Consider the following 144,179-nt stretch of genomic DNA (forward strand, 5'->3'; position numbering starts at 1 on the left):
CACTGCTTTACTGATTAATTGTATTTTTTAAGTTACTATATCTTTTTTTTAATCTAAATTTAAAATATTAATCTCAAAAGTAACTACAGCAACAAAACTACAATATTTTCCTCTGAAGTGTTGTGTAGTAGAGGTTTAAAGTAGTTTAAAATGGAAAAACTCAAGTTAAATACAAGTACTGTAAAACTGTACTTGAGTACATTAATTGAGTAAATGTACTTATTTACTTTTCACCTCTGTAGGAAAAAACAGCTGGATGTAATTTCATCATTTTTCATTCTTATTTTGTTATTTTAGTGTCATTTATTTTTCCACATGTTGCGCCCTGCAGTTAAACAGCCCGATTATTTGACATATACTTTCTATATACAATATGAATATATAAAATAAAGTATATAAGATATTTAGACTAAATATTACTTAAATATGATCCAAATATGTTTTTCCACTGTAAATATTTTGCGCAACATACATCATTTTAGTCTGATCTGAATATTTGTGTTACAGTTACAATCATTTAGAGGCTATTTGTAGTCTAATGAATGAATCTTTTTTACCGCCATTCTGTATAATCCAATATCTTTAATAAAATTTCACAATATTATCTGCTACTGAATATCAGTTTATAAATCAAAGTTCAATTTCACATGCTTTTAAATAAAAAAGGTTTTAAAAAATGTCTGTTTTCAGATTCATTAAGATCTTTATTTTTTAAAGTTGCTTTTAATTCTGATATTCTAATATTAATTTGTACTAGTGCAGTGCTTGTTCAAAATATGTCTGTTATGAATGGGTTGATTACTTGGCCTCTGGTGTTGCTGCTTGCAGATTTCTCGAGAACCGCTCATCCAAACAACTTCACACTCGACGCTGCACTTCATTGTGTCCTCAGCAAAACACCAGACAAGTGTGAAGTCGATCGGATGAACTGTTGTAGAGAAAATCGAAGGACACACATACATACAGACAGACAGAGACTCCTTCCATTTTAGTTAAATATATTCAAATGTAATTCTAATATTAGAAAATCTATGATAAAAGAAAATTCAACTAATTTGCAAATAACTAGACAGATTATTGAAGTGATCACATTTAAAAATGACAATTGTATGATAAGTTACAACAACAAGATAATCAGCTAAATAAAAAATGAAAGGTGTAAAATATTTAACCATAGTTCTTATTTAATTATATGTTTTTTATTGTTCATTGAGAAGTTACTATTGATTGGGAATAAACTAGAGCATTATAACACTGCAATAAAATTATATAATTAGTAAGTGTTCAGGTGTTATTTGCAAATATACTGTATTTTTTGGGGCATAACACATTAAAATCAGTTCAGAGACACACATTTTGAAGGAAAATCAACAAAAACAAAGAACTTCATAAAACACAGACACTGTGATGTTACAGTTTATTGAGAATATCAAAGTTATGAATTAAAAAGACAAATCTAACTTTGCAGAATGTATTAAACACAAAATAATAAATGTAATAAAGGTTTGAAAAATACTAAAAACTAAATCATATTTTCTATGTTTATTTTTATTTTTTGTACAATACAAGTCAACATTAAAAGTAGGAAACAAAACAAACCTGAGCTAAAAAAGTAACTGTTAAGGTTTAATTGGTAAATATATATGTGTATATATGTATTTATATATTCAGCACAACTGTATCTAACTTGTGCATAAAGAGAGAAAATGTAAAACCAACCACAACACGTCATAAGTGACATTTGTGAACACTGATCAAAGTGATAAATGAGATGAATTGATGAGATGTGATGGTGAGAAAAGGCGAGCAGAAAACAGTCAGTCAGCATGTGTGCAGTTGGTGGACGGTCCCTTGTTTCTGAGGATCATCAGCAGAGAGAGTCCACAGCAGTACACCAGACTCTTCACTATCAGCACTGTGTACAGCACACAGAGCAGCTTCACCTGGTACTGAGACTGGAAGGACACTGACACACACACACACACACACACACACACACACACACACACACACACACACACACACACACAGGTCAGTCTTCTCTCCACACTGTTTCAGTCTGTTCAACTGTGGACATTTCATCACAATATCATCACATTTTCTTCAGTAGAACTTGGACTTTTCCAGACGGGACGACCAGCTTTACATGAAGACAGGGGTCGACTACAGTTTGACTGACAGCTCAAAGGCCCTTATTAAATACAACAAGTCAGGGCCAGCTTTTTAGGGGCCCCAAACAGGATTTGATTTCCTGTTTTCAACTTAAAATAACTTTTGAATCCACAACTAACTACAATTTATAACAATTAAAATCACTCAAGGATAAAAAGCAAAGTCCAAATACTGTTTAAAAACACACAGGTTACTATAGATTTAAAGTTTTTACCACTTGGGGGCAGAAGAACTCCACAACAAGCTAACAAACTCCTCTCTGACATATTATGGTCTGTCTGCTGTTTGCTGCTGGGCAGGTAGTGTACAGTGGGTTTATCAGAAAACAGCTGCTGCTGCTGGAAACACTGAGACTGAAGCAGACAGGAAATGTGCTGCAAAACCACAACTAGGAGCTAAAAGAGGCTAAAAAGCTCATTTAGTCATTAGATTCATTCTTAATATAAAACTATTGATTAGTGGAGCTTTAAGATATACTCCCTAAACTTGTTCTATCACCCTGGAGGCCTAAAACTGAGTATAGCGCCCCCAAAAGGTGTTATTTGTCAGCCTGTGAAGTGAAAGCTCTCTCAGTGGGACTTGTTGTGCTGTGGGACACTCTAACAGAATCAGGGAGTGTATGTTTAAATCCTTCAATGATGAGCAGAAAGTGAACAGACTGATATGCAGCCCTAACTGCAGCAGGACATTGGAGCTGTCAGAGCATGCAGAGAGGCAGCAGGTGATCTTACAGTCAGCTTGCTGCAGAGCTGGCAGGTCTGCTGGCTCTCTCTCTGGAGGACAGGAGGCTGCTGGAGCTGGAAGCTCTGAAACACAAAAGGAGTCAAATGTTTGGAGTTGCAGTGAGAAATGTCAGTGCTCTGCTCCTCTGCTCTCTCTGACAGCGTCTCCAGATGAAGCTGAATCACTGCTGAACACAGTCACCAAGCCTTCATTACCTTGTTCTGTTTGGGCCTCCACTGTTCCCCCCTCGTGCTTGATGATTCATTGAATAACAAAACCCAAATTAATAATACTATTCATATTTTATGAAATTACATGTACTAATTTAATAATTAATATATATAATTTAATAATGTAGATTTTATATTTAATAGTTGTATTACTTTATTGTTGCTGTTTGTTTTTATTATCAGTTTCTCTCATGAAGTTGTTTTTGTTAATAAAACAAACCAATTTTTAAATTGTGGTGTTTCTGAAATCTTTCATCTTCTTCTAAATTGAGGTTTTTACCTGCAGAGTGTTTAAATTCACACTGTAAGAACATTTTTAACATTCACTTCCTCTCTGCAACATTTAAAAAAATACATCCTACATTTGTTATCATCAATCAGAGCAGCAGAACACAAACCACACTGAGACAAACAAGTCATCTTTACTTGTATTAAAAAGAAAATACACAAATAATATAAGAACACATACAGTCAGACAATAACACAATAAAGTTTCAAACGTGTATAATCAAACAACATCAGCAGCTGGTCAAAGCAGAAAATGCTGTTGTTTTTCTCCCAAAAACCTCTTTAATGTTTTCACACTAGAAAGCTCCTCACATAGAGGTGATAACCAACTGATGACAGTTATTTCTGCAAATACTTTACCCAAAGGACAATTGGAAATCTGAGCCCAAAAGCTGCTGAAGCCTTTCTTGAGTACATTTATTATTTACTTTCAAATTTATGTTGCCAACATCAGCAAAATCTTCTAGTATCTTTTATTCACTGTAGAAATCCTAAGTGTAATATTTTATGATACCAAAAATGTAAAAATGAAAAGAAGAATAAGAGTAAAGGCAATAATTTTTTGCTTCTAGCAGTGCAGGGCTCATGAGTTCCTGGGTTTATTTGGTTAAAAAGTCCTTTTACTGTAAGAATAATTTATTCGCATGACCATGATCTTCTGACAACTGAAGGTAGTTTAGTTGACAAATCAGACGTTCAGATCAGAAAACACTCATATGTGTTGTTGGGACTACATGTGGACCACAGTTTACCACATGTTTCAAGACTCCAAGAAACCTGAGCCCTGGGGGTTCGCACCCAAAGTGTGAAGCTCCACCCATGGATCCAGGTTATCAAAACTAGAGATTCCCCTCTTATCTCTCTTTTTTCTCCACGAGCTGCAGCAGGAGCAGCTCCTTGCTCTCTTTCACACCTCCAGCAGCTGCTGGAGCAGCTCTCTGCTCTCTGGTGTGGCCTGCTCACAGCAGACACACACAGTCTTCTTTACGGCAGAAGACGCGAGAGCCTGCCTAAGACTCAGAAACTAAGTTTCCTTGTGCCAGCAGCTAACACACAAGTCTGCTGGCCAGTTTAACAAGTACAGGAGCCGCGAAATGGAGTTAGCTTGCCGCTAACTCTACACCAAGGAGTGACCTGGGCCCTCTGCACGACTGGAGTGCTGTCTGCCCAGCAATGCCTGCATCTTTCGGCTTCAGAGCCAAAGCCTTCTCAGCCTGACTCACCCACGGATTCACCGGCTACAAAGCAGGACACCACAAAGCATCTCTTCCTTCATGGACTGGTAACAACTGGGCATAGCCTAGCAACACAGTGAAGCATAGTACGGCTAAGCAAGAATGTTTAACTCAAACAATGTACTGTACGTGTATTGATTTGGTTAAGGTTATACATTGAACTGTTGTTGTGATGTCCTTGTTGCCTATAGTCAGGTTACTGCATAGCCACACCGCTAGGTTAATGTTAGCATGCTTAACACATGTTACATCCAGTAACTAGGCCTTGCATGCAACTAACCTCGTTTTAACCTGGCACCTTTAGCATACACCGATTGGCCTTGAATAGAGAACCACACAGTTAAGAGGTTAAAACCTAGTTTGGCAAACTTTGGTTCAGGCAGCACATGTGGTTCAAGACACCACATGGTCTGGCCTTTTATCCCTGTAGTTCCCTTTATCAGCCAAAGTGTCGGCATGCCATGTGCTCAGTCACCAGGTGACTGCAGCCATCTTGCTATTGTCTTCCCTACACACACACACACACACACACACACACTCACACATTCACACTTGTATATAGATACACTTAGCTAGATTAGTATTGTGTGTTGCTTTTACCCTTTTGTTAAATAAATGCTTTTGGATATACCTGTTGTCTGTTTTAATGTTGCACAAGAATGAGTTTTGCCAACCTCTGCTCTGTAAAGAACTCCAAATCCTTCAACCTTTACTAGCTATTGATATGGTGATTTTGTTTATAGTTATTAAATTAATTATTAATCAAAGTCCCAAATTCATAGATTAGTACACTTTGAGACTGAATTGGCTATCTTTTTCCCTGAGTCCAGGGTGGTGCCCCGTTATTATTAATTCTTATTAATAATTTTATTGATTTTAATAATTAACGATTATCTTTGATAATCGTTAATTATTGCTGATAGCCAAACTTGTAGCCACGGCCCAACAGTGTGATATTTGGAGGATACTGACAAACAGCCCCTTCTGTCATTTATGTATGAGCACTCGGCAATGACAAGTGTAAACTGTAAAGCAGTGATGGAAGAAGTATAGAACTGGTTTATTTAAGTAAATGTACCAATACAGTACAGTATAAAATACCACTTTACAAGTAATAGTTTTACTTTCAAAATTACAGAAGTATTATTCGCTAAATGTACTTAAAGTATCAAAAGTAAAAGTACCCTTTATGCAAATTTGCCCCACACACTGTTACATTGATCATATACATATATACAGAGCCTGTGAAAAGTATTCACCACTCTTGAAATGTTTCATGTTGTATTGTTTTAAAACATGGAGTCAAAGGGGATTTAATGTGGCTTTTTGTACACTGAAAAAACCCTTATATGTAAAATGAAAATAAATCCCTATGAAGTGATCTAAATGTATTTCAAATATAAAATACGTCATCAGCTTTACTAGTAAAATCTAAATCTGAAAAGTAACTCGTACTTATAGCTGTGAAGTAAATGTAGTAGAGTAGAAAGTAAAATATCTCCCTCTGAAATGTAGTGGAGTGGACATATAAAGAAGCATAAAATGGAAATACTCATGTAAAATACCTCACAATTGTACTTTATTACATTCCTCCCCTGCTGTAAAGTGCACCTTTGCTAAAAACTCCAAAAAAGAAAAAGTGACAAGACCTCCAGATGTGTGGCCTTTGTTGGTGGCTGGGCTCAGTTTGACTGTGTGGGTGGAGGGCTCAGTGGAAAAAAGGTTTACAGACAACAAGAGAAAAGACCCACATGACAAATGAGAGGGAGGGAAGTTCATGAGTGTACAGCAGCAGGTATGAATCTGTTCTCGGCGGTTATTAGGACTCATATAAAACTGTTGACAGCGAATCAACACTTCCTTTCCCGCAGCAGACGGGCCGTGTGGGTTTCTGCTCAGCAGCCTCCACACTGTTCACTGTGGTTTTTCATTTTATTAACACAATGACGGTTACAACCATCGACTCTGGTTAAAGAATGGTTCCAGGAACTTCAGTATGAATTCAGCGCTCGCTGTCTCAGTTTTAATCTGTGTTATTAATGTGTGAGAGAAGCAGCTGAAATCCTAAACTCAGAGCTGAGAAACTGACATCATTAAATAAAGGGAGACGTTCAAACTCCTGCAGTCTGCTCAGGTCCCACAGTCTGTACTGAGTTCACAAATACATTACTCAATAAGTTTAAACAAATAGATCAAAATAAAATGGTTGTAATTGATATTGAGTGGTTGAACATCCTGATAATAATAATAATGATAAATACATAACTCATAGAAAAGAAAGTAGAGTCATTATAAAGAATGAAGTAGATTTTGATATTATTGATATTATTTTTACTGAATACAAAACACAAACAAGCATATAATTGATAATTGATTGGTTTATTGACTGGGACATGTTGCAGTTTTAAACATTAAAGAAGCACTGGACCAGAATTAGCTCGAGGCTAATTAACAGCACAGCTACACACAGCACATCACATACACCCACAATGTCAATAAGAAGATTAATAATGCAAACTTGTCAAATTAAAAGCAAGACTACCTGCGCTAATGAGAAGACCATAGATGGAGTTTAGACTCAATGTTCACACAGCTGATTGGTCTTTAGTAGAATTTTTCATTTTTAATATATGATATATATTTACAAAACAACATAAACATCAGATGTATTTATGAATAGAGCAAAGAAATGTTTCTTTTTCAGCAAAAATACAAGTGCACATATACACATACATATATGTTGATGTGAACCAAGTTGATTTTCTCACATATTCCACCTTAATTATACTAAAATATAAAAATTAAATATCTGTAAACTTTTCTTTGTATCTTCCTTTACATTTGTTTTTAGCACTATGTGAAAGTTTACTGAGATCTACTCACAACAAGAGTCAAATTACTTGTAGGTATCAATAAACTTGGTCAATTTAGTGGATTCTGTGTCTGATTATTTAGATTATTTGAAGCCAAACTGAGATCAATGAAAACATGGATGATTATAAATAACAGAAACTGTGATGTTTCAGTTTATTGAGAATGTTTCTCTGAATGACTTTGACAAACCTGCCACCCTCTGTATAATGTATTAAAAAGAAAATACACAAGAAAGAAAAAATACTGTAAGCACTTAAATATCTACCAGGTAGCTAATGATTCAACTTCATTTTACACTATTATACAAGTCATGATTAAAAGTGGAATTAAAATAGAGCATCAAGATATTAATATTCTACAGAATTTATACTTAGTAACTGTAAATATACTGTATTTATGTGTATGTGTTTGTATTTATAGTTTTAAGACAACTGTGTCTTAACCGTAAAATTTACAACCAACCACAACACGTCATAAGTGACATTTGTGAACACTGATCAAAGTGATAAATGAGATGAATTGATGAGATGTGATGGTGAGAAAAGGCGAGCAGAAAACAGTCAGTCAGCATGTGTGCAGTTGGTGGACGGTCCCTTGTTTCTGAGGATCATCAGCAGAGAGAGTCCACAGCAGTACACCAGACTCTTCACTATCAGCACTGTGTACAGCACACAGAGCAGCTTCACCTGGTACTGAGACAGGACAAGAGCTGCTGGTGGAGCTGCTGGTGGATCTGCTGATGGAGCTGGTGTTGGAGATGCTGGTGGAGCTGGTGTTGGTGGAGGAAGAGTAGAAACATCTGAAACAGAAAAAAGTTAAAAACAAATTAGTCAGTGCTCTGCTCCTCTGCTCTCTCTGACAGCGTCTCCAGATGAAGCTGAATCACTGCTGAACACAGTCACCAAGCCTTCATTACCTTGTTCTGTTTGGTCCGTCACTGTTATCCCCTCATGCTTGACGGAGCAGCGGTATTTATATGTGCTGTTCTCTTGCTGATGGAGCAGCAGGATGGAGGCAATGCGTCCCGGCTCTCTGAGCTCCAGCTGCTCTCCCTCAGCAGGGGGCAGATCCTCCAGCGGGCCGTTCTTCTTCTGTCTTTTCCAGGAGAACTGGACCAGAGGAGGAGACATGGCTGAGGCCAGACACAGCAGGGAGCTCTTCCCCTCCAGGTGGGCTCTGGATGCTGCTGGGTACACGCTCACCACGGGCTTCACTACCTGCTCAACTGAAGTTTGACAGCAGCAACAAGCAGCACAGACACACATTCACACAGTCAACAGCAGCTTACAGCACTGCACTGCATTCAGTCTGATCCTGGAAACTACATGATCACTAAACTACTCATCAATACACCACAAACATCATCTACTGGACACTGTATCAATAATCATATCAAACTAAAGCATCATGGAAGCTCATCATATGTCATATATAAAGATTAAAACATCATTTACCACTTTATCAATATTTACCACAACATTAGTTACTAATATAATAGAGTTTATAAAATATAAAATATATCATGACATAACAGCCTCATATAAAATACATTTGCTAGTGATTATAGTGTTTTATGTAAAATATATTTACCAACATATACTTTAATTAATAAAAATGAATAAATAATTTTCACATGAGTTTTATCTTTTAAGTAAAACAATATTACCACCACCACGACTACCATGTTCAGATACATCTAAAATAATATAATATAATATAATATAATATAATATAATATAATATAATATAATATAATATAATATAATATAATATAATATGATGACGTTTGTCTTAGTAAAATTTAAAGTATAGTTTTGTTACTCAGTTAAAATATATTATATTTATGTTACATTTGTAAATGATTATAGTGTTTTATATGAAGTATATTTACCAGCATATACTTTACTCTAATCAGACACACAATACATCAATACTTTTAACAACTTTTTAAAGAGTTTTAGCTTTTATATAAAACACAATTACCACAACATGTTCAGATATGTAAATAAAATATAATATAATAATATATATTCTTAATTAAATGACAACATGTAAATTATCTGATTCATTATATTTTCTACTTTCACACTTTCCAAAATATGTTTTAACATTATATATTTGATATCATGTTGATTTCATAAACCAATATGACTTATATTAAATATGGATTAAGATATACAATTATACATTTTATCTATAAATTATATTTATCTTCATCACACATTTAAAATGAGTTTGCCTTCATGCATTAATTTATCTTCCACTAAAAGACATATTTATCATCATAAACACACAATTATCATGAGATACATTTTACCATTTACAAATATATACTGTATATTTAACACACAATATATTTATCACTATTTACTTCTAAAATGACATTTAGGAACATTTATTAAATGATGTTTCACATCATATATCATCTTGTTTTTAATAAACAGGAGCTGCTGCTGAATCAGTGAGATTATTAAATACTGTTTATTTGTAACATTACTGATATCAGACTTTTTGGCTGTAAACTTTGATGTGATGCATAAATAAAGAAGAACTTGTGGTGTGCAGTGAGATTTGAAGCTCTTTTCAGGAGTTATTGATTAGTTTTATGGAAGAATGGCTGCATCAAGAATTCTCTACTAAATATGAAAAAACTAACATGTAAAGCCTGAAGCAGCAGAAACTAAAACTAAAAACACATTTTCAACTTGTTCAATAAAACAACTGAAGGAAAATGAAAGTTTAGTCTTACCTACATACAGTTTAGTTCCAGAGCCAAAGATGAGGTAGAGGTTTCCTCCCACAGTGAATGAGACTGTGACAAAAACCTGTCTGCTGTTGAATGTGTCAGCTGAGGTGAACGAATCCAAATTATGAACCAGTATCATATTTCATCTCCATGATGTGTTTCTCTAATGTTCATATCAACATGACTGTCTCTTCTTTTATTTGATTTTAGCCACATTAGCAGTGTGAATATATGGATGCTAATGTCAGTCGGTTGGTCGGTCCACCACTTAAGTGCAGATCCATTGGATCTGATTGTGGATCAAAGGACGGATGGATTGTTCATTAAATGTTGTGCAGACGTTCACGGTCCCCAGAGGATTCAATTATTTATTTGACTTGATTGATTCTAACTTTGAATCTAGCGCCACCAGCAGGTTGACATGTTTGGTCCAGACTGAAATATCTTTTCATCTATTGGATGGATTGTCATGTAATTTAGTAGAAATATTCATGTTCCCCTCAGGATGAATTATAATAACTTTGATCCTCTGACTTTTCCTCTAGCGCCACCATCAGGTCAACATTTAAACTCAACTAAGAACTCATTTAAAATCAAACTGACATTTGTAATGATGAAAATTACTTAAAGCTGCTTTAATCAATATTTTTATAATAACCATGATGTGTCAGTGTGTAATGTGTTGGTCGTGGCTCGTAGTGATGAACCTACAGAGAATTATCAGTGACTCTGCAGCTCCTCTCGGCTTTACGGAGCTTTATAGTGAGTTTCAGCTCATTGTTTATCTGTCCGGCTGCAACTTTACTGTTTTGTTAAATAAAAAATTAAAGTTCAAAAGTTGTAAAGTTCACATTTGAGGAGATTTGTTGAGTATTATGAACTAAACCAAGTTAGGATGACATTAGTACCTGTGCTGCCATGCAGGTACATTTTCATAGGAGACGTAGTTTTTGTTTGCTTGTCAATCAATTGCTGTTTAACATTTTGAATCACATAAAGGATTAAATTTCTAATAGTAAATGCTGTAGTGGAGCCATTTGTCTTAGAATATGGACAGTAAACATCAGAACCTGTGGTTAAGGTTTAGTTAGGTTTAGGTAAAGATCATGGTTTGGGTTAAAATGACTTCCTCCTTAAGATGAGGGAAGCGGTGTCGTCATGGTTACAATAATAAACACGTGGTTAAAGTTAGGAAATGATGGTGGTCGTGTTAAAAGAAACAAACAGTGTCTGCTGTCGTTTCTCTTGTGAAGACAGTCTCAGCTGCTCACAGAGCAAAATCCATTTACATTTACCACATTTCTGTTGAGGGGAAATTGTCATAAATCCAAGAATTGTGTTGAATCTTTTACTAAAGTGAAATTATCTGTTGAAATCTGCTCAAACATGTGACATGAAGAATGCTGCCTGAAGCCTTTTATTATGAAAGAGACACAGGAAGTGTTTTCATTAATTATTGAACTTTATTCCAGCAGCAGGTCAAAGAAGACCATTTTTATCTTCATCTCAAACTTTCAACTCTGTCAAACATCTTTTTCTATTTATTATTTTCTCAATTTTTGTTATTAAATCAAATGTTAATAAAGTTTCACTTTTGATCTCTCCATTATTTGTCTCTTTTATCTGTGTTATATTGTTGTTTGTTTGTTTGTCTTCATCTTGTTGTATCATTGTGCTTCTGTGTTGCTCCTTTGTTCTCACTGTGTGGAACAACAGGAAACCTGCTGAAATAGCTGATAAATAATATCAATGAAATATAATGTTTAAATCAAAATCCTGACACCAACAGACAAACATTTAGTCCTCAGCTCAGTTTGTTAGTGACTCTGGCTGAGATGGAGGTGAAATATGTGAACCTGGGCTGTGGTTTACTGCTCTCTTCCTGTCACAAACACTGTTTGACATCTGTTCATCTGGAGGTTTTTGTACAGGCTGCAGGGATCATTTCTCACTGTGGGAACCACTTTTATAACAGGCGCAGTAGTAGGTGGCTGAATGTGAGAGTTGAACTGTCTTGATCACCAACTCACAGCCGTTCCCTTTATTTTCAACTGAGAAATCATTTTTCTGAGGATGATCGTAGCGACTTCCAATCGTACATCTTGTCTTAGGATAATGAAGAATCCTTGTGAATGTGTCTGTGTCTTTCTTCTGGTACCAGTATACATTTGTACTACACTGGTTAGTTCCTCCACAGCTGAAGGAGACTTTTTTACCAACTCTCCTGGTCAATGTTAAATCTTTCTGAATCAGGTCTGCTGCCATGGCAACCAGCGCTGTAGAGAAACAGACACACAGATGAAGGTGAGTGTGACAGTGTTTGTTAAAGGTTGAGTTTGTTGGCTCCTGATTGGCTGGAAACACTCACCTGAACACAGACAGCACAGAGCAGCAGCTGGGAGGAAAAGCATTTTGTGCAGTGGTGTTTCCTCTGGTGAACCTGGGGAGAAGTGGCGCTCTGATGCAGCTGAGGCCAAACAAGGACGAGCTGTGAGATCAGACGAGGGCGTCGTGGTTTCTAACAGCTCCTCAAACCTCCCATCAGCCCCTGCGGCGGACAGATAAGGCTGCTGCTGCTGCTTCTGCTGCTGTGTGGTTTTCCACTGAGTGGAGGAGCAACAGGCTGCACACAGTTACCATGGAGATGGACGTCACTGACACATCACTGTTTGATTGTTCACAGGTGTTAATGTGAGAATTTATCAGCTCTATTCAAATATTTACAATCATTACAGCTGCATTTAAAAGAAGCAGAAACACAAACTCATATTAGTTTAACAGTGAAAGTGATGGAGAGCAGAGACGGACTGATATTATCTCAACTGGTTTTTAAAATGATTTGACTCTTATTTTTTAATCATATGTTTTCCTCCACGTCTCTGTTTCTCTGTGTGCTTCACTTTCACTTTCTTCATCTTTATTTTAATCTGGCAGCAGATCAAAAATCTGGGACACAACAAAACACAAAAACATTCATGGAACCACAAACACGTTCAGGTTGGTGGTGAATTTAGCAACACAGATTGTTCTCTGTTGTTTGTAGAACAGATGTGATGGAAATAAAAAAAAACTACAAATCCACAAAGCTCCTCCTGAACTGTGATTTTAACCTTTAAATGTTCCCCTTATATTTATTTAATCCACTTTAATAAATGAATTGAATTTCCTGCATCATCTGATGGTATCATGCATTCATTGACGCTCTCTTTTAACACTGAGTTTAGACACATTTCCTCAAATTTCATCCTGACAGATTTGGGGTTTTTGGAAGCTTTTCTTATAATCTTAATGAAAAAGAATAATAAGTTTTAAATTTTCAGCTTCATATGCTTAAATAGAAAGAAATTGGTATTCAAAAATGTGTTTTTCAGATTCAGTTTTTATTTCAGAGTTGTTTTAAATCTAATATTGTTAATTTGTGTATAATATTCAATTATTATTCTAATATTACAAACTCTACAATAAGAGAAAATTCAGCTTATTTGCAAATAACTGAATATTTATTCATGATTATTAAATAAAAGGTTGGTACCAAATACAACCTGCACCAGTCTACATGTTCAGCTGTTTTCAGGAGCAAAACCAAAAGTAACTCTCTCCCTTTTTATTATATAATATTTATAATATATTTTACACATTATGTTTTATATTTTTTTTATTTTTCTGACATTTTATTAGACTTTAAAGCTGTAGTTTAGATCTTATTCTCCACTTTATATTATATTACCTCTATCTGCTCTGTGCTGAGCTGTCAGTAATAAAACCTTTACACTGCTGCCCTCATGTGGCTGCAACAACACATTGCTTCTACTACTACTAGTCTCTTCAAACTTTTGTTTTCATGGCCCCAAATGTGTATAAATTGTATATATGTTATATATATGTGTGTGTGTGTATGCATATATCATGTGTACATATAATTTCGTTTTTTTTATTTCACTTTTCACCTTCACTAATTCTTTGTTTTTCAAAAGCACATTGACACTGCCTCACTGTATGAACTGTGTTATATAATCAGACTTACTAGTACTGTTACTACTACTAGTACCAACAGACCTTTCTCACATTAGACATTGTGACTTATCTTAGCAGGAGAAGCAAGTGTGAGAACAAATGTTAATAATAACAAGAGCTGCAATGATTAGTCACTTTTATTGATGAGCCGATCGTGCAGCAAGGAAGGACTGCAGCACAGTCTGGATTTTAAATATTTCTGTTTGTTACATTAAACGCCATACAGACGGTTAAAAAAATGTGCAAAAATGCATAGAGAGCAAGAGTTCAAATGTTTCAGTCCATGCTGGTCTTCCCTAAGTGCAAAACGAGACATTCATGATGAGTCACCCTATAGGGGACAATAGGGTATATTGAGCCAGTGGGTAAAATGAGCCACCCCCTTTATCTAGGTAACCATAAACAAAAGTAATCATGTGACCACAAATTAATTAAGTATAGTTCACATTAGTCAATCCATCTTGGACTCAAGCACATGGAGAGAGTGGTCGGCAAAACAGAGCAAAAAAAAAGATTTTTGTCATGCCAAGTGAATTCATCATGTTACTAAAGTTATCAGTCTTGTATCTTAATTAAAAAAAGTTTTGGACATTATTACATGTTAATTTAAGTCAGTGTACACTGCAACACAAGGTCATAAACTTAGTGTAATTGTAGATCTGAGCCACTTTGTGAAACAGTTTTGTCAAAGTGGAGGTTGTGGAGTAAAACGTGCCAGTGATGTTGGGGCAAGTTGAGTCAATGGATCAGTTTACCCCCAAAAAATTATTTTCTGATATTCTAGAGACTAGAGACCCTGTTCATGTTTGATCCCTGTTACAAGTGTTACAATGTTGATGAATAAATACCTTATTGTTGACTAATGTTAAGTTTAAGCCATACACAAACATGCTGTTCATACAGACAGGTGACAAATTTAAAAAAAAAAAAAAACCAAACCAAAGAAAAACCAACATAAGGTGTCTTAGTAAGGTGTTGGGCTACCAGAACAGCTTCATGGTGCCTTGGCATTGATTCTACAAGTCTCTGAACTCTTCTGGAGGGATGAACACCATTCTTCATAAAGATATTCCCTCATGTGGTGTTTTGATGATGGTGGTGATGAACACTGTCTAACACGTCAGTCCAAAATCTCCCATATGAGGGTTGAGATCTGGTGACTGTGAGGGTCATAGCATATGATTCACATCATTTTCATACTCATCAAACCATTCAGTGACCATAGCAGTGACTCTTCCCTCTAAGGGAACAAGTGGACCCAACTCATGCCAGCAAAATGCCCCCCACAGCATAACAGAGCCACCAGACCCCCTCACTGAAGGGGTCAAGCATTCAGACCTGGACCAGTTTTTCCTTTAATTTGTCACCTGTCTGTATACTCAAAAGCACATTTACACACACATTCTTTCTGTAGCTAACATACAAAGTTTAATCTTTACTGAAAATGTTTAGGTAACAACAACAGGACAACGGGACACAAACATGAAATTTTACTTAAAAGTATTAGTAGTTTTTGCCTTTGTTAAATTGATGGCATTAATAAAGTTCAAAATTATCTCAAAATTGTTTGATTTTGTACTTTAGAGTGCTGAATTTACCCCATCCCCATGCTCATTTTACCCATACCTTTGGGTAAGTTGTGCCAAAGAACTAACTTTTTTTGATGGGTTGTTGTTCTAAAACCATAATAATTAGATAACTTGTTTTAATTTCCTCGGGTACACAACAACCTGAGGTATATATAGTAACTATTATTTGAAACAAATACACTTTTACTTTGCAGTAAAATCATCAAATGTATAAAAGTGGCTCATGTTACCCCGTTCTCCCCTATGTGGGTTACTCTACAGGTGCACCTAATCAATGATCCAGGGCTTGAATACCCATGAAGGCAATTACTAGCAGATCAAGTCATTACAAACACATTAGGATGATATAATTCCATAACATCAACATATTCTCATACTTATACTGACATATATACATACAAATGTTAGCTTTTACACTGGGAATGGAACCCACCAGTACAGAAAGTCAATAAGATAGAGTCACAGAAAACAGGTCATATCTAATTCTTCATTCAAGTCACCATGTTGTAACATTTTAAGGTAGAAGATATATCTGCATGCACATAGAAGTAAAATTTGATCCATATTCACACCACGACGATTAGGAATCATCAATGTCACAGATGCCAAAATCGAAAATAGAATGATTTCCATCTGCAAAGTGTACGGATCAACTCAGCAGATTTTAGCACTTTTATGTTCATTGATTCTAAATCTAAGTTGTCTCCTTGTTTTTCCAACATATTGGATGCCACATTTGGTACATGCAAGAAGGTAGATAACAGCACTAGAGATGCATGTGACCAATTTTTTAATTTTGTACTCTTTTTGTGTTGACCTTTTTACAATTAGGACATGCAGCACAATTTCAAAAGGGAAAAACCGGCGGGATCGTCCAAACATCCCTGGCAGACGGATTTGTTGTCTGTGTGTGGGTGTACCAGAGTGTCCTGAACATCCTTTGCTCTAGAAAAAGAGAAAAGTGGAAGTGAGTTAAAGATCTCTTTGCCAGTGTCATCAACAGATAAAATGTCCCAGTGTTTTTTCACAATATTGCATATCTCACACCCAAGTGGTGAACAGGTAGTATGAAATACACAAGAGAATGTTTTCTGCTTTTTGGGTTTACTTTTGGTAAATAATTAATTTCTGTTTTTCTCACAAGCCTTTGCAAATGCCTGATCCAAGAAGAGTTTGTGAGCTTCTATTTGGAAATCATCATCCCTTGTACAGATGCGTCTACCCTAAGAATCTGACTACAGGGCGGACCTTTTCTGAGAGGGATGCAATGATAGCTTGAGTAGTGTAAAAGATTGACTTCTGTCTGAGGGTTTGGTGAAGAGCGTGGTGTAAATGTATCTCCCATTATAGATTACCCATGTGTAACTTGTAACTTTGTGACTGTCACATTTTATATTGAATTCAATTGAATCATTACAGTTGTTGAGATACTGTGAAAAAGCCTGGAGATCACAGTTAAAACCATTCCAAATCAGAAATATGTCGTCAATATCAATATTGTTTCCAAAACATAATGCCTTGTGAGAATGGATTATTATTGTACACATATTAGTGTTCAAACCAACACATAAAAAGGTTTGCATAGCAGTGCCGTGTGTCTGGAGGAAGAAATCTTCACCATAAAGAAAGTAATTTTTTGTCAAAACAATTTCATATCAACCAGGAAGTTAGTTGGGGTAATCTTCTCTGGCCTGACATCAAGAAAAATCCTCAGAGCACAAACCTGATGAGTGTGGAATATTGGTATAAAGGCTGGCGACATCCATAGTGGGCAGGAGAAGATCGCCACCGTGGTATGTCACTTCAGAGAGTTGAGTTATGAAGTGCCCAGAGTCTTTTAGAAATAATGGGAGCTTTCAACTAATGGTCTGATGTGATGAGCAACAAAATTAGATAAAGGTTAAGTAAGAGAACCAATGAACTATTGAGTATTGGTTCACTTACTGAACCTTTCTCGAGACCTACCTTCCCCTCTCCCCCTTCTTTCTCTCTCAATCCAATGAATTGAATTGAAATAATTAAAGCCTTCGTCAAGGCTTTAATTAGCAGTATTTGGTTCTCACTAGTTAACTAGGGAGGTGAATAGGTGCTTGACTAGTTAACATGTCAGAGCTTTTGCAGCTCACTAGTTAACTAAGACTTTCAGCATTGCTAGTTCTGTCCAGGGGGCCACTAGTGCATCAAAAAGCGGACTAGTTGGGACTTTGGTGCTACTAGTGCAGTGCTCTGGGTCACTAGAAAGGTTTCTGTTGGAACTTGTTGGACAAAAGTGCCACTAGTTGCTGAAAAAGCATAACTAGTAAGAGTTTCTGTTCAACTAGTACAACAAAATGCTGAACTAGTGCGACCAAATGTCCAACTGGTGCTTACAAAGGCCGAAACCAGTGGAGGAAACTGACATTTGATATCAAGGATATGGAATAAATGCTCACATGGCTTTCCATACTACTACTACTAATACTACTACTATTACTGCTGCTACTAAAAAGTGCAGCATTTCCCTCTGAAATGAAGTGTAGTAGAAGTTAAAAGTAACTTGAAATTTGAAATACTCAAGTAAAGTAAAAATACCTCCAATTTGTACTGAAATACAGTACTTGAGTAAATGTGTTGACTTTCCAATGGTGGAGGAAGTTGGAGTTGGAAAATTTGAGTTTTTTTATCTCTTCTGGCATGAGTGCTTATTGAAATACCAGCGTGCTCTGCTGCAAAAACAACATATTTCTCTTGTTTAATCAGTAATAATAAACACAATCCTAGATTTCTCTTTGACACTGTAGCTAAACTTATAAGCATCCGTCTATTAGCTGCTCACCTGTCATGGCTCATGAGTTTCTAGACTTTTTCTGCAATAAGGTTGATAAGATTAAAGAGTCCTTTAAATCTAAATTCAAAACTCATCTTTGTGCCTTAACTTAAAACAAGTCACCTTTAATTGAATACTTCATGACCTTGTAGCCTACTGGCGGATCGGTTTCTGTCTCAATGAATTTAGTAAGTGTTGTCCTGCTGATGAGATTATTGATTATTGCAGCTGTTCTTATAATCATTTGTGGGGGTGGGCGTGGTCGGTGTTCAGCTGCAGGAGAGAGAGGTGTGGAGATGGCTCAGGGGAGCAGTGCCAGGTGAGTTGATTTGCACAGCTGGTGCTTGTTAACTAATTGTACTCTCCCTTTCAAATGCAGTAGCGTGCTGGGCCTCAGATGACTGCTGCACACCACAAAGACAGACAGGCTGTCTGTGAGGGTTGTTTGGCAAGGGCCAAAACTATTATTTGGTGAGACTGAGGGACTCCAGAGACTCAACCGCATGTGCCAGAAGAAGCCAGGCAACAGCAGGCACATGGTGGCTTTAATGTTGTAGGATAAAGTCCCTGCATGTTTCGAATGCAGACAGCACAAGCCTCAAACAACAGACCAGCTCTTTCTTCTACACCCAAGGAATGCTGGTCCATAAAGTGAGAGCCAGAACCAGACCATCTAAACAACCTCCTACAAACAGAAAGGATCAGATAAGGAACCCCCCCGCCCCCATCTCCTGCATAGTCACCAAACCAGACCACTGACCCAAACCTTCTTTGATCTTTCAAGCTACAAGAGCCAGCAAGATAGGAAGACCAATTCGCACCCCAGTGTGAATTGAGAGCACCATTTTGATAAACAACCCCCACCTAAGAGCCAATCACACACAGAGACGAACTGGCACCAAACTTTAATCCCACTGTGAATTTTGATTCAGGACTTGAGTGACCAACCCAAGAACTGATCACTGGGCAAACCAGCATAAGGCACAAGACATGCTGCACTATATGCCATGCCCATTTGCACGTGCACACACACCCTCAAATGACATGGACCCCTGCTGTTTGCAGTCAGATCAAGAAGAACAAAGGACTGTAAAACTCATGGACTTACAAATGTAGTTTTGGATCTTGTGTAAGGATAATTGTTGTTGTATGTCAGTATGTGTGTCTATCATAGTACGTGTTGTTACGTACTTTAGTTTGACTTTTATTACATTGCCTTTAAGCCAGGACATGTACCATTAACATAATTCCATCATCCATGATAACACTATCATGTTTAGTACCACTCTGCTTGTTTCACTGTCAGAATGCTAAAGCTACTATCCAAATTGCAAAATTAGGAATCATGCAATTGTTAAATTGTAAATGCTTTGTTTAATGGAGTAACCATATTCAGGAACTGTACCCGCCTGTCCTTGGACAGGGGGCGACTGACTCTGCTCCCCCAGAACCCTGCAACCCCTGGGATTGGCCAGGATGCACCTTCTGGGCGGGCAGACTGAAACTTTAAAACAGTGTCTTATCTGAGACTCTTGGCCCCTTTTTTTTGCTGTTTTTGGACTGTTGGCTGCTGTTTGCTATTTTTAAGCCTTTTTAGGCAGCTGTTCTTAGGCTGCTCTTTAAGGCTGCTTGATGCTGGTTCTTCTTGCTTTCTGCCATGCCGGTGAAAAGCTTGCAGTTTGCTAGTCTGAAGATGTGACTCAGAGCATCTTCTGAATCTGGAGTCACGAGTTGAGGATCAAACCTAGGAGAGCATGAGAGCACAAACCAGGAGCTCTCTCCCAATGGGAACTTTTCAAGTCTGGACTGGCCTACTCACTCATTATTACCAGATCCAGACTCCAGCTCCTCACCCCAGCACATCAGACTCCATTCTCCACAAGAAGCCATCCCAGGGTGCAAGCAAGTATTCGTACAAAACCTCCATCAACTTGCTTAAACCCTGGTGCTTTCATAAATTGTCATTTCAATTGGCAATTCTGAACTAAGCTGTTGTACCGTTGATTTGAATTGCTGCTTCTCAGGCTACAGTCATCTCATCTGTTTATCAGGTTTCTTCTACCAGCTACATAATAGATAACTCTATATCATGCATTCAACTCATTCACTAGCCATAGCCTTGTGTGCCAGTTACCCTTTCCCTCTTGTGTCTTGTTTGTAAAATGTTGTAGTGTTAAGTACTTGTAGCTGTAGTATTAGTAATAAATGTGCATGTAACTAAAGTGGACTTGATTGTGTTTTCTTGTGCTTGCATCTCAGTCACTTCACCTTAAAAGACCTATACCCTTGCAGAATTGTAATTAGGATTAATAACAATCATAATTCTAATAGACCTCTCTTGTGTGTCCAACAAGGAGGACTATTTCCCTATTAATATACATACTCTAATATGAGTTATGTCACTGGATGAATAATTTCATGTTGGAGTTGTGCACAATAATAATTCATAATTCCCCCCATAAAATCATAAAAATATTTGAGTGCACAAATTCCTCCAATGTTTATATTGAAGTATGTGCATGCAGCAGAGAATAAAAGGAGTTCTCTGTAACTGATCTGTCGTCTTGATGTTATATGCCGAGTGAACTCACGGTAGCAGCTAGACTTGCCACACCATTTCATTGCTCTAACCTCCTGTATGTTTGTTCTAAAGGCATGAGAGCTCCTCTCTTTTCTCTCTTCTTTCTTCCTGTCCTCTCTTGTCTCTCAGGCATCTCTTGCTGGACCAGCACCCATCCTGAATCAGCTCTGCTTCCCTGGCTGTTGCTGCCATTTTCTGAGGTTTTGGATCTGGTTCTCCATCCTGCAGGAGTTCAGCCTCACCTCATATCTCTCTCTCTCTCTGAATGATGTCTTCATATTTCTCTCTCACCTGTGTGAATAATAAGTTTTCTTGTCTCTTCTCTCGTGTATGTGATGGTGTGATGTGAGTCTCCTCTGTGTGCATGTGTGATCTGTCCTCCTGTCAGGTCTCCATGTTGATGGAGGTCATGTGGCTCAGGTCTTATTCTGTTCTGGTGGCACCTGGCTGCTCTTTGTCCTCTTCATCACATTCTTCATATATTTTTTAAATCTTGTCATCCTGTTTGTCCACGTTGTATTTCTGTAATTTGTCTTTCTTGTTCTATTCTATACACACAACATCTATTTCCTGCTTGTCTGTCCTGGAAGAGGGATCCTCTTCTGTCGCTCTTCCTGAGGTTTCTTCCATCTTTTCCCCTGTTAAAGGAGTTTTAGGGTGTTTTTTCTTCTTCAAATCGAAGGTCTAAGGACAGAGGATGTTGTATTGCTGTACAGACTGTAAATGATTTGTGATACTGGGCTATATAAATAAAATTGACTTGACTTTTACTTAAAAGTAGCAACACGACAATCTAAAAATACTCAATTACAAGTAAAAGACCTGCATTTAAAATCCTGTGAAAGTAGAGAAGTATTATCAACCAAATTGACTTTTGTTTTGCAGAAAATCATCCCCTGTGGCAGATATATTATTATATATGACATCATCAGATTATTAATAGTGAAGCATCAGTGTTAGAGCAGCATGTTACTGTTGTAGCTGCTGGAGGTGGAGCTAGTTTACACTACTTTATATACAGTTAGCTAGTTTAGTCCAGTGGTTCCCAACCTAGGGGTCGGGCCCCTCCCCTTAGAAACCATGTGAAATGTTTACAGGAGAAATCTTCTTCTGGTGGAAACAATATTTGAAGCATAACAGAGAGACACAACTGCACACTATTTTTTTTCTAAGGGATCTCAAGCCATAACAGCTGGGAACCACTGGTTTAATCTTTGACAATGATGCGTAATTTATTATCTTATCATATGTAATTTCATCTATAATTTTAATCTGAAAAGTAACTAATGACTAAAGTTGTCAAATAAATGCAATGGAGTAGAACTATCAGGTCTCATAAAATGGAAATACTCAAGTACAAGTATCTCAAAATTGTCCAGTACTTGAGTAGATGTACTTATTTTCCATCACATCACTATTTTTTACTTTTACTACTACTACTACTAGTGCTGCTGCATGGTATTATAGTATTCCTGTTGTTTGAAGCAGTGTGTTGTCGCAGCCATCAGAGGGCAGCAGTGTAAAGGTTTTATTCTCAACAGTAACATCATTACAACACAAAGCATTTCTTATTAATGTTGCACATTTCATTATTTGACTCAAATTCAACGTGCTTTACATTAAAATGTAAACAGCAACAAGTAACATGTACAGAAAAAAATTAACGAATAACACACAAGAAAATGCACAACTGAGGAGAGAAGAACAAAAAACAAGAATGACTGTACACTGAAGCAGTGAGTCGTTGCAGTCAGCAGAGAGCAGCAGTGTGAAGGTTTTACATCTGACAGCAGCAGAACAGAACTCAAAGGTTTATTTGTCACATAAGATACTTAAATAATGCATTGTGTCGCGCTCCTGTGCTAAAAGACTAGTGTGGAAAAATAGAAATTGAGAGGAAAAATAAGAATTAGGATAGAAAAATAAATGTAAAGGATGAAAAACCAAGAAAACAATTATAAATATATGTTTACAAAAAAGAAAAAAAGTCAAATGTATAAATGCGAATATGCAAACAAGGTCGAGGACAAACAGGTCAGAGTTCACCATCCTGATGGCTTCACTATTGGTCATTCATTAATGTCATTGTTTTAATGTATTTGTGTCATAGTTTATTTATTTTAGGTAATATCTGAGCATATCTCTTCATTTTTTCTTTCCTTTTAGACTTACACATACATAAATATATATAAATATATATAAATTGTAAGAATGCAAAACATATGCAGTGTAAACAACTTGATCTTTAATTTGTGCATTCTTGCAATATTTTTTTTTCTTTTAAATCAACTCACTTCAACTACAGCTTTAAAATGACCAAAATGAGCCTGATAAAGACTTTAAAAAGTAAAAAAACAAGATGAATAGATTCATCAATTAGCTTTATTTTCAGGTCTTCTGCATTGAATTTCTGTTATTTTGTCCACCTCTTACAGACAGACACACACACAGACACACACATAGCAGGGTGGTGGACAGAATAAGGGGAACTAGAAAAAAAATAGATTTTCACTTATATTTTCATTTATACCAGATTTATTTTTTGGTCCAAAGTTTGCAGAGATTTTATTTTAGTTTAGTTTTTATTCATTTATTGTCTTTTTTTCTGATTTTATTTTAGTTTATTTTGTTATTTTCTTGTATCTCGTTTATTTATGTTGTTTGTTTTTATTTATTTATTTTCCATGATTTAATCTCTTGAATGAGACCTGATTTACCGGAACTCGCTGCCTCTGCATCATTTACAGTCATCTGACCTCACTGCGCTGGATAGTTTGATTACTCATCCGCGGAGTAAAATAGTTCCTATATCCAGGGCGTCTTATACCTCCGTTTGAACGCGTCATCATTTATAAACTTAACACTTTCTAACAAAACAGGTTCCGGAGTCATTTTTTAAGTTGCCTCAAACACGCTCATGCGTCGTTTTTGTTAACTACGTAGCTTACAATTGGCGCGAAAAAATTGCTGTGTGTGCGGATGAAGACGAAATGAGGCACGAGCTGGAGTATTAAATGTCTGTGAGGCAGCTGGCTGCGGTGAATCACGCTTAGACTACGCAGCGGAGCGTCACGGGCTGATTGACTGACCGACGTTATTGATTATTGATTGAAAGAGGAGGTATTCTTCACAGACGTGCTCCGTTGGATAAAAACCCCTGTCTGAAGATTTAATTTATATCCACTGACACACTTTGGATTTTTGCTAATTTATTTTCACATCGGTTCTGTCAAGTTTACTCTGGGAGTCATAACGGTGAGTTTAAATAGCAGTTAACGGTTGTTATAATCAATACTTTGTTTTCTTCTGTTAGGCCAAAACTTATCGTTAAATCCATCTAGAAAATATACGGGATTTACCCCTAAATTTAGTCTTTACCATAGTTACAAACTGAACTAACGGGGGTGAGATGAAGAGGGGAGCGGTCGGGGAGTTTATTAACCTTTTACATGCTTTCACTGTTTTGTTTTGTTTGTTTGTTTTTTCACAAGAACCTCCTGATGTGTTTCTATATGCCGGATTGTAGAGTTTCCTCTTCTGATAATGAATATTTGTATTTAAGTTCTATTTCATGCTGTCAGCCTTCAATGATAAACTAAAGAAACTTAAACTTAACTTTCTTGAATGAAGTTTTGTGTGGCTGCTGTACTGCTGTATTTACGTTGGAGTAATATTAATCTAGTGTTAATCTCCCCTGTTATTCATGTGTATTTGTGCATGTTTGATCTTCTATCTGATCTGAATGTTTTAATTATACCTGGAAGTTTTTCTAAATGTTAGTTATGAAAGTCTCCATCATATTGAACACCAAGCAGCGACAGAGACGCTCATTAACAGATTTCACATTTTCTTTTTTTTAATTAGTGACGTTTTTGTACTTTTTAACACGCCGAATTGAAGAATGTTCTCTACTGATAAAGAGTTTTGGTATTTCATTCATATTTTGTGGTGTTAACCTTTAACCATGAACGAAATAATACTAAACTAATAGCATCTTGAATGAAGTTTTGTGTTACTGCTCTACTGCCGAGAAGTTTTACTGTCAGAACTTTAAAGCTTATTAAGTTCATGTCCACTTCTTCTTCCATGGTGCTCAGATGTGAATTTAACATACTCTATGTTTGTGTCACTGGGTGGGTACCTTCTAATACTCATACAGGAACTTGGACTGTGACAGCTGTGTGGTATCCCCCCTGTATGCAAATTCTCAGTCCAGTATTTGTTGAATTTCAAAATTCTCAGTCTCTGTTATAATGATTTATGTTTTCAGCGTTGAAATGAATCTTGACTAAAGGGTTTAAAACCACAGAATATCATAGTTTTTAGAGGTTAATTGTGAAATAGCTGAGACATTTAGGTTCATTCCTAGTGACTGCCAGGGGTGGATTTAATGATTTGGGGGCCCCAGACAAACAGTTGCTTTATTTTCACCCTTTCTCTAACTGGGAATGTTGGTTTTGCCAGTGGTAGGAGATGTATTCAAAACTTTATACTTAAATTTATACTTCAAAGTGGAGCTTGTTGAACATTTTTCAAATAAAATTAGAGTATCAACTAAAGAAGGGCTCATCACAGTCCTGTCTGGTAAAACTTGCAGTCTAACCTAATGTTTTGTTCCTCCACAGGCAGCCATAATGCCGCCGGTCTTACCCATGTCCACCATGAACTATGATTACGACTACGACACGGTCCAGCCCTGCTTTTTCCTGCACGGCGAGGAGGAGGACTTCTACCCTCCTCCACGCAGCCAGCTCCTGCCAGGCCCCAGCGAGGACATCTGGAAGAAGTTCGAGCTGCTGCCGACGCCTCCTCTGTCACCCAGCCGCAGACCGTCTCTGTCTGACGTCCCGCTGTCCGCCGCCGAACACCTGGAGGCGGTGTCCGACCTGCTGGGCGAGGAATGCAACCCCTCTGCGGCCTTCCTGCAGTCCTTCATCATCCAAGACTGCATGTGGAGCAGCAGCTTCGCCGCCGCCACCAAGCTGGAGAAGGCGGTGTCTGAGAGGCTGGCGTCGCTGCGAGCCCGCCGGGAGTCCTCCAACAACAACAACAACGACACAGACAGCACAGGTGATCAGCAGGTGGGCGTCCCCCAGGGGAACACAGAGTACCTGCAAGACTTCCACGCAGCGGTGACTGACTGCATCGACCCCTCCGTGGTGTTCCCGTACTCTGCGCTGAGCGAGAAGAGCCGCGATGCAGCAGCAGCGGAGGTGGGATCAGAAGTGTGTCTCGACTCACCGCCACTCAGCAGCAGCGACAGTGAATCAGGTGGGTTATAAGACGTCAGTTGTATCACTCAGCACTTAAAGGGTTAGTCAAGACTTATTTTAGTAGATATAAAGTGTTAATTAGTGAGCTTTCGAGGATCTGGCTGGTCAATATCGACAGATTCAGGCCCGCTGACTCCGCGTGTTTGTATTCTTCATACTAAAGTGGATAAGCTCATTTCCCAAAATGTTGAAGCAATCCATTAAACCAGAATGTTCTCCTTTTTTTTCCCCCAGAAGAAGAAGAAGAGCAGGGTGAGGAGGAGGAGAAGGAGGAGGAGGAAGAGGAGGAGGAGGAGGAGGAGGAGGATGAAGAGATCGACGTCGTGACAGTGGACAGGAGAAAGCTGTCGCGGCGGTGTGACGTGCGCAGCAGACCGGGCGCCTCCCCGCTGGTCCTGAAGCGCTCTCACATCAACATGCACCAACACAACTACGCCGCCCAGCAGCCCTCAGCGACCCACGAACAGCCTGCCGGGAAACGGGTAAAGTCGGAAGGCACCTGCGCGGCGCTGAGGCAGAGCAGCAGCCGCAAGTGCTGGAGCCCGGCGTCAGACGGCGACGACAGCGACGACAAACGCAGGACTCACAACGTGCTGGAGAGGCAGCGCAGGAACGAGCTCAGGATGAGCTTCCTGTCGCTGAGGGACCACATCCCGGCGGTGGCTAACAACGAGAAGGCGGCTAAGGTGGTGATCCTGAAAAAGGCCACAGAGTTCATCGTGGAGATCCAAGAGGACGAGAAGAGGCTGCGAGCGATGAAGGACGAGCTGAGGAAGAGGAGCAGAGAGCTGAAACACAGACTGGAGCAGCTGAGGACTTTACATTAACCATTGATTAGTTTTTTAGATATTAATATTGTCAAGTTTTCATGTCTGAAACAGAATTCAGAACATCGAGGCTGCAACAAACATCTCTTATGAATAATTATGAATTATTTGGTTTATTAAGTATCAGAAATAATAACTAATATAACCTTAAATGCAGCACAGTCCGCTTTGTTTAACGCTGCCTGTTCAAAACAGAGACTTGAAGAACTACAAGGACCATAATTCACTGAGCTGGCGGCTGGTCTGTAATCAGTGAAAGTTTCTGTTTGTTTGTTTGTTTGTATTTATTTTATTTTAATTGACAACTTCTGCACATTTATAGTTGTCTTTTTAATTTAAGATAGTTGTGTTGTGTTTTTTTTAATGTTTTACTGATTAGGAAAAAATACTTCTGACTGTCAGAGCTTTAACACCCAGCTGATGATGAAGATTAATAACTTAATATTATTTTTCTCTTTATTTAATCAGTAATTACTATCTCAAGCATGGATTTGTTATTCTATTATTTTATTTCATTTTTCAAATACTTTTTATATTTTTATATTTTCCTCCTGCATCAGACGCTTTGCAGACTCTTCGAATTAAAAATGGTGTCAATGTTTCAAGGTGTATGAACTTTTTTCCTCTCCAAACAAAAGATAAACCCTTAACCTGCAACTTTTAACAAAATGCGAGGTGATATCTTATATTAAAACAACCTTCTAACGACTCCAAACACCCCCACAAAAGGTCAGAGGTCACAGAGGATATTTGCCGCCTCAGATAATCTGGATTTGAGTGGACTGTAGAAAGACGGCTGCATATAGTGAAACAAAAAGAAGCCTGTAGTGTAGTGACAGTTCACCCTCCTAGAATATATTCACATATTTCACACGTTGAACAAAAGTCACTGAGCTGAGTTTCTAAACTGGTTCTGGACTCTCCGATTACTCAACGCTGTAGTTTTGTGATCCCTGAACCTGGCAAACAAACTCAGAACAGACTCACAGTAACAAGGTGAAAGTTCATCTTTAGTCAGTCAAACACACATATTCAGCTTTATTTAACATCACATTAAGAAAGTCAAAGGTCACGGACATATAGTGGGCTGATAAAAAGACTATTAAGACCAGTGGTTCCAGAAAATCTAGATTCTCTTACATTAAAACTCTTTTATCTTGTTTTCTCTGTGAAAAACTGTTTAGTTTTTACTTCTTCAGGTCGTAAAAGTTATTGAAAACATGCCTGAGAGGAAAAAATCTCTCATCATCACTTTACAAACTTTTCTGCATCTCTAGTAGAAAGAAAAGTTCTGACTTTACTGTGAGAAAAGAATCACTGAGAAGGTCTGAACTGGACCGAATCATCACCAAATAAAGACAAACTCCTGATGAGTCACAGTGACATTCTGCTGAGTCATGCAGAGACCACGCAGATCCTCCACCAGGGTCCCAGGAGGAGTGAGGAGCAAAGAGTGAGGGGTTTCCTGTTTATGCTGCCACCACATTTCACAAAAAAATTCACAGTTAATGTTTAACGTTAATGTTCGGGTCATGTTTTTAATTTTTTCTGCCGTTTTTTTCTGCCATTGAGTAAAATCTTATTTTCTAAACAAAAAACAGTGAAAATCTGTTTCGGTGACTCACAGATCATAGACTGTAAAGTTAGTGGCTGAAAAAAACAGAACAGGAAAAGAGAAACAAATGGTCTCAGAGCATCAAGCATTCGTCTCTCAGAGTTGATTTGGACAGTAATGGACTCAAAAAGGTGTCCGGTGGACACATAGAGACAATAATGGACTCCCCACTCCCCATGGGTCCCCACATGGAGACATAATCAAAAGCCAGGTGTGCACCAAGGAGACAATAATGGACTCTTGGATGTCATAATGGGCTTCAAGGTGTCCAGTGGACTATCAGAAGTCCAGTTTGAGACAATAATCACTTGTAAAATAATCCCACAGTGCAACAGCAGTGAAGGAGCATCACTTTCTTCTTGTTGACTTTATTCTGAGGAGTCTGTGGAAGCTGTTAAACAAACGCTGTAAAACCTCCGTAAAGGGGAAAAGAAACACATTCACACCGAGGAGGGCTGAAGGAGGAGCTGAACTCACCTGCTGCTCACAAATCAGGAGGCCGACGGCTGCACTTTCACTGTACTAAACACAAACACAGCTGGACGTCTTGCTGAAAAGCTGATTGACTTGTTCAGCTCATCCTCCGTTCTAGTAAACGCTGACTGCGGTGGTGAAATATTTCCGACCGAGCAGCTTTATTCGAGAATGTTTTGACACCAAATAATATTTTAAATTTTGCTGAGTTACAGCTGGCAGCGGCCTGGAGGCTGTGAATTTTATCTGACAGACAGAAAGCACAAATCACAGGGATAATAAATCTGTCAGCTCAGTGTTTGTTCATGCTCTCTGGCAGGAAACAGACTGTCTGAGGTGATCTGACCCTTCAGGGGGAGAAACAATACTTCAGCGATGGGAATAAAGAAATCAGGGTGATAGAGGAACAGAAATCATCCCATTCCCTAGAAATAACTCTCAATGCTGGATTTACCCATTTCAGGTAAATCCGGCCTTCGCTCAGTCGTTTTCTATTTATACAGCAGGGAGTGGAAGCCTTTCTGCTGAGTCAGTGTAAGTGTGTGTGTGTGTGTGTGTGGCTCTCAGAGAAACTATGTACTGTATATTTAGGTATGTGTGTGTGCATGTGTGTGTGTGTGAGGTGGAATAAAAAGGGCCAACAGCTGATCTGCAGCAGGTGGCATCATGTAGAGGAGGAGGGGGCTGGATTTCCAAACTCGGGGAATACTTGAGGAGCTTTTAAATGACCGTTAAGAAAAGTTGGAGGTCACTGAGGAAATCCAGAAGCTTCCTCCTTTCAGGTATACAAACAAAACAAACAGCTACAATTAGCTGGAGGACAAGGAATATCCAGGGGAAGATCCACATGGAGACTTATGGAGAATTTCCATAGTTAATGGCTGGTTAAAATGTCAGGATTTTGCATAACGGTGGTTTGATCCTGATTTTCAGGGAAACTGAGTGCAGATTGTCTGGAAAAGATTCAAATAATGTAGATTATCAGTGACACAAGAGTTTTTACACATCCAGGTGTGTAACATAGTGTAGAGAAAAACAGTTGCTATTAAAACAGTGCACATCAGTCAATCAATCAATTACTTTATTTGACCCCAAATGGCAAGTGGAAAGAGTGAAATGCAGGATAAAATGAAAACACATCATATAAATACGAAATAGGCACCAAAAGAAAAGAAGAGTACACAAATTAAAACATTTGAAGCAATTAGAAAGTGCTCCAACATTTCCATCTATCATTAATTTTACACAAAATATCAGAAGCGTTTAAATTTCTTTTCCTCTTCTCAGACTTATAAGCAAATAAAGAAGATAAATAATAAGATATGATAAAGATTAAAGTAGATAAACAGGAGTTTGCTAGTAATAGCAAATGTTTTGAGGGTCGTGCACTTTTTAGCTGTTACTAATTATATGATAGTGGAAAGAGGACACTAGTAGTCCCTTTATACTTTGCATTAACATGTGTCTCGTATCCAGATTGTATCAAGATATGATTTCACCTGATTACATTTACACCTGATATTAATATGTGTCTCCAGTGTCCACATTGAGATCCAATTAAGATCCGGTCGCTCCGTCCAGCTCAAACAACAGGTCACATCCTCCTCATTTAACCACAATGTGTTGTGTTTGAAATGCTAGTCTTGTTAGTTTGCAACCGATGGATGTATATTAAGAGCTGCGGGGATCCACCGCTCTGCCTTGTAGCCAATTTTTCCCAATGGTCACTCGTGAAAAAACCCCACTGTGGCCCAAAAAGCAATCGCCATTGTAAAAGAGACGGCTAGCGGGGGAAACACTACTGTGCATTTTTGGTGTATGCACCAAGTGAGCAGTTCTTATAGGACTGAATGGGGGCCATTTTTGGTCTGAAATCCAGCTCTTATAATACATCTGCAACCTAGCTACTTCTGAGAGAACTCCCCACTTCCAGCATTCGAGCTAAGCTAGCTAAACAGAGATTAAACTGCTGCAGAGGAAAGTAAAAAATCATATTTGAGAGAATATTTTCTGTATTTTTCCTTTCTTTAACAGTATTCAGTATACTGTGCACTGTGTGTGGGAGCCTCTGCAGAAGATTTTTCTCAGAGTTTTTTCCAGGAAAGCAAAACAGCAGTCTGCCCTGAAGCTGTGTAACTGTTAAACACATTAGCATGCAAATCAGTCTGGATGCTATTTTCACAGAAAACGTGGCAGCTTAATGCCGGGTCAGAGCCGGTTTAACAGCCTGCGGCAGGGCAGAATTAACCAGCGGTTCTTTATCAACATTTCTTCACAGGAACATTTACACAAAGAGACCATGAGAGGAATACATCCTACCGCTGTATTCACTGTGAGCTGAGAGATTTCACTTCACCAGTGATGGAAGAAGTATTCAGATCCTTCAAAACTGCCAATACAGCAATGTAAAATGACTCTATTACAAGTAAAAGTCCTGCATGAAACATCCTACTACAGTAAAAGTACATAAGTATTATGAGCTTGATGTAGTTAAAGTATTGCAGTAAAAGTACATAAGTATTATGAGCTTGATGTAGTTAAAGTATTGCAGTAAAAGTACATAAGTATTATGAGCTTGATGTAGTCAAAGTATTGCAGTAAAAGTAGTGGTTTGGTCCCTCTGACTGATATATTATTATATATGACATCATTAGATTATTAATAGTGAAGCATCAGTGTTAGAGCAGCATGTTACTGTTGTAGCTGCTGGAGGTGGAGCTAGTTTACACTACTTTATATACAGTTAGCTAGTTTAGTCCAGTGGTTGCCAACCTAGGGGTGGGGCCCCTCCAAAGGGTCAGCAGATAAATCTGAGGGGTGGTGAGATGATTAATGGGAGAGGAAAGAAGAAAAAACAAAGTTCTGATACACAAATCTGTTTTCAGTTTTTGGACTTTTTCTCTAATCTTTGATTTTTGCTGAAATATTGGATCATTTGAACATTTATTGAAATGAAAGCATGTGAGAAGTTTAGAGGGAAAAATCACTATTTGGTGGAGCTGTTAACAACTCATAGACATGTGAAATGTGACCCCGACTACACACTGCTTTTTGTAAGACGTCAAAAGACAAAAAGGTTGGAAACCACTGGTTTCATCTTTAACAATGTGTTGTATTTTAAAAGCTTGTTATATTATCCATTGCGTCAAATCTTCATCTGAAAAGGAAATAAAGCTGTCAAATAAATGTAGTGGAGTAGAAAGTACAATATTTCCCTCTGGGAGGGGGGCCTTAAAGAGACAGGAGCTAAAACAGCCTGTTTCAGACATAGGCTGAATTTAGGACAGTATGAGATATATAAGGAGTTTTTAACTGTAAGTCATACAAAGAATAGAACATAGACCTGGCAATGTGCAAAATATGTCCCCTTTAACCTGTGAATATTGTGAGATTTAGTTTTTAATGGCTGCGTCTATGAATACAGGTAAAGTCCAACTTTGTCAAAATGTTCATAATAATAACAAGAAGGGACATCACTGTACTCCCCCCACCCATCCTGCTGAGCTCTCATGGGACACCATGATGGCATCCCCCCATCATAACCCTCCAGCTTCCACCCCCTCACAGTGTGTTTGTTGCAGGGTTTTCCCAAGCGACTGCTCGATCACAGCTGACTTCCTCCTACGCGCTGAGCGGAAAGTGAAACCTGTCTGTTTGCAGACCACCGACAGAAAAACCTGCCGACCACAGTACAGCACGGAGCTCAGTTTCCAAACACGTAACAGTTATTTACAGAATAGTTTTTCTGTTGCTGTGGTTGATAGTGGCAGGCTGAGAGAGGATGAGGCCACTGTACATACTGAGGCCTTTTTTAAAGTACAAAGTGATTGAATTGATCTACTTACAAGTATTATGATATATCTTATTCCTCTGTTGTTGTCAAAAAACACGTCAATTAAAAACACGTCAGTGAGTCACACCGCTGCACTGGGCGACATTTTCCGTCATCACACTAGCCTAGTTAGACTCAGTCCCACACATACTCACTAGAGCACCAATTGTGGATTCATCCACCACTGAAAATAGTCCCTGTGGTCATGTTACATATTAGCATGAAAACTGAAAATATAAAGGACCAAGATTTGAACCCTGAGGAACCCCATAACTAATTATTGACACTGTCAGTGTGTTTCTGTGTGTGTGTGTGTGTGTGTGTAGATGTCCAGTTCTGTCAGCCTCTAGTGGTCACCACTATAAATGCTGTAAATATTCACTAGAGCATCATATGTGGATTCATCCACCACTGAAAATCCTCCCCAACAAATGCACTATGTCTTCCTGTTTGTTTGCTAAAAACTACAGTGAGCAGATGCTTTAGGAAATTACTGAGCATCTTTTAAACATGAAAGTATATATTTGTGAGGAGCTTTTAAAGATTTAAGCTGCTTGAGCTGCAGAGTCACTGTTAATTCTCTGTAGGTGCATCACTATTCGTCACAACCAACACATTACTCGCTGACTACCTTTACATACTGTTTTTGCCCTTATTCCAAAAAAGGCAATAATCCTACTAAGCTGTTTGCATGGCTAATGAAAATGTATATTCCACTAATATTCCTTATTACATTCAGAGGGTTTGTGCACCAGTGGGAACCGGAATCACAAGATCTCAAGAAACCAGCTTGGTGAAAGACATTAGTGAGCTGCTGCTTGATATTTATGAGTGATATTGATATGACTGATATAATAAATTTATAGTTACAGGCACATCCACTACCTAGGTTGGCTCATCACATTTACTACACTGCTGAGTGTTTTTGAGTCGTCATCGTCAGTCAGGATAATAACCAAACCCCTCTGTCCCTGTCGTGGAGAAGGTCCACTCTGCTTTTCCAGCCCGCCTTGAACAGCTCTCCACTCTCCTGTCATTCCTCTCCTCTGTCTGCCTTCCTGCTCCAGTATATGTCATTTTGCCTGTAGAGGTATAAACAGGCAAGAGGGCCGTGTGTCGCAAACTGAGGTAAAAACCCCAATAGAGATGCATATTCCAAATGGGCTGTATGCATGGCCAAAGAATGCTCATAAAACCAGAATAATATCGACATATCCCATCTCTTAATCAGAAAGTGCTACATTCGGAATAAGTCCTAATTCTGCTGTTTACATGACCCGTATCAAATTCCGAATATTGTCATATTCGGAATAATAGTGGAATATTAGTGTGCATGTAAACGTACCTACTGACAGCTCAGACAGTGGAGGGATAGAAATATATAGATTATAGACACTTTAAGTTGCTGTAAATAAAACAAAACACTTCCTGCAAATGTTTCACTGTAAAGGAATCGCTGATGAGAACTGTTCTCTATTGAGCTTCTTCTACCTGGAATATCTTCCACACAGACATAAGACACATCAGAAGTAGATTTTATCTCAAAAAGTCAAAAAAACACACAAATTGATGACACTTAACATAGATGTTAGTTTTAGTTTAGTTTAGCAGATTTGGAACGATATAGATTTTTACTTTCTTTTTGATGACATTTTAGTTTTTACTATCAGTTTGTCTACCTTTTCAAATTTTGAGATATTTAGCTTATTTTGCTTTTTCTTGTTTTGCTGATCACTATTATTTTATTTTATTTTCTTATGTAAAGTTAGTTTTATTTTTGTTGTTTTTGTTTACATCCCTGGAAGACTACAGTGACCACTTTGCGGAAGCTAATGAGGATCCTGAACCACTAGAAGGCTTTTCAATGTGAACAAGACTGAGGAAATGTTTAATTTCCAGTAACAGATCAGAAAACAGGAAGGCTTCTCACTAAAATACCATCAAATAAAAAAGAAGGGGAATTAAAAATAAAGGCATGTGTCAAATAATGTCCTGATAATCTCGTCAGTTAAGCTAAAAACAAAGGCTGCACCAACGTTTTGAGAATTTACAATGTAGCCTGTTCAGTGAAAAATTGCAACACAAGATGCAGAGAAAAAACAGACATAAAGACAATAAAATATAAAAATAAATAGGTGCAAAATGCATCCAAAACAAGAGAACAGTCATCACAAAAGAAGAAGAAGTTTTGCAGGGGAATTTCCCTTTAAGGCATGAATCAAAAAGACAAAAAATCTGTGGCCAACAAAAGAAACGTGTCATTAAATTTGGAAAATGTAAATGTGTCAGAAATGTATGAGTAGAGTGTGAGTCATTGGTGTCTCCCCTTCAGTTCCCTCTGCTCTTCACCCTCCATCACACCGTTCAGCCTGCGAGAGCAGCAAGTTTCAGCGAAATGACTTCTGCAAAAACATAACTCAGTCGAGTCTTTGATACCCAGCTGCTGCTAGTTTGTTTAATGCCTGTTAAAAAGCAACAATGTTTTATATTACTTTATTTTTACAACGCAGGAAACAAACTTGTTTTCAAGGTTGTCTTCCTCTGGACATTAACAATACATTACAATGAAAGGCTTTATTGTTTGTGTTTACATGCACGCTTCTATGTTGGTTACGCTTATGCTTGACTGAGGTGGAAACGCTGTGTGGATAAAAAGCGAATGGCATAGACTTAGTGAAATGATGACGTACATGAAGCATATGACTTAAACGTCATTGAAGAGCTGAAAACATCAGATCTGGGTGGAGCGATGAGGAGACTGTAACAATCTTCAGATGAAGACATGAAACAAACAGAAATGTCATATTTCCATCAGGTTTCCCACATGGTTTTCTGTTGTTTTTAGCTTTGACTGCCGCTCTTTGAAAGTCTGTGTAAAGGAAAATTAAAGAGTTTTTTTTTAAAAGACATTACACATTTTAAAAATTATTTGCGAACATGAATTGTGGAGTTAGAGCGTTAAACTGTTTTTCACCATTGTGCTCAGGATATTTTGGGTGAGCCTGAAATGGTGGATCCATGACACGGAGGGGTGACTAGCATGACACCCATGTCAAATCAGATCAAATTTTCTGTAGCCCATGTTCTGGGAAATTGGTTAAAATTTGCATTTGGATGGAAACTTGGCTACAGAAACTAAATTTACTCATTTCATTTGTTTTTTTTTTTTGTCTGTTCTGTTTTCTCAAGTTGCCTTGTGTTACAGCATAAAAAGGGAAAAGGTGGAAGACAAGCACATCCAGTTTTTTTTTTCAGGTGCAGCACACAAGACAAACATTAATGATCACAGTGATATTCATTATACAAATGAAATTCCAGACAAATCAAAACTTTCTACTCTATTGTTGACAAGCACGCACAGTTTAAGTTATTAAGACTAAGGACAGATCTAGTCCATGGTTCTCAGCAGATTTATCTGCCTTGTTTTCAGAGACAAATGTAGCTTCGTCCATTGCAAGACGATCAAATGACGCATCCCATCGGTCTGCTTTCACAAGAATCAGAAACAAGTGTACCACTTCTGTGAGAAATGCAAAAGCTCAATATTATCTAGACTTGATTACTAATTCATATTCTAACCCTGGTGAATTATGAGGGCAGTAAATTCAAACAAAACAAAAACTGCGGTTTCCTTATCCCCACATGCCAGTGTCGATGATGTTACAATTTTTGATAAGGAAGAGATCTGTCCGGCCTTTAACAAATGCTTTGTCAACATCGGTCATCTGTCCAACAGTGCACACTTAGGATCTCTTGTGGAAAATGATTGTCCACTTGATATGATTCATAGTATTTACAGTATTGGCTTTAATATAAATACTGTAAAATGTAATTGGTTTTTACAGCTATTTATCCAGCAGATCACAGCATATGAAAATGGGAGATATTAAGCCTGAATTTTTTTATAAAAGGTATTAAACAAGGATCAGTTTTAGGCCCTGTGCTATTTCAATTTACATCAATAATATTGCCTCTTCCCTTGATGGTTGTCATGTTCATTTGTACGCAGATGATACTATATTGTACTGTATTCCTGACTCTGTAAAATTAGCCACTGAGAAGCTGCAGCTCTCCTTTAATGTCCTTCAACATGCACTCAATAAGCTCAGACTAGTCCTTAATGCAAACAAAACAAAATTGAAGGTGTTCTCTAGAGACAGAAATAATGCCCATAATGACTTGCATATATTCACTATAAATCGATATAACATTGATAGAGTGACAGAACATAAATACCTTTGCATTTGGTTAGACAAGAAATCTACATTTAAATATCATGTGCACAACTTTGTTAATAAACTGCAAGAAAAAGTGGGTGTCTTTTACAGAAACGGAGACATCTTTCCAATGTGTAGTAGGAAGAGGGTGATTGAAGCCAGTTCTGGATTATGGAGATGTAATCGACAGCCATGCCTCTGCCTCCACACTTAAGCCCCTAGACTCTGTATACCGCTCAGCCCTCAGATTCATTACAGGTGATAGTTATCATACTCATCATTGTATCCTGTATAACAAGGTTGACTGGTCTTTCTCGGTATGAAAGACGCAACATGCAATCTGTTTATCTATAAGGCTCTTCTTGGGAAACTACCATCCTGCATTACATCGTTACTGACCTGGAACCTTGGTCTTTATCATGCATGTTCTAACGATTGGCTTATGCTCCAGGTTCTATGTGTCTATTCTGAAATGGGAAAGTTTGCCTTTAGTTCTTGTGCCCCATGCACCTAGAATAAACTTCAACACTTGTATCTACTGGGCAATTTAAAACCATGATCCTGAGTCACTGTGTTTCAACTTTTAATTGTTTTAATTGATTTAATAGCCTGTCTTTTACCAACTATTTATGCATTGCATGTGTGTGTATGTTTTACTATCTTATTGTTTTACTGTCTTAATGTTACTTATTGTGTTATTGTTAACTCAATGTCATTGTAAATGAGAGGAACTTAGTGACTCTCGAGATTAAATAAAGGCTATGAAATAATAAACAATCAAAGAATGTCACTAAAGATCCAAGCGATCAACTCTCATGGCTCACATGATAAATATGATAAATTTTCATCATTAAAATGTTCAAACCAGTCAAAAGGGAAGACTTTTCACTCAGAATGACCCACATTATTCTGATTTTAAAAGATATCACATGAAACATGATGTAGTGGAATAAAAGGCTCCAGTTAAACGCAGCTACTGTTACATTTTACTTTCTGCTCTACTGAAGATGGTTTTTCCACTCATGACAGCAGAAAGGTGAAGAGAAAGCAAATAAAAGCCAGTTGTTGTTTTTTTTTTATGAAAGCACATCAAACAGCAGCTCACACTTATCAGGAAGACAGCAACCTAAAAATATTGCAGTGTTTCCTGAGCTTCAAACGCACCACCTCGTGGTTTTCTCAGAACTACAGCCGGCCTGTATGAGAAGCTTCATCTGCTGTGGTTTCTGATATCGACTCTGTTTATTCACAGCTCAGGTGAGACAGCTGAGAGAAGTCTGTTTCCTGCAGCCGTTTGTCTTCAAAGTAACAAAGATTAGACTTCAGATACTTTAATTTTGTATTGTACTGTTACTGCTGGATGATGACAATAAACTCTAAATATAGTTTCAGATTTAGGACACATCTGTAATCGTCAAACTCTCCCTGATCCTGTCAGTACAAAGAACATTGCCATACACGTGTTTGGTGAAGGTGAGTCTTAGATCAGTCTCACAAGCAGAGTCTCCATATTCTCTGACTCAAAGATGGTGACCATAAAATAATCAAAAGAGCTCCAAACTAAACGAGATCATCCTTTGTAACGCTTATATGTCATTGTCTACCTCAATGACATATAAGCGTTTTCTGATTTACATTTACATCTTGTCATTTTGTAGACACTTTTATCCAAAGCTAACTTAACTTACAAGCAAGACGAGACAATCATTAGAGGACAAAGAGCTGTGGTACAAATTCTCAAGTGGCTAACGAGTGTGATGAGAAAGAGCGTTAAAGTGAGAAACGACTGGAAGTAGACAAGTGCATAAGAAACAACAAGAAAGTGCTAAAAGACGAAAGGGGCTCAAGTGTTGAGGTGTTAATGGAAGAGCTGAGTTTTCCAGCAGGCTGATCTGATTCCCTTGTCGGCAGAACATCATCTGTCTTCCAGTTAACAAGCAGTGTTGCCAAATGGGACTGACGAACAGTATCCCAATCAAAGCCTTGATGTCTTGAAGTCTCTGGAACTCTTCTGGAGGGATGACCGCCATTCTTCCAAAAGATATTCCCTCATTCCCCCATTTCCTTTTTGTCTCTTTACCCTACCCTGTATATAAAGATGGACGTAGCGAGGTGTGACATCACCCGTTGGTTTCATTGGAGCCGGTTTGAAGCCCAGAGTCGCAGCTTATGGTCAGGAGCCAGGACCTTTCAAATAAGGAGTACGGGGTGTTGCCTTTCATGCTCTGGAAACACGCCCTGCTACCTCAGACCCAAGCTAACACTAGTTTACTGGAAACATTGAGTGCTGCAGACTTGGGCTGAAGTTAGCTACTTTGCTAAATTGTGTTAAGAGGGCAGGTATCACATGGATGTATTATAAGAACTGGATATGGTGTTGGTTCATTCCTATGAAAGTTGCTCAGTGGCACATGAAGCCAAAAATTGTCTTCCTGCTGTTGCTCACACTTCCTGATTGTTGGGCCCATAGAGCACGCTCAGTAGAGACTTCCACTGACTGAGCCAGCTGACTTCCGGGATTGGCTCTCTGCTCACTTGAATGGGGATAAAAATAATTTAATTGTGTGTCTCCTCTAGACTTTCAAAATGTTATCAGACTGAATGGATCAAATCCTGCCAATAAAACAATTCATTTCAACGGGACTGTGATGCCCAAAATTATTTATTCACTGTTTTACAACTGTTCCTTTTCGAATGATTGTGTGTAGGGAGGAAAGATGCTTTTTGGGCCTGAGTGCATCATGTGATGGACATGGAAATTGCCATCACATGGTTTGGCCACTATGTCAAATTGGCTTTACAGGTAAAGTGAAGTATTGCAACAATAGTCCGACTCAGTTTGAGTCCCGGCGTCGGGGAGAGCAGCAGGTGAGCCAACTGTCAATCACAGCTGTCAATCAACACTCACACGGCAGACATCAGAGCTACTATTAGTCTTCAAATCTTACTAATGCAGCAATCATTTCCAAAATGACCACAAGCACAATTAATGAATTTAGAGATTGAGACCAGAATGACTCATTGAAAACAATGATTGATTTAGTATTTCTAGAGAGAATGGGAGTCAGTTGGATCATCTAGCAGCCATCTGGCACTTTGAGGGACTTAAGCCTCAAGATGTTGCTCTTAACTTACAGTTGCTAATGCCCACTATAGTAATTATATTTGCTGTTGTCACAAACAATCACTAAACCAGCTGATTTTTGCTTTGTTGGTCTAGAAGTTCATTTATAAACATGATTTAAAACACAACTTTTCATCCAACTATCTAATGTATAATATAGTTTTTATTAATAATATACTTATGAATCATCAGGGTAGTGAAGTAAGGACGTATTGAGGCTAACACACTGCTGGTTTGGGATTTGATGACAATAAGAATAAATAGAAAGAATATATAGACCAACAACAAACATCAGATTGGATGCAGGACATGAACTCCGATCTGTGGATGTTTGTTCATCCAAACATCAACCGTCTGACTTCTGAGCAGTATGAAAATGTCACACTTGGATCAGAATAACAAACATATAAATGTAATTAGCAGAGTATATGTTTATTGAGTATTGGGTTGATGGAAGTCTGCAGTAAATGTTCTTCTGACAGAAACGAGGCTACAGAGCTGCAGAAGGTGAAAAGAAAACAGTTGCTTTAGTCTGCATGTAATCTAATCAGACAGCTGCTCCGGTTAACCAACAAAAACTAAAGTAAAATTCCCCACCTGACAGCTCAAACTGTTATGTGATAAAGCAGAAAACTGCCCGCTGATAAGGCTTTCTATGTGGAGGAGCAGGGCTTTCTTTGTTGGCGGCGTTATCAGTTAAACAGAGGAGCGGCTTCCTGCTTCCCTCTGGCATTGATCCCTCCGACCACGAGGAAGGAAGCTCCTTAAATGGGCAGCAGGTGTTTGTGTGCGATTTCACTCTATGACGGAATCGATCTCTTCTTCCTCTCCACTAAAAATATACCAAAAGTATGTGGACATCTTTGTATTTTTTCATGGCTCGGTCTGGGACTCAACCCAAATTCTTAATGCTACAGCATACGAAGATATTTTAGACACATCTTTGTGTCAGCAGTTTGTGTTTGTCTCCTTTCTGTTTCAGCATGCCATCACCTCTGTGCACAAAGCAGCTCCATACAGAAATGGTTTTCCCAGTTTGTTGTAGAAGAAGTTGACCTCAACTCCATCCAACACCTTTAGGATGAACTGTGCGTCCGACATCAGTGTTAAACATCCCTGATCAAATCCCTGCAGCCAGGTTCAAACATCTGCTGGAAATAAAGACTGAAACCAGAAGAGTGGAGGCTGTTATAACTTGTGTAACAACAAGAAAAGGTATATTAAAATTCTTACATTCTCACAGATTTTTTTTTTTATTAGTCAGTTTTTTATATACTTTTATTGGAAGAGTGCGCAAGATACATTTCCAGTCGCTTTTTCTGCATAGTTTTGCATTCTCACAATATTCTCTATATATTTGCCTGTAAACCTGCATTAAATGATTTTTTTGTCAACTAGTTTTCATCAGAAACAAGTAGTGACCAACACTGACACATCATCAGCTTTGAAGTTGATATGTTGAACTTGTTAGCAAACACTTGCTTATTTCCACATCCAGCAGTTACGGAGCAACATTATCATTCATGTGGAGTCGTGTTTCTGTCCACCTGGTGAATGTAAGTCCAATATTCACTCTCTTTTAGTCTGTTTTTACTCTCCACCAACTCCTGAGGGAAATATCTGGCTCTTTAGCTGCTAAATGCTCCACTATGTTCAGCAGCTAGTCTACAGCTAACTGTGTCTGTTTGGTGCTGAGCAGGTAGTGTACAGCAGCTTTTTACGCTATGAGAGCGCTGAGAGTGAAGCATAACAGTAAAGTTGCAGCCGGACAGATAAACAATGAGCTGAAACTCACTATAAAGCTCCATAAAGCCGAGAGGAGCTGCAGAGTTACTGATAATTCTCTGTAGGTTCATCACTACGAGCCACAACCAACACATTACACACTGACAGATCATGGTTATTATAAAAATATTGATTATAGCAGCTTTAAAGACATGAAGGAAGGAAAGAAATAATATCACATACAAATTGCTTACAGTAGATAATTTGAAAAAGGAAAATGTGGTTTGATGTGAAAATGCAAACCTCTCCTCACTGTGATGATAAAATTGTAAGGTTGAATGTATTAATATTAACAGTTGTGCGCAGCTGTGTAAAGCAGATGACAGGAAGTAGGTGGAGGGAGTGAGACAGCAGTGAGAGTGGATCCACCTGTTATTATCTGTCTGTCTGATAATAAAAACCACACACAGGTTTATTTTTAACTGCCACAGGTGAAGGAAGTCAGTCTGATGTGATAATAACATTTGACCTGATTGGAGTCAGTAAAGTGAAATATCTCGCAGGTTTGACTTTCATCTCAACAGCGGCGGAAAGTTACTCTCATCCAACTGTTCTTACTGTTTGTCCCTGCAGGCTACCGTACGCTGATCACAGAAAGGAAAAGGACTGTTTTTATGTTGATAGTTATCAGTACACAGTAAATGTGTCAAACGTTGGGCGAGCATTTTACCTATAGAAACCACAGTGGGTGTCAGGCTGTGCTGTCATAAATCTAGCGGGCCTCATGTCAGGCGACATCATTCTCTAACCCAGATCTACACCTTTAAGCTGTCTTTCAGTCCTCCTCTCACCCAAGCAAAGAGCAGAAACTCAGCTGCTTAACCGGCTGAACAACAGTGGCCGACCCAACTGGCTTTATAGGCAGCGGTGGAAGAGGTATTCAGATCCTTTACTTAAGTAAAAATACCAATACTGCAATGTAAAAAAACTCCATTACAATTAAAAGTCCTGCATGAAAAATCCTACTACAATCAAAGTACATAAGTATTATGAGTATTATTATTTAGGTGTAAAATATTAGTCCAGTGGTTCCCAACCTAGGGGTCGGGCCCCTCCAAAGGGTCAGCAGATAAATCTGAGGGGTGGTGAGATGATTAATGGGAGAGGAAAGAAGAAAAAACAAAGTTCTGATACACAAATCTGTTTTCAGTTTTTGGACTTTTTCTCTAATCTTTGATTTTTGTTGAAATATTGGATCATTTGAACATTTATTGAAATGAAAGCATGTGAGAAGTTTAGAGGGAAAAATCACTATTTGGTGGAGCTGTTAACAACTCATAGACATGTGAAATGTGACCCCGACAACACACTGCTTTTTGTAAGACGTCAAAAGCCAAAAAGGTTGGAAACCACTGGTTTCATCTTTAACAATGTGTTGTATTTTAAAAGCTTGTTATATTATCCATTGTGTCAAATCTTCATCTGAAAAGTAACTAAAGCTGTCAAATAAATGTAGTGGAGTAGAAAGTACAATATTTCCCTCTGAAATGTAGAAAGTAGCATCACATGGAAATACTCAAGTAGAGTACAAGTACTTCAAAACCGTACTTAAGTACAGTACTTGAGTAAATGTACTTAGTAAGTTTCCAGTGCTGATGTCAAACTAACCAGCATGTTGCTGCTCAACGCACCAAGCAGCAGCCGAATAATCCTCCTCTGCTTCCTCATCTTAGCAAACAACAAAGCATAAACATGAATTCTGTCACATTTCATGATAAAATATTAATGTTAAAATACATTGTTATAGATCTTTTTTGTAGGTGAGACTCCATGTGATGGTTTTACATTAACATTTTTTTCCCGTCACAAATAATGTTTTGTAAGACACAAGGACTGTTTTTTTCTTTACACAAAGGTTATTTCTGTGTCATTTTGGAGTTCATTTCAGTCATATAATACACACAGTGTAAAACCGTTTTTAAAACTTGTTTTTCATGTAATTCTGATGTAAAAATTGGTGGAAAAAAGTGTCTGTAGGAAAAGTCCCGCCCCCGACTTCCTCCGTCTTTGATCTCAGGTGAGACACACCTGAAACACAACTTTCATTCTTGGAAACCAACAGGAACACACACACACACACACACACACAAACACACACAAACACACACACACACACACATACACAAACACACACAAACAAACACACACACACACAGACAAACACACACAAACAAACACACACACACAGACACACACACACACACACAGACACACACACAAACAGACACACACACACAGACCCACACACTCACACACACAAACACACACACACACACACACACACACACACACAAACACACACACACACACCTGCTTGGACATCTAATCTTCAAACACTTATTATAAAGATGAGATTGTATTCAAACGTCCAGTCATAAGATAAACACATTTACCTTCTCTGTCTCTCTTTAGACATGACCATCAGTCTAAAGTTGCACTAGTGCCCCCTACAGGCTGCTGTGTTCACTACAGACACTTTACTGCACCTAAAGGCTCAAAGTCTGATGATACAAAGAATTATTTGTGATGCTCGAACATGTTTGTGATGCTCAAAATTTGCAGTCGTAATTGTACAACTTTTATTGTAACGTGTGTTTTTTGGCCCCATGGATGTCACATGACCTGCAATTCCAAATGTGGCCATATTGCCGAAATCACCTTGCAGCTCATAGCTGCTACTGCTGGAGGTTGATTCATCTTCTGGGGAGCAGAGATCTGATGAGGAAGTTTCATGGGAAATCTAAATACAATTTTTAAAGAAATATTTAATATTTGGTCAATATTAGGTCAAAATCTGAATTAGTCCAATACTTTGATTTATGACCAAATACATGAAAAACTCTGTTGGATTATGTGTTAGTGCTAATTAGCAACTGTTAGCATGCTAACAGTTGCTAATTAGGTCAACTTCTGCTCTTTTTAATCCGGCTGAACGGGACTCTGGTTGGTTTTCCTCCTCAGTTTGATTCATTTGGGCAATTCTGAACACAGCAATTGTACTCGGACCAAAACAACTGTACAGTCTCGGTTCGTTTGTGGTGGAAATGTCAGCCGACCTCCAACTGACCGACTGCTACACTGCAAGTTCAAGCTAAACGGCTCCCTTAGTCAGGAGCGCTTTGCATGCTGGGATGCAGATGAGCAAATTTAACAGTGGCTAACAATTAGCCAGAGAATGAATCGAGGTCCGACCTGGACTAACAATCAAATATATTGTATTTTTGATATTTGGGCAGATAGGAGCTTCTTCAGGACCTTCTTCCTGTGTTTTAGTTCTCACTCCCGCCTCAGACATATCTGCCCAATGAGAGGAGTGAGAGTTCTCACCTGGTTTTTAGTGATGCATTTTGTTTCACTTGGATTTTTTTCAGCATGAAAAGAAATTGAACCATGTTTACCAACTTATTAACTGTTACCAGAGCAAATCAACTATAGGTTTGAAAACACCCTAAGTCTCATGTCCTTTATTTCATACTTTAGATCATAAAACTCCCAAAACATGTTTGTCTTAGAATTCAGACCGAAAGAACCGCACAGAGACACTTTAGTGTACATGGTCTAGATCTAGTCCCAAACGAGCCTTGGAGCGGTTGGTATGTGGTGGGAACGTGATCCGACCTCGATCCGACCAGGCTACTAGGCGTACTTTGCAAGTTTGAGCAAAACAGCTCCCGTAGCCTGGTGTGCTTTGCATGCTGGGATGCAGATGAGCGAATTTAACAGCTGGTAGCAGCGAACCAGAGAATGAATCGAGGTTGGACCAGGACTAGTACAACATAGTATGTTGTATTTGGCCAAAGGACTTTCTTCAGGACCGTCTTCCTGCGTTTAGGTTCTTGCTCCTGCCCCAGACACATCTGACCAATGAGAGGAGAGAATATTCTCACTTGGCTTTTAGTGATGCATTTTGTTGTTTCTCTGTCTGAAAAGAAACTGGACCAACTGGTTTCCCAACTCATCTACTGATTCAGACCAGAGCAAACCAACTACAGGTGTGAAGTCACATCTTTTTTTGCCACCTGGTCTTAATCTTCCTCCACAGCAGCAGTGTGTTGGTACATGTGCAGGCTGTTGGGTGGCTGGTTTACTACTAAGATGCTGACTTCCAGGAACCAGTAAGCCCCGCCCTCTCCCACCAGGACCTGTCAATCAAGTGTCAGGAAATGCTGCGGGGCCAACAGGTGTGTGTGTGTTAAGTGATGAGTACAGGCGAAATGTTCACTGTAACCTGATCTAAACACATAGAAGTAAAGTGAAAATGTCAAAAAAAGTCCAGATGACATTTACTGAACGTTTGTTTGCTTCTTTTTATTTAATTTTTTATCATTTGTATGTTGTGGAGCTTCACAGATGAAATAAAAATCTTCTACTTTCTTCTAGCAGAACGTAACTTAACAATTAATCTTTTTTTTTTCTTTGTTTTGCTTCTTTTTTTCAAAATTTTGATTGAAATCACTCAAATCTGACCATAAATGTCTGTTTTGCTGCAGCATCATCCAGTAAGGTGACATGTTGGCCTGTGAAATACATGAAAACACACATTCCTGGTAGATAGTTGCATTTCAGCAAAAGTTGACTCTGTTTCAACTTCTTGCTCGACAGCCGCTGCAGTTTTTTCGCTGAACCCCATGTGGTCCCAACTCCCGCAGACTAAACACACTAACCCCATTCAAATGAATGGGAGGACTGCAGTTTGTCCCACTTTGCCAGATTTGGTGTGAATGCAGCCTTAGTCCACAAACATCTAGGACTTTTGGGAAATGATGTTCTTTAAAGGCCGCTAAAAACATAAATATTAACTAAACAATGATATTAGATGGTATGAAGCGAGCTACACGACATCCTGCTGAGAAAGGTTCTGTTATAAAGGCTGGATTTTTACTTATTAGCAGAGTTACACATGTTTAATGGGATTTTTAATGAAGTTTTCTTACTTCTGGAGGGAAATCAAGACATTATGGTTTGACTTTGGCTCTCTATGCTGCCCTGATTACGCTTTATGTCAAAATAATGAGGAAATATCATTAACTAACATATCTGGCAGGTTGCAATATTCACTAACAACATATTCCATTTTATTTCCGCTGATCACCGTTGGATTGGATCTACACATGAAATATAGAGAATCATCACTTATCCTCTAAGAATACACCAGTGCAGCAGTTGGGAATCACTGCTGCTGTACAGTTTGTTTCACTGATGACGAATGGAGTCACTTAAAAAGCGTGAAACTCGGTGACTCAGCAGGAAGACGTTTCTGTGACCTGAGTCACCTGCAGAAGAGGAAAAAGAAAAGAGTGATTTTATGTATTTTTATTCAGTCAAGAATTTACTGTCAATGATGAGTCAACGGAGATGACCACAGGACAAAGACAGAGCGGAAATTGTTATAAGACTTGTAGAAATACAGTTATGAGTTCCACTAAATGTATTATAACTGATAGTAACACACAGTATTGTGAGGCCTGAAACGCTGAAACCTGAGCCGAGTCCTCAGATCAGGAAAAATGTTATCAAAACTGATACTGATACGGTACTGGAATGAAAACACACACACTCCCCCTCATGTTTAGACTTCTATACTTGTGAGGACCTTCACTGACATTAAAGTACATTCCCCTACTCCTCACTCTAACCTTTAATCTGTGCAGACACTGTTTGCTTTAGTTAATCTTCTCTGTTGTGTAAAGTTAATTTTAATCAGCAAAACGTACGACCTCTATGTCGCAGTGTGACTCCTCCTCACACTGAACATAAATATGATCAGTTCTACTATTTCAGTTTAATTTATTTCAAACAAGATGTCAAAAACAAGAAAGGCAGTGTTATGTTGTGCTATTGTACTTAAAAAAAAATACAAACTATGGAGCTGCAGATGACTGGAAGACGTGGACAGTTTGTTTTATTTCTAACACAGTTAGACACAACATGTAAAATACTACTTAAAACAAACTCATAATATAATTATATAACAATATATAATATAATAATATAATAACGGATCTTTTGACAGCAGACATGTCGGAAATCAGATCACTGAACTACTCAAACTGCAGACAGCAAACCAAGAAATCCAACAGGCAGATCGTTGATTGTTCAAGCAATTAATCAAAATGTACGTCAAACTACAATAAGGCCTGATTCTGAAATTAGTTTGTTTACAGCTTCACTAGCTTGTTGTGCTACAAATCACAACCTCTTCGCTTTGTACTACACTGTAAATTTCTCAAAGAACTCCAGTACTGTGTTTTACACTGTGGACACTGAAAACATGATCACTGTTTTTACTCTTTGGAGCAGTTTCTAAACAAACTAACGTGACCAAACTCTTCATGATGAAGGAACGTGTGACCCAGTGCAGCGGCGTGACTCACTGACATGTTTTACATAGTTTCTGAACAACAACGGAGGAATAAGATATAACAGGCTTTGGATACACACGCAATACTTGTTAGTAAATCAGTTCATCGTTGGTTTGGATTCAAACATGAGATTTGTTGACAATAAAAGAAATTTACTGTAGAAAATCGCCAGACTTAACTTTTAATGCTCAAACACTATCAGGTCCTCACAAAGATAGAATGTGCACACACACTGAGTCAGACTGAGGTTAGATAACAGATGCACAACTTTCCATTTTGAATTCAACACACACACACACACACACACACACACACACACACACACACACACACACACACACACACACGGAATAGCTCAGTCAGCTGCTTCCTGTCAGCTGCTTTTTTCCCCAGGAATTACTCCCTTCCAAAGAATCTGAAGAGAGAGAGAGTATGTGTGTGTGTGTGTGTGTGTGTGTGTGTGTGTGTGTGTGTGTGTGTGTCTGTCAGAGGCTACTTTCCGGGACAAATTTCAGACTACAGACCAGTTAACTGGGGACGGCTTGTCCAACTGGGGATAAAAGCCGTGTCACCAATTGGGAAAGAGCTGATTTTTGGGTCAGAGGTTAAGGTTTGGGTTAGAGTAAGTCTTCAGGAAATTAATGTAAGTCTGTGTAATGTCCCCAAAAGTGTGTGTGTGTGTGTGTGTGTGTGTGTGTGTGTGTGTGTGTGTGTGTGTGTGTGTGTGTGTGTGTGTGTGTGTGTTGGGTGGGGTGAATTTAAATACTTTCTGTTAACTGTAACTTCAGATAAGATAGGAGCGAGACTGAACCGTGAAGTAAAATCCCCTTGTGTCACAGTAAAGTTCAGCAGAGGTCCAGTTGAACTTAAATCCTGCGTCGAGTCGAGTGTATTTATTTACAGATCACATATTAAAAATCAGACTTGTTGATGAAAGCACTGCCCAGGAAAACAAAAATAGATTCAAAGACAAATAAACACGCACACACAAGGATACCACAATGCACGGAAACACAAGAAATAATATTTGTGCAGACTGAAAAACAGAAGTCACAAGATGAGTCAGGATTTATAAATACAGGAGAAGAAGAGCTGACAGTGACATCAACTTTTCCTCGGACGACAATAGAAAACAGTTGATTGAGCATCAGATTTCAGTGCAGAGGAGCGAGTGGTCAGAAGATCTGTGTTAGAGGTGGATCGAGGCGTTTGAGGAAGTCAAAAATGTCAATAAATAAAACAAATTTAAAAAGGCAAAGAGACAAAATATAACCGACAGCATAAAGAAAATGTCAAGACAAGAAGAGATAAAAGAATGTTTACCTGCTTCCCTGCAGATCCCAAAACCAGAAACTGGTTTTAATTTAACAAAGAGACCAAAAGTGAAAAAAAAATAAACCCCTTCAGACCGTCAGAAGTGAAGAAGTCTTTTGGACGAGAGAAGAAACGTCTTCGAGAATCTACAACAAGTCCAGCTGTTCTTGACTCAACAGAATCATCCGCCGTTTAAAATAGTCCCTAACAAATGCACTATTTCCTCCTGTTTGTTTGTTATAAACTACAGTGATCAGCTGTTTTAGGACATTACTGAGACTTATATATTTGTGAGGAGTTTTTAAATATATATGTTGTAAATTTGGGTTAAATTAGGTTGAATGACTGTGCAGCATTTGTGTTTATTTGGTTTTCAGGCACTATGAATATGCTAGTTGTAATTATGATGATGCTATAATTATAGATACCTATGAACACTATTTACAGGTGGGAAACTGATAATTATGATAACTCTGGTATAACATGAACAATAGAACAATAGAAACACATTGTTGGTTTGATTTTGCTGATGTTGTTAATGATAAATAGACCTCAAGTTAACAAAACCGTGACTTCCTATTTATCTTCAAAAACCAGAAACAGAAACACAGATTTTACTTAAAAATGTAAAAACTTTATTGGCCACACAAACATCATTTTAAACATCATTTAATGCCATACAATCCCAGACACTGCAGCATTAACATACAAGGCAAAAATAATAAAAGCTCGTACAGGTTTCCAGTCAGATCAGTACCGCATGTTTCTCATCACAGCGTTTCTCAGTTTATCAGCTAATTCCAACCTGCTCTCAGTAGCCAGTTTCAGACCATCTACCCTCCAGGCAGGTCCGTCTACTTTGTGGAACTGTGGAAACTTGAATATAAAAATTATGAAATGAGGAAACAGTTTGAAATGTTTTTGTTTGCTTTACAGTCACAAAATATAACATGTTCAGATATTACTGGGACCAGCAGCTCATCCTCTGCAGAGGAACAACCAGCTGTTTCAGTCCAATCAATCAAACTGGCTACTGAGCATGTGCAGACGCTTTTCCACCAAGTTATCCAGAAACTACAGGAACTGAAATCTAAGGCTGCAACTAATGACTATTTTCATTATCAATTAATCTGTTGATTATATTCTGGATTAACTGATTAGTTGCTTGGTCTTTAAAATGTTGATCAGTGTTTCCCAAAGACCAAGATGACGTCTTTAAATGTCTTATTTTGTGCACAACGCAAAGATATTCAGTTTGCTGTCATAGAGATTAAAGAAACCAGAAAATATTCACATTTAATAAGCTGGAACCGGAGAATTTGGACTTTTTTCTTTTAAAAAAATGACTCAAAACAGTTCATCAATTATGAAAACGGTTGGCGATTAATTTAAAAGTTGCCAACTAATCGATTCATTGACTAATCATTGCAGCTCTACTACAATCGAACCCAAATCCAGGAAACAGCATTGTCCTGTGTGTGATTTTTATAAAGAGAAGGTTGTGTGACACTTGAAATCCAGAGAGAGATTTTACACTGAGAGTCTGAAGTACAGCTGAGGCTGATGGGAATTCATCAGTTTTGCAGGTATTTTGGTCAAAATATTGGACAAATTTAAATTCTGACCTGATGATGGTGTGAGATGAAAAGTACGACCTCGGCCATAGAAACTTTTTTTTTCTGAGGTAGGAAATGCGGCAGAGGAATTAAACCAGAACAAGGTTCCTCCTGGGGATATGTTTGTGGGTTCTTGAATGAAAAGTTCCTGAGTTCTGTAAAAAAAAGTTCTGGTGGTGGAAAAGATGCTGCAGCGATGACCCGTCAGACCGTTAAACCACCGACACCCTCGAATACAAACGGCAGCTAACAGACCTGAACTGAAGCTGCATTCACGTCACATCAGAAACACAGATGAGCTCACAGAGAAACAGTCAGTATGTTTCACTGCCTTAAACACAAGTCGTAGGTCACGAGTACGTGGAAGAGGTCGTCATAGTGAAAATGCATCTAATTATGTTGATTTTTGCAATAAACAAGCAGAATATCTTTCCTGAGAACTTTGCATCACGTAAAGAGATCTAAACATGATGACGCTCCACTTCCCTCTGTTATTTTTCTCTTTTTTATTGTTGACTCTGTACGGTCACAAATAAGATCAATTTATTTTGCTCAATGGACGCATGAACATCTTTGCCTGAACGCAGATTCACTTTCCTTGACTCTAAACTGACCCAAGTTTAGTCTGAACGCAGTTTTAAGACTTGTTGCTCAAGATGTTCATTTGTCACAAGCACTGGATTGTTTGGACTCAGTCAGACCTGAGGATGACTCCGCTGGTTATTCTCCACAACTACAGGCCACACTGACAGGATCACTGGATGTTCTTGGTTTCAAGAGGACTACAGAGAGCTGAAGTGAAAGCAGAACTGTTCCAGAAGAGTAAAAAAACCTCAAAAGCTCACTGACATTTGTAATAATGTAAATAACTAAAACTCCAGCCTCGGAACACCTACAGTGTGTCGTGTTTATGTCATTTTTTCCCAAACTTTTAATATCGTTGTTTTTGTTTTTAGCAGCCTTTAACAAACTCCATTTCCCATAATCCCAAAGACTATCTCAGGTTTAACGTCACAGTTCAACAGAAGAAGCAAACAGCAGGTAAAAAGGTGAAAAACTGACTTAAGACTCGTGGCAGTGCTGTTAAAGTCACAGAAATCTTGCAAAAAAAACATGAAACATTAAAATGGAAATAAGAAGCTCTCATGCCAGTTGGAATATAGATCACCCTAAATCAATAATTCAATACAACTAGAGAAACACTGTCTGTGTAAGTTAAATGTTATGATGTAATTGTTGTATCACGCTACAATAACCCTAACCCTAACCCTAATCTAAATGTGTTTCTATTTTACTTTTAATTTGAGGTAGTCTTGTCTTTTTGTTTCTGTTGTTTTTTTCCTTCCGTACCAAAGTCTTTTCAAATACTTTTGCTATATTGTTGTTCATGCATGTATTTAAAAGGCAAAATAGAATATATTTTGAAGACAAGAGTGTTTGTGAATATTATGAATATGGATCGTAAACCAAGTTACGGTTAAGCACATTTTCATGGGATCTGTAGTTTTTGTATCGTAGTCTTCATCACTGCGGTGGAGCCTCACTTGTAAACTTGAACATAACACTGTATTTGATGTAAAAAGGATCTCACTGATTGGACGTTTTTGATAAGAAATACAGGAAATACAGCGGTCAGTTCACTGCAGCGTTTCCTGGAAATTCATAACGGTGAGCAGAAGAAACTAGAAACATGAGAGTCGACTGTACTATTATTAACGTTTGTGTTTGCTATAAATCCGACATGACGTGAATGCAACTTGAGAGCACAACAGCTGATTTTGATATCCTTGGATCAACCAAGAAAATCACTCTATCAGTCACTTTTTCTCTATCTTTTCTTTTTTTTTATCAACAACAAGAAATATATTCATCCATAAGAGAATTAAAAAACAACAACAAAGAGATTTTAGCTAAGGTTTGTTCAGTAGTTCTTTTTGAAATTTGGACCAAAACACGTTCGTCTAGCTGCATCGTTCCAGTTTCAGTTGTGCTGAAGAAGCGTCGAGTTAATTTGGCTGCAGCATGTTTTTGATTTGCTTGGAGGTAGTCTCATCGTTCAGATGTTTGGTCGTGTACCTGCCGGGGTGGAAGGATCAATGTGATGACAAATCAATAAAATTTTGATCATATCTGATCAGAAAAGAATACGGTTACTGATGGAGTTTAATAAAAGTCAAAAGAGAGAAAATCACAGTGCAGCTGTGATCCTCTCAGACTCTCTGCTTCTGGTTTGGTTATATAACATATAATATATCCTATATGTATATAAAGGTACAGAAATGAGTGTTGTTCAGTGTGTGTGTGTTAGTGGTGTGTTAATGATGGGTTAGTGGTGTCTTAGTGGCGTGTTGGTGGCGTGTTGGTGGCGTGTTGGTGGTATGTTAGTGGTGTGTTAGTGGTGTGTTAGTGGCGTGTTGGTGGCGTGTTGGTGGCGTGTTAGTGGTATGTTAGTGGTGTGTTAGTGGTGTCTTAGTGGCGTGTTGGTGGCGTGTTGGTGGCGTGTTAGTGGTATGTTAGTGGTGTGTTAGTGGTGTGTTAGTGGCGTGTTGGTGGCGTGTTGGTGGCGTGTTAGTGGTATGTTAGTGGTGTGTTAGTGGTATGTTAGTGGTGTGTTAGTGGTGTGTTAGTGGTGTGTTGGTGGCGTGTTGGTGGCGTGTTAGTGGTATGTTAGTGGTGTGTTAATGGTTTGTTGGTGGTGTGTTAGTGGTGTGTTAGTGGTGTGTGTGTGTGTTGGTGGTGTGTTAATGGTATGTTAGTGGTGTCTTAGTGGCGTGTTAGTGGTGTGTTAGTGGTGTGTTGGTGGTGTGTTAATGGTGTGTTGGTGTGTTAGTGGTGTGTTAGTGGTGTGTGTGTGTGTTGGTGGTGTGTTGGTGTGTTGGTGGTGTGTTAATGGTGTGTTGGTGTGTTAGTGGTGTGTTAGTGGTGTGTGTATGTGTTGGTGGTGTGTTAGTGGTGTGTTGGTGTGTTGGTGGTGTGTTAATGGTGTGTTGGTGTGTTGGTGGTGTGTTAGTGGTGTGTTGGTGGTGTGTTAATGGTGTGTTAGTGGTGTGTTAGTGGTGTGTTAGTGGTGTGTGTGTGTGTTGGTGGTGTGTTAGTGGTGTGTTGGTGTGTTAGTGGTGTGTTAGTGGTGTGTTAGTGGTGTGTGTTAGTGGTGTGTTAGTGGTGTGTTAGTGGTGTGTTAGTGGTGTGTGTTAGTGGTGTGTTAGTGGTGTGTTAGTGGTGTGTTAGTGGTGTGTGTGTGTGTTAGTGGTGTGTTAGTGGTGTGTTAGTGGTGTGTTAGTGGTTGGTGTGTGTGTTAGTGGTGTGTGAGGAGACTGTCAGACCTGAGAGCGTTCAGTAATCCCTCCACGCTGCTGGGCGGCTGCTCCTTCAGCACTCTGATGCATCCTTTCATCTGCAGAAATACAAAGTTTTAACAGGTTTTATTCATCCAGAAACATCTCGCTGCAGCGGGAACATTTTAAATCAGACTGGAGAGGGCAACAGAGAAATATGCATCATTCATTATTATTATTATAATTGTGAATTTAACCAAATCTTTATTTATTTTGAATTTATTTTGCTTATTCTTCTTTTTCTTCTTTCTTTTCTCTGGCTAATGTTCCCCTCAGCTCTACGGAGCCTGTTTGTGTATTTTTTCTCTTTTCTCTTAGCTTAGTTTCCAGCAACAACCCAACAAGCTCAGAGAAACCCACTGCACACAATCAGCCCAACAAGTGGAACTTTTTGTGTTGTGTGTTTTCAGCTTGTTCTGCTGCCCTCAAGTGGCCAAAAAAGAAAATCAATTAATACAGCATACATAATTAAAAGGACTAAGTTTTGTTTTGTAGCACCCAACACTGTCCACAAATTCCACAATGTATTCATAAATAATATTGTTTTTTAACTAGTGACCTGGGAGCAAATTGTGGGATTTAGGAGAATTATAATTACTCAGTTGTATTTTTAAAGAGGACATATTCTGCACATTTCCAGCTCTGTATTTATATTCTGGGCTTTACTGGAATATCCTTCCATGATTTACAGTTTAAAAACTCCTTATTTACACGTTCATGTTCGAGTTGGAATAAGACAAATATGAGAGTAGACAACGCAAACAACACATGGAAAAACCTTAGCAACCACCTTAGCAACCGTGACTACAGAACAGTCTTTTATGGGCATATGATGAGTCGATGTCAACTCGTCAGCAAGGTAGAAGAAAATGTTGTAAAAGTGGTTCAGAGCAGGTTGAAACCCTGGGTTTTAACTTGCAGGCAGCATTTCTACATATGTTCACCTTAACTTTTGGAACTTTGACCATGTTTAACATCCGATATCAGAACAAGATATGAATAACAAAAAATCACAATAAGCAGAGTAATGTCCCCTTTAAGCTACAACAAAGCTAAAGTTTATCAAAGTAGCTAAAATTTGCTAAAACTACTTATAGAAACCAACTGAAGCTATTTGATGAAAAAATATAAAACCATAACATGTTAATGTATAAGAACATTTTATTTTATTTTAAAGTACCTAAAAACAAATCTTAAGTACTATATTTCTCCACATTATCAAACCTGCATTAACTAATGCTTTGTCCTCATCTTTTCATCAGAAACAAGTAGTGACCAACACTGACACATCATCAGCTTTTAAGTTGATATGTTGAACTTGTTAGCAAACACTTGCTTATTTCCACATCCAGCAGTTACGGAGCAACATTATCATTCATGTGGAGTCGTGTTTCTGTCCACCTGGTGAATGTAAGTCCAATATTCACTCTCTTTTAGCTCTGTTTTTACTCTCTACCAACTCCTGAGGGAAATATCTGGCTCTTTAGCTGCTAAATGCTCCACTATGTTCAGCAGCTAGTCTACAGCTAACTGTGTCTGTGAGCAGGTAGTGTACAGTGACTTTTTACAGCTTTTTCTCTAAAAACGACGCTATGAGAGACGCTGAGAGTGAACCAGAACAGTAAAGTTGCAGCCGGACAGATAAACAATGAGCTGAAACTCGTTATAAAGCTCCGTAAAGTCGAGAGGAGCTGCAGAGTCACTGATAATTCTCTGTAGGTTCATCACTACGAGCCACGACCAACACATTACACACTGACGTTTGGTATAAAAATATACATTTAAAAAGCTACAATCAAAGATAAAATTAGGAAAAAAAGAACAATATAGTTGTTATTATAAAGAATTTATAATACAAAAACAGAAATCTGTCATGAATTTTATACAATCAGTTGTATGTCAGAGTGTGTGTGTGTGTGTGTGTGTGTGTGTGTGTCTCGTTAACATACGTCTATATTGGAGGTCTTAACGAAGGCTCCAGCTGGGTGAACGTGGTCGTACAGGATGATGACGCCGACCATCACACGAAGGCAGAACAACACCGTCTCCTCGCTGGTGAAACGAGTGCGATACTCCCTGCATACACACACACACACACACACACACACACACACACACAGTCAGGTTTGTGGGTGTTCCTGTCAGTTATGATGATGATGATGATGATGATGATGATGATGATGTGTTCAGGGACTCACGGTGTTTCCAGCATCACTTTACACACACTGGCCATCGTGCTCAGACAGTCTGTCGTGTTTTCAAGTGGGACGTTTGCGTTCTGCACAAAACAACGGGACAATAAAGTTTGATTCAATAAAAACACAAACTATCAATTATGTAAGTCATGTGAGAAAAACATACAAACAGGACAAACATATTTTCATCTTATAAAAAAAATGCAAATAATGAAATAAATATGGAAACACTAGAATGTAAAATGCAAATATAACTTAAATATAGAGACAAAGAGAAATTTCCTGATGAAAGATGGATTTCATATATAATTTAAGCACAATTCAAATTATTTTTAATATGCATTGCTTTTTCTTTTAATTTGTTTACAGCAGTTTGTGAAAATGATCTCATGAAAATGAGACAAACAAACAAACAAACAAATAGAAAACAACAAAAAAAAAGAAAAAAACAAGTAAAAACAAAAAATAGAAAGTGAGTGATAAGAGCAGATGGATTCATAATAAAGCTGCATTATGACACAACGCTGACATTCATTTTTGTTTTTTTGTTTTTATTTCATTTCATGTTTTCTAATGTTTTTGTCCACAGTTTCAGTTTGTAGTAGAGACGTGTGAATGTGTTTTCTATGAATGACGTATTTGTATTTGTATTTATACTTGTTGAGGCAGCAAAATTATTTATTTTTGTGTTTGAATAAAAGGTGTAAAAATCTAGTTTTTGTTTTTATTACTTAATTTAAGGATATTAAAGTGTCTCCAGCTGGAGTCTTGTATCAGCAGCTCAGCTTTATCTGTTCAGTTGGTTGTAATCTGCAACCTCACCACTAGATGCCACTAAATCCTTCACACTAGTCCTTTTAATTAATCACCAACTACTTTGATAATTAATTCATTGTTGGGAGTCGTTCTCTGAGGGGAAAAAAAAGGTCCAAATTCTCTGATTCCAGCTTCTTGAATGTGAATATTTTCTGGTTTCTTTAGTCTCTCTGACAGTAAACTGAATATCTTTGAGTTGTGGACAAAACAAGACATCTGAAGACGTCATCTTGGACTTCGAGAAACACTGATCGTGAACAACTAATCAATAAATTAAGAAAATAATCGACAGCTTAATCAAAAATGAGACTAATCGTTAGTTGCAGCTGTTGTCTGCTGTAACCAAAAGAATATTTAATAAATATGAGTGTCTACAGTCTTTGGGGATTCCTCCCAGCGCTGCTGTCTCAGGATTCATCTGCAGGAAAATAAAACTTTGGTCCAAATGTTCAGTTAGAAATTATGAATCTGAGGGAGACTTTAAATACTTTTTAATTTCCCTTTGGGATGAATAAAGTATCTGTTTATCTATGTTTAATGTCTGGTTAGTGAGAGATTAAAGGGATAATTTGTATGTTTTTGAAGTGGGGTTGTATGAGGTAGTTATCCATAGTTAGTGCACGTCCTGCAGTAGATTTGGGTCCTTTCCTTTTTCCTTTTCCTTCTGCATTACATTTACTGAATTGTAGAACTTCCTCATTCCTTCCCACATATCACGCTGCAGATCAGCTGTTTGGGCCAGAAAGTGCTGCTGTGGTGTAATTCAGAGTGCAGCATGTGTAGGAATACGGAAGTTCTATGGTTGAGAAAATGTAGTGCCAAAGGAAAGAGCTGTCTGACAGCAAATATTCATTTTTTAGGAGGCTGAAATAGGTTTCGCTGCTGGCTCAGTTCACAGCAGTACAGAGCAGTGGAGGCGAGCGACCCAAATCTACTGCAGGTTAATACACTGACTACAGATAACGATCATATACAAGCACACTTCAAAAAAAAAAGCGAGCTATCCCTTTAAATGTGTTTTTTTCATTATTTTAAAAAACAAGCATTATGTAAATAATATTTAGCTGAACATAAATCTATGCTGCAGAAAACTGCTGCCAAAAGGATTTATTTCAAACTGTAAACTCACACTTTAAACACTAAACTAGTCAAATCAAGAGATTTATCACCATTTGTACAAGTACAGAACAGTCCGGGTACAGTTCACTGAGTCATACTATACTAACACTAGTAGTATAGTGGGGGGGGGGGCAGAATTAGTTCTTTAGTTTTCTCTATGATGAGAACAAGGTCGTTGTTCTCTCCATAGTGATTTTATTTACCTGTTCTGCTGACGATTGTTGTGTCATCTGCATATTTAATAATGATGTTGTTGTTCTGGGTGGAAACAGTCATAGGTGTGCAGGGTAAAGACTTTAGGGGGGTTCCTGTACTGACCACCTGTCACAGGTGGGTGTTGGTCTGCCGGCTTCACTATCAGCTTCATAGTTCAGATCGAAAACTTTGCTTTTAATGATTTCATGACCTTTGTTTCTTCTTGTTCCTTCAGCTGGTTGTTGTTCTCTTCTCTGTTTGTTTTCAGAGTTTTCTCTGAGCTCATCTTAACACCTGGACGTATCTGCAGGATTTATGACATCACAGCTAGTTTGGAGCCAATCGTGGTCCAGTATGCGACCGATACAGGTGTGATGTGGACATTTGAAGCTTTAGTTAGTGAGGCTTTAGTGAGATGTAGTGAGGGTGACCTCTGCTGGTGGTGTATGAAATAACACGACAGTCTTTTTATTTATTCATTTGTTCCCTCATTGATTTTATTTGTCTTTGTTTCTTTATTTTATCTAGTTTTTATTTCACTATATTTCACTAAATTGCCCTATACTGTATGAAAGATACCATACAAATGATGATTGATTGATTGATTGATTGATTGATTGTGGCGACTCTATTCAACGAATCATTTTTTAAATGTACAAATTCAGAAAAGTCACATTTTTCTGTCTTATGTGTTTCTTGTTTTTTGAAGTTTTTTCAGCAACAAAAAAATCAAAAAGTGTAATTAGGTTGATTAAAAAAATACATTATATATATACTGAACACATTATATTCAAAGTGAATGAATATTTTAATGAAGAGGTGAATTGTTCAATAAATTATTTAAATAAACAAATACTAAATAAATGCAAACATTAAAAATTTGTGTATAATCCACAAAGAGATAGTGAAATAAATGTATAAATGTGTAATAAACAACATTTATTTATTATTTAACTGTTGTTTTTGTAGTTTATTTTTTCACTTCAATTGTACGGCTTTTTAACCCATTAAATTTTAAATCAACTATAAAGAAATAATTCAACTTTTGTTATTATTATTTAACAATATTATTAAATGTTATTTTGTGTTGAGTCAGTCGATTTATTTGCTAAAAAGTCACGTTTGTTCCTGCTTCGGTGGCGTGAAATGAAATAATCTGAACTCACATCTGAGACGAACTTTGTCATGGCGTCGCTTAGCGTCTTCAGCATGGGCGTGGCGCTGGCGTAAAACAGAGACATCCGATTGGCCAGCTCGTTGTTGACCTCGTTCCCCGCGTCGGCCTGAAAAAGGTGAGAAAATCAAACACCCAATGTTTCTATTTTACATTATAATTTAAAATTGTTACAATTTTGACCCAAATATGAGACATTTGCAACAAAATGGTGGTTGTACATTAGACATTTATGTCATTTTTCTGTTTTATTTTATCTTAAATTATGGTGGAGATGACAAACACATCAAATCTGTCGGGCTGAGTTTAGGAGAAATGTGTCTAAAATGCTTCATGAGTTCTTGTTTCACAGTAAACAAACAACTGATTCATGGTTCTTCGTGTCTTACAGACAAGTTGTTAATTCTCATGCGGCTGATGGTTCGGCGGTAGTAGCTGAAGTCGTTCTGGATGGCGGGGTTCGTCATCTGCAACACAAGACAACAAAACAGAGAGGAAGAATGTGAGGAGGAGGAGGAGGTGCAGTGAACCTTGAGCTTGGACAGGATGTGTCAGAGGTGAAGCAGGAGACGATATTATCAACTCAGTTCGTCCTACTACAGTAAAAGTACATAAGTATTATGAGCTTGATGTAGTTAAAGTATTGCAGTAAAAGTAGTGGTTTGGTCCCTCTGACTGATATATTATTATATATGACATCATTAGATTATTAATAGTGAAGCATCAGTGTTAGAGCAGCATGTTACTGTTGTAGCTGCTGGAGGTGGAGCTAGTTTACACTACTTTATATACAGTTAGCTAGTTTAGTCCAGTGGTTCCCAACCTAGGGGTCGGGCCCCTCCAAAGGGTCAGCAGATAAATCTGAGGGGTGGTGAGATGATTAATGGGAGAGGAAAGAAGAAAAAACAAAGTTCTGATACACAAATCTGTTTTCAGTTTCTGGACTTTTTCTCTAATCTTTGATTTTTGCTGAAATATTGGATCATTTGAACATTTATTGAAATGAAAGCATGTGAGAAGTTTAGAGGGAAAAATCACTATTTGGTGGAGCTGTTAACAACTCATAGACATGTGAAATGTGACCCCGACTACACACTGCTTTTTGTAAGACGTCAAAAGCCAAAAAGGTTGGAAACCACTGGTTTCATCTTTAACAATGTGTTGTATTTTAAAAGCTTGTTATATTATCCATTGTGTCAAATCTTCATCTGAAAAGTAACTAAAGCTGTCAAATAAATGTAGTGGAGTAGAAAGTACAATATTTCCCTCTGAAATGTAGAAAGTAGCATCACATGGAAATACTCAAGTAAAGTACAAGTACTTGAGTAAATGTGTTTGGTTACCAACGTCCTGACAAAAGACAGCAGACAGCTGCCATCACATGTTCTATGATGTTGACCAATAGGAGCACAGAGTGCAGAACTGTATAAATATGTAATTTAAAAATCTATCGATTATTTATTTTTCCTTTTGTTGTGTGTTTTGTTTATAAAGCAGCACTTTGTAAACAATGTTTTTAAAAAGTGCTTTATACAGTACTGTGCAGAGGTTTTACAGTCTTTTCTATAATGCAACATCAGGGAGGCGTCTGATTGGTCTAAAATCTCTTCTGTAGCATGACAACGAACCCAAACATCCAGCCAGAGTCATAAAGATCTATCTTCAGCTATGACTTCGGATCAAGTTAACTGATCAATACAAAATCATTCATGGTATTCATTCTGAAAACATCCTCACTTGAGTTTTAGTGCCTTAAACTTTTGCACAGTGCTGTAAATAAAGTTACTATTATAATTATAATGATTATACGAAGAGCGAAGATGAGGAGGAGAACCTTGAGCTCGTCGAAGCGCAGCGTGAAGTGCAGGATGTGAGCGAACTGACGAGCCAGAGCCTGTTTCTGCTCCAGCTGCTGAGTAGGACTGGAGTCAGAGCTGGTGAGAACTTTCAGGAGACACCAAAGACTGGTCTCTGAGGGGGGGGAACAGAGAGGGACGGGTAAGTTTCCTTTAATCAATAACCCCACATTCAATCCATCCAAACTTCTTCAACTCCAATCACAACTTTCCAAAATGAGCAAGAAGCAGGAAACACTAATGTTCTGTATTAAAAAAGTCAAATAATCTAAAAGGAAAACCTCTTTCACTGCTCATATGGACACCTGACTGCTGGTTTAACACACTGGAAACATTGTGAACTCGTCCTTTCACTTATTGGACTGATGCAAGAAAATCATTGCTGCAGTTTTTTTGGGTTTTAACTGCTGCACAGTCTGTAAGTTTAATGTCAGCCTCTATTCTCCTTCAACCATTAACCCTGAAGTTAGACTTGTTGCATTTCACATCAGGCTACCAAGAACTTTACACCATCTCTCTCTCAAAATACACAGCAGACTCGACATCATGGTTTAAAAAAGCCTACTTGTGCCGCATCATCAGCGTATTTTGCAGAAGAAGAATGAAGAACAGACGTTTATTAATAGCGAGCTGCTCTTACCGAGTTTCTGTGTGAACTCATAGAAGGTTTTGAGCTTTGACACCAGAGGAACCACAGCAGACCAGGCCTTCTCCTGCACCCCCTCCACACCGGGGCTCTGTATGGCCTGCACACACACACACACACACACACACACACACACACACACACAAGTTAAAACAACAAACATTTAAACGATAAAACATCTTTAAAGAATAAAATATCAGGAGATTTTTCAGCTGCAACGATGAACCAATGAATCGATTAGTTGAGTGACGGAGTAAAGAAGGAGAAAAAGAAGTGAAATCCTGGACGAAGCTTCCTGAAGCTGACCAATCAGAACAGAGTGGGCTCATCGGGAGGGCGGGGCTTAAAGAGACAGGAGCTAAAAACGGCCTGTTTCAGACAGAGGCTGAACTGAGGGGCTGCATAAAGGACCAGTAGAAGATAAATGTATTGACTTTCAACTAAAATAATATACTTAAATTAGCCACAGAGGCATTCAGCTAATTAAGATTCTTGGATGTCAGTCATGAAAAACTGTTTGCCTCCTCTTCCTCACACCTGATCCTCATCACCTGGACCTGAGCTACACGCACCTCCTGCATTCATGCTCCACACTGTGCTCAGTGTCAGAACTGCATGAGTATACAAATAATCACATGGTGGCTTAGATACGATAAAATAAAACCTATATGAGCTCCGACAATAAATAAGATTTTAAGTTTTTATCTGTAAATCATGAAATTCCAGTAGAGCCCCAGAATATAATAAAATATAGAGCTGGAAATGTGCAGAATATGAGTTCACAATTTCTCAAGTGTGTGTTAAACCATCAGTCAGGTGTCTGTAATCATTCCTCCTGTTCATACTGGATATTAAAAGACATTTGAAATGTGTTTTCAATGCATTTAAAAGTCTGTGTGAAGCTTCTATTCAGCTTCAGCAGTCTGAGTTCGTCATATCAAGTGGATATCTGACACATTTACAGTCTTTGTGTTTCCCTGTTGAGCTGCAGGTGGAAGTATAGTAACAAAAAGAGGAACTTTGGCACTAAAAAGACTGTAACGTTGAAAGATATCTACTTGATTTGACTCATTTGGACGCTGAAGCTTCATATTAGCTTCAGATAAACTTTTGGACTGTGGATTTTGTCCTCCATCACTTCCATTGTAAGGTCATTTTAATGGTCAGTATGAACGGGAGGAATTTGAGTTCCTGACTGTTGTTTTAAGAGACTAGAAAGATTGTGAACTCGTCCTTTAACCTTAATTATCTACAGCTGATGTCGACAGCCGACGCTCAGATAAACACGAGAAGCTTCCTGAATGTTTTCTGTTGATAATAAGAAGAGTGAGGAGAGATAAAAAGGTTCGATGAGAGTTTTCTATTCTGTATCCGTGTTACCTGTCGTATCTCCTCTCCTGCTCCTCTGTACGCCTGCAGGTCATCCAGGATGACCTGAGCCTCCGTCAGCACCTGGTTCACCTTCTCCCACACCTCCGTCTCCGACTGCGAGGGCTGAGCATCTGCGGTGGAGACACGAGAGGTCGAAGGTCGAAACCACACTCCCTGCTGATGTACAGTGTGTGTGTGTGTGTGTGTGTGTGTGTTTACTGTGTTCAACTTACTCTCAAAGTCCAGGAAGAAGTTTCCACCGTTGTTGTCGATGTCTCTGGTTAACACCTTGATCAGGTTCCCCATGCTGCTGTCGACACACAGGATGAAAACATTTCAGCAGCTGTTCACCAATAAAACACCCATTGATTGATTAGCTGACTGACAAAAAATTAACCAGCAACTATTTTGATAATCGAATAATCGTTTTAGTCTTTTTTTTTAGAGCAAAAATGTCAAATATTTGGTGGTTTCAGCTTCTCAGACGTGAAGATTTGATGCTTTTCTTTGTCACAAATGACTGAATGTCTCGGACAAAACAAGACATTTGAAGACGTCGTCTTTGACTCTTTGGGAAATTATAACAAGCTTTTTTTTGTTACTACTTACTGACATTTTATAGACAAAACGATTAATCGATTAATCAAGACAATAATGTGTGTTGCTCATAACTCTTCCTGTAACTCACAGACTCAATAAATAAAAAGCTCCTGATCATTTCATTCTGAGTTTATTCTCAAACCACTTTTTGAAGGACATATGATGAATCTGCACACTGTCACACTTTGCTTTTTTTGCACAGAAATGCACATTTTCAGTCCTCTCCACCTTCATAAACCCTCCTCAGTACCATCACACTGATCAGAACCACAAGGATTAGTTGATTCTTCTTTATGAAGGCATCTTCTTGGAACGATTACAGCAAGAAAAACATGTTTCATGTTTCATTTGAGCTCCTGACTGTTGGTTTAAGACACACTCAAAAAAACTGTGAACTCGTCCTTTAAGATTTCTCTCAGCCTTCAAAGACATTTAAAACCTCTTCAACATCCCTGACTCAAACACGTCTTTATTTTACATTCTAGCTGAGATCTGTTGTTTTCTTTACTGTTTGTTCTGAATATCAGTTTGTGGCGGTAAAGGAGCCTCACGCAGCTCAGAGCAGAGACACAGCTGGAGCCATGATTTCTTTGTTCTGTTGTTTTCTTGCTTTCCACGGTTGCACTGATCAAATAAAAATGCAATACACACCTTCTTCCTGTGTACATTACATCCACATTGTGTATCAGTGGCATCTGTTTGACTTAAATGAGCCTCTACACTAAAAACAATCCAAAAAATACCAAATCTGTCAGGCTGAATTTTGGGGAAATGTGTTTAAAATGATGCAGCAGACATGTAGAATATTTACTCTGATAAAGGAAACATATGATACCGTCAGACAGTCTGGAATGAAATGATCTTAACGACTTTAAAGCTACTTCAGGCAGAGTTTAACTTTCTGTTTTCTGCTCTGCAGGCTGGCACGACTGAGTTTGTGAGACACAAAGTGAACCGGAAGCAACGTCTTCTGGTTAAAAGCAGTAAAAAGAGGAAGTGATGAAGTCTCTGAAAGTTTGGCCTAAATTTAAATCAAAGGAAGTGCTGCAGACTGATCAGGTAAAACGCTCAGAAAACAACACCACACTTCTGACTAGAGAGACCAAAACGCACACGGTCGTCGTCCTCCAACGACAACTGAACAAAGATTCATCGACTCCACATTGTTAAAGTCGTGACAGCACAGTGTAAAAATAGCTCAGCTGCAGAACTCTTCAAACCAAATCACACTAGTTTACTTCCCTTAAATTCCCTCAATTTCCCCATTAACAGAAGTTTATTTGTGTTGAATATAGTTGTGAATCAAAAGACTCAATAACGTCTTTTATTGAACTGTAAGCAACGAGAATCTTTTAGTAAAACCTTAAACTGAGAGGAGAGAAGTGTTTCGTATAAACTGTATGTAACATCCTTCTTGAATTTGAAGAGCTGTGGGATCATTTCAGGTTGTTTTAATGATATGCAGTTTATAGAGATGCAACATGTGATCAATATTTCAGTGTTGTTGCTGCTACAGATGGAACTTAAACGTCTTGTTTTTTTGTTGTTCATTTGTGTCATAAACATACAAACATCCACCTGTGAACTTTAACGAGATTTGAGACGCAACGATCAGTCTTTTAATAATCAAACGATGAATCGATTGATGAATCAGTCATTTTTTGTGTCTCTGCTCTCAGCTGCTCAAATGTGACGATTTGCTGCTTTTCTTTATCAAACATGACAATAAATTGAATATTTTTTTGACACTGTGGGCAATTTTTATGAACTAAATGACCAATCAATTGATTGAGACAATAATGGATTCATTGATAATGAAAATCATCATTAGTTGCAGCCCCCAGAGACGAACATTTTAAGGAGACTAATTAACCTTCTTGTTTCTATAGCAACCAATAACATTCTGTATTTATTACTTATGTAATTAATCATTTATTACTTCATATATGGTTTCGAGCTTCAGCTACAACACTTAACCATTATATTGTTGTAATATTGTTAATCACTGACCAACAACGTCGCTCCTGTGATGACACTGACATGCAGTTGAAAGCTCAAAAAAAAAAAAAAAAAAAAAGCTAGGAAGTGTTCCTTGAGTTGAGATGATTTTGTCTTTTACATTTATCTGACAGCAAAGTCTAAACCTGCTGCTTACAAGTGCTGCACTAAAGCACCATTCTGAGGTACTTTATGCTACTTTACACTTTTATTCTCACAACAGTTCAGAAGAAAATATTGTAGTTTTTACTCCACAACATTTATATGACAGCTGGAGATACTTGTTACTTTGTGGATTTGGATTAAACTACCCAACAGAACATAGTTAGCTTGTTCTCAACCAGTAGCCGTTTACATGTTGCTACATCAGTGATAATAATCAATATCATAATATATAATCACATAACACACTGACAGGATCCATTCTACACGAGTACTTTTACTTTCGATGCTTCAAGTATATTTAGCTTCTTCTTCTTTTACTAAAATGAGATGTTAAATGCAGAACTTGTGCAGAGTATTTTAACATCACGGTATTTCCACCACTGTTAACATGGAAACTGTATTTTAATGTCACATTACTTGCACGAATTGTTGAGCTGTTTAATCAATACAAAGTTTCCTGTACACCACATGTGTCTTGATGGCTGGAGATTCATTCACATTTGAACATGATGCACTGCTGCACATTTAATGATAAAGCAGCAGCAGCAGCAGCAGCAGCGTGCAGGAGTCAGACAGAGCTGCAACATTTTAAATAGTGGTCAATGTTCGATGTGTGAATCTGCTTCAAGTTTCACACATCAAACATTGAACACTACTGTGAAACTAGCTCCTCTTTCTCTTTGATACTCAATTCTAGATTTAGCTGCCTACACATCTGTGCTATTACTCCAGTAATATCTGGAATGCAGTAGTTTTACTTGTACTGGAATATTGTGTGTGCAGTGTTTTGTGGTTTTGATATAAAGGATTCGAATACTTCTTCCACTACAGATCATATTTGATGATTTTCATATCATATAAAAAGTATAAAGTTTGACAAAATAGAAAGATTTGAAGTATAAATACCTCTCAGCTGGACTTTATACCCTGGTAAATGCAGGTTACTTGGCTGCTTATTACAGTACGTAGAAACACATCTGCTGCCCTTGTTTTGTTGGTGTCGTCACATACCTTCAGTAAACCTCCGTGATGTTGATGTTTCACTAATCTGATCTCAGAGCAGAAATAAAAACGTCCATCAAACCGAAGCGTCGCCTCCTTATAACTGACTTAAGAGTAAAAACAGAACAAGTAAAGAAGGTAAAGTTGAACTTTGAACCTTACAGTCAGACTGAGACCTTTTCCTGGTGAGACTGCTGCAGTAGTCTGCAGGACCTGACATGTCTGATCTGATCCACCCAGAAGACTGATCCCCTCCCCTCCTCATCCACCAGATCCCCCCCTCCCTCCCTCCCCCGTGCAGAAACACCACCCATCCGCCCCTCACCTGCAGTGATAGCTGATCGATATCTGGGGATCGATACCGTGTCTGGATCCGGTGTGTAAGCGGTGGTCCAGGTGTCTCCCGGCGGTCCGCCTCCTCTACATGCTGAGTGAGTGTGAACCCGGAAAACAGCCGCTCGGCGCTCCGTTAACTATAAAAGGAGTGATTTCCTCAGGAGGAACTGAACTCTGAGCCAATCAATGAGCCGTGAAGGCACAAGCTGCGACTGCAAACTCACAGTCGGCCGACGGAGGCAACCTGAGCTCCGCTGCGACTGTAACAGACACAGAGGGGCGACTTTTGAGGCATGTATGGAAGATTAATTCTGCCAAGAAAAGAAAAAAAACGATAAACAGTTAGGAATGGTAAAAAAATAATAATACTGTGGTGGAAAGACAAAATTATGAGAAAGTCACAGTTCTGACTTTCTAAATCAAAATTATGAGAAAGTTAAAAGTAGAAGAAGCTGTCTAGTTAATCTAATTTTAAGTTTTATTTACTTAATTTTGACCTAGTATCTCAAAATTGTGCTTTCAAGGTGCAGTGTGTAGAATATAGTCGCATCTAGCAGAACGGACTTCACAGAAATGGAATATAATATTCATAAGTATGTTGTAATTAGAATAAAAAAATAAGAATCATGTTTTCATAACCTTGAAATGAGCCCTTTATATCTAAATAGGGAGCAAGTCCTTGTCCACAGAGCTCACCATGTTGAATGGCGGCTGACTCCTAAATGCCACTAAATCTTGCTCACTGGTCCTTCAATGTTTCACAATTATGACTTTAAAAATGTCTGAATGATGACTTATTAATTCATATTTTTTAGGTAGTATCTCATAATTTTGACTTCTCAAATCAAAATGAGTATCTCAAAATTGTGACATAATATAATTTACTATATTATGTCATTTAGTTTGGACTCTAAAAACACATTTTTCACTTACAAAGTCATAATTTTGACTTTTTATCTCATAATTTTGACTTATTAAGTCATATTTTTGAGAAGAACTTTGTAATTTTGACTTACCATCCCTTAGGTATAACTTAAAAAGTAACTTTCTGACTCTCTAAATTGAAAATTATGAGAAATTCAAAAGAAGAAAAAGTTGTCAAATTAATCAATTGATCAACCCAAAAAGTTGGGTTTTCTTAATTTTGACATGGTATCTCAAAATTGTGACTTAATTTCTCAAAATTGTGACTTAATTTCTAATAAGTTTGACTGAAAAGTCAAAATTATCACTTATTAGCTCATAATTATACTTATTAGATCTTAATTATTTATGAGGTACCTCAGAAATAATTTGCCTTTTAATCAAAATGTTTCATTGAAAGGTGCTCTGGAGGACAACCTGGCAGCCGATGACATAGTGGAGATCACTGGAGGAAGACAGGAAGGTGAGCGGAAGGAGCCACAGGAACAGAGGACTGCTGCAGCTCAGCAGGGACCAGTGACTGCTGCAGCTCAGGAACAGGGGACTGCTGCAGCTCAGCAGGAAGAGAGGGCTGCTGCATCTCAGGAACAGAGGACTGCTGCAGCTCAGCAGGGACCAGTGACTGCTGCATCTCAGGAACAGAGGACTGCTGCAGCTCAGCAGGAACCAGTGACTGCTGCAGCTCGGGCTCAGCGGATTTCTGCTACACAGGAAGAGAGGGCTGCTGCAGCTCAGGAACAGGAGACCACTACAGTTAAGCAGGAACAGGGGACCGCTGCAATTCAGGACCAAGGTAATGCTGCAGCTCAGCAAGAACAGGGAAAGGCTGCAGCACAGAAACAGGCTGGGTGTCAGTAGTTGTGCTGGGCAGCGGAGCCTTGGTGGTGCCGGACTGCTGAGAGAGCCAGTGGTGTCCGGAGCCATGGGGACCACGCCTCCTTTTGGAGACTCCATGGTACCCCATGAAAATGGCAAGATGAGTCCCTTCAAAGGGAGACCGGGGGTGACCAGGAGCTGAGCTTTGGGCTGGAAGCTTGGAACCTGGGGCTGAAGATTGGGCTGGAAGCTTGGGAGAACGGGGGTCCAGGGCAGGGAAGCAGGGCTGATGAGATGAGACGAGGGGCTGGAGACAGAGCAGATGGAACTGCAGGGAACAGGAGACAGGGTTAGGTAAGGGGAAAACAGGCAACAAGAAAACTGGTAATGTATGAAAATGGCTTGAAGCATAGACTGACTGGTGCAGAGGCTACGATCTGACAGTGTTTGTGGAGGTCTTGATTATTGAGATGATGTGCTGGTGTTTTTTTTGTCATTACTAAACCACATTATTCCATTTTAAGAAGAAAGTTTTTTATTATAAAAAAGAACTTGATATGTTTTATGAAGAAACATTCTGGTTAAAACACAAAACCAACATATGATGTTAAATAAGAAACCTCTCTGTTATAATGACACACTCTACCAACTGACAACAAGAAACTTCTTGTTCCTTCATAAGTTGGTATGTAGTTAAAACAAAAACAAAAAAACCCACAAACTTATTGTTATAACTTGTCATATTATAACTTTTTTTTAAAAACAATGTAACACGTTTTAAAGATTTCTTGATGTAACAAGATTCAAACTGAATAATTTGGTATCCAGCAATAAGGAGAAATATATGTCATTATGTCATAAAAAATATCTTGTAAGATGAAAAATGTCTCATTGTAACCAGAAACTGAGTAGACTGTTTCATAATGGTGTCACCAGTACACTGCTGTAACAATCCCATAATTAGGAATTTTAATGTCTCGTTATCTTGACTTTGACTTAGTTTATCATAATCTTGATGTTAAAAATCCAACATTTGAATTAGCATGAAATTGTTTTCCATACAATACAGATACAAGTATTAAATGTAAAAAAAAAAAAAAGAAATAATTACCAATACAGGTTGTTTTAAGTCATTAAAAGCACAATCTGTGACGTGAAGTGAAGCTTCTCCCATCTGTGTGATTCTGATGTTTGTTTGTTGGAGCTCTGCAGCAGAAATTTCATTGTCTTAAACATGGAACTGAAATTTTTCAGTTCAAACTGGTGAGTTTTAGTAGTAACAACAGCAGCATCATTCATGAGAGCCACTGACACCAGACACCACTGTCAACAGTTATTATATCCAACTGAAGTCATGAGGCCACAGTCAGAGATCTGCTGCCACCTGCTGGACATCACTGTGAGGGAGGGAGAGGAGGACTAAGGACCCTCTCCAAATCTGCACCTCAAATAAGCAGTGGTGGAAAGTAACTAAGTACATTTACTCAAGGATAGTACTTTACTTGAGTATTTCCATGTGATGCTACTTTCTACATTTCAGAGGGAAATATTGTACTTTCTACTCCACTACATTTATTTGACAGCTTTAGTTACTTTTCAGATGAAGATTTGACACAATGGATAATATAACAAGCTTTTAAAATACAACACATTGTTAAAGATGAAACCAGTGGTTTCCAACCTTTTTGGCTTTTGACGTCTTACAAAAAGCAGTGTGTAGTCGGGGTCACATTTCACATGTCTATGAGTTGTTAACAGCTCCACCAAATAGTGATTTAGAGAAAAGATTAGAGAAAACTGAAAACAGATTTGTATATCAGAACTTTTTCTTCTTTCCTCTCTCATTAATCATCTCATGACCCCTCAGATTTATCTGCTGACCCTTTGGGGGGGCCCCACCCCTAGTTTGGGAAACACTGGACTAATATTTTACACCTAAATACAAAATGGTTTTGAAATGGTGAGCAGGTTTTAACTGAGGCTTCACTGTAAATGAGGAAAGATAATTTTAATGCACAGTATCACTCCTCTTCCTAGAATGATGTAAAATCTGATAACTCTTTCTTAATAACTAACAAGCTCTACCCTGTGCTTATATTTCCTTGTTCTCAGGAAGTGAAACTCAGACAGTCGTTGCCACTGAGAGCTGAAATGGCGCAGAAAGGAGATCAGCTGGACCAAGAAACCATCTCTTGTTCGATCTGTCTGGATCTACTGAAGGATCCGGTGACTATTCCCTGTGGACACAGTTACTGCATGAACTGTATTAAAGGCTTCTGGGATGGAGAGGATCAGAGGAAGATCTACAGCTGCCCTCAGTGCAGAAAGACCTTCACACCGAGGCCTGTCCTGGCGAAAAACACCATGTTAGCAGATTTAGTGGAGGAGCTGAAGAAGACTGGACTCCAAGCTGCTCCTGCTGATCACTGCTATGCTGGACCTGAAGATGTGGCCTGTGATGTCTGCACTGGGAGGAAGCTGAAAGCCCTCAAGTCCTGTCTGACTTGTCTGATGTCTTACTGTAAGAAACACCTCCAGTTTCATTATGAATCACCTAGATTTAAAAAGCACAAGCTGGTCGACCCCTCGGAGAAGCTCCAGGAGAACATCTGCTCTCGTCATGATGAGGTGATGAAGATATTCTGCCGTACTGATCAGCAGAGTATCTGTTATCTCTGCTCTGTGGATGAACATAAAGGCCACGACACAGTCTCAGCTGCAGCAGAAAGGACTGAGAGGCAGAGAGAGCTCGAGGTGAGTCGACAACACATCCAGCAGAGAATCCAGGACAGAGAGAAAGATGTGAAGCTGCTTCAACAGGAGGTGGAGGCCGTCAGTCGCTCTGCTGATAAAGCAGTGGAGGACAGTGAGAAGATCTTCACTGAGCTGATCCGTCTCATCCAGAAAAGAAGCTCTGATGTGAAGCAGCAGATCAGATCCCAGCAGGAAACTGAAGTGAGTCGAGTCAAAGAGCTTCAGGAGAAGCTGGAGCAGGAGATCACTGAGCTGAAGAGGAAAGACGCTGAACTGAAGAAGCTCTCACACACAGAGGATCACAACCAGTTTCTACACAACTACCCCTCACTGTCACAACTCAGCGAACCTACAGACTCATCCAGCATCAACATCCATCCTCTGAGATACTTTGAGGATGTGACAGCAGCTGTGTCACAGCTCAGAGATCAACTACGGGACATCCTGAGGGAGAAATGGACAAACATCTCACTGACAGTGACTGAAGTGGACATTTTACTGTCAGAACCAGAACCCAAGACCAGAGGTGAGTTCTTAAAATATTCACGTGAAATCACTCTGGATCCAAACACAGCAAACACATGGCTGTTATTATCTGAGGGCAACAGAAAAGCAGAACTAATGAGACAACAACAGTCTTATTCTAGTCACCCAGACAGATTCGCTAATTGCCGTCAGGTCCTGAGTAGAGAGAGTCTGACTGGACGTTGTTACTGGGAGGTGGAGTGGAGAGGGGAAGCAGTTCGTGTAGCAGTCGCATACAAAGATATCAGCAGAGCAGGAGGCTTGTATGAATGTGTATTTGGATACAATGACAAATCTTGGATGTTATATTGTGGCACTAAAAGTTGTGAATTTTTGTTCAACAATATCTCAACTTCCATCTCAGGTCCTCAGTCCTCCAGAGTAGGAGTGTATCTGGATTACAGTGAAGGTATTTTGTCCTTCTACAGCGTCTCTGAAACCATGACTCTCCTCCACAGAGTCCAGACCACATTCACTCAGCCTCTCTATGCTGGACTTATGCTTTGTTATCCTTACGGAGTCACAGCTGAGTTGTGTAAACTCAAATAGACAGAAGTCATTTCAGACTTCATGTGTCAGATTCTGTTGTAATTCTTCGTTTTTTTTGTCTCCATTGTTTCTGAGAGCTTGTTGCTGTGGTGTTTCTGAACTGTCAGCTGTCAATCATACTGGGATTATCAACACTTTTTAATTTTTTTCTTGTTCTGTTGATGCTTTCAGTTTCTTTAAATGTCACTGTTTCCTGTGTGTTTTTATCCATGGGGGCTATCGCTGCCCATGATGACATCTTTTACCTTCACTGACGTTTCTTCAGATGAAAATATAAACGTCTCTTTGTTCTAAATGTTAGTTTCATGTCTGTATTGATGTATTTGTGTGCTGTTGTTTCTTAAACAGAGAAAATTACTTGATTACTGTAATGCACTTTTTACTGGCCTCCCAAACAAAAACAAACAAAAAAAAACCACTGAGAGACTTCAGCTCATTCAAAACTCTGCAGCTCGGCTATTAACCAGAACCAAGAGGAGAGAAGACATTAGTCCAGTTTTAGCTGCTCTGCACTGGCTTCTTGTAACATTTAGAACTTTAGGGGCCTTTTCCTTAATACAAAGCTCTTAATTGGCTACGACCAAGCTACATTGCTAACGCCTTTGTTAACTATCTGCCTTCAAGAACTTTGCGATCATCTGCTGCTGGTTTATTGGAGATTCAAGCAACAGCTGAAAGAAAATCAGGGATGCAGCCTTTGTCAATTACGCCCCAAAACTATGGAACACAATACGAATAGATATCAGGGAAGCCAGCTTGCTAGATATTTTCAAAAGAAAGCTAAAAAGTTATCTCTTCACTTTAACCTTCAATTAGCTTTTCTCTCAGTCAGCTTAGCACTACTGCACTTCTTTTAAAACATTGGATTTTACTGATTTTATTCATTCTATGTACTCTATGTTTTCAATTTAAAAAGTTAAAACATGGAATATTGATAGTCAATCAATATTCTATGTTTTAACTTCTTATTATTATTATTAGTTGGTATGTATTCTATTTTATGTGTCAGAGGGTTTTATCTTCCATCTTTATGTTATGCATTTATGTATTCTAGTTTCACTTTATTTTATCTTATTTTTATTAATATTGTGGGTTAAGTGGGTTTTATTTACCATCTTATGTTACATGGGTGCTGAGGTCAGCCGTTGGAAAGTTTGAGAAAAGAGATTGCAGTGTGTGTTTTTTAACCTTAATCCTACCAACTGGGGTACCTGCAGACCCCAGAGGTTTACTTCTCGTCATATCTCACAGGTGCTTTTATTCTATCATTACAATTTTTCTTGATTTTATCAATCAGTTTGTTCCTAATGACTTCATGTCGTTGTTTTCTGTTTCTGTTTTAATTAGTGCTCTTTAAAAATACCAATGTATTGGGGTCATGGGAGACCTCAGTCAAAAACAACCATTTCTGCCTGTGCGGTTTTAATGGATGGAACTATTTATTAATGTCATGTTTTCCATGGGTCCTAATTTTAAGTATCATACATTATCAGGGGGTAGGGGCACTCAGATGCATCAGACACAGATTTCCTCAAGTGCTCTGTCAATGACCCTAAATACTGTTCCTCCCAGTGGTGTACTGGGAACAGGTTAACCCTAACCCTATAATAATCTATTTTTTTTTCATATGACATTAATTATATAACTAATAATGTCTTGAGAAGAAATTAGTTAACATTTTGCTATGATGGTTGTTTCTTACAGTAGTTCATACTCGGGGTCCCCAGTGACCCCCGTCGGTAGTCCTTGTATGTTAAATATATTGATGAGGTTTAAACCCCCAAAGCGCCACTAAGGGTGTTTTTTTCTGGGGCAGCTTCAGGTTGCACCTGACACAGATTAGACCCACAGTGAGGTTAAACCCATAGGAAGATGTTCTGGGGTTAACTGAAAGAGGTTTATTTCGGTTAATCAAGACCGGTGGTGAGTCTTTGTCCGTTGGGAAAAGGGAGGTTCTGTTATGCTTATGGTTTCAGAGACCTAGGCACCGATTTATAGACATAATGAAATACTTTCTGAGTTTTTGCTTATTAAGTCTCAAATTACCATCACGGAAGTATGCACTCCGTGTATTCTATTTTCACTTTGTTTTGTCTTATTTTTTATTATTATTATCAAGTGTGTTTTATTTTCCATCTTATGTTACATTAATGTGTTTTTTAACATTTTATGTTCTTTTTATGTTGTTTTTTCATGTGAAGCACTTGGTGCATGTAATATCTCCTGTTGTAAAGCACATTGAGCTGCATTTCTTGTATGAAAGATGCTATACAAATAAAGTTCTTCTTATTCTTATTCTTATTCTTATTCTTATTCTTATTCTTATTCTTTTTCTTATTCTTATTCTTATTCTTATTCTTATTCTTATTCTTATTCTTATTCTTATTCTTATTCTGAAGTCCAGTCATAAAATCATTAAGTCATACACTGAACATATAATTATTTACAGCTGGTTTCATATATTTCTCTGCCAGTCACTCAGATATCAAGAAGTCAGAGAAATCACAGCCTGCAGCATCAAATCTCACATTCACAAGTTCTGTTTACAACCTGAGAGCTGATGTGAATAATATTTGTAGACTGGAAACTCTTCTCTCCCAGCTTTCCCATGTGACCTGAATGCAGCATCAGTGTCACAGGATGTGACTTCTGTCAACAAACTGACACAGTGTGATATTACATATATTTAAATCTGTCTTTACTGATATTGTCTGAAGCTGTTAAAGGCTCAGTGGAGTTTTTACACGTCTTCCTGCAGCGAACATCACAGCAGGTCAACAACTGAAATCTGACAATTGATGCAGGATACAAGAGGGCGCCTTCATCCTGCTAACCAGGGGTGCAGTGGAGTTTAAAGCTCCTCCATTCAGCCTGTCTGCAGTTTTAGTGAAGAACATGTTTTCAGACCGATTAAAAACACCATGATAATACTTCCCACCAGATTCTCATACAACATTTCTATACTTTCCTTAATAACTCAATCCTTAAACTTCTTTACTTGTGGCTTTCTTATAAATATAGTCCATATTCTCTGTGAAATGTCCATCGCTCCCAGATATTTAAAACTACTGACCAGTGGTGGAAAGTGACTAAGTACATTTAATATATATATATATACATTCCTTGAGGCAGATATATATCATGCCAACAACATCATACTGGGCAAAGTAAATTGTGGACATTTGTAAAGACAAGCAGTGAAAGGACAGAGCTGCAGGAATCAACATGTAGTATATATGATTTCATTAAGGCAGAAGGATATGGAGATAATCACATGTTGTTGATAAAAGTTAGAAAATTATAACGTTAAAACAACAGATTTATTCCAGATTCATGTCACCAACCGAACCACAGAGCAAATAATCTGGTGTACTTAAAGGACGTTATCAAATGAAGTCATTTCATTATATTTTAGTATGTTACTGGAAATTCACCATTTCTACAACAGTGATTCATTTATCTGTTTTTCATTTAAAGTATTTGAATTATTGTTGGCACCAGAAAGCAGAGCTGAGCGGTGTTTTTAAATGAGAAATGAGCTCCATTGTTTAAAAGGGTGAAACACACAGTATCTCTTTAAAACTGCTCCTCTTCCTGGAATGAATCAGCGCTTGATAACTCCTCCCTCTTCTTCCTGCTCTCAAGCAGAACAATGTCAACTCTGCGCTCATATTTCCTTGTTCCCTCCCCTTCAGATCTACAGTTTGACGATGGATGTAACCAACATGTAATGTAGTACAAGAGCTGCAGGCTGCATTCACTCTAGAAACAGGTGTCGTTCAGATCAGAGCTCAAATTTGTTTCTCTTCTGAAGAAGTGAAACTCAGACAGTTGTTGCCACTGAGAGCTGAAAAAGAGCAGCAAGGAGATCAACTGGACAGAGAAAACCCTGAGATGAATCGACAACAAATCCACCAGAGAATCCAGGACAGAGAGAAAGATGTGAAGCTGCTTCAACAGGAGGTGGAAACCATCAGTCGCTCTGCTAATAAAGCAGTGGAGGACAGTGAGAAGATCTTCTCTGAGCTGATCCGTCTCCTCCAGGAAAGAAGGTCTGATGTGAAGCAGCAGATCAGATCCCAGCAGGAAACTGAAGTGAGTCGAGTCAAAGAGCTTCAGGAGAAGCTGGAGCAGGAGATCACTGAGCTGAAGAGGAAAGACGCTGAACTGAAGCAGTTCTCACACACAGAGGATCACAACCAGTTTCTACACAACTACCCCTCACTGTCACAACTCAGTGAACCTACAGACTCATCCATCATCAATATGCGTCCTCTGACCTACTTTGAGGATGTGACAGCAGCTGTATCAGAGCTCAGAGATCAACTACAGGACATCCTGAGGGAGAAATGGACAAAAATCTCACTGGCAGTGACTGATGTTGACGTTTTACTGTCAGAAGCAGAACCCAAGACCAGAGCTGGATTCTTAAAATATGCATGTGAAATCACACTGGATCCAAACACAGCAAACCCAGAGCTGTTATTATCTGAGGGGAACAGAAAAGTAGAACGAATGAGACAACAACAGTCTTATTCTAGTCACCCAGACAGATTCACTATATGTAGGCAGGTCCTGAGTAGAGAGAGTCTGACTGGACATTGTTACTGGGAGGTGGAGTGGAGAGGAGGAGGAGTTGATGTAGCAGTCGCATACAAGGATATCAGCAGAACAGGAGACTGGAATGAATATGTATTTGGGAACAATGACAAATCTTGGGCGTTATATTGTGAGGCTAAACGTTATTCATTTAGGTTCAACAATAACAGAGCTCCCTTCTCAGGTCCTTGTTCATACAGAGTAGGAGTGTACCTGGATCACAGAGCAGGTATTTTGTCCTTCTACAGAGTCTCTGAAACCATGACTCTCCTCCACAGAGTCCAGACCACATTCACTCAGCCTCTCTATGCTGGACTTCATCTTTATTTTGATGGAGACACAGCTGAGTTCTGTAAACTCAAATAGACAGAAGTCATTTCAGACTTCATGTGTCAGATTCTGTTGTAATTCTTCATGTTTTTGTCTCCATTGTTTCTGAGAGCTCGTTGCTGTGGTGTTTCTGAACTGCACAGAGATCAGCTGTCAATCAAACTGGGATCGTCAACACTTTTTTACTTTTCATTTGTTCTGTTGATGTTTTCAGTTTCTTTAAAATTCACTTCTTCCTGTGTGTTTTTATCCATGGAGGCTATCGCTGCTCATGATGACGTCTTTTACCTTCACTGACGTTTCTTCAGATGAAAATATAAACTTCTCTTTGTTCTAAATGTTAGTTTCATGTTTGTATTGATGTGTTTGTGTGCTGTTGTTTCTTAAACAGAGAAAACAGCAGAACTTCCCTCATCATAGATATTTTGTTCTCATCACTTTGTAAATTCATAAAGAAATGTACAATCAAACTGTAATTATCATGATAATAATCATTTATTATGTTCTAGTACATAGCTGACATTCTGGGTTAAACTAACTGATTGTGTTGATGAAGTGAATCTGAACATGAAATCATTGAACAAGAGTCATTTAACAGACTTTACTGATTGGATGTCTGAACAATCTGAAGCTTTACATAATCAATAAAGTTGTAAAAATAAAAAATAAAAATAAAATGTGTAACTAAATTGAGAGTTTATTTGAGTCAGTTTTCCTCCTTATTATCAGCACAATTTACTTAAATTTACTTAACCTGTGTTCAAGGTGGAGCTTTTTATTCTTTTATAATGCTCGGTATTAATCAGTTGTAACACATTATAATTTATTTGTTATATTTCTTGAGTCAGGTAAATGTAGTGGTACCATGGTTTCTTCTGAAGTAGAAGTGTACAGTTGCATATTTTTAAGTAATATTTAGGCGTTTTTGAAGGTATTTTGGGGTATAATGAGTAAGAATAGTAACAGAATTCAATATTTTTCATATCTAAACATCATGATAAATCTATAGCTGTTTGAGGCCCTTTTAGTCGGGGCCCAGTTCCTACAGCAGTAGTTCCTACCTTGCCTAATGGTAAAGACCAACCCTGCACCGATGCTTCAGTATTAATTATCTAATGACGATGTCATATATAATAATATATCAGTTAGAGGGACCAAACCACTACTTTTATCAAGCTGATAATACTTATGTACTTTTACTGTAGAAGGATTTTTCATGCAGGACTTTTACTTGTAATTGAGTATTTGTACATTGATGTGTTGGTACCTTTACTTAAATAAAGGATCTGGATACTTCTTCCATCACTGAACCTTCAGTCAGCCACCGTAAATCCTACATTTCCCATGGTGCTCCGCGCACACGGAAGTGCGTCATCACGCATGACCTTGGCTTTCTTCTTCACTTGGTTTTCTAACAGGACAGGACGAGCATGGCAAATAAAGAGCCTGGCGTAAGTGTGTCTTTTTATTGCTTTTAAATTTGTTTTAATTCTAACGTTTGTCACATTTCTGTCTTTATTTCTGTTGAATTGTTCTTCTGTTTCCTGCTTTCTGCTTTTTGTTCGTTGAAACGTGATGTTGTACACGTGAGTCGGGCTGAATCAGATGCTAGTTAGCTCACAGTTAAAGTAATGTCAGTTAATTGGCATTGAAAGAAAAAGCTTAAAGTCACACATGAAGACAGCAGCTGCAGCTGGAGGGGATGTTAAAGCTAATTAACGGTGGTTAACTAATCTCTCACGAACAATACTGCGGGAATATTGAAGTTAGCCTCGAGGATGATGCCAGTGTCTGTTCAAAAATGCGATAAATTAATATTACCTCGCTTATTTGGCACATGCACACGCCTTATAGGATAACGTACTGTCACTTAATAAACCCTTTATTCTTCATACTTCAATTCAGCTAACATGCAGTATACTTAGCAGCTTAGCTAATTCAAGCAATTTACTCCCCAGTTGACATCCGGAAGTACTAAAAGCAATTACAAAATGTTGACGGTCAAACAGAAGAGCGCCGCTTTGTGGGTTTACTTGAGCCGAATTGAATATTATACCCCATAAATTCAGAATAGATCATCAAATATGTCCAACAACGTCTTAAACTTGTGCGAGGGCTGACAATAGATCCATTACATCGTCATATGAAACGAAATATCGTCTTAGATCTTGGATATCGTAATATCGCGATATTTCGTAAGTTAATGCTGAATATTTTGAGAAAAATTTTGACTGATTTTGCAATTTGCGATTTATTTGCAATGTTAGAGGGTATGACGACTTTTACATCATCACTATCATGTTCATTGAAAAACACATGAAAATGATTACGATGTGATGTCTGCAGGGATCTGTACCAAACAAAGTCTGTAGAATATGATGTGCAGGTCAGGACATCTCTGCAGTATGAAAAAATACATTAAATTTTATTAAAAATACATTTCGCCATGAACAAATATTGCGCCTCCTGCGTTTTGAAGATTGCTTTAGGACATATTGCAATTTCAATTAAATTTAGATTAATTGTCAGCATAAGTGTTCTTTTCCTGGTTTTAAAGGCTGCATTACAGTAAAGTGAAGACTGTTCCAGCTGTTCTATTATTTACCTTTATCCACCAAGTCATTATATCCACATTACTGACGATTATTTATCAAAAGTTTCATTGTGTAAATATTTGGTGACAGCACCATCCCTACAATATTGTTGCAGTATTGATATCGAGGTATTTAGTCAAAAATATCACGGTATTTGATTTTTGTCAACATCGGCCAGCCCAGGGAACATTAAATTATTGACTATTTTGAATAAAGTTTGACTTCTCCTGTGTACATATGGCCACGGTAGGCAAATCATCTCAGTCAAATAGCTCCAACAAAAATACTTATTAATATTAACAAAACTTTTATTTGTATAACAAACAAAGTGCTTTCCATAGACAGCATAAAAGACAAAAAGAAAAACACAAGAGCAGCAAAATACAAGACTGTATAAAAGAAATGTACAAATAAATCATCCAAAAGCTAGAACAAGTGAAACTATGAAGGATTCCCTTCAGAAATATTTAAAGATGTGTGTGTAAATAATCATTTGTGTCTGATGTTACCTTGTTAAAATCCTCGTTAAAAGTCAGAATCCAGAATCTGTAAATATGAAAATATTTCTCACTGGAGGCTTCAGGTTTCCACATCACACTCATGTAAGTTCCAAACTGGACCACGATTGGCTCCAAACTGGTTGTGATGTCACAAATCCTGCTCGTAGGTCCGCCCCTTAAAAACTGGATTTTTTTTTTTTTTTACGAACACAGAGAAACTTTTCCTCCTTCAGCAGACGATCTGCACAGAGAAGAAGAACAAACATCCAACTGAAGGAAGAAGAAGAAGAAGAAAAACATGTTTTTGAGTGGAAGGAGACTTTTAAAAATAAACTTAACATCAGGCGGTTGCACACAGAGCTGTCTTAAACGAATTAGACTAGTCGTCAGGTGGAAAGGGAAGTTTATAAAAAAATGTGTCTTAAGAAGGATTTAAAAGCAGAAACAATCACTCTCTGACCTTTAACGTGGACTCTGGAACAGTTTAACCCCGTAACAGAAGACTCTTCATAAACACACTGGATATGACCTCGTTAAGTGTTTTAGCCTTTAAGTGTATTTGTTTCTTTTACGTGGCTCATTGTTTTTGTATTTATATTTCTATCAAGTGGCTGCTGTAACACTTTAATGTCCCTTTTGGGATTAATAAAGAACTCTTATCCATCTATCTAATGAGAATAGATAGATGCTGTTTGACCGGTCTGACGTGGTCACGTCTGTCTCCGTGTCGCAGGGTTTTCTGCAGCAGCTGCGGCAGATAGCGGGCAGGATGTCGTCGGGACCTCGGGGCGCAGGCATCGGCGTCAAGCTGCTGATCGGTGCTGGAGCTCTGGCTTACGGCGTGAAGGAAGCTACGTACACAGGTAAACGTTTCGTACACGTGTTACTCTGATCTAGAGCTGCAACGGTTGGTTGGTTCATTGATTATTGATTTTTTTACTGGTGTGTTTGAGTCAGATCCTTGTGTCCAGGGAGTCTGCACACTCTCTCAAATCAATTTTAATGCTTTTTAAGACCTTTTATGACCTCAGTAAAGACAATGTTACAGCATTTTCACAGCAAAACAAAATCACTTAATTACTGGGTAATATATTTAGAATTCATCACAATATTAATATGGATATTTTTCCAACACTGATACGAATCATCACATAACAAACACATGCAAAATCCCTTTTTTAAAGTATTAAAATATAAAATTGAAAATGCTTAAGAGCTGCAATGATCAATCAATGGAATCGATAGTTGAGAACTATTAAATGAATAGCCAACTATTTTAACTATCAATTAATTGTTTTGAGTCATAATTTAAGAAAAAAAATGTCCAAATTCTCTGATTCAGCTTCTTAAACATGAATATTTTCTGGTTTCTTTAGTTTCTGTGACAATAAACTGAATATCTTTGAGTTGTGGACAAAACAAGACATTTAAAGACGTCATCTTGGACTTCAGGAAACACTGATCCACATTTTTCACCATTTTCTGATATTTTATGGACCAAACGATTAATCGAGGAAATAACCGCCAGATTGATCCATAAAGAAAATAATCGTCAGTTTCCATGACAACCATGAAATTCTTCACTCTTGGGACAGTTGATAGTGATGAAGTTAAACCGCCCTCTGCTAAAGTCAGGACCAATTAAAAACCCTCGTTTGTTTAGTTGTTGTTCATATTTTGACATTTTTTAAACATTTTATTAAATCACATTTGATTGATTGAGTTGCCAACTATTAAATTAATTTTTAGTTTGAGTCAGATCCTTGTGTCCAGGGAGTCTGCACACTTTCTCAAATCAATTTTAATGACCTTTTATGACCTCAGTAAAGACAATGTTACAGCATTTTCACAGCAAAACAAAATCACTTAATTACTGGGTAATATATTTAGAATCCATCACAATATTAATATGGATATTTTTCCAACACTGATACGTATCATCACATAACAAACACATGCAAAATCCCTTTTTTAAAGTATTAAAATATAAAATGCTAAAGAGCTGCAATGATTAATCGATTTAGTATATAATAACCTATATACTAATTAACTATTTAAACTATCAATTAATTGTTTTGAGTCATTCTTAAAGAAAAAAAAAATGATTGCAGCTTCTTAAACATGAATATTTTTTGGTTTTCACCATTTTCTGACATTTTATGGATCAAACAATTAATCGATTAATCGAGGAAATAACCGCCAAAGAAAATAATCGTCGGTTTCCATGACAACCATGAAATTCTTCACTCTCTGGACAGTCGATAAAGGAAGTTAAACCGCTCTCTTTAAAACTTTTTAAAACATTTTATTATCTGGTGTGTTCCTGCAGTTGAAGGAGGACAGAGAGCCATCATCTTCAACAGGATCGGCGGGATGCAGATGGACACGGTGCTGTCTGAGGGACTCCACTTCAGGTAGGTAGGCAGGCCTCGCCAGGCCACACCGTTACCACAGCAACACCGCTTCTCACTCGACCAGCAAGACGTTATACGTGGTTCTAATCACTCAACTGATACGGCAGATCTGGAGCGTTTTGTTCATGTTCCGAGTCTGTGTTTAGTTTCAAACCACGTGTCAGTTTTCTGTGAATGAAAATATCTGAACTGATTGAGATATTTGTCAGGAGTAAAGAACCGTAATCACAAGTTCAGGCAGGTTTTTTTTTTTGTTGGCTTTGTTTGAGAGTTTGCAGAAGAGATATGGAGGACATGACTTCCCATGAAACACCTGCTAAACAAACAGCACCAAGTTTAGTTAATGAGTAAAATGTTCTAGTCGTCAGTGTAACATTTCAAACGTTTAAAAGGGGGACAGTTAATAATAGATAAATACATGCATGTGAGACAGTCTTTAACTGTGTGTCGGTGTTCTCAGGATACCCTGGTTCCAGTATCCCATCATCTACGACATCAGAGCTACGCCCAGAAAGATCTCCTCGCTCACAGGAAGCAAAGGTCAGACACACACACACACACACACACACACACACACACACACACACACACACAGCTCACATACGTGTGTTCAAGTCAGCTGATACAGTAGCAGCTTGTACCACATGATCAGCTGGATTTAGAGGAAACTGTCCAGACTCCAGAAATGCTGTAAAACTGAAACAGAACCAGGTTGAAGTTTGTCTTCATAATTATTAAAGGTTCTCAAGCAGCAGCAGTCAGGTGTCTGTAATCATTCTTCCTGTTCATACCGGATATTAAAAGATCCTTCAAATGTGCTTTCAATGCATTTAAAAGTCTGTGTGAAGCTTCTATTCAGCTTCAGCAGTCTGAGTTAGTCATATCAAGTGGATATCTGACACATTTACAGTCTTTGTGTTTCCCTGTTGAGCTGCAGGTGGAAGTATAGTAACAAAAAGAGGAACTTTGGCACTAAAAAGACTGTAACGTTGAAAGATATCTACTTGATTTGACTCATTTGGACGCTGAAGCTTCATATTAGCTTCAGATAAACTTTTAAATGAATTGTAAGGTCATTATGAAGGGATCTTCTAATGGTCAGTATGAACAGGAGGAATGATTACAGCAAGAAAAACAGCTTTAATGTTCATTTGGGCTCCTGACTGTTGGTTTAAGACACATTTAAAACATTGTGAACCTTCCTTTAAGTTATTAAATCCCATATTTGACCAAACAGACATTAACTGTAGCTTATATCCACTGAACATCGTTCTGGTGCTGCACTGTAATAATGAAAGTTATAATAAAAATCTATTTTAGGGCATTTTGTGGATGGATTTAGACTCATGCATGAATCAGATGTTTTCCCACATAACCTATAAAACAACCACACAGGACTGTTCACTACACTATAAATTATATGTATAATTATTGCAGTTTTAAGCTTTTATCTACACTGTAAATCATTAACATTGAGTGCAAAAGGAATATTACTGATTTTATTATTAGTCCCATTATTAAGTTATAGTAGTATTTCAGTCCATATTTATTTATATTTGCTCTGTTTGTTTACAGATGTATGAAGTTTAAAGATGAGCCTGCATTAAAACAGATGACATCATCAGGACTTTGCAATAAGTTTAGATATAAAGTTTTAAGGATTTAGTTTTATTCTCTACTGTCCATCGTACCTGGATTATGTCTTTATCGTTTCAAGACAAAAGACAGAACATTAACAGGGAAACAAAACAATGAATTTAAAGACGATCACAAATGTTTAGTCAGAGAACAAAAGGATTTCAGACTCTGTGGTTCTGATGTGTCGCTCGGTGCTCTCAGACCTTCAGATGGTGAGCGTCTCTCTGCGAGTTCTGTCCCGGCCGCTGGCGTCCAACCTGCCCGCCCTCTACCAGCATCTGGGTAAGGACTACGACGAGCGCGTCCTGCCCTCCATCGTCAACGAGGTGCTGAAGAGCGTGGTGGCCAAGTTCAACGCCTCGCAGCTGATCACGCAGAGAGCGCAGGTACCAACACGCTCGCCGTCTGCTCGTTACCTGCAGGTTCTCAGTGACCTTCTCCAGCTTCTGTCACACTGCAGAAGCTGCTTTTAACGCTAAATGTTGGGTGAATCACTCTCCATGCGAACCTGCTAGTTTGGTTCATGCATGTGCAGCAGCACAAACTCTCCACCAGTCACAACACTGCTGTCATAGCGCTGAAAACAGCTCAGCCAATCACAGTTAAGCATGATAAGGACAGCTCAACACACAGAAAGCTGGTTTAATTTGCATTTTATTGGACAGCGACAGTTGAGAGATGACAGGAAATAAGAGGAGAGATAGAGATGACAGGAAATGATGCAACAAATGTCCGTTGCGGTTGTATGACATGCATCTTATCCATCAGGCTACCGGGGCTCGCCTGATTGAAATAACTACTTTATATTTCAAGTATTAATCTGTTATATTTGCAGTAAGTGTTTAGTTTGTTCTTGTTGGTAAAATCACTGAAGCTGCAGCAGATTGACGCCAGAAACAGAAACAGACGAGCTTCTGAAATGTCAGTTTTTCAACGTCGAGGACCAAATTTCAACCAAAATATGCTGCTTCATTTGAAGGAACCTCCCTCCCACCAGTTTGAGCCCCTCCTCCCACCAGTACACCGTGAGCTCTGCACTGACCTCGACCTTGAAACTCGCCCCTCGTGCTGGTCGTTGCGCCCTCCATGAAAATATGACCTTTTAGACCAAAAACTGATCTATTTGAAGGAGTTTCTCCAAACTGAAACTCACAGGAAGTAACATCTGAAAGTCTAAAACAGTCGTTTTACAGCTGAACATTTGACTATTTGTAAAATTCAGTGATGAAGCTCAGCAGACTCTCGTCTGTCTGCAGGGAAATATGGAGTAGATGCAGTTTGTATTGTTTTTAAAAAAAGTCTAAACCCTAAAACCCAGTCTGAGATATTGTCCGTGGCGGCGTTTTTCCTCTCCCAGGTGTCTCTGCTGATCCGCAGAGAGCTGTTCGAGCGGGCGAAGGACTTCAACATCATCCTGGATGACGTGGCCATCACTGAGCTCAGCTTCAGTCGAGAGTACACAGCCGCCGTCGAGGCCAAACAAGTCGGTGAGGAACCTGATATGTTTTATTGTTATTCTGTGATCAGCTCATGAAGAAATCACTAGTTATGAGCGTTATTAGTCCGGACTGCAACTGGACCCAGTATGTCATAAAAAGTGATGAACTGGTCTGGATGTTTAGGCCTCAGCAGAGTTTAATAGACGAACCGTATTAAACAGGTAAAGACCCTGGTGTTTGTTGTTAAGAGGATCCCCCGTTAGCTTCTGCTGACTTTCTTTTTGGTCCAAACAAAAGAGCGATTAGACGCAGTGATGATGTAACCGTGTTCATTAATTTAATGTCCCGAAAACAAGAGAAATGCTGGTTCACAGTGATACTCAGCTGCCTTTTGGATCTGGATCTGAGACGCACAGATTCAGATGAATTCAGTACTAGATTGTTTTTAATCATCCACCTTCTCCAGCTCCTCATTTAACATCTCAGTGATATCATCAGTATAATGTTCAGTCATCAGGACTGGGGATGGACGACATGACAAAAATATTATATCACAGTTTTTTACAGGCAGGATCACGACTCACGACTGGTTTTTAAAAAGTATTTTGCACCGAACAGTCAAAATTCAACTTTCCTGTCACATAACGACAGAAAAACATAAACCCATGAAAGTCAGAAACTTACATTAAAACACAAAGTTTCATAAATAAACGTGTGCAAAGCTGCATTTTAAAAAGTTAGTGAAAGTCAAAAAGCCAGATATTTTTTGCAGGAGGGCCGGATTTGGAACCGCGAGCCGCTCTTTGCCCCCCCCCCCCCCCCATCCCCCCCCCCCCCCCGACGTCGTTCAGCATCGTTTAGCCTGTCGTGTGTGTTTGTTCCTCTGCAGCCCAGCAGGAGGCGCAGCGAGCTCAGTTCTACGTGGAGAAAGCCAAACAGGACCAGAGACAGAAGATCATCCAGGCTGAAGGAGAAGCTGAAGCTGCCAAGATGGTGAGTTTATATATATCCGTCGATGTCACTGTCTCCACTATCTTCCTTTTAGCGCTTTCCATTTCATTCACAATCTTTGTAACCAATGGCACATGTCATTTCACCAGATGACTTGTCAAAAAAGAAGAAGATTGCAAAGGGCAGACATTATTACAAGATAAAAACTGGCTTGCAAAAACAATTGTGTTTCTTAGTTTAGGCTTCATCAAAGGCAATGGTTAAGCTATATATATATATATCAGAAGTCTAGTCGTCAAAAATCTATAAACAGGACGATAGCTTTGACTTAATTTATCAGATATTTAATTTGATGATTTAGATTAAATTTAATTTTATAGAAAATGTTCTTCTCTCATGTATATTAATATAAAATCGGGCACATTTACCTCAACAGAAGGTTTTTATTAATATCCTTCATTCATAACCTTGTTTTAGTCAAAGAACAAACAGAAAAACTGACGTTATAATTATTTTATTTACATAAACAACATATGTTCAACAGGTCCAGACGAAGCCGCATCAACAATATATCGATCCTGACGTTCAGCTGCATATTAACAATAGTCAAATTAAAAAAACTCTTTTCAGGTGTGAAAGAAAGCAGATTTAATATAAAGTGAATATTCTGACATCAGTCGATGGAACATGATCTATATTGATGATTGATTAATGGTTTAAGTCATTTTTATAGTAAATACAAACATTCCCAGTTGGAGGCCCTCAGTCATTGATGAGGGTTTGCTGCTGTTTTTAGTCTTTATGTGACAGTAAACTTAATATCTTGTTGGTGGAACAAACAGTTTGACATCATTTACAGAGCAAACGATAGATAATCAATAAAAAGATGAATCAACAGTGACAATAACGGTGAGTTAAACACATAAAGCACTCAGCAGGTTTATTATAACTTGTATATTTCAACCCAGTAGAAACGTTTCAGCGTTTGTCTTCTTTTCTACTAATCTCCAACAATCTCTAAACACTTTAAACAGCAGCGGAGGGTTTGAACCTCAGATGAATTCCTGCGGTGACATGAACTCATCTGGCTTCACCTCAGGAATGTGGAGAGAGAGAAACAGAAGCCTGTTGAACAAACACTTCATCCAAATATGCAGTCATTATTTCTCCCTCCTTCAACATGCGTGAGAATATTAAAGCCTCGGGCCCGACCGCTCGCTAAACCTTCTGTTAGGTGTGTAACAGAGTCTTTCCTGTGAATACACTAACTGTGTGTGTGTGTGTGTGTGTGTGTGTGGCAGCTGGGTGAAGCCGTGACCAAGAACCCGGGTTACCTGAAGCTCAGGAGGATTCGGGCGGCGCAGAACATCGCCAAGACGGTAACGAAGCCTCCACCTGAAACTCATCATGTCTTTTGTTTATGCTTTGTTTCTTTACATCTGCAGCACATCAACACAAAGAAAACATAATAAATATAGAAATAACTCCAATCATTCATTCAACAAATAAACACACCACAGCTGCAGAATCATGAGCAACGCTGCTAAAATTTCACACCATCATTAATGATTTGCCACCGGTGCGACAACATCCTACGTTAATGTTGTGAGTCATTGACGAGCGCATCAAACCCCCAGACTCCTTCTTTTGTATCAAATTGTTGCAGAAAAAGGTACCAGAGCAAAAAAAAACTCTCTCTTGAAAATAAAAAGGGAGTCAGAGGTCCAAACAGCAAAGTGTTCTTTATTGCCGGCAAAAAAAGGGGAGCAAGTAGCACTTTTACAACGAACCAAATCGCTCCAAAGGTTTTTTCTTTGGGGCATTGTTTTTATGTCCTTGGGTCGGCATAGGTCACACCTTATCATCCACCCTCCCTAATTTTTGACCAATTATTATGTATCTTTTATCTCCGTCACTCGTTGTTGGTCAAAACTCTTCAAAACAGGTTTTGAGGTGTTTGAGGATATGTACTGGCATATTCAATTCTACCTGATTATATCCAATTTTTATATATAAGTATTGGGAATCATTTTACACCATTATTGCCAAGTTGTCTTCTGGCCTTTTATTTTTTTTTTATAAGTTATTCTAGTCATTTTACACCCTTATTTCTTGATCTCCTCCAGAGAGTATTTTTTTAAAAGGTGAAGACTTTAGCAGACCCAAGCAAAGTGACATGTAATACAAACACACTCAGATTCCTCCAGTGTATGATTATGATTCTTCTATCGTGCCTCTATACGTACAGTGTGATTAAATATGGTTCATGAGATTATAACTACACCAATACAAATTGTATCACACTAGCCCTTATTGTTTATAAACTTATAAAATCAATCTGCATAGCTTAATATTGTCTTTAAGCACACCAATGACTTTTAATGAAAATACACACTTCCTCCTCCTCGTTCTTCATCTACATGAGAGGTGCTGTTATAAGAGCGGCGTGTGATGTGTTTGCGTAGCGACAACAGCAGCAGAAAAGTGATGATGAATGTTAGAACAGAGGAAGAGAAGAAGCTGCTCCTCTCTGCAAACAGAGAAACAGAATGAAATGATTAATAACGGACATCATGAACACAAATCTATCTTACAACACGTGTGTCTCTGAGAAGCATCAGTTGCGTCCGACGCCGTCACACTGTGGTTGTAATGACCTCCACAGCCTGTAGGAGGCGATTCGCTGTCATTCTTCTTCTTTACTTCAACTTTACATCCCCGACTCTCTTCTTACTGAACCGCGTCGAGTCTCTGAAGCTTGAAATTCACTAAATATTGACGGTTAATGATGAACTACTGAGCGTCTGTAGTTGGAGCGGACGAGAGGAAGAGTCTGCTGCTTCTCTTCATCACATTCTCTGTTTGAATGCAGCTCAATCCACCATGTAGTTGTTTATTATTTACATATTTGTCTGTCGTCAGATGATAAAACGAGTGTCTGTTTGCATCTAAACAGCAACAACTCTGAACTTTATTTATGAAGGAAGCTGCTCACTTTAACTTCCTCTGTTTATCATTTATAATCAGTATAATAACATTAAATAAAGGTTTATAAGCAGATATAAAGATATTTTAAATGATTTATTGACGTACAGAACTGTGTTTGTCAACAATCAGTCAAATAATCAATTATACAGAAAAATATTCTGATAATCATGTAAGAAAAAATCAAACCAGACATCTGATGACATCATGATGAACATTTTGGTGTTTTTACAAACGATTGATTAGAAAATAATCTGATGATGAATCGATAATAATAATAATTAGTTGCAGCCTAATTATAACTTCTATGAAGACATGTTTATATTATTTACCTTGTTGTCGTTCATCATCTGTTCATACAGCAAACAACAACAACAACAACAACAGGAGGAGTTAATGTTGTTGACAAACACCTGAAATCACAGATCTGATTATTATTATAGTCTCTAATTAATATTTATGAACTGTTTACAGACTGATTATAAATGATGAAGGAGGCAGTAAAGTGTTTCTTATTTCTAGTGGAACCAGATGAACATGAGACTGTTTAACAGCTTATAAAACTTTATTTAAAAACTATATTGAACAACATGAACTTAAAGTAAAACAGATAAAAACTGTTTTTTCTTTATATTAAGTATTAAAAAGTCTTAAATCTTCCTGATGATAATAATAATAATATTCATGTAGCATTTATTAAAAACATTGTTTACAAAGTGTTTTACATTTTCTGCACATAAACAAAACACAAAGCAAAATCACATGAATGCGTTATTAAATGAAAGTGTGAAATTCTGCTCACAGAACGAAAAAAAGGAGACAAACTAAACACGTCAACATGTAAACAAACCGACAGACGGCTGCTGTGTGTGATTCAGGCCACTAGATGGCGACAAAAGATCAGGAAACAGACGAAGCCTCCAGGATTCTTCTTCTGCTTCTCCCTTAAAAAGTTTCTCTGTTTTTAATGTTTGGTTTTAAATTTTTATTAAAATTAAAGCTTTTGGGGGAAAAAAACAACAAAAACAATGTTAGAAAAAGAAGTGAAGCTCCATAAACCTTCATCTGATGTCTGATCATCAGTCACATGACTCTGAAACAACGATTAATATAGAATTTATTATTATTATTATTATTGATCAGACTGAAGACAAGAACACATGTAAACAAATCTCACAGAACGTTGAACCACATCTGCTTGTTTTGAGGGTTTATTTACGTCTGTCATACTGATCCAAACTAATAATCAATAACAGCAAACACTTAGCTAGCTAGCCACGTAGCGTCACTAATGTTCATCTCCTGCTGAAAGTTCAAGTCAACATAATTTGTCTTGAAATCTGTCCGAATTTCATTATATTTGGTCTTAAATATCACATTCATCTCTCAGAAACCTTATAAAAGCCTGTTTGTGCTGCATTTTTTTTTACTCCTCTCACACAGTTATCTGACAGCTTAAAGTAACTCGTTAAATTAAATTTCCCTCTGTGATGATGATCATCATCTGATCTGCCACAAACAGCCTCTCTGTTCAGCTTCAGGCACTAATCAGATTTTAGCTTCATAGTGACAAAGTTCAGAGTATCTGCAGGTCTTAAAGTCTTAAAGTATTGAAATCAGTCCTTCTAGAAGGTATTAAAAGTGTAAAAATGCTGCTAAAAAGTTTATTTGTATGTGTTTGCGGCTGTCGGGAGACGTTGAACATCATTACCAGGACTTCTTGTTAAAGACAGACGTCAGAAATGAGATCTGAAGGTCTGTGTGGTATAAAAACATCTTGTGTTGAATCCTGCAGGAACCGTGTGAAGTGTCACCTCGCTGCGTGACCTCATAGGCGACGACTGTAACGCTCTCTTGTCTTCAGATTTAAGAGTCACGTCATCCGGACCAGGCGCTCGCTCTCCTGGTCGTGTGCGTTTTCCTGTACGGACGGCGAGAACGAAGGACGGGCCTCAGCGTCAGCGGTTCTGAATCAGCTCAGTGTTGAAGCTCTGACAATGATCCCATTGTGCTCCGGGGCTTGCACACCGAGACACTTTCCACCTGTGTTTTTCTCTGTTGCTCACAGTCTCTGTGTTTGTGTGTTTGGCCTGCAGATGGCGCAATCCCAGAATAAGGTCTACCTGAACGCTGAGAGCCTGGTGCTCAACCTGCAGGACAGCGACAACTACAAGTGAGTCCACTAATGAACACAGCAGTCGTGAACAGGACCTGGGTTGTTAAAAAGGTCTTTACTGAACAAGAAGATGGCTGTAAAATGTTAAATGTTGTCTGAAGCAGCTGCACAGGAACTTTTAGTGCCTCTCTTTGTTTCTAAAGAATCCAAAATCCATCGATACTCAGTTTAACATCATGTAAAGTTAAAGGAGAATTCTGATATTTTAGTAAATCCTCTTGATCTCTGTGTTTCCAGATGGAGATTGTTGAATAAATAAGATACATCGTGTTAATGAGAGTGGAGCTAGACTAGCTAGTTTCTTTGTGCTAAGCTTGTATTGGGTGCTTATAAGTTATAAAGTTTTAATTTGAAATTTGTTCCTTTTTTCAGTTTGTCGCTGGCGAAGAAGTAAGAAGTGATCTCCCCCCGTCTGTCAGCATTCCTTCAGTTCCACTTCTGCAGAAAGAAAAACGTCTCTTCTCATCTCTCACCTCTCGGCTTCTGTCGACTCCACGTCGGGTTTTTTTCCTGAAACCACCAAGTCACGTTTACTTACAGGCCTCCAAAAAAAAAAAAAACTGAATTTTTTTTTTTTTTTTTTGAACTGAGGGAGTGTTGAGCTGTTGGAATTAAAAAATTTAAGTTTCGTTTTGAAAAGGTTCCTCTGGTGGTGGTGGTGGCAATGATGATGATGAAGGCCTGATTCATCAGTTTTGTTTCCGTGACGATCTTCCTGCTGTGTGGCCATCATCGCGCTGATCATCAGTCGTGATATCTGACTTTAAATAGAAGATGTAACAGCCAGAATAACCCAGACAGACGCAGCAGCAGCAGCAGCAGCAGCAGCAGCAGAGCTCGTCCAGTATAATCAGCTGCACAAGCATCACGCAGCTCATCTGTATTTTTTACAACTGATCTATTTTTTTTTTCCTCTACACGCAGCTACGCAGCCCGTCAACAAGTAGAAACTACATAAAATTGTGTAAAAAAAACAATTAAAACTTCTTAAAAAGTGATTAAAATAAAACACCTCTGTGTATCAGCGGCAATACGACGCAGCACTGCAAACATGTGGGTTTGTTTTTCTTTACATTGCACATTAATCCAGTACCAGTTAACACCAGCTGCAGGTAGGAAACCCTCCTCCGTCCCGCCGACATGACATGACGTCACGACGAGTTTGTTTACACCCAGACGTCCCGTAAGATCACATCGAACCCTGCAGGACATTTAAAAAAAAAAACAAAAAACTATCAGTTTAAAACTTTAAAACAGACTTTTAACCAACATCAGAGGAATCTTTTGTGTCAAGTGTCAGTTCTCTAAAATCAACCAACTTCAGCTACTAAAGCTGGTTCACTAACATGCGGGTGTTTTCCTCCCGTCTTCGCTCCTCCGAGGTCAGACGTCATCTCTTTAGATGTGACTCGGAGGAGCCGCAGGTTTCCCCCCCCCCGCCCCCCCCGACAGGAGTTTTTACCTCTTCAGTCTGAATATTATGAAGAGATGTTGTTATTGTGGTATTGATTAGGCAACTAGAAGAACGGCTCTAACAGCGGCTCTTATTATGTAATATGTTTATTTTATGAATAAATATGAATGTGAAGAATCTGTATCATGAAAGAAACATAAAAACAAACTTTTCTTTATGAGGAAAAAAATGTTTTTCTCTTTTCTTATTTCCTGCACGTTTGTGCTCATTCAGAGAAAAGATTCAGCTGCACAGTCACAACTATTATTATTATTATTATTATTATCATTAGTAGGGCTGCAACTAACGATTATTTTAATCAATTTTCTGCCTTTTTTTGGTCTTCAGTACATAAAAAAGTGACAAATGCCTTAATCGTCTTTTGTCCGATAAACAAAAAGACCAAAAATATTCAGTTATCTGTAATTTACTGTAATTCAAGTCTAAGAAAAGCAGCAAATTCTCACATTTTAAGAACCTGGAATCATCACCAATTTGACATAAATGATTAATCGATTATCGGAATAGTTGCAGCTCTAATTATCAGCCTTATATCATCATAAGTCTGAAAAGGACGGCAGACGTATCGGACCTGCAGCCTCTCACAAAATAATAAGACAATAGATTTTATTTAGAACATTTCTTTCTTTCAGTAATAAACAGATTTTAAAGGTTTCTTTGTCATATTTCTGTCAGTCACATTCAACACAACAGATTTATAATCAGTATGAGAGCAGCAGGTGATTTTCTTAATTATTTCTACATGTTTTTTAGTTCACTTTGCTGCAGTTAGCGAGTTCGTCCTGTTTGTTGAGTTGAATTCTTCCGTCCTTCCTCACATCTCTTTAATGTCCCCAGTGAGGAAGTTCAGCTCGTAAAACCACAACTAGTGTGAATTAGTGAACTTTAGAGGCTGCTGTACCTGTCTGCAGTCTTTATGCTAAGCTAAGCTAAACTAAGCTAAGCTAACCGGCTGCTGTCTGTAGTTTTGAGAGTGCTATCAATCCTCCAGCTGTAGCTACTGAACCACAGTGACTGTGCATCATTTTTTAAATGTAATTATTTGCTCACATGCAAAAAGATACAAAAAGAAACAAGCTGTGAGCATCTGCTGTACAGTATAGCAGAGAGCTAGCGGCTAGGCTAGGCTTTTGGCGCTCAATTAGCAACTGCTCTCACATTACAGCTATCACCGCGGTACCACAACGTCCTGTGTACGTCTTATCTGCCTTTAAAGGTCAGTGTTATCTAATAAATAAGCAGCAATTGATCAGAAAATCACCCAATCTGGCAACATTTCTTAGGCGTAAAATGTTCAGTTATTTTTGGTGTGCAGTGTCGACCAATCAGAGGCCACCAGGAAAACCTGAACATATTACACACATACAGATTGTAGGCTGCAGTTACACGTTTCTGTAATTATGTTTGATTTATGAGAGAAACAACTGAAATTTAACATAAAAATGATTTTCATTAAAATATGTATTTCACAACTGGAATTGCAGGACGGACGGCGCCCCTGATTCAAAGGATGGACGAGAGAAAAAACATAAAAAGATTGTACACAATAGCAAACACACATAAATACAAGTACGCAAAGTAATTAAATTATAAGAATTGTCAGAAACGTTTATCAAGGTGATACAGAAACAGCAGCAGCTTTTTGAAGTCAGTAAACACTAAAAAATTTTGTCCAACTAACATAAAAAAATGTATTTTAGTTGAAACAACTGTTCTGTCTGTAGAGGTCAAGGGTCATATGGAGCTGTGAACTAAACACCTGACAGCACAGTGTGACAAGTCTACAATGTTTTATACATGAAAAGGTTCAGACAGAGACTCCACGTTTCTATAAAAGCGAGTTCTTCCTGATTACGGGAGAGAAGCGACGCCACCTAGTGGACGCTGGTGTCCTAGCAACTCTAAACTGCAGGATCAAAATCTCAAAAAAACGGGACCAAAAGCTGTTTGGTTGCTCTGACGCAGCAGAGAATCAGGTGAGTTATCGATGAGGTCGTTCGGATCAGAGTCCAGTTTGGGTTCATAATCGTTTCGCAGCAGATTTTGTGTTTCGTAACGCTTGAATAAGCGTTTCATTGAGTAAAGCTGCTGCTCAGCGTCAAACTAAATATGGACATTGTTGAGTCTTTAATACCAGCGAGTATTTATGTCAGACGGCCTCGAACACTCTGTTATCTTTAGCTTTTGTTACAGCTGAGCTCGTATGTTTTGTCTCCTGAAGGTTGAAACACTAATGGAATTCATATTGAATAAATATCTTTTTGTTCACATTTATATCTGAGTGACGACTTTTATGTCTCTGTCACAGTCTCAGTCCTTCATTTAGATCATTTAAAGCTGCAAACATGGAAACAAACAAACAAACATTTGGCTTAAAGTCAGTGTTTCTCACTAAGACTCATTGTTTTACTCTTTGAGGACTAACAGAAGAGTTGAATGCATTTCATGATTTAAACTATTTTAAATCCTGAATTGTTGACATCTATATTCACTGCAGCTTGCAGTCTTCTTCTTCTCTGCTTTTCTTGGTGCATTACAGCTGAAATCATCATGAGCAAGTGAAGGAGAAAATCCACAATCCACAGTCTTCCTCCTTCAGAAAAATGTATTTAAAAGTTTATCTGAAGCTAATATGAAGCTTCAGCATCCAAATGAGTCAAATCAAGTAGATATCTTTCAACGTTACAGTCTTTTTAGTGCCAAAGTCCCTCTTTTTGTTACTATACTACTATAATGAGAGAGACTGAAAGACTGTAAATGTGTCAGATATCCACTTGACAGCGAGGAAAAACTCTTTCACTGTTAATACAGACACCAGACTGAACTTATCCTTTATCATTTCAGTTAATATTGCGCTTACATGGTGCATAAATCAAGTTACTACAAACTAACTGGACTGAGAGAAATATCGGGCCTCCAGAGAGCACGTTTGACCCTGGATGTTGGTCCACAAGAGTCACTTTGAATTAAAATGTGTGTGAGGCCCTGACACCTGCAGGAAGATCAGGAAAGAGAAGTAAAAAAAAAAGGGAAGTGAAAGTAAGATACAAGAAAAACAAAGTAAAGAGAAGGAAAAATAGAAATAAATATGACAAGAAAAGGAAAAATAAATCTTTAATCTCGATGCTTTTTGGCGCTAAAACTTGTCACATCAGGTAGTGAAAGCTGACTTCAAATATGTGATTCAAAAATGAGATTATATGCAGATATTTAATGACGGAGTCTGTTTCAGTCTCTTATGTTCCTGTAACCTCATGAAACTAAACAGGAAGATGTCATTTGCAATCTATAAAAAGCTAAGTAATAATAATTAATAATATCAACATGTAGACATATAATATATTTAATATAATATTCATACTTCAGGTGTCGGGGGTCACCTTGACTGTTGTATGTAAATTGCAGACTGTTGCCTCCCTCTAAAGCCAACAACACATGACATGTGATGAATATTCATGTAAACAAGCAGCTTGGATCTCTTCCATACATGATGTTGCTTTAATTTCATCCTGCTGTCACAATTCTCTCATTTTAAATAATCTAATTTTATGTTTTTTTTTCTGCAAAAAGGTTTTTATTCAACAAACCTGTACAAATACACATATATATCTATATATATATATATATATACATATAGATAGATAGATAGATAGATAGATAGATAACTAATGAGCCTCTATATCACATTACCTCCAGGGAACACTAGGTGAACGTTTTTACACAGTTGCTATTGATGAGGTACAAAAATGACATAATTTTCGGACATAATGACACAAATTTGTGAGTATAAAGTATAAAACCAAGAGAAAAAAAGACGATGTCACTGCAGATTTTATTATAAATCTGTTTGTCTGTCCCTTAAATTAATCCCAACAGGACTTCTATCAGCTGCTCTTATATTTAAAAACTGGATGTTTAGCAGAAGTTTGCTCCATAAAATGAACACTAGCCCTGGTATTATAGTTACAGCATGGACCGTTGTTATCTAAATTACATGAGTATTGAGGAGCATATCAATTGTCCAGCTCTACACTTCTGAATTCATCACTACCAACATGATACCAGACTGACATCCTTTAAAGAAGGACGACGTCATTCTCTCCAGAGTTATAAACCTCTATGATTGTGTGCAGGAGCGTCTCAGCTCACCGCACACATAGACTTCCACTTCCGTAAAAATTCAGCTTTTTGTCCGTAATGATGTAAATAACGCAACACCAACGACACTGCAGCTGTTCAGGTGTTTGGTCATAAGTTATTCCTGTCCTACTGGAGAAACATGACGCCTTTGATAAGTTAAGTCAAGTCAATTTATTCATTGAAGTGAGTGCTTCTTTTTTGTTTGATTTAATATTTATAGCCTATTAACATTGATAGCCTAATCTCATCTAGACAAGCTGATGTTAGGCAGGTTTCCATCTAAATGTAGCACAAATTATAACCAAACAAATAATGTTTGTTTTGTATCCAGTCCTGTTGTGTGAATATTAGCAGATAAACAGCAGGTGGCGCTAATTCTCCAGTCAGTGCCGTTAAACCGTCGCAGAAGAAGAGAAGACACAACGAGATGACGTCATTGAAAGAGCAGCAATCAAAACTCAAACGATGGAAAAACATGATGGAAATATGACATCTCTGTTAGTTTCATGTATTGATGTGAGGAAGGTTACAGTCTCCTCATCATCGCTCCACACAGATCTGATGTTTTCAGCTCGTTTAAGTCACGTGATTCATGCACGTCGTCATTTATTCATTCAGTCGTTAGTCGACACATATCAGACACGTATTCCACGTATTTGCTTCGATTCAGAAGGGAACGTTTGTCGCATGTCGTCCCCTGTCTCTCTCTGTCCCTGCATTTCCTGTCTGTATCTATAGTATCACTATCAAATAAAAGCTGAACCCAAACTTTTTGTGGCGTTTCTGGATTGCGTTTCCATATTAATGCACAAATATAAACTGCCAATAAAAACTAGTGGATGGAAACACATCTTCTCTCCATTTTGTTCCTCCGTCCAGACTAAAACCCCCGAAAACGGAGCTTTGTAGAAATGTTGTTATATCACAGACAGAAAGATGGTGGCGGTGGCGCTTCATTGGAAGAGGAAGAAGAGGAAACACAACAATAACAACAACAATGGTGGACAGCTTCATGTAAGTGTTGTTGTCTTTGTTGTCGACTTTGACAGCTTGTTTAGAGTTAATCGTAGTTATCTACCACCTCTCTCTGCTCAAATCTGCTGCAATAAACTAAATGTCAGGAAGCCTCCACAGGAACAGAAACAGTAAGTGCACCGTTTCTTCTTCGCTGGTTTTCTGTGACTGACTTCTTCCTCTGTCTTTTGCACATGCCCAGTAGGAGGACCCGTTAATGTGGACGGAGGTATCTGCAGAAACGAGCTGAAACGTGTGTTTTAGGATTTAGTGACTTCATGTAAACGTGGTCTGAGTGAACCAGCGTGAACGAGACCAGGATCCTGAAACTGACGCAGCTGAATGGAACTCAGCCATCTTTTAATTTTGTTATTTTCAGCTGTGCTTTTCTTTCTGTCACGTGAAAAAGGCCTGTTTGTCTCTACAGTCCGCACCACATACTGACCCTCAGCGTGACTCACACACGACTAAACTGAACTTATGTTGTAAACTAGAGCCGCAACTAACCACCGTTTTCATTATCGATTAATCTGTCGCTTATTTTCTCAAGTAATCCTTTAGTTGTTTGGTCCATAAAGTGTCAGAAATGGTGAAAAATGTGGATCAATGTTTCTTCTTTCGTCTTCAAATGTCTTGTTTTGTCCACAACACAAAGATCTTCAGTTTACTGTTATAGAGACTAAAGAAACCAGAAAATATTCACATTGAAGAAGCTGCAATCAGAGAATTTGGACACTTTCTTTAATAAAATGACTCATTTGATTAATTTATTATCAAAATAGTTGGCGATTAATTTAATAGTTGACAACTAATCGACTAATTGTTGCAGCTCAACGGAGAACTTGTGAGAAGAAGAAGAAACGCAGCTGTGACTGTCATCAGTGCTGCGCAGTGATCAGTGTTCAGTCATTAACTGCTCACTAACGCTGATGATTTGAGGCCTTTGGCTAATTTTGTCAGTCACGTGACCTTCATCATATTTGTCCCCAGAGTCCTCCTCCTCCTCCTCCTCCTCCTCTTCCTCTACAGGGTTGAAACAAAAAAAAAGAAAAAAAAAAAAAAAGAAAAGAAAAGATAAGATGGCTGCCGAGTTATTTATAGCCCGGGCTGCAGTTCAGGCTGAGCTGCTGCACTGCAACCTAAAAAACTGCAAAGACAGGGGAGGAGGGAGGAGGGAGGAGGGAGGAGGGAACGGGGGGGGGGGGGGGGGGGGGGGGGACAGGGGGGGGGGGAGGGGTGTTGGAGTCTATTGTGTGAGCGACACAAAGCGAGCCACCGTCCCTCCATGTTGAGAGAGGCTGCTGTTCTTCTCTACATAAGAAAGAGGAAGGAGGAGGAGGCGGGTGCAGATTTAAACCTCAGAGGGGATTTTTTTATATTCAGGGAGGTTGGGAGGGGGTGAGGAGGAGGAGGAGGAGGAAGAGGAGGGGGGGAGGTTATAGTACAGGCGGGTGAATATTCATGCAGGGTTTTAAAAAAAAAAAAAAAAAAAAGGAAAAAGAGGGGGCTGGGAGATGGAGGGAGCACGGGATTGGCTGCCGCTCCCCGCCCCTCACACCTCACAGCCTGCCCGTCAGCCGGCCAATCAGGAGCCTCTGCACCGTTTGAAAGATGCCAGAAAGAAAAAGAGAAGAGGGGAAAAAAAAAAAAGACAGATGATAAATGTGCTGCTGGTGTTGATCTGCAGCAGCTGCAGTTTGTAAAGACAGAAACATGTTTTTTTTGGGGTTTTTTTCTAAATCTGGTCTTTTGAACACAATAAACCTGCAACGCTGCTGCTTCACGGCGCCATATGGTCCCACATGACATCACTGCTGCTCCTGATGGATTAAGGACTGCAAGATGACAACTAAAAATACCCTCTGACGTCTGTGTTGCTTACATTTTATACTTATTTTACAATCATCGTCTACGGTTAACAATGCCGACCGCAGGTAGAGCTGGAAGGGAGTCGGCCTGATTAATTCACCCCTCGAGCTGTGAAAACACCCTCCTCCACCCTTTTTTTTTTTAAACCCCCTCCACCCTTCCTGAGATACTTTCTCATCAATCACGTCATCAATTAAAGGGGATATTAGTAATATACGACTCTTTATTAACACCTAGTGGCAGCTGTGGGGAACTGCAACCTGCAAACGTCCTCAACACGCCCTCAACCCAAATTTCAGAAAAAAATAGTTTTGTATTTTTACATGAGGCACAGATATAAACCCTCATCAGGAGGCTGATACAGTAAGAAACAGAAGACACTTTTTTTTATTTTATGCCCCAGATGTTATAACCAAATAAATATGTATATTATGCACACACACAGAATCAAATAAAAGTAGAGATCAACAAAATGAATGAAGTGCTGGTTGGCTGTATGGAGGAAATCAGTGTGAATCAACAACTGGAGAAAAGAGCAGCGACCTGAGGCTTCTTCATGATCACGTCTCATAAATCTAACTCCTCTATCTGTCCTTTCCTGTCCTTCCCGTCATGTCCTGTGTTGCGTCTGTGCTGCAGCTCTCCCTCAGCTTCCTGCAGCAGCAGCAGCAGCAGCAGCAGCAGCAGCAGCAGTCAAATGCAGCCGGTTTGCGGTGACCTTGTTTTTGCTCCACTTCATCAACGCCTTTTAATCTTTCCGCTGGTTCCTGCTTGATCTGCAGTGCATGATTGCAAATTCGCTATTAAGAGCGAGGAGAGGAAGGAGGAGGAGAGGAGGAGGAGGAGGAGGAGGAGGAGGAGGAGGAGGAGGGGGGGAGGCTGCAGCTTTAGTGAGACAGATCACACACACATGCTAACACATGCTCACGACTCCACCCCCACCCCTCCCTCCGCCTCCACCCGCCCGTCCTGTTTCCACGGTGCAAAAACAAGGACGGATTACCGTTCATCTGCTCCATCGCCATGGAAACACTGACCTCACACTGTGGTGACCGGCAATCTGGGCTGGTCGCCATGGCGATCCGCTGCCGGTGCTGTTCTGTGTCGTGCTGGGGTGGGAGGGGAGGAGGGGGGGTGCTGGGTAGTGACGCCGGCCCTGCAGCTCTCCGCAGTGTCGTCACAGCTCAGAACAGGCTCTGCTGTCATGTGACCAGCAGAGGGCGCTCAAGATGACATAGGTACAAAATGAATGACAGTCAACGAGAGAGTCGGTCACTATTAATACTCAGTCTGACTAACAACAAGTCATTGTAGGAGAGTCATGTTGTTAATAAAGATTCATCAAAGACACGTGAAAAAGAGAAAATGTAACATTATGTAATTATGAGTCAGTCAGACCAGAGAGTAGTTCATTCAACATTCATCTCATTAACAATCAGACATAAATACGAGCAGTTAAGTGGAAAAAACATCAATAAGTGTTTCCTTCGACATGTTTTCATTTGCATTTTCAGTTTGCGCATCAATTCAAAAGTTGGCGTCTCGGGAAAAGCAAAACGCGACAAACAGACTCGGTGAATCGTACAGATGTGGATGATGAAGAAGAAGAAATACTTGTGTGAAGAATGAAAAAAAGACAGCTGAGAGAGGAGCTGAAACCCCGCCCACTCTCTACCGTCCACTCACCCGACCAATCACTGCGTAAAGAGGCCGTGGTGAAAGTGCGTTTCGATACAACTGCTTTTTTATTCACAATTTTCAATTTAACCATTAAAAAACTTCCATAGAAACACCAGAAAATGGAGGTTTTTCCTCCTCTGAGCTGTAAAAGTAGTTGTGTGGATGAAAAGCAAATGTAAACAGTGTTAGTGAATAAATGATGACGTACGTACGTCAGATCTGTGTGCAGCGATGAGGAGACTGTAATCTTCCTCACGTTTTCCATCGTTTGAGCTTGTTGTTGTGTTGTTTACCTTGACGACCCAACTCCTAATATTAACAAGCATTAATTCAAATTGTCTTTTGCAGATTTTCTGGAAATTTGGTTAAAATTTGTGCTACATTGTGATTGAAACCTGGCTAACGTCAAGACGCTAAACTAATTAGCATAAGTGTAGCTACAAGCCATTTCTAAACTTTTTTTAAACTTTCACCCTTTTGTTCTCCTCTAAAGAACAAATTTGTGACAGTGACTTAAACCTGCACTCATAATTAGCATTAGTGAAACTAACTAGCTAAAACTAACTAACTAACTAAACTTTTCATTTCATAACCAGGATTAAAAATCATTATGGTTTGATAAACCGCCACTGTTGCCATGTGGCACCATTTACCATGATCCACTACGTGCTGCTGCTGCTACAGTTTGATAACTAGCTTACGTCCCGACTTCCTCTCAAGCTCAGCACTACAGTCTACAGAACTTTCTCATTGTGCTTTTTATTGGACTTTCACATATATGTCACAGTTTAAGATGCAGAGGCTTCAATGATGAAACCAAGACAGTCAGTGTGTCTTAATGGACTTTTATTAAAACCAATTAAAAATTTATAAAACAATAAAACCAAAGCTATAGAAGGGAGCTGATAGATATACTGCGGCCTGGCGTCCACCAACCAGGCTGAGAGAGACTTGGAGTCTACTGTCTGTAAAAGCAGGACAGAAAACACCACAAACACAAGAAACAGACCAGTAATGTGTCAGTAATGTGTCACCAAACAACCCAAACTATCAAAGGTGAATGAACTCCCAACTGTTCCTGTGACTGGAGACCACCACCAACCGCAGTACTGGAAGGAAACCGAGTTAAAAAAAACCTCTAAAAGCAATAAATAAATGCTAAGAACAATGATTACAAACTGAACTTAAACCTAAACTAGTCAGTTCTGCTCAGAAAAACAAAAAAACAGCACTATTAAATCCGCCCCGAGAACGCAACTGCTTTTCTTAAGGTCAAACTCAGACTGTTTCCCAACTCCATACAACATACTAACTGTATAATAAATGTTCAAATGATCCAATATTTCAGCAAAAAATCAAAGATTAGAGAAAAAGTCCAAAAACTGAAAACAGATTTGTGTATCGGAACTTTGTTTTTTCTTCTTTCCTCTCCCATTAATCATCTCACCACCCCTCAGATTTATCTGCTGACCCTTTGGAAGGGCCCGACCCCTAGGTTGGGAACCTCTGGACTAAACTAGCTAACTGTATATAAAGTAGTGTAAACTAGCTCCAACTCCAGCAGCTACAACAGTAACATGCTGCTCTAACACTGATGCTTCACTATTAATAATCTAATGATGTCATATATAATAATATATCAGTCAGAGGCACCAAACCACTACTTTTACTGCAATACTTTAACTACATCAAGCTCATAATACTTATGTACTTTTACTGCAATACTTTAACTACATCAAGCTCATAATACTTATGTACTTTTACTGCAATACTTTAACTACATCAAGCTCATAATACTTATGTACTTTTACTGTAGTAGTATGTTTCTTGCAATGGAGTATTTGTACATTATTGGTACTTTTACTGCAGTAAAGGATCTTAATACTTCTTCTATCACTGAAAATATGTCTTCATAGGAGAAGTTACAACTGTTGACAAATACTGAACATTAATAAACAATTTAAAATATCCTTATATCTGCTTTTAACTACATTATATACTGTGTATTAAACCTTATTAAGTGTTTGTGTACTTGATAAATCGGGGGACTTAACGGTTACCAATAATTAGTTTGATTGTGAACATTGTGTCAGAGTTAGAAATAAGGTTGTCCATGCATTTTAAAAATAACTGAGCAGACAGTGTTTTGTGGGTAAAAGCAGAGAGCAGTAGGAGAGACAGCAAAGGCCTCTGGGAAACTGACTCTCCTTCACGCTCAGCAAACACCGTCATCATCAACACATCCCTGCAGTTAACTGTGAGACTTCAAATGTGCTTTCATCCTGTAACAGGAATAAAACCACGTCTCTGTCATAAAAAAACGGCACCGTGTTTACATTGTTACTGTATCACAGAGGACGTGACAGCGAGAAGACCAACACATCTCTGTTCTGTTAGCTTCTATGTCCATACCTACCAGTTTAATTAATCTAAACCTCACAGGAACTGTGGGTTTTAAATGCTGATCATGTCGTTACTTGCTGAAATGAAGTGAGTAGAAGAAGTCAGATCCTTTAGTAACTAACGCTGTCAAATAAATGTAGTGGAAGAGTGTAGAAATGTAGTGCGGAAGTATAAAGTAGCATCAAATGGAAATACTCAAGTACAAGTACTTTAAAAGTGTACTTAAGTACAGTACTTGAGTAAATGTACTTAGTTAATTTCCACCACTGGCAAGATTTGACTTTTAATAGAAGTTGGAAATTTAAAAAAAGTACATTTATTGTACATACTAACTGTATACATCTTTATAGTGTACTGTGTCTTATTTAATAATATATAATAGTCATTAAAACAGTCAGAAAGATGAAATGAGTACTTTCACTTTCCTACTTTAACTACATCGAGCTCATAATACTTATGTACTTTTACTGTAGCAGGATTTTTCATGCAGGACTTTTACTTGTAACGGAGTATTTTTATGTTGCTGTATTGGTACTTTTACTGCAGTAAAGGATCTTAATACTTCTTGAATCTCGCTTTATTTTAAGGTTCAAGCGTGTTAGATACGGAAGCTGAGAACAGCCATGCTTGCAAATTTTTTGAATTGCCGTTATCTCGAGAGTTAATTATTTATAATCAACTCGTTATTACGAGAAATCAAAAGGTCGTTTCTTCTTATTACTTATAATATTTAGCAGAGATCAGAAGAGCCATGTCAGCGTACACAGATCATCAGATCAAGGAGTCTTCATTATCAACACCAACTTTATTAACGACAACCGTGTCACGGCCAAACGGCAGGTTGATTAATTCCTGGTCGTAATATGATGGGATGCGTTATGTAGGAGAATACCAAACAACACCTTTCAAGCATTTTCATTTGATAAATTGTGATCATGATAAATGATCTCGTTATCTCGAGTCGTCCTTTTGTTTTTCTCGAGATAACGAGATCATTAAATTAACTTGTGATCTCAAGATTAAAGCACGGCTCTTCTTGGCCTCTGTAGTTAGACCTGCTGGTTTTAGACGGTTTCTTCTTCCCAGATTGCTACCATCACAGCTGATAGCAACAAGGCTTGGGGTCAAAGGTCACAGCACCCTGACAACAGCCTCCTGCTGAGAGCTGGGCCTCATCAGGATCAGGATCCGTCAGTCCCGGTCCGTCTGCCTCCTCTCTGATGTAACTGTGCCGCTCTGCTGTTAATTTTCCTGATCTGATCGAGCTAATTAACCTGCTTCTCTTTTTTCTGCTCCCCGTTGCTGTGGAGGTCCGCGGGGACGATCGGGAGCCGGTGTCCCAGTTCAGAGACGTCCGCCTCCATCACGCCCCGGCCTGCTCCCGTTTTCGTTCAGCAGCTCCTGAGTTATGTGCGTGTGACGAGTAAACGAGCGCTGTGATTGCTTTTACTCACGGCTCCGACCGTAACTCAAACGCTGCTTTTGCTCTGTCAGACTAACGACTGCAGGCCAAACGCTTCAGCCGCTGCTGTGATTTGAGGCAGGAGTTTGTCTTTGAACTGCTGCATTTTTTTAAAGTCTGTGTCTAATAGTCTAACAACCATTTAATGTAAAGTAGCTTCCTCCATGTCACTGACTGGAGGCTCCTGATTGATGGGACTCTCTGTTGGACTGGTGTGATGCTCTGATAGCGTTTATTTATACCGCAGGCGCAGAAAATACTGGTTTCAAACACACTTTGAAGATTTAAACACAGCTGACCTTTGTTCCTTTGGTCAGCGTCCAACAGGTTTCATTATTTTCTTATGTTGGTGTCTCCTTTGAAAAATGTGACCCCAGTTCCTCGAAAACCATTTTAATCAGCCATTAACAGTATTGATTAAACCAGTAATAAAGCATCAGCTGTTGTTTCACTTGAACAGATCTTCAGAGAAGTCTTATTCCCACATAGATCTGATTCATTCAACTAACACATTTTTCCTCCCATGGTCATGTGTCCCACCCCTGTAATGTAACATCCCCCCCCCCCCCCCCCCCCACCAAGGGGACCTGCTCCCCACTGGTTTGTGATAACACAATGAAGCAACAATCACAGCGTCTGAATGCACGGATGTATTAAGAAAACTTGATTCTGTGTTCCACTGCTCCCCATTCATTTCAATGAAAGTTGAAGTTTTTTCGCCATGTGTGCGTCACATGATGTTTCTGAGGGCCTCCACAGATTTATCACTTCACTCCTTTAACGTTGTCCGACTCATGATGGACAATTAAAAATAAAGGATTAAAATCGATGCAGTAGAACCAGAGATATCATCTTTCTTCTTCCTTGTCAAAACCTGCCGCCTACATTTCCCACAATGCAACTTTATGCTGGTAGCGACAGATGTCTAGTAACCTAAATTCTTTCTAACTCCAAACCACCAGGTATTTTTACCTTTCAAACTTGTAGTCGTCAGGCCCAAGTGACGCTGACTCATCGGTGACATCATCAGTGACATCATCAGCTCCCACATAGAGAACACCTGGAAACACACTGAAGTAGAAAATACCTGCAGTTCACCTTTATAACGCCACAGTTTTGAGATGCGGTTCTCCTGCTGGCCACCAGGTTCAGACCGACATCAGCCCTGCCTGGAAAAGTAGCTCATCGGGTATTCCAAATGTGTAAAACATATTTGAATGATAAATCGTATTTGTTATTGTTGTGTTGTGTGTGTGTGTGTAAATTTCAGTTGTTACTCTCACATAAATTGTACATAATGACAGAAATGTATGATGATGAAAAGCGCTTGTTGCGATCTTTGTGTGCTGAAGGGGCGTACTTCCCTCCGTCTGACAGCAGTATGTGTGTAATATGTTTGGCTTTTCTTGGTGGCCCCTGATTGGTTGACAGCACACATGAAAAATAACTGGATCTCTGTGTTGGAAAATTTTACACCCAAAAAATGTTGGTGATTTTCTGGCCGATTGCTGCTTCGTTATTGGATAAAATTTACCCCCTGAAGGCAGGTAAAACGTACACGGGTCATTGTGGTACTGCGGTGATAGCTGCAGTACCACAACGATACTTTAAACTTTAAGAAACTGCTAGCCTAGCCGCTAGCCACCAGCAGCTGGCTCTCTGCTCAGAGCTACTTAGAGCCGTAACTCCACCTAGTGGAAGAGTCACGCCGCTGTAATTATTTCCCTCTGATCAACATGAATTAATAAAAATCATTCAAATAACATCAAACTCCCACAGACAGCGGTGAATGACGCAGTCAGTTGTTGTTTTTGAGACGTTTTTATCATCTGCTGCAGAGAACTTGAGCAGCTTGAATCTCTTTGAAGCAGGAAACGAGGAAATCTGACCTCAGATCAGCAGACAGTCAGTCTGAGCTCGCTCGCTGCTGCAGAGTGAAACTGATGAGCTGCAAATTTGCTTTTCACATCTCTGCTGACGCAGCAGCCGAACCTGCACATTAAACATAAACAGGTTATTATCTGATTGGTTTATTGATTGTTATTCAGCTGGTTTCAGTGTGTTCCCTAATGCTCAGATTATTACCGTCCAATGAAAACTTTATATTTGTATGAATGTACAATAAACAGCTGTGTTCGCAGCCTAGTATTGGTTTTCATTTTCGACCCGGCAGGTGAGCAGATAAATCCTGAAGCGAACGCTTGTCATGATGTTTCAGTGATGTCTGATGTGAAACGGTGGAGCTGTGGGAAACGTGGCCTCCAGGTTCACTCTCACAGATGAAACCTGAAGCTCCTCTCGTCTTTGTTGGTTCGAGGACTTGTGACTTTTGTTTTCTCTTGAGGTTCTTTGTCATATTAACCAGCAAGCGGAGGCAGGTGACGGGGGGGAGATTATGGTTTCAGGTACATCAGAAACCAGCGGGAAACTATTTGTGGGCAGAGGGGTTTTCCAGTTGAATGCTCTCAGAAAGTTTCCCTTTAAAAAACGCCACAAACGGATCTCAGCTCAAACCGACGCCTACCGACAAAATACCTACAGCTTTGGTTGTTTTTTTTTTACAATCTGAGTCACGACATTTTTACCAAATATCACCTCCTAAACACTGCTGCAGTGAAACAAAGCCGCTGTAATCCCCCCGCTGCCCTCAGATGTTGCTTTAAAGGAGCAGTCCAACATTTTAGCTTCTTCTAAACAGTTTTAATTCAGTTTTAAAAGCCAAATATCTCCTGGACCTCCAGCATCTCTTCACTGACAATAATAATAATAATAATAAAGTGTATTTGTAGTGCTTTACATAAACTTAATATTGAAAAATCTAAAAAGAGCGATGTCTCCCCAGTACCACATAGTCATTACAGGAGGAGTGTTTTTTTTATTGATCCTCAATAAAAATTTATTGATCCTCAGTTGAGAAAGACAGAGAGGTAAAGCAGCTCAATCCCAGAACCTGTCTAATCATCATAAAAGAGCCCAAATCTTAATTTTCATCAGGAAAGTGTCTTGTGGAGCCTGAGAGGGTCCAGTTCTTAAAGTTCTTAATAATAAATGAACGATTTATGTTGCGACAACAAAATATTGTATCTTAACAGCTAACAAGTAACAAATCTTATTAGTTATAAGTGTAAGTGTCAGTTTTGTTGTGTTCTATGAACATTTATTTTAATATAAGACTGAACCTAAAGAATAAAAACATTACTTTACTTCTAAAGGATCAACTCGACGTTTGGTGAAATTTCCTGGTTTACTACGTTGTAAAAATTAAACTTCAGTACAAAGTCCAGAGGTTGTGATATGTAGCACGACAAGCTAGTGAAGCTGTAAATGGAGCGGCGCTCCTGCACATGCTCAGTAGCGTCTGTCTTACACAGAACTACTGACTGAAATGTGATGCTGAAAATCACCAGACTGAACCTTTAAGTCTCTTTCTTCTCTGACCTTCAATCTGAGATCACTGACGTTACAAGGACAGCAAAGGTCAAAGGTCACAGCAGCCAAAAGAATGGAGCGAGGGCGCTGAAGAAAGAGATGAAGGTGAGAGCTGAAGGGGTTTTTTTTTTTTTTTTATTTCTGATGGACGTTAGGACCCAGAGGAAACATCATCAGTGGTCTTCAGTCTGCGGCTTTATGAGACTCAGGAAATGCATCTCAAGTTACCTCCTCCCCCGACACACACACACACACACACGTACACCCTCCCCTCTTTACGTGTGTGTGTGTGTGTGTGTGTGTGCAGGAGTCAGACATGGCGGAAGGAGGTCGTATCGATTGATAAGCTCAGCTTCAGTGAGGACGAGCTGCAGCAGCAGTTTCTTCCTCTCAACAAATCTTTATGTTAAAATGTGAGATTTTTGCAGTGAATTACATTAAAATCACAGATATGAAGCTTCTCTTAACAGCAAAATTAAGTGTTTGTTTTTTTTATCAACATGAGTATAAAGTCTCGTCTCACCTGCTGCTGAATAAAACAGAACATTTTTAACTCGTTTCTTGCTTCGTTTCCTTTTGGTGTTTATCTTAATTGTTCTTTTACCTGCACAGTTTGGTGTTTTTCTACTGTATGTTTTTTTTGTTTTCATCAAATCACATGAACAGATCCAAACCGACAACGTGTTAAACATCCGTCTCTCCACTCTGTCTGTGGCTTTCAAATGTGCAGCATGACACTGATTTAACAGCGTCAGGTCGATGTCCAAGGATTTTTCTTAATTACTTTATTATTATTTTGTCAGTGGAATATTTATGAGAGGCATATAATCAGACTGAACGTCCATTACATATCTCTTTATTCCTCTGTGTGACCTGGTGTCCATTAGGGGTGTGCCCAAATACAAATACATTATTCGGCAAAGCACAAATAGTGGGTTTTATGTGAATATTTCTTTCATACAAATATTTTAAAAATGATTTGTTAGGGATGTTCCCCAGAGATAAAGCTGAGCTACTGACACAAGCAAAATGCTCTTAAAGACTCTCCATAACCTGTTGTTCTTCTTCTCCTTTCCACAAAGTTAGGTTGTAAAAAAATAGGCAATAAATGAAAAGTGCAAAGCAATAATTGCCTTTGAGGTTCCTCCCTACATGTTACACGCTGTGCTGTCTCTGTGTTATGTGTGTATTAATAGATAAGTCTGGCTGCAATGAGGCGATGAGTAAAGTTTTAGCTCAATAATCATAATAATTGTCTAAAATTAAAAGTGTAATAAAAACAACAGGATTTTTAAGCCTCTTTTGAGTTTAATTCAAATACAAATAAAAATACAAGGATCTCTGCACATCCCTAATGTCCATGTCAGCTCATGTGTCAAACAACGACCTGCACAGCTGTAAACATCTCACCAACACTCTTCCAACTTCTTCGTGGACTGGAAGACGATCATCGGACATCTTGTAGCAGCCGTCACCGACAACAACAACAGCAGACAACTGTTTGAATCAGTGAACTAATTTGTGATGTGAGCAGAGATTTACAGATGTGGAACCAGGCTGCAGTAAATCAGCAGGGGTAGATGACTAATAATCTGCATGTGCCACTAAAACCACGGCAGGAGAAACCTCCTGTAGGGCCCCGGGGGCTAATGTTTGATTCTGGGCCCCTACTGAGCCCCCCCGCTGTACTACAGGGTAGCCCTCTGGAGCTGAAATGATTAGTTAATTAAGTGATTGACAGAAAATTAAGTGGTGACAATCTTGATAACTGATTAATCATTTAAATAATTGTGCTTCATGTGAGAAGCTCCAGTAGCAGCTTCTCACATGTGAATATTTGCTAGTTTTCCAGTTTTTCATGATAATAAACTCAACATCTTTGTGCTTACAGTTTGTGTTTTGGTGGCGGTGTCCTGGCGTTTAGTTTATTGCAGCAGATAAAGGTGGTAGTTTAACTCTCTAGTTTAAGTCTAAACAAGCTGTCAAAGTAGACAATAGAGAGAAAGAACAGTCGCTTGAAGCCGTCCGCCATTGTTGTTATTATCGTTGTGTTTCTTCTTCTTTCTCTTCCAATGAAACGCCGCGCTACTGCCAACATCTGTTTTGTCAGCAATAATGACAGCGTTTCTACAAAGCTCTGTTTTTCCCGAACATGCGACAACGCCAAGCTGGCGTTTTCACACTTACACACTCTGTAGGCCGTTTTGGAAAAGCTCCGTTTTTCAGAGGAGAAAATTTTCGTTTAACTTGACTGTTGTGGTCTCCGGTTTCTATGACATGTATTTTACAAGCTGTTGTGACTGTTGAAAGAACAGTGATGTGTGGAAAGAAATCACTGATATTGTTGGTTCATGACCTCGGCTACGTCAGAAAATACCTGTCCAGTTGATGCGGAGGAACTACAGATTCATGAGACTGACTACCACTTTGCATCCGTATGTGTGAACGCTCTAATTTCTGTCCTATGGTGGAATAAAACTACGTGTCCCTCACTACTTTACAACAAATGAGATCAATATAAACTAAAGATGTTAAAAGACAGGTTCACAATTATTCAAGTGTGTCTTAAAACATCAGTCAGGTGTCCATATGAACAGTGAAAGAGGTTTTCCTCGCTGTAATCATTCCTCCTGTTCATACTGGATATTAAAAGATCCTTCAAATGTGCTTTCAATGGAAGTGATGGAGGCCAAAATCCGCAGTGTGTCCACACAGTCATTTAAAAGTCTGTGTGAAGCTTCTATTCAGCTTCATCAGTCTGAGTTAGTCATATCAAGTGGATATCTGACACATTTACAGTCTTTGTGTTTCCCTGTTGAGCTGCAAGTGGAAGTATAGTAACAAAAAGAGGAACTTTGGCACTAAAAAGACTGTAACGTTGAAAGATATCTACTTGATTTGACTCATTTGGACGCTGAAGCTTCATATTAGCTTCAGATAAACTTTGAAATACATTTTTGCACAGAAGGAGGACTGTGGATTTTGTCCTCCATCACTTCCATTGTAAGGTCATTATGAAGGGATCTTCTAATGGTCAGTATGAACAGGAGGAATGATTACAGCAAGATAAACAGCTTTAATGTTCATTTGGGCTCCTGACTGTTGGTTTAAGACACACTTGAAAGATTTTGAACGCGTCCTTTAAAGTGTTCTAACTAGATATTGACCAGGACCAGGAGATGGAGGATGGAGGACCTGTCAGAGTTCAGACTGGACTTCACTGCTGCACATTCAGAACTAATTTGTTAATAATCAGCTTATGTCGACTCAAATGTAGAGGAAACCTGGAGCTTCTGGACCATTTTGCCCAGTTGGTAATCCAGCTTTGACTAAAACAAACGCAGAGTGGCTTCAGACTCATGAACATTACTGTGAATATTAAAGACCTCCTGACTCTCCTCCAGTGCCACCATACACAAGAAATGTCAAATCTACTGGTCAGATTTCCATGAAACTTCCTGATTTTATTCCGGCTCTCCAGAGGATGAAATATTAATGACCCCATGACCTTTCCCCTAGCGCCACCCTCAGGACAAAATTGAGCTTTTTAGCTCCACTACTGGTAAGACTAAGAACAGATAAATCACCAGGTTGTATGATTTTTATATAGTGACTGTAATGAACACTGCAGCCTCCAGGGGGCGCTAGCAGCAGTCTTATTATAAAGATCCATGTTAAGTACTACACATAAATGATATTTATAAAACTTTCCCAAACAAAATGTGTCTTTTAATGAAATCCAAACCATGAATAAAGAATAAATGGATCACATTTCTGCTCTATACTGTTATTAAACATGATATAAACATGTAATAATGTACATGTATGTGCTGGAGCAGCTCATCAGTCATCACTTTCTCTGCTCTGATTGTGAGTCAGGGTTCAGCAGTCACAGAGGGGATTTCACTTTTCTGTTTTCAGATTTAATGCGAAGCTGCAGTGAAAAACAGGAAGTGTGCAGAGTGATCTCGGCCAGCCGACCTGTTTCAGAGCCCTTGGGCCGTCTCACAAATACACCAGCACTTCCTCATTCTTCACATTTCCGCCCCGAAGCCGACCGACAGCAAATATTTGTTTTTTATCCAGAACAGGAAGAAACTGAACGCAGCCCGACTGCTGCTACTGCTGCTGCTGCTGCTGCTACTGGAAGATGAGTCTGTTCACATGTTCTTCCCCCACATGTTCCCTCCATAAGCAAAAAATAAATAAATAAATCACAAAACACAATGATGAGAAAATGTCCTGGAGGTGGCGCTGCAGCAAATACTCCCCTGTCATCCATTTATTACATACAAGAGCTGTGACCTCACCAGACCAACATTAGCTCGGTAGTCATGTTTTTGTGTCCTCTGAGGTCACAGAAGTTCATATGTGGTGACTTTTTATTTAAACTGACACATGTTAGCACCATTGATGGTCAATAAATCTGATCATAAATATGTTTGTTATGCAAAATTATGTCTACTTTTCTGACTTTTCTTTTCTTTTCCTAAATATTAAATGCTTTCAACTCTTCAGACTTTTATAAATCTTCTTAATGGCTCCTGGGTCAAAGCTGTAACCTGTGACACGAGGTGACAAAGAATACAAGTCGAAACATGGAAACCCTTCAGTAGTTCGACCTCTGACGGGACTCCAGGAAGTCACCGGACGCAGCCAAGAAAACAGTCCGACACGCAGCCCCCCTAGGTTTGTGCCTCCGTCAGTTTCTCTGGAAGATGATTAACCGAGAAGATCATTTAAAAACACTTAATGTTCTGTTCTGACTATATTCAGCAACAAGTCCTCCAAATAAAAGTCCAAATATGTGGTTTGATCATGTGACTCCAGAACGACACATGGGAGTGTTTTCTAATCTGGCGCCGCTATCAGCAGGATGACATCATCTGTCTGTGCTTTATAAAACCGTCACTGTTCAACAATAATGATGTTTTATGATGTGGCGTTGCTGTGGTTCAGGTCTGGTTAGGTTTAAAGATGATGTTTGAGGTTAAAATTATCACTTTGTTAAGGTTTGAGAAACATGTGGTGGGTTAAAGTTACTAATTTTCTGAAAGTTAGACCACCTTCGTCGTCACAGTGACAATAATAACCACGGGGTTAAAGGTTACGGGACGGTCATAGTTACGACTCGCGATTGGAAACAGGAAATGAACAGCGTCTCCTGTGGTGAAGTCCACTGTCGGGTTAAAGCCTCCATCCAGCCTCTGAATGAGGAAATCTGTCCGTATATATATACATCATCTGAACTGCAGCACTGCTCCGCCTCACAGTTACTATGACGACCGCTAGATGATCTGTCACTCAAGCTAGCTATAGCTTGTTTTTGGGCGACCAACATTATGACCTGTTGCGTCGTTTTTCTTGGTCAGTCTTGTATTTTCAGATTCCTCAAAGACTCTTTTTTCGTCTGCTGAACAGTAAAGAAGATATTTTAACCCGTTTTCCCAAATTGCGACTCTGTTTCCGAATCAAAACAAAGATGGCCGCCTGTCTAGCTACCCGGTTACAGAAACAGAGTCGCAACTTGGACAACACGTTAAAAATCTTCTTTATCGTGCGGCTGACAGAATATTTTTTATCCAGATGGTTTGAAGATTCTGTAAATACAGTCAGAAGTTTTTCATACATTGTAAGTTAATTATCTTTTAGAGAAACGTAACTCCTGTAAAACGTTCTTTACACTTTGGTTTGTATTTGAAATAAAGAAACGAGATATAACACGTTAATATTTTAAAATATATTCATAGATTACCTTTTAATTAGTTCTACACTTTTTTGTTGTTTTCTATTATCAATTAATTAATTCATTTTATTTTATTTTTTTTATTGCTTGTATTTACATATTTTCTCTTGTAATCTAATTACATATTTCATGAGCTCCAATCAGTGTTCACATCCTCGTTTCATTTTTTCACACTTTGAAAACTTTCACTTTGTAAATTAAGGTCATCATTATTATAATTATAATAATAATAATTATTATTATTATTATTATTACTGTCAGTGAGTTTAATACATGCTGGTAGGTGGATTTTGTTACCTTTGGACACAGCTAAACTAGCCGTTTCCCCTTTGTTTCCAGTCTTTATGCTAAGCTAAGCTAACAGGCTGCTTGCTGTAGCTTCATATTTAACATTTAGACATGAAAAGCAAATAAACCTCATTCCCACTTTGACTTTAAAGAACTTCCTAAAATAAGCTGATGTGTATGACAACAGGTGATATGATCTCATCTCATTGGTAGATTTTCATCTCACTTGTTTAAAAACACATTTTAGCCTCATTAACTGAGAGAAAATGGTTAAAATGTAAATGTTTTGCTGTGTGAATGTGTTTCTGTCCATACGTGTAGATTTGTTGAAGTTAAATTTGGTTCTCAGCTTTAAAAAATGTTCCCTTAAAGCTCCTGAAAACCTGGTTTAAAATCATCTGTAACATGAAATAATCATGGCTGAATAAACAACAATCACATTTAAAGCTCAGAGGTTAAAAAAAAAATCATCTTCAGCTGTTATTTATTAAGAGTTTAAGACTTCAATATGAACCTGCTTCATATTGAAGTCGTGCTGTGGCTACATCTCTGATTGGTGGAAATACCTGACATCATGTTTTTCCAACTGAGACTCAATCAGAAGATCACAAACGTCGTCAGACAATACTCTATTCTACTATTCATGTAGAAACATGTCGCCCACAGCAAGAATCAGATGGAGATAATTGTTTTTCAGGGTGTTAAAGTCGTATTTTTATGTTAATATGTTTTTAAAAATCAAATATTTCCCACTTGTTTTAAGAAAAATGTTATTTTTACAGCCTCAACAGAGACAAACTGACTTACAGTATTTGTTGTCTACATGTTTGTGTATTTCTCAGGACTCAGCCCCATCGCCCTTCATCATCTCCTCCTCCTCCTCCTCCTCCTCCTCCTCCTCCTCCTCCTGCAGTCAGGACTCCATGTATGGTCTGAGGGGAAACTTTCAAACCTCCAGCCACCAAAATCCCTCCAGCAGGGAGTGACTCTGCTTCCCCGGAGTCTCAGAGGGCGAGTCTTATTTTTAGAAACGCAGAGTTACTGGCTATTATGAAAAAGGGCGTGTGTGTGTTTGTGTGTGTGTGTGTGTGTGTGTTTTTCTCTCTCTGTCTCTCTCTAAGGAAAACCTGACATTGATCGATGGATCATCGTGTCTCTTCATGTTTGTCGGAACTTCAGTTTTTGGCTGTTTCAGCTGGTAAAACTCTGGGAAACAGTGATTCGAACATATTAAACTTCCTCTTTCTGCAGTCAGTCAGAGGTGGGGAGTATTACTGTACTTACTGTGAAGTATATTTTTGGTGCTTCTATATTCTGGCAAACTTTCTAGTTTTCCTCCACCAAACTTGGTCAGAAATGTCGTATTTTTCCTCCATTACATTTATCAGGCTGAAGTTTCAGTAGATTCAGATTTTAACTAAAAAAACATGCAGTGTTAGAAAGTAACTAAGTACATTTACTCAAGAATAGTACTTTACTTGAGTATTTCCATGTGATGCTACTTTCTACATTTCAGAGGGAAATATTGTACTTTCTACTCCACTACATTTATTTGACAGCTTTAGTTACTTTTCAGATGAAGATTTGACACAATGGATAATATAACAAGCTTTTAAAATACAACACATTGTTAAAGATGAAACCAGTGGTTTCCAACCTTTTTGTCTTTTGACGTCTTACAAAAAGCAGTGTGTAGTCGGGGTCACATTTCACATGTCTATGAGTTGTTAACAGCTCCACCAAATAGTGATTTTTCCCTCTAAACTTCTCACATGCTTTCATTTCAATAAATGTTCAAATGATCCAATATTTCAGCAAAAATCAAAGATTAGAGAAAAAGTCCAAAAACTGAAAACAGATTTGTGTATCAGAACTTTGTTTTTTCTTCTTTCCTCTCCCATTAATCATCTCACCACCCCTCAGATTTATCTGCTGACCCTTTGGAGGGGCCCGACCCCTAGGTTGGGAACCACTGGACTAAACTAGCTAACTGTATATAAAGTAGTGTAAACTAGCTCCACCTCCAGCAGCTACAACAGTAACATGCTGCTCTAACACTGATGCTTCACTATTAATAATCTAATGATGTCATATATAATAATATATCAGTCAGAGGGACCAAACCACTATTTTTACTGCAATACTTTAACTACATCAAGCTCATAATACTTATGTACTTTTACTGCAATACTTTAACTACATCAAGCTCATAATACTTATGTACTTTTACTGCAATACTTTAACTACATCAAGCTCATAATACTTATGTACTTTTACTGCAATACTTTAACTACATCAAGCTCATAATACTTATGTACTTTTACTGTTTCATGCATGACCTTTTACTTGTATTGGAGTATTTTTACATTGCAGTATTGGTACTTTTACTTAAGTAAAGTATCTGAGTACTTCTTCCACCTCTAGCAACGTGAGATATAATCATGTATAATTAAAAAAATTATCTTTCCTTCTCTTTTCTTGTCTTCATTGTTCTCCTGTTTTCCACATTGTTTTTCCATCATCTACTAATTTCAAAGCAGGGAAATTCCCAAAATTGGAGATAAGAGGTTTTCCTGTTACGGTGACGACATGCAGCACATAGGAGGTTTTTGTCTGACAGTAACAGACATTTTGAATCTAAGAATTATAACTTTCACTCGAAACATTTCACTTTATCTTCCTGCTGGATCTTATTTTTAGCTTTTTTTCTGAAGGGAAGTTGTGAATGAAACGTTGTACTTCAACTTTAGTACAAAATCTGATCATGAAACAAACACATTGTTCACTTGTGCAGCAAAATGAAAACCATGTCTGACTTGAACTTCTGCAAAACCAAACGAAAAAGAAACTGAACAGAAACTATAAATAAAGATAAAACTAAATGTGAAATGTCTCCAAAAGGGAAGAATTAGAAGTGAATGTCAAACTGATTTCTTTTTTGCAGTTGCAGGTTCATTGCAAAAATCTTTCATTTCCTCAAAGTAAACCACCAGGCCTTCGACCTACAGGCTGTTTGGGGCTCTTAAAGGTTCATTTCGTCTTTGTTGTCTCCACAGTATGAATTGTGTGCTGCCTTCTGCTTGTGAGGTCGAGCCGGTGGGCGGGGTTAGAGAGGGCGTCAGGAGACTAGCTGCACCTGGTTAGTTTAGACCTCAGTCTACAGTGTTTCCATGTTAATCTCTTTCTCTCGTTCTCCTCCCAGACCTCCACCAGCCAGATGGTGGCCTAGCTGACTAACTGACTAACATTAGCCTATTATTATATTTGATCTTAAGTTGACAGTAAATGTAATTTTAGAGACTTTATTTATATGCAATTCCCCTTTTTGTCGCTGACTCTGAGCCAGTTTGTGATGACTGTACATGTGTGTGGATAACGCAGCAGTTTCTCCTGGTGTTGACGTCAGTTGCTCATGTGACAAGTGACAGAAATATTTGTGTGAAGAATTTGAAAAAGGAAAAGAAAACGTTCACTTTCCCTCCTCCGAACACCCGACCAATCACTGCCTGAAGAGGGCGTTGTCGTCCATCCTCCGTTTTTATGCACATTTTGCAATTTACTCATTAAAAATCTGAGTGGAAACGCAGGAAATTGGAGTTTTTCTTTCTTATCTGAGCTGTAAAAGTAGTTGTTGAAGAGCTGAAAACATCAGATCTGTGTGGAGCGATGATGAGGAGACTGTAACCTTCCTCTCATCAATACATGAAACAAACAGAAACGTCATATTTCCATCACGTTTTCCATCGTTTCGTTGTGTTCTTCTTCCTCTGCAACGGTTTAACGGCACCGACTGGAGAATTAGTTTATCTGCTAATATTCACACAACAGCAGTGGACGGAAACAAACATTCACTACATTTTTCTTTTGCAGGTTTTCTATAAATTTGTTGAAAAATTAAGCTACCTTTGCAAATATTACATTTAGCACCTTTGCAACAGATTTCCAACATCGGAAAGAAGCTTTCAGACGCTGCACACTTCTTTCGCAGCAAAATGGGGCCTTAAGCTATCTTTGGTTATTGATCCCTGAATATTCACCTTTACAGGCAACCCGACAATTTACAGTTTATGAAAACGCATCTCCTTCAAGGACACTAAGAAACAACCTGGCAGCCGCTAGCTGCTCCAAACGACTCCCATTCAAAAAGCCTCAACTTCTCTCTAGGAATACTTAGTCGGTCATTGTTTTCAGTGAGTCATCATGTTCTCAATCTCTTAATTCAGCACTCGGTGTTCCCAGTAAGCTAGCGTTAGCTTTGGTCTGAGGTAGTGGGGAGTGACTAGCGTTAGCTTGAGTCTGATGTAGCAGGGAGTGGCTAGCGTTAGCTTGGGTCTGAGGTAGTGGGGAGTGACTAGCGTTAGCTTGAGTCTGATGTAGCAGGGAGTGGCTAGCGTTAGCTTGGGTCTGAGGTAGTGGGGAGTGACTAGCGTTAGCTTGAGTCTGATGTAGCAGGGAGTGGCTAGCGTTAGCTTGGGTCTGAGGTAGTGGGGAGTGGCTAGCCTTAGCTTGGGTCTGATGTAGCGGGTCGTGCTTCCAGAGCGTGAAAGGCAACGTCCTGCACTCTATATGTGGAAGCTTCTGGTCAACCAACAGGTGACGTTTCACCTCGATCTGTATAAACAGGCTGTATAGCAGCCAAAATATATATAGATATATAATCTTCCTCCGGTGGTGGAAGAAATACTCAGATCCTTTACTTCAGTAAAAGTAGCAATACCGCAATGTAAAAATACTCCATTACAAGTAAAATTACTGCATTTAACATCCTACTTAAGTAAAAGTACAGAAGTATTCTCAGCTAAATTTACTTAAAGTATTAAAAGTAAAAGTACTTTTTGCAGAAAATCAGCCAACAAATTTTGGTTTATTGATTAATACACACAATGGTAAGACGCCAAACTGTTTGGGAACTAATGGTTTAATCTTGAACTTAATTGTTTGTATTTCATAAGCTTATTATGTCTTATTTAATGTAAAATTTTAATCTGAAAAGTAACTAAAGCTGTCAAATAAATGTAATGTAGAGTAGAAAGTACAACATTTCCCTCTGAAATGTAGTATTATGAGTATAAAGTAGCATCAGATGGAAATACTCAAGTTAAGTACAAGTACTTCAGTAAATGTGCTTCCTCACTGTCTCATGTGTTGTTTTAAACTCAAGAATCAGAAATATCAGATTACCTTCACTGAATGTCCCAGAACAACCTCATACATCACACTCCCACATTAGACACTGCAGTATATCTACTATATATATTAATTATGGCAAAACATGATGAGTTCTGCGGGAGAGTTTATGAATCTGAAGTGACGTTTTATTTCCTCATTACTCAGAGGGAACAGTTTAGTCCTGATGCTGCCTGATTTATTTGTGCTTTTTACAGCATGTTTCACTTTCATATCTACGACTTTTTGATCTAAATCTTATTTCTTGTGACATTAAAAAGCTGCGGAATCCGACTCCGAGTGTAAAAGCTGAGCAGCAGCCAGCACTGCTGACTCCAACAAAGATATATCGTATTATCGACCTCTGACCTCGAAGCAGAGATCAAAGTAAAAACCAATGACATACGGCAGCAAATGAAATGAAAAAGAGCTTTTAACCTCCTCTGCATCGTCCCTCTTAAAGAAAAACAATGAAACTAATATATCACCGTGAAAATCTCTTTTTTATCAGTAGTAAGGATAAAAATATAAAGTTTGATCTGACAGTGGAGCTCAGACAGTCATCAAAATCATTAGGATTCATCGTCTGTGGTACGCAACAAGCTCAATGGAAATTAAAGTATCTTGAGCTCCAGTTTTGACACAATAAAAGCTTCAGATCAAACAATTAAATAGAAAAAAATAAAGAAGGATTGAAGAAAATCTGTAAAACAAGTTGAATTAAACAGAAATGTGCACAAAGTTATTAAATCTATTTAGAAATGCGCAGATTTCTCATGAAAAGAAATTAATTTACTTGATATTCAGCCTGAAAATGTTAATGTATAATAAAAATGCTACTGTATGCAGTGACAGTGTGTCTTTGTGTGAGTTTACAGAGCTCTGTCCCATCATGGCTGCTGTTAACTATCATCAGAGTGAGTCACAGTCGGATACTTTCATTTTCATTTCAGATTTCAGTCAAACTCAGCAGTTTAATGCAACTCTCTTCACAGTTCGGGGTTGAATAAAGCTGTCAAACGTGTGTAAAACAGGATATCTGCGTCTCTCAGGATGATAAATTAGCGTATTAGAAAGTGGAAAAAAGCTGAATCCAGATCCAGCCTGAGCTCCGGTTCCACTCCAGGCTTTCCATCCTTCCCGCTTAGCCTGCTCCCCCCCCCACCATCACCACCACCACCACCACCACCATCATCACCACCACCACCACCACCACCTCCACCAGCCGCCATTTCAGGAGCTGCAGAGGCCTTTTCTGTCATGGAAGAACAAAAGCAGCTCTGTCTTTGTCTGCAGCTTCACATTCACATGCAGCATTTACATTACAGTCGCTTTCACAGCCGAGCCGCAGCCACTCCAAGACTCACACACAGACACTCTCACACACACACACACACACACACACTCACACACACACACACACACACACACACACACTCACACCGAAAGAAACAAAACAGCAGCACTTTTAAATTATTAAAACATTTCAACATGTGGCTGAAAATTCACTCCGAGTGGAAAGGTCAACTGCAAACACACACTGAACATGTGTGTTTGTGTGAACATCTGTGTCACATTTAGATGCAGCTTTTTAGTTCTGAAAAATGTGAAATACTTCCAAAACTACAACTGAAAACATGTCTTATTCATGAAAACACAGTTAACTTTATCGAAAAAATGTATTTAAGTTCAGTTAAATCCTAAATAATCCAGCAGAGATTCTATTTATACAGATTTTACTGCACTTTATTGTGTTTTATTGCATCTCTGATACCTCTGTAATGTTCCTTTAATATTATTTCCATCTAAACTTTGTGCATTATCCCTTTAAAATCTTAAATTTTCTTCTCCTGCAGCTTTCTAACCTGAGTCCACCTCAGATTTTACACCGGAGGAAAAAAGCTTTTCACTTCTACGGTATGGAAACGCCTTCAAAACCCCCTCCACACACACACACACACGCACACGCACACACACACACACACACACACGCACACACGCGCACACACACACACACACACCAACATCAAAACGTTCCTTTGATACAGGATGGCCTTTATGTGTGTGTGTGTGTGTGTGTGTGTGTGTTGGGGGGGGGGGGGGGGGGGGGGGGTTCATGGTAAACAGCGGGAATACCAAACCTACACAGTTATATTACACAGAATGGTAACACTGTACTTTAACCCACACATGCATTTATAAACTGAGCTAAAGTCTCATTGGCACCATCTAGTGGCCAAAAACGTTCATGACAGGCAACTAGATCAAAGCGGTTCTCAATCTGAGGCTCCAGGACACCAAATTATATATGCTGTGTATTGATTTTTCCCTTGTAAATCATTTAATTTGAAGGATTTTGAGAGGCCTGGAGAGCAGAGGTCGACAGTATATTTACTCAAGTAAGATAAGATTAAACTATTGATCCGTGGAGGGAAATTAGGTCACATACAGTAAAGATAGAGCAAGAAGAGGAATAAAAATGTGGAAAACTACCCATAAATCAAATTATATCTATATAGAGATGCAAAAACTATAAGTATTATAATAATACATAAGGTAAAATAGGGGAAGATGTGTCCCTTCAGAATACTGTCTATTTACTGAAAAGACTCAAGGTGTTGATTGAAATGAATGATTGAAAACTCTTTGGGGCTTAGCAGATGGCGGAGCAACCCACTCACGTTGCGCGTAGCCAAAGATGGGCGCCGTCTTGGGAATGATGACATGAGGCTGAGGCTTCCCGTGTGGCTGGGCAGGGAGGCCTGTGGTGAAATCCTCAGTAGGAGCTTCGGAGGGTGGCTGTGGTGGCAGCGGGGTCGCCATCCTGATGGCGGCTGAGGTGAACAGTGCCAGGCCGGGCAGGTCATCGAGGTGACAGCGGTGGGCTGCCGGCGGGTCGTCGTCTTTGAAGAGGGAAGCAAGGTCTTCCTCCTTGTGGACATGACGTTTGTCCTCCTTGTCGTATTCGTTCCACGGCTTGGACCATTCGTTGCACTCTCCACCACCAGAGAATTCTTCTGCAACATTAGATGCACGGTTGGGCGCTGAGTGCAAAGATCTTTAGGGTAAACCAATAGCAAAGCCCGTCAGAGGGTCACACACATGCTCATATAACTGGAGTTACATCCCGGTAACTACTATATTTATTGCATTTTCTGTGTATGTGGTTCTTTTAATTTTTGTTTTATCCATGTTCCCTATCTCTATCTCATTTCTCTATGTTGAAACATGTGAGCATAGAAATAGTGTCCTCTATCTGTATATAATACATAAAAGGAACTTATGCATGGCAGCTGAACCGTAACAGTGCAGTGTAGTAGTGATTTGTACGATGAATTAGGTATTTTGTTATTACAACACTGATAAAATGTCGTATGAAGATTTTGAAGATTTTCTATTACAGATTTAATATGTGTTGTATGTAATAAAATGTTGGAGTGCATTAGCAGCTGTTGAGGGTGGGAGGTGGGGGGCTAACTTGGTAATATTTACAGTCTTCAGTCATCAGTCCTGAGCAGCTATGGGAGGGTGGGGGGTGATGGAGGCTACAGCTCTGCGGAGGAAGTTGTTCTTCAGTCTGTTAGTTCAGGCTTTGATGACTCTGTATCTCTTCCCCGATGGCAAGGAGACAAACAGACTGTGACCTGGGAGGGTTGAGTCCTTACTGATGTTAGACAGCTAGCATACATTGTGTCCTGGTTTGAGAGCACAGTTTCCAAAATCTTCTGTGATGTTTTTACACCTGGACCAAGTCCTTCTGGTTCTCGGTGGTGCAACTGGGATACCACACCATGAACAGCAGCAGAGGATACCCTCTATGGTGCTTCTCCAAAAGTTTACTAGGAGCTGAGAACCTCTGTTGAGCTTTCTTCACTAGGTGGGAGGTGTTAAGGCACCATGAGAGCCCTTTTGTCATATGGATTCCCAGGAATTTGATGTCATTGACATTCTCCAACTGCTCACCATTTATGTGGAGAGGGGGATGTGTGGTCTTTTTGGATCTCCTAAAGTCTACAATGATCTCCTTGGTTTTTATGGTGCTCACCACTCGACTAGATGTTGGACCTGCAGTCATGGGTGAAGAGCGTGAAGAGGGCTGGACTGAGCACACAGCCCTGCAGAGCACCTGTGTTCAGGATGTGTAGTTGCCCATTTTGACGTTTTGTGGTCTGTTAGTGAGGAAGTCCATAATCCATAAGCAGAGTGAAGTGGCTATCCCAGGTTGTTGAGTTTGTACACCAGTTTATGGGGGATTATAATATTTAAAGCAGAGCTAAAGTCAGCGAGAAGCACCCTAACATATGTGTTTGGATGCTCCAGGTGGGACAGGGCTGTATGAAGTGGTTGCATCCTCTGTAGATCTGTTTCTTCTATAAGCAAACTGGTGGTTGTCCAGATCAGTAGGGGTGCTGGCCTTGCTGTGAGAGACTACAGGCCCCTCAAAGCACTTCATAACAACTGGTGTTAGGGCAACTGGGCGATAGTCATTAAGGATTGTAACTGCTGTCTTTTTGGGCACAGGGACGATGGTGGTGGATTTAAGACAGGTGGGACTACAGCCTGTTGTAGGTAGAGGTTAAAGACGCTGGTGAACGCCCCTGCTGGTTGGTCAGCACGTGTCTTCGGGGTGCAGCCTGAAACCCTGTCTGGTCCTGCTGCTTTGGTGACAGCGTTGCCAGATGGGAAATGTTATTGTGCAAGAGGCTTAAAATTATCGGATTTTGAGGAAAATTATCAAACGCAAATCATAACCAAGAGAGCAAATAGGTGTAAATGTGTAATTTCATAAAACATGTCTTCTGCTGCTGCCTTTGCTGAAGCAACACGTGTTGCGTTCACGGATGCGCCATGAAGTCCCACTTTGAAGATGCGCGGTCACAAATACGACTAAAAAAACAATTCTAAATTACTAATGTGAAATATCTTGTCAAAGGAAGAAAAAAACATGCATGTTAGAAGCTATGAAGACAGTGTGATGTTCAGCTGTTGCTCTAGACATACATCCTCAAAACGCTGGAAGGCAGCAATTGATGCTAATTGTGGGACGAGCATGTACAGGTTGCCCTGAATAATACTAACTGTCACAAAATGATCAAATTATTGTATATTATGAGCTTGATGTAGTTAAAGTATTGCAGTAAAAGTACATAAGTATTATGAGCTTGATGTAGTTAAAGTATTGCAGTAAAAGTACATAAGTATTATGAGCTTGATGTAGTTAAAGTATTGCAGTAAAAGTACATAAGTATTATGAGCTTGATGTAGTTAAAGTATTGCAATAAAAGTAGTGGTTTGGTCCCTCTGACTGATATATTATTATATATGACATCATTAGATTATTAATAGTGAAGCATCAGTGTTAGAGCAGCATGTTACTGTTGTAGCTGCTGGAGGTGGAGCTAGTTTACACTACTTTATATACAGTTAGCTAGTTTAGTCCAGTGGTTCCCAACCTAGGGGTCGGGCCCCTCCAAAGGGTCAGCAGATAAATCTGAGGGGTGGTGAGATGATTAATGGGAGAGGAAAGAAGAAAAAACAAAGTTCTGATACACAAATCTGTTTTCAGTTTTTGGACTTTTTCTCTAATCTTTGATTTTTGCTGAAATATTGGATCATTTGAACATTTATTGAAATGAAAGCATGTGAGAAGTTTAGAGGGAAAAATCACTATTTGGTGGAGCTGTTAACAACTCATAGACATGTGAAATGTGACCCCGACTACACACTGCTTTTTGTAAGACGTCAAAAGCCAAAAAGGTTGGAAACCACTGGTTTCATCTTTAACAATGTGTTGTATTTTAAAAGCTTGTTATATCATCCATTGTGTCAAATCTTCTTACTTATCTAGGTCCAGGTCATGTTAAATGATTAATTAAATTACATGGACATATTGTTAAATACAGCTGAAAGTGCTGATAAAATGTGATCTGAAGGTCATAATTGTAGGCCTTATTGTCTGGGATGATGGTTTTCCATCATTCTTCTGTGTTCTATGTGGTATAAAAACATCTTATATGTTATTTGTTGAATCCTGCAGAAACCCTGTGAAGTGTCAGCAGTGTGTAGATGGTTGTGTCGAGGCAAACGGCCTCTGAGCATCTTTTTTATGACTTCACCTTGCTGTGTGACCTCACAGGCGACTGTAACGCTCTCTGTCTTCAGATTAGAGTCACGTCATCCGGACCAGGCGCTGAACGGGCTGAATGGACAAAAAGAGAGTTTAGAACTTAAAACATCTTTTAATTTGTCATCCACCTATTTTTGTTCCTCTTATCTGTTCAACCATTCTCTAGTGGTAGTTTTTCTTCTTGTTCCTTCAGTTGGACATTGTTCTCTGTGCAGAGTTTGTTTTCAAAGTTTCTCTGAGCTCACTTTAACACCTGGACGTACCTGCAGGACCTATGACATCACAACTAGTTTGAAGCCAGTCCTGGTCCAGTATGCAGCTTACACAAGTGTGATGTGGAAACTTGAAGCCTCCAGTGCACAAACACTGAGAATGAACTTTACAGTGAAGGAGGAGACATCTGGTGTCCAGCAGGAAAACTTTAAAAATCAACAATATTTACAGATTCAGAGACTCTGGATTTTTTCATGAAGGAGAAGGTGGAGATGATTTTTGAAAGATTTCAACGTGATATTTGTACTTTTTTTGTGAAAAAAACATGTCAGACACACGTTATTATTCAAAGTAGAGTATTTTATCTACAGTAAAAGTTTTGGTCACTGAAAGTAAAATGCTGTAAATAGTTTTTATTGATCAGTTAACTTGATCCAAAGTTCAGTAAACAGCAGAAAGCTAAAGTAAATCAATATTTACTGTGAGCAGCTTTGCCTTTAAAACAGCAGCAGTTCTCCTCGGTTCACCTGCACACAGTTTTTCAGGCGTCTCAGCTGCCTCTGTCAGACCGACTCCATGATGTTGAGATCAGAGACCATCTGTTGCAGGACTCCTTGTTCTTCTTGTAGCTGAAGATAGATCTTTATGACTCTGGCTGGATGTTTGGGCTCCTTGTCATGCTGCTGAATAAATCTGGGACCAATCAGACGCCTCCCCGATGGTGCTGCATTATACGACTAGGTCCCAGAAGTACAGTAGTAGTAGCCATTATATAAATGCACACAAGCTACTGGTTTAATATGTAAAAACTTATAGTATTTTATAAATGAACCCAATATTTTGTTTGTAAATTAGTAACTTTAGCTGCCAGATAAAAGTGCAGTATTTCCCTCTGAAATGTGGCGGAGTAGAAGTATAAAGCTGAAGAAAATGGAAATCTCTTAACTGTAGGATCTGGACAAATGAGATCTGAGGCATGAAAGAGTTTAAAGTGCAGTAACTAACATCAGAGTAAGAAGAGGCCGTGGTGGTGTTTACCTACACTCAGCTAATCCCTGTCTCTCATTGGACGGACAGGTTCTGGATGTTGTTTACATCCAATGCCATATTATCACAGTACATAAAGTATACAGTGTATACTATATCATAACAACTATAAAACTTATTAGATTAATTTCCTCATTTAATCCACATGTTTCAGTTGTGTAAATGCAGTAGCTTTCTCTGTGTAACAGCGAGGGGTGCAGAATTTCCAGAATTTCAGTGTAGAGGCCGAGCCATCATTTGTATTTACATAATGATGTGACATTGCGTGATCCAGACTCTTAATGCGCGCAGCAGCCTTATGTTCTACAATCCTCAGTTTAAGATCTGATAAACACCAGACCGCAGAGGTGTATTTGTGTAAATGTGCTTAGTTACATTTCACCACTGGGTAAAGTCAGAGGAGTTCTGTCAAGTAGACAGAAGTGAGGACAGAATCAATGTCATGTGAGTTCGCTCCCTGTGCAAAGTGCTCACGCTACTGAGAATAAAAGGAGCAGCAATAACATCAGTCACTGAAGCTGCAGAGAAAGCCACACGGTGAGTGCGGATTAAGAAGGGGGAACTGCTGCTGGGACGCAAGACAGAGCCGGATCAACCCTGACTGGGTCACTTGGGCAAGGGTGAAAGACCTGATGACCCCGGTCACATGACTGAAGATGAGTCCCAGTGCATCAGAGGAGGTACCTCGCACCAACTGGTAAACATTATACCTGCTTAGCATCAGCATGTTAGCATTTAGCTCAAAGGACCACTGTTGTTAAAGGACACGTTCACAGTTTTTCAAGTTAAAACAACAGTCAGGAGCCCAAATGAACATTGAAACCTGTTTTTCTTGCTGTAATCATTCCTCCTGTTCATACTGACCATTAGAAGATCCCTTAATAATGACCTTACAATGGAAGTGATGGAGGACAAAATCCACAGTCCTCCTTCTGTGCACAAATGTATTTCAAAGTTTATCTGAAGCTAATATGAAGCTTTAGTGTCCAAATGAGTCAAATCAAGTAGATATCTTTCAACGTTACAGTCTTTTTAGTGCCAAAGTTCCTCTTTTTGTTACTATACTTCCACCACAGTTCAACAGGGAAACACTGTCCGAGGAAACACAAAGAGGGAATTTGATGCTAAAAAGACTGTAAATGTGTCAGATATCCACTTGATATGACTAACTCAGACTGCTGAAGCCTCATATAAGCTTCACAGAGACTTTTAAATGCATTGAAAGCACATTTGAAGGATCTTTTAATGTCCAGTATGAACAGGAGGAATGATTACAGTGAAGAAAACCTCTTTCACTGCTCATATGGACACCTGACTGTTGTTGCCTCACAGAGCTGCTCGCACGGCCTTAGACTCTTAATCTTCTTTTATTAGTTTGTTTGCAGTTTATATCTATTTTTAATATTATTAATCTTAACCTCACAACATAATATGATATAATGTTATATTATTATTTGTACAAGTGGAGGCACTTAATCAAAGTCAAAGTTCAAAATAGACTCTATTGTCATTTACAACCAAATGTGAGCAGAATTAAAAACACAGATAATCCTAAATAAAACATATAGTTCAATGTAAAGTAAGAAAAATAAAACAAAACACATCGAGACAGAACTGAAGACTGATGAGCAGCAGAACTGCTGATCAATAAGTTTCACTTTGCAGATGTGATATATTAGTACAGGGCTGCATTATTTACATTATTGATTAATCTGCCGATTAAATGTCGTGTTTTGTTTGATCCACAGTCCCAAATTTAAAGATAATCAGTTTACTATCATATGTGACAAAGATGTGCATGAAAAAAAAATCACATTTCAGCCATCAAACCATCAAATTTTGGCCATTTTTGTTGAAAAAAGAAGATTATCAAAATAGTTGCTGATGATCTTCTGTTGACTGACTTATCTATTAATTGACCAATCGGTGCAGCTCTGTAAGATCCGGATCTTCTAGATCAGAGTAAGATCCAGAAGATCTGAATATTATCTTCCAAAGATGCTTCAAGTTTCTCCAGAATTGTCTGTGTGTCGTCCTGATGTCGTCTTCACCGCAGCTGTTTGTCATTTCCACCGTAAATCAGAGCCGATGATGAAAGTGTAAATATGTGCGTCTGGGTGAGAATTGGTGTGAGTTCAGTTCAGGTTGAGGCTTGATGCCAGAGACCTCGACGGCCTCCTGTCATCCCACAGCGACACAAACAGGAAGCACTGTGAATAATGTCTAATCAGCCTCTAATCAGTAATGTGTTTGACTATAATACAAACAATACGTTTAGAGAACGTCCACAAAAAGTAGATCTGTGTGTTGTTGAGCTCCAACAATATTTATGATGCTTTTTCCTTCTTGTTTACTGCTCGTCAGCCTTCTTTTAGGTGTGATGCTGTGAACAGGAACTGTCATCATTCTGTCCTATTATCATCTGATATCAATTTAGCAAAAATCTAATCAGTTAACTGCAGTGCTGGAAGACGTACTGAGATCCTTTGCTTATAAATATCCTCTGCTTTCAATATATAATATGTGTCTAATATAGATTGTCCACAAAAGAAAGTCTAATGAACTTGTTAAAATCCTTCAAACATCATCTCCTCCTTCTCCTTCATGTAAACATCCAGAATTTCTGAATCTGTAAATATTGTTGATTTCTACAGTTGTCCTGCTGGATACCAGATGTCTCAGTGTTTGTGCACTGGGGGCTTCAGGTTTCCACATCATGCTCTGTTTTCTAAGAAATTCTGTTCATTTTTGACTAAATTGCAACAGCAAGAATGTTTTCCTGGAAATGCAACGCCGCTGAATCATGTTTTCTTTTGACATGATGAGAAAATGTTGTTAATTAACACATCTGGCAAGTATTTGGCAAAAATGTTGATATTGAATGTATGAGTGAAATGTTCGTAAATGTACCTGGTTGTTTTTTTCCATTAAAATATCTGATCTCTCTAGTAGAAACTACAGTAATATGAAAGTGTTTGTGTTCAGACTCTGCACTTGGTTAAAGTCAGAGAAAGATCCTGGTCTCTGTTTAATACAGAATAAAGTCTAAAGATGTGAAACTCAACATGTTGATGAACATTTAAGCCACAGCAACATCTTTCACTAACCTGAACCAAAGTGCTTCTGTGAGTCTGTCCTCTCAACAAAAACAACACAACAGGTCATAATGTCAGTCGTCCAAAAACGACCTATAGTTAGTTTGAATGACTGTAGTAACTGTGAGGCGGAGCAGTGGTGCCGTTCAGATGACGTATATGTGACAGATTTCCTCATTCAGAGGAGGAGGCTGGATGGAGGCTTTAACCCAACAGTGGACTTTGTCACAGGAGACGCTGTTCATTTCCTGTTTCCAACCGCGATCGACCCCTAACCTCAACCCTGTGGTTATTATTGTTGCCATGAGGATGAAGGTGGTCTAACTTTAAGGAAGTAGTAACTTTAACCCACCACATCTTTCTCAAACCTTAAAAAAATGATCATTTCAATCCAAACCATGATCTTTCTCTAAACCTAACCAGCCCTGAACCACAGCGTTGTCACATCATAAAACATCATTATTGTTTGACAGTGATCTGTAACAGACAGATGATGTCGTCTTGATGATTATTGCCGATAGTGGCACCAGATTAGAAAACGCTTCTATGTGTCGATCTGGAGTTTCATTTGGAGGACTTGTTGGCTTTTGTTATCTAAACCTGAACACACACAGTACTCAGGATGTGAACGTGGGTCTCTGCTAGCACAGCCCTGCATCTTGTTAACCCCCCATGCAATCATTTGAAAACACTGTGAACATAATCCAGGCAGCGATTATGTTATGCCAATGCAACATAACTGGGAAAACAGTTTAATTATATGTGAAGGTGATTTCTAGAGCTGCCACATCACACTTGTGTAAGTTGCATATTGAACCACGATTGGCTCCAAACTAGTTGTGATGTCACAGATCATGCTCGTAGGTACACGCCTTCAACTGAGATTTAATGTAAATGTAAGTAGATGAATGTGAAAACAAACTCTACACATTGAATGTATATAAATATGGACGCCGCACCTCCACTTCCTGCCACTATGCAGAAGTGAACCCAAAATATCTTGTTTCCGGGAGCGGCCATCTTGCTTGTACAACGTCATTTGTAGCCAGAGTCTGCGCAGTGGAGTCGGGCCTGATGGAGGTTTGAGAGCAGCTGTCACAGCTGTCAATCATGATGTCACACCCCCTTTTTATATCATCAAATAACTCGTTAAAAAGAAATGAATCAGAAAAATGAGCACTTGGACAAACATCAGCGTGATAAGAGTGACCTAAAATGACAGAAACCATCTTTATTTGATGTGTACTTTGATTATTTAGTTTGGCTCATGTCCCATCCGCTAACATAGAGGGGGCGGGACTTATGACCTGTACTGCATCCAGCCACCAGGGGGCGATCGAGATATTCTGGCTTCACTTTTGGGGCGCTGCCATGACGTCCATCTTTATATACAATAGCTCTGCACAGTGACACCAGGGATGTATAATAAGAGCTGGATAGGGCGCCGCCACTCAGCCTTGCAGCCAATTTTTCCCAGTGGTCACTTGCGGTATTGCAGCGAAAAATCCCCCTGCGGCCCAAAAAAGCATTTTCCCCATAAACCACCATGTAAAAGAGACGTCTGTAAAACTGTTGAAAGGACACCTCCAACTTCAAACAAGGTCAGTTATGACTCTTCTTATTATGAATTTTTGATCCCTGGAGGTTTTATTTCTGTAAAACTTTCCTCGAGCTAAGAAAAGTGATTTAAAAATCCGTGACATCATCATAATGTAAAGTCTATGGGCTTAGTGGGAACTCGTGGGCGGAGCCAGTGGGGGAAACACCATTGCGCATATTTCAATGGACCGAATGACGCAGAAGCTAGAAACTTTTTTTGGCGTATGCGCCAGCTTAGCAATTTTTATTGGACTGAATATGCGCCATTTTTGGTTTGGTATCCAGCTCTTATAATACATCCATGTGAAGCTCAAACCTTAAACTGAGAGTACAAATATAAGTGAAAGTGCTGCCTTAAGATTTAGTCAAGAAATACAAATAGTTCTTGTAACACCACCAAAAATTATCTGGACTAAATATTACATGTTGCCTTCGTTTGGTGGATTCAGATCTGTTCATTTGTTGAACTGCTCAGGCAGTAGTTTGAAATTGTAAATCTAATTCAGATTAAACTTGGTTTTCATTTGTATTTTCTCAATATGAAGAGTCAGTTTTTCATTTGATGCAAAATAACCTAAATCTGTAGTTGCTGCTGTTGCAACCTCGTCATCATACGAGTGAAGAGCAACTGAAATAAATACTGACGTCATCATGGCTTGTGTTGTTTTTATTGTTATGAAAAGAAACAATCATGACTTATTTCAACATGTATTAAAGACACACCGCAAATTTCAATCATGTATGTTTTCTTCAAACTACCAAAAAAGAAGAGTTTGAACTCCCAAATAATGCATGCTGGGAAATCTACTAATATGCTGAATGTGTTTGTTTAGAAACTTAATTTAACGAGTTGAGTGAACTCAGCAGTTCATTCATTCAACTCATCATTTCAAATCACAAGAACTCGTTTACATGAGTTCTGACATGATAGTGAAATAAAAATGATAAAATTTTAGGCTGAATTAATTTGAAATTATAGAATTATATATTTAAGCTGACAAACGAAATGACAAAGTATTAGTAGATTCCATTAAATTTCTGTGTATTTTACAGTGCACAATGCTGTTTCTCTGCTGAAATGTAATAAACTTACAAACTGAACTACTTCCTCACCACAGTGTCACTTTATATAACATTCTGCATTACTGCACACATGTATATCTGTATATCTACGTCTTGTATTTCATGTAAGCTGTTCATAGTAATTTATATCATTTACATCAGCACTTTATGCCTAAACTGCACTCTGGTTAGATGCCAACCGCATGTCGTTAAATAGTTGTAGGTGTTCATTGATACTAAAGTTGAATCTAATCCAGTGGTTCCCGCCTTTGTGGCCTGTGACCCCTTAGAATAAAGCAAAGTCAACCTGGGAACCAAAAGTTAATCGTTTTATCCATAAAATGTCAGAAAATGATGAAAAATATCTGTTAAAGTTCCCATCAGTCCGAGGTTACATCTTCAAATGTCTGGTTTTATCTAACAGTCCCAAACCTAAAAATATTCAGTTTATTATCCACAAAGATAAACAATTAATCACATTTGAGAGGCCGAAAAACCAGCGTTTTTTGCTTAAAAAATGATTAAAATGATTATTCAGTTGTCAAAATAAATCTAATCTAATCTAAAAATACTATATTACAAGTAAAACTGAAGTATTATCTGTTAAATTTGAAAGTAAGTATGAAAAGTTAAAGTATTCTGAGGCGTCGTTTACTCTCAGCACTGAGAGTCAGAATACATGAAGAATTAAGAAATAAATTAAGACAGAGTTACATTAAATAAAAGAATGGAAACAAAAAATAACTATTAAAAAAGACATGAATTTTTGATAAATAAAGAAATAAAATGAGATAATGAAAACAATAGGAAAATGGAAACAAAATCATATATATTGATAATAATAAAATGTACATATATGTTATTTATTTATTATATTTATGATATGTTAGTTAAAATAATGTAATATTAACATATTCTGCTGTTTGGCTGTTGGTGAGTTACACAGATGCTGAGTTTGACCACTAGATGGCAGCAAATTACTTCAAATTTCAAAAAATACATTATAATACTGCCACTGTTAAAGATGCTGCACTATATAATGCATCTAAATCTATCTATTTATCGATCTACCTATGTTAAATACCATTTGGTAGTCACAAATAAAAATTTTCCATTATCATTTGTTTCCTGATTGGTTACCTGCATGGTTCAATACTGAGTCCACATCTTTAAAACTCTTCACACAGTTGACACAACAGAAATAATTATGGAGTAAACTGTGACACATTTACATTGTTTTCACACAGAAAGCATTCAGTGACTACAGCCTTCAAATGTCCTCAATACTTTTCTCACTCAAACACAAACAAGCAACAAAACATTCAGTTCATGTTCAAATACTAACATGTATTCATACGGATCATAACCACACTGAAATACATCTATAATCAACCAAAAAACAAGACGTGCTGTCAGAAATAAAGCCCACTGAAAGCTTTCCTGCTGCATTTCTATAGTGGTGGAAGAAGTATTCAGATCCTTTACTGCAGTAAAAGTACTAATATAGCAATGTAAAATACTCCCTTACAAGTAACATTCCTGCATGAAACATCCTACCACAGTAAAAGTACATAAGTATTATGAGCTTGATGTAGTTAAAGTATTGCAGTAAAAGTACATAAGTATTATGAGCTTGATGTAGTTAAAGTATTGCAGTAAAAGTAGTGGTTTGGTCCCTCTGACTGATATATTATTATATATGACATCATTAGATTATTAATAGTGAAGCATCAGTGTTAGAGCAGCATGTTACTGTTGTAGCTGCTGGAGGTGGAGCTAGTTTACACTACTTTATATACAGTTAGCTAGTTTAGTCCAGTGGTTCCCAACCTAGGGGTCGGGCCCCTCCAAAGGGTCAGCAGATAAATCTGAGGGGTGGTGAGATGATTAATGGGAGAGGAAAGAAGAAAAAACAAAGTTCTGATACACAAATCTGTTTTCAGTTTTTGGACTTTTTCTCTAATCTTTGATTTCTGGTGAAATATTGCTGCTCTGAACTCTGTACTTTGTGGTGTTTCAGGAGGAAAACTGCCTCAAATAAACTCTCATTTAATTTCACATTTTCTCCAGAAGCTTTGAATGAGATCCTGAGATGAAGACAGAAGAAAATACTTTACTCACTGTTAGAAAAAAACATCTTTGTTGATTATGTAAAGCTTCAGATTGTTCTCACATCCAATCAGTAAAGTCTGTTAAATGACTCTTGTTCAATGATTTCATGTTCAGATTCACTTCATCCACACAATCAGTTAGTTTAACCCAGAATGTCAGCTATGTACAAGAACATAATAAATGATTATTATCATGATAATTACAGTTTGATTGTACATTTCTTTATGAATTTACAAAGTGATGAGAACAAAATATCTATGATGAAGGAAGTTCTGCTGTTTTCTCTGTTTAAGAAACAACAGCACACAAATACATCAATACAAACATGAAACTAACATTTAGAACAAAGAGAAGTTTATATTTTCATCTGAAGAAACGTCAGTGAAGGTAAAAGACGTCATCATGAGCAGTGATAGCCTCCATGGATAAAAACACACAGGAAGAAATGAATTTTAAAGAAACTGAAAACATCAACAGAACAAGAAAAAAACTAAAAAATAATCCCAGTTTGATTGACAGCTGATCTCTGTGCAGTTCAGAAACACCACAGCAACAAGCTCTCAGAAACAATGGAGACAAAAACATGAAGAATTACAACAGAATCTGACACATGAAGTCTGAAATGACTTCTGTCTACTTGAGTTCACAGAACTCAGCTGTGCCTCCAATATAACAAAGATGAAGTCCAGCATAGAGAGGCTGAGTGAATGTGGTCTGGACTCTGTGGAGGAGAGTCATGGTTTCAGAGACGCTGTAGAAGGACAGAATACCCGCTCTGTGATCCAGATACACTCCTACTCTGGAGGAACCAGGACCTGAGACAGGAGTTGAGATATTGTTGAACCAAAATTTATAACTGTTAGTGTCACAATATAAAGCCCAAGATTTGTCATTAAGTCCAAATACACATTCATTCGAGTCTCCTGCTCTGCTGATATTGTTGTATGGGACTGCTACTTCACCTCTCCACTCCACCTCCCAGTAACAACGTCCAGTCAGACTCTCTCTACTCAGGACCTGATAACATCCAGTGAATCTTTCTGGGTGACGAGAATAAGACTGTTGTTGTCTTATTAGTTCTGCTTTTCTGTTCCCGTCAGATAATAACAGCAGTGTGTTTGCTGTGTTTGGATCCAGTGTGATTTCACGTGAATATTTTAAGAACTCAGCTCTGGTCTTGGGTTCTGGTTGTGACAGTACAACGTCCATTTCCGTCACTGTCAGTGAGATGTTTGTCCATTTCTCCCTCAGGATGTTCTGTAGTTGATCTCTGAGCTCTGACACAGCTGCTGTCACATCCTCAAAGTATCTCAGAGGACGGATATTGATGCTGGATGAGTCTGTAGGTTCACTGAGTTGTGACAGTGAGGGGTAGTTGTGTAGAAACTGGTTGTGATCCTCTGTGTGTGAGAGCTGCTTCAGTTCAGCGTCTTTCCTCTTCAGCTCAGTGATCTCCTGCTCCAGCTTCTCCTGAAGCTCTTTGACTCGACTCACTTCAGTTTCCTGCTGGGATCTGATCTGCTGCTTCACATCAGAGCTTCTTTTCTGGATGAGACGGATCAGCTCAGTGAAGATCTTCTCACTGTCCTCCACTGCTTTATCAGCAGAGCGACTGACGGCCTCCACCTCCTGTTGAAGCATCTTCACATCTTTCTCTCTGTCCTGGATTCTCTGCTGGATGTGTTGTCGACTCACCTCGAGCTCTCTCTGCCTCTCAGTCCTTTCTGCTGCAGCTGAGACTGTGTCGTGGCCTTTATGTTCATCCACAGGGCAGAGATAACAGATAATCTGCTGATCAGTACGGCAGAACATCTTCATCACCTCATCATGACGAGAGCAGATGTTCTCCTGGAGCTTCTCTGAGGGGTCGACCAGCTTGTGTTTTTTAAATCTAAGTGATTCATAATGAAACTGGAGGTGTTTCTCACAGTAAGAGATCAGACAAGTCAGACAGGACTTGAGGGCTTTCAGCTTCCTCCCAGTGCAGACATCACAGGCCACATCTTCAGGTCCAGCATAGCAGTGATCAGCAGGAGCAGCTTGGAGTCCAGTCTTCTTCAGCTGCTCCACTAAAGCTGCTAACATGGTGTTTTTCACCAAGACAGGCCTCGGTGTGAAGGTCTGTCTGCACTGAGGGCAGCTGTAGATCTTCCTCTGATCTTCTTGATCCCAGAAGCCTTTAATACAGTTCATGCAGTAACTGTGTCCACAGGGAATAGTCACCGGATCCTTCAGTAGATCCAGACAGATCGAACAACAGAGGGTTTCTCTGTCCAGCTGATCTCCTATCTGTGCCATTTCAGCTCTCAGGGGCAACGACTGTCTGAGTTTCACTTCCTGGGAAGTACAGGACTACATTACATGTTGGTTATACCCATCTTCAAACTGTAGATCTGAAGGGGAGGGAACAAGGAAATATGAGCACAGAGTGGACTTCGTTCTGTTTGAAAGAATATGTTTATGTTTCCTTATTTACAGTGCAGTGTCTGTTAAAACCTGCTCACCATTTCAAAACACTTTTGTATTTAGGTGTAAAATATTAGTCCAGTGGTTCCCAACCTAGGGGTCGGGCCCCTCCAAAGGGTCATCAGATAGATCTGAGGGGTGGTGAGATGATTAATGGGAGAGGAAAGAAGAAAAAACAAAGTTCTGATACACAAATCTGAAATATGGTAAAAGTCTCCCCTTCTATTCCTGAGTAATGGCTGTTCATTGAACAACGGCCAGAAAAGTGTTTTTGCAGAACATTACGATGTCACAGTTAAGCTGACCTTTGACCTTTTGAATACAAAATGTCTTTACTTCATTGTTATATCCTATTAGACATTTGTGTGAAACTTTGTCATAATTAGTGTTTAAATTCTTGAGTTATGGCCAAACACATGTTTTGTGAGGTCACAGTGACTTTGACCTTTGACCTTTGACCACCAAATTCTAATCAGTTCATCCTTGAATCCAAGTGGACGTTGATGCTAAATTTGAAGAAATTCCCTCCAGACGTTCCTGAGATATCATGTTTATGAGAACGGTGCAGGTGTAAGTATACTGTAGTGTAACAGGTGAAATAGAAATAATAATATAAAGATAATGAATTAAATAAAAACTGTAGTGTCATGCAAACAGTAAAATAACAATCCAGGAATACAACTACTGATCTTTCAGGGAGGCAAATAATAAAAATAATGTTCTTTATGTTTCAGTGTAATTTATTTTTGGTGAAAATTTAAAAAAATGTTTTAATGTTTCACAATTTGTTAGTTGTTTTCTCTTTGCTTTGTGCAAAATGAATAAATGATGATAGAGTAAAAATAAATAGATCAGTATTAGAAGTAATAAATGAAAAGAAGTGTAGGAGTGTGTGTCTGTCTGTGTGCAGCCAGCAGATGGAGGCAGAGACTGAAACACAAACAGACTGAGTTCACTCCATTAATAGAAATATATTTATATACAGTCTGTATGTAAATGACTGTATATGAATATATTTATATACAGTTGATGGTTCACTCTGTCAGAATACCTCAAAACAAAAAATGATGTAAAGAAAAAAGGATGAAAGAAAATTTAAGTTGATAATGATTGACTATAATAAAAAAAAAGACCAAAACAATCAAATACTTATCAACAATATTAATGAATAAATGTAATAATTACAATTTGAATATTTTTAATCTCATTTTAAGTGATATTTTTTGGTAGGAAAATTATTAATTTGATGAATATTACATAATTTCTATTTTATATCTTCCTTCTTTATATATTATTATTATATTATACATTAATGAGTATATTACAATTTGAGTTTTTTTTATTATATTATAAAAATTTCAATTCAAATTTTTATTTTTTATTACATTTAAAACATTTTTTACTTATGATATTAACTAAATGTCATGTAATTTAAAATTTACATCTTCACTGCTTCTCTGATTTATTCATACTCATCAATTAAATTTTAATTTAATTTTTTAAACTTATGATATTGCATAAATACTGCGTATTTTAAAATTTCTTATATTTTCTATTTTATTTTTGCTTCTTATATATCATTATCATATATTTAATAAAAGCATTGATATGGTGATGATATACATAATATTATAATCTGAGTATTTTTTTAAAAAATTATTCTATTTTTATGTTTTTTAGAAATTCAATTTAAAATATTTTTTTATATTTATTATATTAAATAAATACTAAAAATGTCTTTTATTATTATTATTATTATTATTATTATTATTATTATTATTATTATTATATCAACAGAGCAACAGAGGACAACAACTAAATATGAACTTTCAATATTTTCTGATAATATTAAATGTATGTTTACATCACAAATGCTTGTAAACACATTCAGATATTTTTCATTATGGTCATACAATTTTGGTATTTCATATGATACATGTACAAATACATATAAAATACATGTACACATACATATAAAAAACACTATACTGTCATATGATACATGTACAAATACATATAAAATACATGTACACATACATGTAAAAAACACTATACTACACTATACTCTCATGCATCATATGACGGTGCATGCATGTGTGCATGCACTGTCATATGACACATGTACACATATAAAATACATGTACACATACATATAAAATACATGTACACATACATATAAAAAACACTATACAGTCATATGATACATGTACACATACATATAAAATACATGTACATATACATGTAAAATACATGTACACATACATGTAAAATACAGTATTTTGTCACAAACATCACTGATTGTTTTCTAATGTTTTTACAGACCTCAGCAGGCTGAATGAATCATGTTTCTAATTAAATTATCAGTGAGGGAAGTTTCATGACATCATCGTGGCATATAACTCTGTGTGTGCATGCGTGTGTGTGTGTGTACGTGCATATGTGCATGCGTGTGTGTGTGTGTGTGTGTGTGTGTGTGTGTGTGTGTGTGTGTGTGTGTCCATCTGCCTGCTAGAGATCAATAATTAAACACGACTAATGGGCTGCGAGCTGCAGCCAGAGACATCTGTCTGACTCTGTGTATGTGTGTGTGTGTGTGTGTGTGTGTGTGTCATGGAGCCAGACTGAGCATGCCCAATTCTGCCGTATCATAACGAGGTCAGAGCCTCAGCTTGACCTGCTGACCTCCAGAGACACGACTACTGCAGATAGTTTAAATATTAATGTGCTGATTCTAACACTAGTACTGATACTTACACTAGTAGTGATACTAACATTAGTAGTGATACTAACACTAGTACTGATACTTACACTAGTAATGATACTAATACTGGTAGTGAAGTCAAGTCAAGTCAATTTTATTTGTACAGTCCAATATCACAAATCATAAATCTGCCTCAGGGAGCTTTACAGCCTGTACAGCAATACGACATCCTCTGTCCTCAGACCCTCCATTCAAATAAGGAAAAATACCCTAAAAAACTCTTTAACAGAGAAAAAATGGAATTACTAATGTTAACACTGATACTAATACTAGTAGTGACACTAATACTTTAAAGTATAATTTACCTATATAGTGGTATTGATTTCTATCACTCTGGTTTTGACTATCTTTTGTTTTTTTTTAATGAGACATAGAACAGGAAGTGTGGGATGAAATCTTTTATTAAACTACAAAACTCTGGCAGTTTGTTTTCCTTCCAGTTCATGAGTTAAATATGAATATTAATTGATGATGTAGTGAACAGTTCTCAACTGTTCTTGGGATAAACATGTGGAACTTTTCACCCACAGAACTCAAAATGGATCCTGGCTGGGAACATTTTAAAGTCAAACTGAAACAGTTTTTAAACAGGGATCAGTTGTACAGTCATGAGTGATCTGCTGCTTGTCGTTTTATGAAACCTTTTTGTGTATGTTCTTCCTTTTTGAATTTTGTGCTTTAATGTATGTATATTTATTGTTGAGTTTGGTGTTTTGCGCTTTAATGTACATTATACCCTGATCTGGGTGAATACTTGATTCTGATTGGCTGCAGGGTGTCCGTTAATTCCTGATAATGGACGCCTACTAAGTAGTTCCAGTGAAACTGTTAAATTAATGAGTAATCATAGTGACAGGGACGTAGCCAAAGCCTCTGTTTACAATTAATTGCAACACATTACAACAATGAATGACTTCAACATTCCTTCCAACTTATTTGGAGAATATGACGACTTTGATGACAGCTGAAGAAAGAGAAGCTGAAATGAAAAGGGAGAAACAGCACGAGGAGTTAACACTGGGATAGCTAGCTCGTCTTGTTGTTGAACATACTGTCGAATGATATTTACTGTTTGTCAACCGTATGCAGAGTTATTGACCTTGAATCTTGCTAGCATAACGTTAGCTTTCCGGCTCATAGCTGAGCCAAAGGGTTCTACCAGCTGAGCGGACTAGAAGTATCGTAAGAAGGTTCGTCCTATTTACTGGAGTAGTGTACAACGTTTCCATTGCATAAGAACCTTATGGGATAGTAATGATTGTTCTAGGTATTAGAAAATAAAAATGAATAATAATAGACACCTCTTCAGGCATTATCCCTTACGTAT

The 144,179-nt window shown here is 38.5% G+C and overlaps 6 protein-coding genes and 1 long non-coding RNA gene across 11 annotated transcripts; 3 read left to right on the top strand and 4 right to left on the bottom strand.

The window, feature by feature from the left end:
- Window positions 1-7,008: 7,008 nt before the first annotated feature.
- LOC137193541 (uncharacterized) lies at window positions 7,009-14,342 on the bottom strand. The gene is made up of 6 exons (XM_067604752.1): window positions 14,325-14,342; window positions 12,637-12,871; window positions 12,485-12,544; window positions 10,272-10,370; window positions 8,439-8,747; window positions 7,009-8,321 (listed from the first exon to the last, which is right to left on the bottom strand). Exons 1-6 carry the CDS (start codon window positions 14,340-14,342, stop codon window positions 8,083-8,085), a joined length of 960 nt encoding a protein of 319 aa, XP_067460853.1. The 3' UTR covers window positions 7,009-8,082.
- Window positions 14,343-24,254: 9,912 nt separating this feature from the next.
- LOC137194756 (transcriptional regulator Myc-like) lies at window positions 24,255-27,963 on the top strand. Of its 2 annotated transcripts, none has more exons than XM_067606883.1 (3): window positions 24,255-24,513; window positions 25,884-26,529; window positions 26,769-27,963. In XM_067606883.1, the coding sequence occupies exons 2-3, from the start codon at window positions 25,893-25,895 to the stop codon at window positions 27,356-27,358; spliced, it is 1,227 nt and encodes a 408-aa protein (XP_067462984.1). In that variant the 5' UTR covers window positions 24,255-24,513; window positions 25,884-25,892; the 3' UTR covers window positions 27,359-27,963. The 2 variants fall into 2 exon arrangements, with proteins under 2 accessions (XP_067462984.1, XP_067462983.1); XM_067606882.1 differs by having other exon boundaries at window positions 24,257-24,513; window positions 26,766-27,963.
- Window positions 27,964-41,031: 13,068 nt separating this feature from the next.
- Window positions 41,032-50,295, bottom strand: LOC137194755 (uncharacterized). Its single transcript, XR_010931016.1, has 2 exons — window positions 50,091-50,295; window positions 41,032-41,784 (listed from the first exon to the last, which is right to left on the bottom strand). It is a non-coding gene; the product is annotated as an uncharacterized lncRNA (long non-coding RNA).
- A 398-nt stretch (window positions 50,296-50,693) lies between these two features.
- Window positions 50,694-68,759, bottom strand: LOC137194757 (CYFIP-related Rac1 interactor B-like). 4 transcript variants are annotated; one of them, XM_067606885.1, is made up of 11 exons: window positions 68,495-68,759; window positions 64,638-64,711; window positions 64,414-64,535; window positions 63,028-63,133; window positions 62,366-62,502; window positions 60,921-60,998; window positions 60,524-60,640; window positions 57,231-57,310; window positions 56,982-57,108; window positions 55,021-55,091; window positions 50,694-53,773 (listed from the first exon to the last, which is right to left on the bottom strand). In XM_067606885.1, the coding sequence occupies exons 2-11, from the start codon at window positions 64,708-64,710 to the stop codon at window positions 53,704-53,706; spliced, it is 981 nt and encodes a 326-aa protein (XP_067462986.1). In that variant the 5' UTR covers window position 64,711; window positions 68,495-68,759; the 3' UTR covers window positions 50,694-53,703. The 4 variants fall into 4 exon arrangements, with proteins under 4 accessions (XP_067462986.1, XP_067462987.1, XP_067462988.1 ...); XM_067606886.1 differs by having other exon boundaries at window positions 64,638-64,714; XM_067606887.1 differs by lacking the exon at window positions 68,495-68,759 and adding an exon at window positions 68,179-68,399.
- Window positions 68,760-72,366: 3,607 nt separating this feature from the next.
- Window positions 72,367-79,801, top strand: LOC137193542 (E3 ubiquitin/ISG15 ligase TRIM25-like). Its single transcript, XM_067604753.1, has 2 exons — window positions 72,367-74,070; window positions 77,803-79,801. The coding sequence occupies exons 1-2, from the start codon at window positions 72,397-72,399 to the stop codon at window positions 79,036-79,038; spliced, it is 2,910 nt and encodes a 969-aa protein (XP_067460854.1). The 5' UTR covers window positions 72,367-72,396; the 3' UTR covers window positions 79,039-79,801.
- Window positions 79,802-80,334: 533 nt separating this feature from the next.
- Window positions 80,335-97,447, top strand: LOC137194758 (prohibitin-2-like). The gene is made up of 10 exons (XM_067606889.1): window positions 80,335-80,453; window positions 82,830-82,959; window positions 84,426-84,510; window positions 84,971-85,050; window positions 86,350-86,534; window positions 87,506-87,635; window positions 88,477-88,580; window positions 89,840-89,917; window positions 93,620-93,696; window positions 94,072-97,447. The coding sequence occupies exons 1-10, from the start codon at window positions 80,433-80,435 to the stop codon at window positions 94,091-94,093; spliced, it is 912 nt and encodes a 303-aa protein (XP_067462990.1). The 5' UTR covers window positions 80,335-80,432; the 3' UTR covers window positions 94,094-97,447.
- A 40,209-nt stretch (window positions 97,448-137,656) lies between these two features.
- LOC137194768 (tripartite motif-containing protein 16-like) lies at window positions 137,657-139,923 on the bottom strand. Its single transcript, XM_067606910.1, has one exon. It carries the CDS (start codon window positions 139,921-139,923, stop codon window positions 138,259-138,261), a length of 1,665 nt encoding a protein of 554 aa, XP_067463011.1. The 3' UTR covers window positions 137,657-138,258.
- Window positions 139,924-144,179: the final 4,256 nt, after the last annotated feature.

The sequence above is a fragment of the Thunnus thynnus genome, chromosome 12 (assembly GCF_963924715.1).
Source record: "Thunnus thynnus chromosome 12, fThuThy2.1, whole genome shotgun sequence".
NCBI classification, from domain to species: Eukaryota; Metazoa; Chordata; class Actinopteri; order Scombriformes; family Scombridae; genus Thunnus; species Thunnus thynnus.

Excerpts from the sequence above, each read along its gene's own strand:
- LOC137193541 (XM_067604752.1), bottom strand. Across the intron at positions 10,371-12,484 it reads AACATTGACCAGGAGAGTTG|CTGACACATTCAACAGCAGA; the intron begins GTAAAAAAGTCT and ends CGTTCACCTCAG. Across the intron at positions 8,322-8,438 it reads GACGGACCAAACAGAACAAG|ATGTTTCTACTCTTCCTCCA; the intron begins GTAATGAAGGCT and ends TTTCTGTTTCAG.
- LOC137194756 (XM_067606882.1), top strand. The coding sequence starts at position 25,893 with ATGCCGCCGGTCTTACCCATGTCCACCATGAACTATGATTACGACTAC. Across the intron at positions 26,530-26,765 it reads CAGCAGCGACAGTGAATCAG|AAGAAGAAGAAGAGCAGGGT; the intron begins GTGGGTTATAAG and ends TTTTTCCCCCAG.
- LOC137194757 (XM_067606885.1), bottom strand. The coding sequence starts at position 64,710 with ATGGGGAACCTGATCAAGGTGTTAACCAGAGACATCGACAACAACGGT. Across the intron at positions 64,536-64,637 it reads CTTCTTCCTGGACTTTGAGA|ATGCTCAGCCCTCGCAGTCG; the intron begins GTAAGTTGAACA and ends TCTCCACCGCAG. Across the intron at positions 60,641-60,920 it reads TGAGAATTAACAACTTGTCT|GCCGACGCGGGGAACGAGGT; the intron begins GTAAGACACGAA and ends CACCTTTTTCAG.
- LOC137193542 (XM_067604753.1), top strand. The coding sequence starts at position 72,397 with ATGGCGCAGAAAGGAGATCAGCTGGACCAAGAAACCATCTCTTGTTCG. Across the intron at positions 74,071-77,802 it reads CTGAGTTGTGTAAACTCAAA|AATGTAGTACAAGAGCTGCA; the intron begins TAGACAGAAGTC and ends TAACCAACATGT.
- LOC137194758 (XM_067606889.1), top strand. The coding sequence starts at position 80,433 with ATGGCAAATAAAGAGCCTGGC. Across the intron at positions 80,454-82,829 it reads TGGCAAATAAAGAGCCTGGC|GGTTTTCTGCAGCAGCTGCG; the intron begins GTAAGTGTGTCT and ends TCCGTGTCGCAG. Across the intron at positions 86,535-87,505 it reads TGATCACGCAGAGAGCGCAG|GTGTCTCTGCTGATCCGCAG; the intron begins GTACCAACACGC and ends TTCCTCTCCCAG.
- LOC137194768 (XM_067606910.1), bottom strand. The coding sequence starts at position 139,923 with ATGGCACAGATAGGAGATCAGCTGGACAGAGAAACCCTCTGTTGTTCG.